We start from the raw sequence: 112,909 nt of genomic DNA on the forward strand, positions 1-112,909 counted from the left end.
TTTCTTTGCTGGGCACTTACTTACCTTTGTAATTTAACACACAACTTACACAAATGTGAACTCTCCCATGCTCACTTTTAACCCCACTTAATGTATTTACCTGCTGCTAAACTAGTTCAAGACAACAGATCTAAGTGCCTCAAATTGCTTATTGCAGAGACATCTTCTATATGTAAATTTGTGAAGTCCATCTATGAGGTTCATCACTAAGGAAAAGCTTCACAGACATTCATTTGCAAACGGTCAATAATACGAACATTCAAGATCCAGTGCAAAGTTCAATTCAGAGTTCTCTTTATTAAAAGACCTTTTCACGTTCCCTATAGTAGTAGATTTGTACGGACATTTGTGAGATGCTAGGATGAATATCTGCCAACAGAAGAGTGCTATAAAGTCAGGTGATTGTGAAAGGTTTATGATACCAATAGCATTTGCATAGGGAACAATAAATTAGAGATTTTAGCCAGTAGCTGGAGCTTGAAAATTTAAACATTTGGAATGAGAATATAAAACTTTGTTTTTGTATTTCTTGCTGGTTTTGCACCTTTGGTGCAATGCTTAAAGCAGTAACTATATATGTATGTACAAATCCATGCCCCCGCTTTCACTATTTTCTAAGTGAGAACCTTCTTACCTGTGGCCCAGATCTTACAGTAATTTCATCTTCACTAGGAAAAGGAGAACAATTGTAGTGTCAGAGACCAGCTAGTTAAAGGCTGAGGGATTGTACTTTTTGTTTTGCTGTTAAACTAATGCATCTGAGATAAATAAAGACTTGAGAGATTAGATCCAGGTCCAGAACTGGACACATGACAGTGGCTTATCATACTGCAGAGAAAAGGGACAGGTACGAAGCTCCACACTGGACAAACTGGGCACAAATATAACTTCAGATCTCTCTTAAAGGAATAAACATTAGACATACAGAATTTCAAGGTACAAACTCACTGACCTGTGTATAGCATGTCCACTGACTCCAGATCTACATTTTGCATCTTCCAAAACAACTGTGACTGGCAATCATTCCCTGAAGAATCATCACAGTGAACTAAACAACAAGCATCAGAACTTTCAGAAGGAAAAAGCAATTTAGCAAAGAATAAAGAATATTTGTGCCTCTACTGGCAGAAGCACTTGATAACGTATTGAATCTCTTAACAGTTATTCAAGTTTTTAGAGAGCCCAGGTCTTGCTCTTTCGTTAGGCTCTCATTGTAGTGTAGCATCTAAATGAGCCATAAATTAGCTGGCTCCAAGACTGGTAGCAGTCCAGCTGCTGCAGCACAGGGAGTTCAGCACAAGATGCAAGATCATCCCAAAGAACATGCATGGCTGGCCAGGCTGTGCTGAGCTATCTTCTGTTACTGGTAACCAAGTCAGATAGTTTAAAGCAAGCTTAGACATTTCTATATCCTACTAGCATCACAGTAGTCACTGCACTGCAGAAATATACTTCCTCAGATGTAGTTTTTCCCCTTTATTTCCTCAGAATATGTCAAATTAGGGGCTAGAAAAGCAAAATTGCATTAGCAGAAGAAATTACAGATGGGAACCCAGGTCAGTGGTTTCCAGAGCCACTTTCCTATGAGAATTTTTATTTGTAATTTTTTCCATTATACATGCTAGGAACATCTCTATTGTTCCCCCTGAGGAAATAAACTTTGAAAAGAGCCTGGCAAACTGATAAGTGCTGCAGAGCTTTTGAAACAGTTGCAACATCTTCCATCTTGGCTTGTTTTCTTCTCCCAGATGATTTTTGAGAAGGCTGTTCTAAGTAGCATCAGGACGCCCTTGTATTCTCTGTTGGCAACAAGACCAAAAAAAGAAAAAAAGGGTATGAGTATAAGCAGCTCCTGCCCTCTGCAGTTATTTTTTGATTAATACAAAAACATTAAATGTAACAGCATCTTCCTCAGAGCATGGTACAACAAACTAATAGATAAAGATCCCTGGGGAAATATTAGCATTAAATATTAGCAATTACAGACTAAACTGCAATACTGTTGAGCAGCAATATCTGTAATGGTGCATTTACGGATAAAACCTGGATTCTTATGGTCTGAAAGTCCTTTACTTGCAGATGCCCACTTACCACAATCAGGTCCCCATCCAAAGCCTCACAAGAAAAAAAGCTTTCCCAAAAAGTGCTCGACTGTATGAACAGAGAGCAAGGCATTGATAAGCTTTTTGACAGCGTTCCTATTGCTTCAAGTAGGCCAACCTGCTCAGAACACAGAAACCAGAACCACAAGAGGCAGGGTGCAGGTGAGGAGTCCTAACCAAAGGGGAAGCTCAAGGAGATCCCAAATTTCACAGTTTTTACATTACACGACAGAAATAATTCTGTCCATCAGGTCTTTCCTGACATCCGTTGCCAAAGCAAGTCTTCCTCCTACAAATATCTGCTAAGAGTACGTGGTGGCCTCTAAATTAATGATTTATTCTGTCAGCACCGAGGCGCCTTACTCCTTTTGTGGCCTTACCCCCAAAGGATTTGCCCCATGAGTCAGAAGCAGGAATTCCTGGTTTATAATGCAGTGTTTATTTCAGAGTATCACCTTGTTTTTCATATCCTGACTGCCTGAAATGCCCCCCTAATTTTAAATGGACACATCCTTCATTCTCATTTCCCGTCTGGAGCTATTGTGCCATGTTACCATGCACACTTAAACATATGTCAGGTTCCCCTTCATAGCTGCTGGCAGCGTGAAGCAGTTTCTTTACAAAACGCATTGGGAATAGCTTGAGTGAGATGAGAAAGTAGCTGAAAACTATTTACTGCAAATAGATCTATGTTTTACAGGTTTCTATCTCATAGGGTGCGTTCTCAGGCTGCACAAATAGGTGGCTAAAAGGACGTTATGTTCTAACTGGGGCTGCCAGTCCTCTTATACTTGTAGGACAGAATCGAACAAACAAACAAACACATAAACACATTTAAGACACAATAGGGGAGGAGGAGATATGAAGTCAGAATGTACCAGTGAGGTAAATCTGACACAATACTAATTAGTATTTGGCGAAGCGGCTATCTCATTGTTAAGATATTTCCTTCAATATGTTTTCAGAAACTGGGACCGTTAAATAACTCAGAAAGATTGCCAGCTCTGATTTCAGGAAGGAAACCTCCTCCCAGTTCCTCTCTAAGTAATTCATTTCTTTTGCAAATACTTCCTATGGATGGCATTTAAGATACAAATTCTTGAAACAGAGGAGAAAGAGGGAAGTAACCCCCGCCCCAAAAACTTTGGTCTCATTTCTGAATGTCCTAGAAGTCCAAGACATTCAGGTTCAAGTTACCCCGGGCTACAGAACCAGTGAGAACCTGTACTGCAGTTTGGCCTTTGCAACAAGTCTGTAACACAACACTTAGTGTTAGTAAGCAGTGCTTAGTGGCTGAGGTATGAGCTCAAAGCAAAGTTCCTAAAGTTCTATGCTGAATTATTTTGACAGAAACTACATAGGGACAAAGAGATGGGGGCAAGGCTTGCACTTATTCTGTGTTCTGTATTATTCTGTATTTTCTGTGACTACTGGAAGATCAGTGCAGAACTGAGCAAGGTAAGAGTTTATCAGAGGAGTGGAACTTGCATTGTTGACTTTAGAGTGAGAGGGACAGCAGGATCTGATGTTGAGTCTGCACCATAATTACTGAAGGAAAGCACTGCATGTCCTCCTGTCTCTGAAAGCACAGCTCGTAGCAAAACACTGCTGTCTCTGTTGTGCCTTTTGTGACCCTTCTGCAATACCTATTACTGCTTAGAGAGTCAAATTCTGCAAGTTTTTTGACACGTCACTGTAATGAAGCAATTTATCTGGCATTTCATGTGATTAAGATGCCGGCTGACCAGGCTAGTGCCTGAAGGCCTCCCTCCTCTCAAAAATGAGAGCAAAGCAAAAGCAACTTCACCTCATCCAAATACTTCATTTCCAAATACTTCATTTGGCTGTGAAGAGCCCGAACAGCTGGGGAGGAAGTTTAAGCCACTTGATCTCTTTATGAGGAGCATTTTCCTTTTCATGAGTAGGACCAATGATTCTTCATTTGGACCAAGCCTCAGAATTATGTATTAAGTTAAAATGAGCTACAAAGGAGAGCGGTCACAACAAAATAATGCTGTAAAGGCCCTTAGTAGCTTCCTGCCTCTTCTCTACTCATCTGTGCTGCCTGGAAACCCTATAAAGAAATACGTCTATTCAATCCTACTGCAGGCGATTCAGCTGGAGAATTCAAAGGCTGGTGGAATCTGTTTTTGCCATGTCTTCTAAAGCACTATTAGACCAAAAAAGTTACTACATTAAGTATATGAGCACTATATCTAAACAGGGGACAGTTTCGAGGCAGCTGAGGAAGGCTGTTTCTAGGAAAACTCCCATGAGATGTGCAAGCATCCTAAGCTGAATCTTCTCGGGGGTGTTTCTGAAAAGGAGAATGATTTTACAGAGAATCTGAGTTTCTTGCTCTCCTGCTGTTAAAAGGAGCCTGTGCAGACAACACAGAGAAAACACTGCCCTCAGCTGACACTTTTTCCCCTTGAATCTAACGTTACTTCACAGACTGCCCAGGCCAGCAAGTTTTAATAGCCCAATTAAGATGAAAGCAAATTATTTGGGTACTCAGCATACTTTCACTGAAGCAGACTCATTATACTTTTGTGGACGGTTTTTTCCCCACTCAGATTTGGCCACAGGAACAGAAAACACAAAATATTCATAAAGCTCAGGCCTTTTCTCCAACATTCCTTACAAATGCTCCTCCCTGAGCTGACACCAGATATCTGTCACAACCACTTGACTATTTTTCCTGCTGTGCAGGACTGGAATAAACTTTCTTCTGCGTGACTCTCCAAGGAATGCATGGTATAACCCAGGGGAGCATTCAGCTTCATCTATTTTTAGAAAACGGAGAGCAAAGAATAAAAACAAACCTTTAAACTAAGGGAGACAATGATACTATAAACCCAACTGACCTGTTAATATACGTCTGTTTACTGTAACGCAACCTGTGACCTCCAGCGCTCTGCCAGCATCTGTAAATAATACAATGGGCTGCTCTTATATCCCACAGGGATGTGAGCACTGATGGAGCCTTTCAAAACTCAAATGGATGCCATAAGCTGACGCAGACTGTGCTATTGTGATTCTTATTTATGAGGTTCTCTCTCTTTTCATTTTAAGTTCCAAAGCCACAAAGTGGATGGGAGGATAAAACCATGCCTGCCTGGTTGGAGGTTGGATTAGATAGCTTATCTTACATTCATGGGAGTACTCCTGAAATGCATGTCCCTGCATCAGATTTCTTGAAAGCTGAGGAACAGCTCATTCAAGGCATTTAGTCTTTATCTTTTAAAATATATTGTTTTCCAAAGGTTTTTTAACCCTATAAAGCCATAGAACGTATTGTTCCTCAGCCTACATAACCTTCACAAAACTCCTAGCAGTTTAGCTGAGCTCCTGCACACATGGTACTGATCTCACCTCTCCAAGCAGCATAACCACAATGTATCTCTGTACTCTGAGATACCTCCCTACAAAATGTCCTAGGTTTCAGTTTTCACTACCAGCCCATTAAGTCATCCCATGCTGGTGGATGAACGCAGAAGGAAACACTTAGACAGTGAATGGAAGTGACTTCCTTCTGCACAAGTTCAGGTGACTGGCCATTTCTATTTACCTCATCTTTTCACATATTAGGAAAGATCTCACTTTTCCATATACCCGAATTACAGAATGTACACGTGTGCATGTGGTATAAAACCAATCCCTACATTTTCAGTCAGTTTGATCAGAAATAAAAACTTAATGTGAGAAACACATACAAGATTTTTGTTTTTTGTGCCCTGCAAGCAGCCAGAAGTGAACAAAACTGCTAATGATTTATGAAGCAAGGTATTAATGAGTTGCAGTTTAGGCCTCTGTGACAATGCATTGTGCCTGCAGGAAGGAGGAAATGAGGAATTTTGTGTAAATTCCAAACTTCAAACAACGGGATGTTTGCTACTCCAAAGCTACTAGGTCACAATAACAGATAGCTCGACTTGTAACCTGTCACCTAGATTCAAAGTAGTGTGATTTTCTAGCTAATGACCATATCTCTACTAGGAGAAAGTCACAGATGTCCTCTGGATGCTAGAGTGCCATTTCTACAGAGTACTGATCAGGTATGTCGGTGTGCATCCTCTAATGGGGACACAACGTTCATGTTGATTCTTTTCTATACCAACCTTTTCACAACCTTATTTTTTTCATTCCTGTTAAAAATACAAAGAGCATTTTACTTGAACATTTTAAAGTTCAAATAGTACATTTTTAGAAAGGGCACTTTAACAGCAGAAGTCTAAGACATTGTCACCCTCCATCTGCTCCCCTTTGTTGCTAAATGCTATGGAAAAGAGATGATAGCCCTAAGCAGTTGCAATTTACAGTCTATCTCAAACCCATCTCCAGCACTGTTGAGAACTACAGTGATAGAATATAAACAGAAGAAGCCGAACAGCAATCACATGCTACATTCTGCCAAGTCTTTCACTGGAGCGCTAACTTCTAACACAGAACCTTGGCAGGCAGTTTGGGAATAGATCTTACACAGAAGCATGTGCACAATTGTGCTTTGCTTTTTAGGTTCAAGTAAGGTCAGAAGCTCCCTGCAAATTTTTGTCTTACTGAAACCATCTGGCTTTGCCTAATTTTTGGCTGAAGGTGTAGTTAGCACTTGGCTATGGAATCAATGTCTCAGATGGAGGCTTTGGTCTAGAGCATGTCTTGAAACCTAAAGAAACACAGTTCTATTTTGGAGAAAGGAAAGTCTACTTGCACGATCTCAGACTGCATCTAACCAGCAGGTGCTCATAACGCCTGACTTCTGAATAACATCATGAATCCTCCCACCCATGGACTTTTCTCTGTGCTGGAAAAGGCATTCAGTGGGAACTTCTAGCTGAACAGAAAGGTATTATGCTTGAGCCTCAGTAGCAGGAAAGAATTTTAGCAGATTTCCTGATTGCTGGAACTGATTTCTAATGGCTTGTTCCAAAGCACTCTGAGCAATGGAAATTTCTCATGTCTCTTTCCACTGGGATATAGTTATTTTTCCACGGTACTTTGTTGGTGGCAATAGGATTTTTAGAATTTCCTGCAGTTGCATATAAGTGATCAATTCTTTCTTCCAGACTTAGCAGCATAAAGGCAGGGTCCACATTTTGTTCACTAGATTTCCACTTTCCTGATGAGAAGCTGTGAACAGAGAGCAGTTATCTTGCAATAAGCCGCTGTGAGTTCTGTGATCCATGTACACGAAGATCACACAGACTATCGCTGGCTTTTGTGAGCTTTGGATCTGATGCAGAACAAAGGCAGAGTTCACTCATGGAGCAAGAATATGATTAATCCAGAACAGATCTGTCAAAAAGGGTGGGCCCATCTTCTCAGCAAGGTGCTGAGAGCTGTGCTGCCCCAAGAACTGGGACCAGTGCTAAGGGAAGGGGCAAAGCTGAGGAAAAGAACCAGTACAGAACTGCGTGGACTTCCTGCCCCTACTGCCTCTTGGGAAGATGAAAAATGCCATGGAAGTAAATCATGCATCTAAAGAGCCTCCACTCTCCCAGCCGAGCTGAGCGTCTGACACATCCTGTCCCCTCCTTCAGGAACAGCATCAGCTGCCAGCCGAGTCTGCTGGGACTCAAGCACAGGCAAAGCAGGCAGCAGGGCCACAGTCATTTTATCACTCTCGGCAGTCTGTTGACTTAGACAACTGTCTGTTTTTCTTATGTCTCAGACAATCTCAGTTCTGAACAAAAGGCAACGGCTCCGGGACTGGGTTGGATATTCCCCAGACTCCCAATATGCTTTGACCTTCTCACAGGGCAACCAGAGAAAGCGGCATTTTAAGGAAATTGGCTTATCCTGATAGATGCAAAGGACTCTTAGGCCAAAGTGTTACTGACCTGACTAGAACTAATTGTGAGCATTCCCCACATTGCCACTTGGGTATAGGATTTGATTTAAAGCTGAGGCTTGAAGCTTTTGGTATTTTCTGTAAAATACTACGTGTGCAGCCTATTGCTCTAGAAAAAGTTCTACTTAAACTAACCTTTCATCAACAGTCCCAAGGCAACTTCATCTGCCTGAGTTGCTTCCAAAGTCAAAACTACTATGAAAAGCATCCTCCCTACACCTCTCATTATTTCAAAGGAAATCTAGCATCCACCTAAGGAAACTGACATTCACAAACTGCACAATTCTTTGACTTTCAGGTCAAAATACTCCTGATTAGAATTTAATGCTACAACAAACTTGCTTTTCTGACTGTTATTGGAGTTAAGTTAACCCTATGCATATCTGAGATTCTGAACGTGCATTTGATAGTTTGTTTCTCAGATTCTTCTCCATCTTTCAAGTAGCATCTCCTCATGCCTGGCACTCAGAATGAGGAAAGCAGTGCAGTAGAGAGGATAGGAAGTATTGTCATCGTATGATTCAGACACTGAAATGATAGTAACAGGAGATAACATACTTGATACTGGAAAAACAAAAAGAATAATGGCAAATGCTCAACACATCACAAAAGACTTGGTGCTTGGGAAAGGTCAGATGACCAAATTGCTTCTGAAACACTCCATTGTATCTTAATGAACTGAAGCTACAGAAGTAACCTACAAACAATAATAAGAAAGTATTTGCAGATCTTAGATGTTCTGCTGTCAAACAGCACAGCTGACAGCAGTTCCCCAGTTCATGTTATTTCCCCAGAGGTCAAGTTTGCCTGAACCATTAACATCCCGAAGCAGACTGTACTGCCAGGCATTTGCCCCTAAACCTCAAAGAACAGCTGAAACTAATGAAGGTTATGAAGCAAACCACCTGGTGCAATATTTTGTATCTTTCAGAATTAGCCACTAATACACTTGTATTAACACATTAAAGTACTTATGACAATTTATTTCCCCCACAGCATTCTTACTTTGCTACTTTCCAACCAAATTTGATCAAAAATCAAAATAAATGTTACCTTTCAGCAGACTGAAACAAAGCTACAGCCATGTGATGCACTGCTTATCTATTTCAAACACTTTTCCTGTGCATCAGTCAGGAAAAACAGACGTGATTAAAACAATAAACTGTTACTACGTTTCCAAGAATAACTGAAACTGTAGAACTTTGTGCATAAAGGAGCAGGTGGAGAGCAAAATTAAGGGGTGTTTGCATGTTATTTGGCTAGTTTAGACCAGTCTGCCAATCAGATCTCATTTTACTGCACCTTACAACAGTTACAGTTGTTATTAAGTGCTTCCAATTACAGCTCTGCTGTGCCATCATTTGAGTTTACACAGCAACTCATAAAGCATCCTTTCCAGTATAAAACATCTTGTTTTGTCAAAAATAGGAATGGTGGAAGACATGATATTCAGCTTCATACCTGAGCACAAAGCAAGGGAGGGGCAATGCAATCAGCTCCTGCAGCTCATTACAGGTCCTACCTACACTCAATGGAAAACTCTCCAGACCATTAGTGCACCTGGGTCTGAAATCAGCTGTTTTCTCCTCTTGATGCTGCCAGGCAATCCTGCATTAAGTGCCTTGGCCTGTTCTTTGGTGTAAAGGATGATCTGCTTTCCACTGGAAAATGACTACAACTCAGGCTCAGCACCAAGCCGGGAGTTTGGGATTCTGAAATTCAGTTCCCAGTGTGGTCACTATCTGAGTGCACTGCCTTAAACAAGTGACTAATATCACTGTTTATTCAGCTGTAAAATAAAGATAAAATTGACTTAAAAGGCATCACAAGGGAAAAGCCAGTAATGTTTTGTAAAGTACTTGGAGACCCTCAAATGAACAGTTCCTTAGAAACATAATACTGCGTTGGAGGAGGGTGGTAAATGCCTTATAAAATAGATACACAGCAAACAAAGCCACAAAGATCAACATTTAAACATGCCACACAACAAAACCAGTGGATAATATGGATGGCAAGAAAAAATTGAACAATTCATAGCCCTAATATATCTAAGTCTAGACAAAGAGAAAAGAAGAAATCTTTTCTGATGTAGTCTTGGACAAACTATTAAGAATCCATTTTCACTAATTGCATCTGAACTCATTGCTGCCAGAACATTTATAGATCATAATTGATAGGGTGCTGCTAATGCCCATCTGCAATACAATGCCTGAAATCTTTGCCACAGTAAATAAGAGTTGGGCAGAAGGGCCAGGAGATACAATCTGAGACATTTTTTATCATGCTTAAAACATTTGCAGTTTGAGATGGATTTGAATCACAACATAAGACCCTAATCCCTCGCAGGGTATGTTCAGCTCCAAACCCACACCCTGACATGAGCCAAATTGCTCAGTTAACGCAGTGTTAATGGGCTGATGAAGCAGATGTTACAAATATTAATCTCACTGCATTGAGTATCATTGGTTTGTATGAGAACATGAATGTGTCACACGGTTTATCAACACCTGCGATTCCTTCGTTACTATTTGGGGTGTTTCAGTGTGACTTGGATCAGACTTTACAGCATTTCTCCCAAACTACTCAGTCACAAATTTAACCCTAATCTCTATACAAACACTTCCTTTATATGTTTAATTTTTCACTAGCTTACTTACCATTATTAGCTTTTCTGATTTCACTATAAACTGTTTCAGTCCCCTTCTGTACAGGAGCTGGAAAATGTATTGGCACAGAATCAATTTCTTTTCTTTTTTTGTGTTTGCCTTATGAAAAGCTCCTTAAACAAACAGAACACACTGTTTTACCTCCAGAGGAAGTAGTTACATAAGCAGAAATTAACCTTGTGGATTCTGTACAAAATCCCCCTCCCCCAAACCCACACTATAAAGTTCTGAGAAGAATTTAACAAATGCAGACAGAAGTTGAATGTCTGCAGCACTGGGATTTAAATGCAATGTTAGCCTTGGCCATCCATTTTTCAGGCTGCTGGGGTTACAAAAAGCCTGGTAAACTTCTACATTTGCATGAGCTGGAAAGCAAAAATCTCTTCCTCTTTTTCCTACCGAACAATTCGAATGTGATACCAAACAACTTAACTACAGACAGTTACTCCAGTGAGGAAAGGCAGAGCCTTGGCCAAAGGATTGAAAGCTGAACAAGTCAGATTCTCTACAGCCAGTATAAACACTGTTCTGGCAACTAGGAAATTAGAACAATTTCCTTGATTTCTTGCATGGTTCTATGTGAATAATAAAGTAAAATGCTCTTGAATGATGAATATAGAAATTGACTTTCATCAGTTGACATAAAGTCCCATGCAGGCAGGGCTTATGAGCTTGCTGTTTGAGGACCTCAAGGCACTTTAAGAACACTGACTAATTTTGGTTGAACAAAGTCTCATTGAAAACCTCTGAAGTATCACTTCCAATGTCTCTGCATCATCACTAAAACAAAAAGTTAGGTTTTTCTAACTTAAAAAATACATAGATACAACGGCTGATCCTCGTTTTCTGGAAACTGGAAAGAGAAAACAAATTTCTGGATACCAGATCCTGCACAACAGCTATAGAAACATATAAAGAATTCAGACATACTGATCCGCAGACAGACTGAAGAACAGAACAGTTGCTGCTCTGCATTGTTCCGAAGAACTTCAGTGTTTCTGGCATCACATACTAATTTTCTAAAGCTAAACTAATTGTTGTTAATTCTATTAAGCGCCCTTTAAATGCTGGGACCTACTGCAACAGAGTTGAGCTGGAAAATGCCTATTAATTTCAACAATAGTAGGAGTAGGCACTTAACTGAGAGCCAAATCAAAGCTTTCATGCTTGCTGCTTTGGCATGAACTTCCTTTGCAAAATAGTCTGGAGATCATGAAGTGCACATCAGCTGCTTCGGGACAATTGCTTATATTATCAATACAATTTCCAGTTTAGCAAGAAGAAATCTTTCCCGAATTTTAATGCAAGTCATCTCCTTTTGCTTGGAGTGAACTTTCTTGAGCAGACTACAATCCTAAACCTTCTCCCGTTGTCTCTGTGGAAGACATGGTGGGAGGTATTTCCTCAGCTTGCTTTTTTTCTTTTCTTTTCAATCCATTTCATTACATTTTGACATAATGCCACTGCCCATGTTATTTTCTTTGCTGATCTTCCAGAAGTTGTCTCAGTGCTGAAATTATGTGCTGGGAGAAATGACTGGCATCATTTGACATTTTGTTCCCACCCTACTGATGACTAACCAGCTACAAAAGAAAAAAAATGAAGGAACATGTTGTTACCCATGGTTAGTAGTTTTCCCCTTCTTACTTTATGGATATTTCCTGTCCATGCTTTAGCATTAGCCTTTGTGTTTGCTCATGTTAATAACAAAAGATCTGAATCATTTTGTCTATTTTTATGTATATTTTTAAATACAATTGGTCCATCCCACAGTCTCCATAAACCACTGCCTTAAAATGTTGTATTCCTTTACTGTCAAAGACAAAATAGACATTCTTCTACAAACGTGTTCTGAGATGTTGTTCAATTATTCCAGGTGACCCAAAGGCCATGGCCAACATACTGCCATATTTATTGCAGCATTCTTCTCAAAGAACAGAATATGATTCTGCTGCTGCTTTTCAGAGCAAAGGTACAACAATATTGCAGTTTTTCAGATGACAACGAGTGATTCAAATGTGCATTTGGGTGTTGAGAATAGACTGGATATTTATCCTTTATGGCTGCAGAGATACATTCCTTAGACTCATGTTATGAGTTCTCTTCCTTGTTATCATGGAACTACTGCAAGAGACAGAGGCCAAAATTATCTGGGCATCAATATGCTCATTTCTCTGATGTGCCCCAAAATCTAGGGTGGTCTCAAGCTCACTCCAGACTGAGACTAAATCCACCTTCTTTCTCCCTTCTCTATCACAAGAGCATTGCAGCTTGTACTCTTCCATCAGTTCCCTTATAAACAGAAGCAGTTCTTCATATTTCTGTTCTCATAATTAACCTATTCTGTGGCTAAACTCAAACAGCCTTCAATAAATTTTGGACTCTTTAACATGAGGACTCACAGTAGGCTGCACTGTTCTCAGAGCCACAGCTCCAGCTGGGAGCTCAGTTCTGCATAGACCTCACGTGAATGGGATGGGCAACTAAATGAGAGAATCCTTGAGGAAGAAGGGTTGCAATGAACAAGAGCATGGTTGGCACAGCATCATCTAGATTAAGGAGCACTATTGGCACAAAGCTGTCATGCACACAAAACACAACCTGCTCTTACTTTAACAGATGTCAATGTCAGACCAGCGTCAGGGAGTAGCAACAAACACAGAGTTACTCCCAAACCATAACAGTAGAGGCCAGACAACTTATTTACCTCTATGAGGATCAAGCGTTGACACTTCAACTTCAGTGTACTCCACCTCAGCACTCTCAAGGTCAGGTCCTGCCCCAAAAATACCAAGAAGATGTTTCTTTGTAGCACTGCATGCTTCACTTGAGCTGTGGGCCTGATCCTGCTGCCACTGAAATTAACGGACACATCCTCATTTACTTTGTTAGGTGCAGGATCAGGCCCTACTTATGGCAGATGTGAGTGCAAAAAACTGCAAGTCTTACTCAATCCTAAGGCTAATTTCTAGCTGAGAGGCAGAAGACCAAATCAAACCAGATTTCTGAACCAGTGATGTAAGAATTGCACCTAACCTCTTATTTCCCACTTAACACTTTCAAAAGCATCACAACACAAATGAAGCAGGAAACTGACTGAGATTTTCTCCTGTTCCTGCTGCAGCTAGATGTCCTTCTCTCCCTGCCATTACAGTATCCTCCTTTGTCATGACTGCTGTGGCATGACACTTCCTATCCTGTTTTTCTCATGTTTAAGTGTTACTTAAGCCCTTCACATCACCCCTCATACTCTCAATTTCTGACTTGCCAATAAGCAATTTCAGCACTTTCCCTCATGCTGCTGTTTAAACTCTCCATAGACATCTACAATGGCAATGCATCCACCACCTCAGCATGCTCCTCTGCCACGATGCCTACAAAAGGTCAGGCAATGATTAGACAGTTGATTTGCTGTTTTTCCCGGCTGAGTCTACTGGGTTGCCAGATACAAAAGAGAGAAGAAACAACTGCTTTTCTCTGCTCTCTTTTCCTTGAGGTATAGAAGATTTCTAGTGGATTTCTGCAGAAGCTGGGAAGGCCCTTTGCAGTAATCCAGACAGGAGTCATATAGAATTGAACATTTTTTTTGGAACAGAAAAATTAGAATGGCAAAATTTCAGAGCCTTCCAACAGCATGGTGATAGAATAAGGGGGAAAAAAAAAAATAAAAAAATAATAATAATAAAAGCAAAACAAAACAAAACGTGTTAGGATGGAAAGTTTGAAATGACAACAGCAAGGGTCCTGGTGGATCAATACAGCCTACAGTTCCTACATTTCAGGTGCCTTGGTTTGGGTTTTTTTTGCTTGTGAGTGTCTCTAGCTTGAATCTGACCTACTCAAGCCACAATGGGCTAAGTTCCACACACTGACCACAAGCTCCTTTCTCTCATTTGATGAAGGAAAAGCTATTGCCACACCAATGCAATATAGATAGTGCTATATTTAAAAGCATATGAATAAAAGGCTTCTGTATCTGGGGAAAGATCTGCAATAGCCTAGCTGGTCATTGTCATTTTGTGCATAAGGAGAAACAAATACGTTTGGCAAAGAAAAGAGTCTTCTCTGCTATCAGAGAGAAAGAGGAGAGACTAAATTTAACAAATCTCGATTGCTGCCATAGGGAAACACTACAACTTTCAATTATAAAATAATTCTAAAATCTGTTCTTCAAGTATGAAATTACCTTTATTTTCATCTGTTGACTTCATGTGATTTTCACCATCTTCAATGTAACCTGATCCTAAAATATTCAAGCAAAATTTGAGCCAACAAATATTTGTTCTATCCAATCAAATGAACGAGTTACACAACTGCAGTTCCTCTTGTCATGTTTATTTACATGAGAAATTTTACTTTTAGATTCACATGTAAAAGACAGTCATGTAACACGGGTGGGAAGAGTATGGCTTTTTAAATGATCAGCTGAAAAATCTCAAGGGTTAACCCTGCTCATAGCAGGTGCTCTAACTCACCCTAACTGAGATCCTGGAAAGTGACCAGTAATGATAATTTAACATCGCTATTTTGTGGTCAGACTCTGGAACCACAACTCCACAACTCATATTTCCTTACTGAACTCATTTTCTTGCAGCTACGTAAAACTTCTCAAAAACGAGAAAATAATTCTCTTTCTGCCATAGCTTTCCATCTGTAATAGTTCCCTGATAGATGTGCCTAAGCAGATTTGTAACCAGTGTTTGTATAAGATATGCTCATAAAAGCCATGCAAAGACAAAATGATAGCAGACACTTAGCAGAATATTATTAGTAATCTTCTGGGTGCTCAAGAAATGGTGCTCTGTCCAAACTACAGCCATGCAAGTCCAAAACTTTAAATAAATATTTATTTATGCCCACTCACTCACAGTCTGACAACAAAATATCCTACCAGAATAGTAGTCTCCATCATTATGCTGTCTTGACAGTTTTTCACTTGTTGAGTTTGTAGCCAAGGCAGATCTGAAAAGCAAATGAATAAAAGCTCATGTAATTATCCAAAACAGTCAATAAAAACAACACGATGACATGCGATGATCACTAATTGTCTACGCTGACTACCACACTTTCTTAACTACTGAAACTAATGGAAAATTTGCTTCTGTCTTTACAAAAAGCACAAGCGAACCTTAAGGTCAAAAGCAGACACCCTTGCATTACTCTTCTTTAAGACTTCAAAAATTTTAATTCCAAATCTCCATCCATTCAAACATAGGTCTCCTAGCTGGCCTTTTTCTATTTTTAGACTATTTCCAGACTATTTCCTCATCCTGTTGTTGTGTTAGCAGGTGGTATGCAAAGCACAACCATCCATTGTTTGCAGGTGTGTGCAGTAATAAGCCGTATACATGTGGTGGAAGGCCTCCAGCCTTTAAAACAGAAATACTTCACCGTGACCAAAAAGCAAGCTATCTTACCGAGACATCTCCATGGATGGTCCTTTAGCTTGACAAAAAGAAAGAATAAAATATCTATTAATACATAGCATGAGTATAACAATTTAAAAATAGAAATAAAAACAAAAATATAGTTATTATCTGCCAAAGTCAGAGTAACTTCTCTCAGCGATCACAGAATGAATTATGTAGCATCCTACATCCTGTTTATAATACAGCTAACTTAACTGTCTCTTTTGCAGAGAAGCTAAGCTCTAAAATCCAACATTTCAGCCTGGCCGACTTAAACTGTCTGGGACATCCAGAGACTCCATTTTTCCCTAAAAATTTTGCGAAGTATTGCATATCATAGGATGTTCATTTAAAATTACATTTCTTTACTTTCTGAAAGAACAAGATCTGAAGGAATATCTTAATGATAAAAGACAAACGCCTAAGTGAAACCATATTCACATATGGGGAAAAGAAGTCTAATAATCTCAACTTTGCCTTATGAGGACTAGAGAATGATGCCACCTACCCTAAGCTGGGAGTCTGAATCAAATCACCATAGCTTCCAGAACCTTTAGTGAGATGTTATCCCATTCTGCCTAAAATACCTGAAAAACCATCACACCTACAGTCTAATTTGGGCCACCCATATTTAAAGTGAATTTTTAGGTCTTAAAATCATATTTAGTCATCTCCTGAAGCCTCACCCCTATAGGTTCTTTGCTCCTGAAACAAAGGCAATACTTTATCTGCCATATAGTAATCAGCAAAGAAATAGAAGGGAATCATTAATTACCATTTTTCTTCTTACACCAAAACCACCACACGGCAAGAATCACCACTCCTGCGATAGGTATTAGGACAAATGCAGTAATTACTCCTTTCTGCCAAGATGCTAATATGACTGGAAAGAAGAAAGACATGTTTAAGAGAGTAGGTACAGTGTCTGGTCATCATTACAAACTTCTGCAGTAAAGGGAGCTCTCATTTTACTATGAATTGGCCATTTTACGTACTAGTGAAGATCTTTAAGGAGAATTGCATGCAAAGATCACAAGTGAGCCTTTCTCTTGTGGCAAACAAGTCTACAACAACAGGTTGATTTTAGCTTGCATATAACATCACTGGCTTTTGTTAAACTTTTGGATATAGGTGAGATAATCTCTGTTTATAAGTGGTCCTTCTGTTTGACTTCTATCAATGGTGGATCAAGAAAGACAGTAACACTTGGTAACCTCCATATACCCAATAACTTTTCAGACAACACAAGCCTTGTCTGCCATGATGGCAAGGTAGACAGCCTATCGCAAAATTTAACTTACCATTGATGGTTATTGGATGGCTTTTCACACTCACATTAGCTCGATTAGAAGCAATGCAGTAATATGACCCCGTGTCCTGCCTGCTCATCTCTTTCTTCTGCCACGCAACTCTGTCTGAGTGTTCACTTCTTTCAAATAAAAGAACATCATGATCAGTTTTCCTAAAAATCCTGAAGAGGATTGGCCAAGATCCTTCTTGCACAGCGCAGAGAAAAGTGGTATCGCTGCCATCTTCCACCTGCCCATAAGGAATACTGCCCAAGCTGGCATTCCTGATGGGTACTACAAAGGAAGGTACAAATGAGACAAATATCAGTGCTATTAGAAATAACTTTGACAGTAAAACATTGCATTGTAGATATACTTGCTTTAACGCCATTTAAAGTCATGCTAAACAGAGACTGAAAGCACAGTATTAATCTTTCTGAAATATCCCTGTCAGACCACATCCTCTAGAAAACACTTCTATACAGACAGAAGTAGAGAGGCCACCATAAAGAAAGAAAGCAAGCACAGGAGGAAACTGTATCCATTGCCACAGAAATGGGTTAATTCCCCGAAATTACACATCAGTTTGATTTTGTAAAAAATTTTAGCTCCATTTATGTAGCTGTGCTTTCATAGTTATGTCGAATTGTGCTGTTTTATACTAACAGTATTAGATGTTTCTCATAACCTTTAGTATTCCATAGCAAACACTGGCAGATAATGGATCAAGTTCTTCAAAACCATCTTTAGAATTTGAATCTTACTGGACAAATGTCTTCATCATTTTATATTTCATTTCTCTCTAGTGTTAGCAAAGCGTATCCTAGCAGATTTGATGAACATGAGGTGCAATCTTAGCTCTTTAGTCTAAGCAGACATAAATACTGCAAATGGAGATTATATTGGAGAACAGAAAGCATGTCCTTCAGCTGAGCAGTGATCCAGCTGACATGGAAGAGATGCAACAATTTAGGATGCATCTGTTCTAGTCATATATAGATCAACATCAAAAATTTCATTTCTTCAGTAAACTCAGAGAGAATCCACCTGTTAATCAACAGCTTTTCCTCTTTAAAACCAAAACAGTTTGCATTACAGCTGTAACACAAAACTGAAAACTTATTTATATCACCAGGATCTGAATCAGGAACTATCATGTCAAATCTTACTACCATCTGCTCTGAGAGAACCAAAAACATGTACAGAAAGAGTACAGCGGTTAAAATTCTACTAAAACAAGACACTCTACCCTCTTAATGAAAGGGGAAAAACACACACACTTGTGCAGTAAGAGTTATCTTATCAGTCTCCTGTAGGCCACTGCAGAACTTTTTTTTGCATAAAGTTCTTTCTGACTTACTTTTTCCTCTCCCATATTCCAAATTTCCTGCCCCATTCAGCAGTGCAGTTCTGCTCTCACACTCTTAACTGCTGCAAGTCAATGAAGTTACTGTTGAGCACAAAGGTAACTCATTGGTAGATCAGTCTTTGCTCACACACTGTACCTCCTATTTGCAGATGTGGAATAATTACAGGCTGACTTTCAGACCTATTAAGCAAATGCAGCTTCTGGTGCAAGATAAATCATTTCTGCTTTACCAATAAGACTAGTTGTATGATAAGATTTCAAGCCAGATACACTCATTTATTTAAAGTGAACTCAGCTGTAGTTAAATCAATTCAGAATACTATCAGGATTTTTATATTAGTGACGAGTAGCTTGTGATCACCAACCAGTTTTAATTCAATTGATTTATAAACATTTTGCATCCATTTTGCTTAGTCTTTGAAGCATATGCTGCTTCAAAGAATTGAAAGATGTCATTAGACAAGAAAATCTGAACACTTACCTATTACTGTGATGTTGAGAATCTTGCTAGTTTTCATACCACTGGAGTGATGATTTCTAGCGCCACATTTGTATTGTCCTTTATCATTTTGTCTAATATCTTCATCCAAGAAAACAGCAAATGTGTTATTAGTTACTATTTCTTTCTTTGCTTTATTTCCTTTGTAGAATGTGAATGTTATTGGTGGTGTTCCCATCATTAAATAACAGGTTAACTTTACAGGCTTCCCCAGAACCACTTCTGGTAAACCACTGAAAACAGAAATACTTGGCATGGAAACTGGAGCTAAAATGGGAAGGAAAGGAAAAAAATATTGCCAATTACATTGCATAAAGTCAGATCTCCACAGGTCCCTTCCAAACACTACACTTCTACGACTGTGATTATCTTCTATACAACAGACAGACACACAATATTGAGCACATTTTTTTCCCACAGACAACCTATGTGGCAAGCTTGCTCATTGACAGAATAGAAGCAGGGGTGATCTGAACAAAGCAAAGACATAGATAATAAAGCATATGTGACTTATACTAAAGTAGCATACTAACAGAATGCCAAGGAAATTAAAAACAGGTCAGGTAAAGCAGCTATGGATCATTCAAACTCCAGAGCGAGCTCTCTGCTCAGGAGAGCACTTTTATTTCACCAGCACTGGGTTCTAACATTTGTATCAACTCACCATAAACACGTATCGTTACAGGTTTGCTCTCCTTGACTATTTTATTTACTTCAGCTTTACAGATATACGACCCAGTATCATTGACGGTAGCTCTCATTGTTAAGTTCCTGGAACTTCTCAACAAGACGTCTCCATTTGAATTTTTCCGTAAAATAGAGAAACTGGCATTTTGAAAATCTTTAATGCTGCAACTCAAAGTCAATTCTTTATTTTCATCCAGCTTATTCATAGAAGCAGCCAATATTGGCTTAGGGAATAACTCTGAAAATTAAAAAGAGAATCAGTTCATTCAAATACAGCATAAAAGAACGTGACCTCCTATCCCGAAGTACACAGAAAGAAGGATAAAATGGAAGTTTATAATCATGCTATTGTAATACAATAGTATTTTTCAAGGAGAGCAGAAAGGCAGCAATAACCTGGAGCCCACATCTCCTTTGTGTTAACTGAATTATTAGCAACAGGCAAAAATCAGAAGCCCAAATGTAAATAGCCTTTCAATTAGGGAGAATTCTCTTTTGAATCTAGACATTACCTTTGCAAGTCTACCAAATACTGTTCCACTGCGCAACATCTAAGATGAACAGAGGAGTTACCTGCCACAACAACATTCCGTGTGGTGGTTTTAGATGCTTTCCCTTCCTCCACCTTACAGAGGTATTCACCGCTGTCCTCTAGAGTAGCCACTGTAGAGTATTTCAAAGTTGTCTGATCTCGTACACTGCTCAGTATTGTTTTATTCCTCAGAAGTATTATTTCAATGTCACGCATTTTGGCTACTACAGTAGAGCACTCAAATTGTATTTCTTTTCCTTCTGTAATGTTACTTGAGGGCTTGATGTGCAGAGTTGGCTTTATAAATGGTTCTGCAAGAGAACACATATACATAAAATCACAACCCAACTTATTAATTGTGGCAAGCAAAAGTATTTAAAAAGAAAAACTAAGAAACTTACCCTTGACTGTTATAAGTGTTCTGTTGCTGGGTTCTGAGGTTTCAAATTCAAACTTTACACTCCTCTTACCCAAACAGTCAAATTGCAAAATGTTATCTCCTTCATCAACGGGGAATTCTATAACAGAAAAATTCCTCTGTAGTTCATAGTTCAGTTTTTCTTTAGGTGTTGAATTCATCTTTATCTTCCGGAAAATGAAATGCAATGGAGGCACTTCTTCTGGCAGCTCACACCGTAATTTCACGACTTCGCCCTCAAAAACTTCTTTTTTCTCAGCGATCAAAATTGGTTTGGTCATTCCTTAGAGCAGAAAACAAAGCAAGAAACAGATCAATGCATCATCCTAAATCAAACTCTTGTCTTTGATGACTGTGGTAGCAATTTATGGTAGCGGGCAGAAAAAAATGGTTGGAAAGAACTAGGTTTGGGATTTTTTTTATGCTGCGCACCTGTGAACATTGGTGGCCCCTGTTTGCATAAAAGATAAAGAAACAAGATGGATGTAACATTGGCCATAAAAATAGCCCCCGTGTGACTCCAGATTTGGTGATGGTTATCACAAGGTTGTCACAATCTCTATTTCCAGCAAGCTATTCTCCTGTTATAGTATTTATGATCTGTAGGCACAAGCATTCACAAATAACACTTTCTAGTCTAGGAGGCAGAGCATGGGATGGTGATTCTGGAGGCACAGGGTCCATTCCTGACTAATGCTGATCTGCCAGGAAACCTTGGGAAAGTGATTTCATTTTTGTGCCTTTATATGAAGACTGAGTATGAAACTCTTGTAAAGCACCATGACAGCTGCAGATGAAAAGTACTTTGCAAGATATCCTATTTAGCACTATAACTATTTACTCTCAGCGGTTGTTATCATTTTGTACCTTAGAAAACTGCCATGTTTGAAGGAATATTCACCTGTTACCCAAACATGTAAGGAATCACTGTATCTTATCTTTCCATCTGCTTCTACAGCACATTGGTAGTCTCCTGTATGTGAAGATCTAGCCATGGGTACTTCATATCGTGCGTCTCCTTTTCCTGATACACTCGTGAACACAAGCTTCCCATCCTTAAAAATCGTAATATTATGCTGCAAGTTGAAATCGGTACTTTTGCTAATATCAGCACGGCATATAACTGACATAGGAGCTCCATTCTTCACTTTGGCAGATGGCTGAACCTTGATATGAACTGCATTGAAGGTAAAAACTTGATGGAGAAAATAAAAAGAGTTATAGTTATTTTCAAATCATCCAACATAATACTGTCACCTCAAGCTACTACATTTTAACCAGTAAAATTAATCCAATGTATCACAGCAGTATGTGTAACAATTTTTGTAATCAGGTCTACAGATGCTGACAGTGGTAGCAGCATTACCTTCCACTGCACAGAGGAACATGAAGCCTCCACTGGCCATCACAGTCCACAGCATTCATCTCCTCTGTCTTTTCCTTGTGGGACTGAAAAAATTAATGATTTGGCCAGACCTGCTAAATTCCTTAAGAGACACTGAGGGTATTGGGAAAGGCTTGCAGCTATTCCTTGGCTTTCCTTATTTCTCATGGCTTGTTGTCTCCAATTGCAATAGCGAGGAGATCTGAACAAAATTCTGCATCTATCCTTGCTTGAGCAAATGAAATAATACACTGTAAGCCTGTTTAGAGTCGTATGAAATCCAAAGACAATCCACCCCTAAGCATATAACTGGAACCCTTGGATCTATTCCAGTATTTTTTAGTCTGAAATTAAGGTTGTGCTGTTCAACAGCTTCCATTTAAACACACTCTGCATTGACTCGGGATAATCCTAAACCCTTAGTTTAGGAAAACTGGAGTACAGTAGTATATATCTGGCTTCAGCATATGCAAGCAAACATGTATGTGCCCATCTTGACACTGTGGGCTGTCCTTAACATCACGCTCATTAAGTAATCTCAATACAATCACAGGCAGAAGCAATGCCTCCATTTAATTTAGAATTTAAACTCGTCAAAAAAATATTTACTGAATACAGTATTTTGACTACAGAATACAAAATAAAGTGACAACAACAACAACCCCTCCCCACCCCCAAACACACACAAATCCACAATAGCTAATTTGCTTTTGTAGAGCTGTAGTGCAGCAAACCACACAAACTCTCATGTATGCACATGAATAACCGAGAAATTAGTTCAATTACCTCATTTAAATATGTATATGAGAAAACTATATTTACCTACCTCTTGGCTGAGTGCAAATTTCTGAACCTGGAAAGAAGTAAAACGAAATGTTCTTTTCAGTTTATGGATTGAGCAACAGAAAGCAATAACAAATCACACCACCAGCGAAACAACAAAGCCACAGACGAGTCAGAAGAAGAGGTACAAGTCCACATACTTAGTTATCAAACTTACACTGCAAGAAAATCACCAGAAGAGCAAGATACATCTCGTTCCTGGAGAACAGACACTTATTTCCAAAATAAAGCAATATTCATCATCCGAGGTGACGCCACCAGACTCCCAAATCAGATCTGCTTTATTTTGCTTTATGGTAATAGATAAAAATTTTCCATTAAAAATTGTAAGGTTTTGCAAATCTTCAGCAGAAACTGGCCAGGTCAAGTGATCGTTCCCATTACTGGAAATGGCAAACAATGAGAATCTATCTGCTGCTCACAGGCAGATTACTGCTCAGGAAGTGACTGGACTTTTCCTGAGGGCGCTACCAAATGCATTCGCTTTGTTTAATTTCTTAAGGTGTATTAAAAAAAAAACAACAACAACAAAAAACCAAGAAGTTCCAGGGACATTTACCCTGTAGTTCCTGTCCATATATGGGTATTTTTAAGTCACGATTAACCATTTACGAATACAAATTATATTCACTATTTGACTTTAGCAGATGTTTAGCAAATGTTTCTCTTCACCCTAAGAGTAAACGTAGAGGGTTATTCATTTTTCTCCTCTCTCTCCACACCAAGGTCCGTCACCTTCACTGTGGCACAGTTTCAATGTGGAGTTGGCAGTAAATTCAAATCAGTTCATAATCCACAGCTTCTCTCGGATTAGATTAGAATACTGACAGACAAACCTCTTCTACGGCCGTCACACATCAAAGACACAAACACGCACGAGTTGTTATTTTGTGTAGTTGGGACTGGGCAAAACACACAGTTAGAAATGTTTAACCCCAGAAGAAATGAACAGGCTGAACTTAATTTCCCTGCACAGATGTGAAGCAGCACTGGCAAGGAAAAATAGGATTAAATAATAAAGCAGAAATTGAACCGGGAGCTCAGGAAAACACCCCACTTCAGCATTTGGCTCCCAGTTTCTGTTGGTGTCTGCCTGAGATACAGCAAAAAAAATGAGGTACAATTCAGAACACCTGAATTACTGAACTTCCTTTAACAAAACAGAAGGGTCTTTTCCTGATTACAGAGGAAAGTCTAAGGAAAGTAAAAAGCCTGAAGACAAGTACACAGCTATTACAGGGCTATTTTGCAAGGAGGGAGGAATGCAGAGTGGCACAGCATTCATAGCAGTTAACAACTAGGAAGTCAGCTGGATACCCAGCAGTAGTATTTGTTCTGCTTACTTTGGACTGTTTGAAATATATGGCCAACAAAGACTGGTGGTTTGGCTGCTTCCCAAAAATGGTCTCCAGAGCCAGGTAGAGGAAAGGAGGAGGAGGACACAGAGCAGATGGAGAACAAAAGTTCGATAAATTTTGCTACTATTAACAATAATAATAATAATAATAGGAAGGAAGGAGATTTCCCCCTTGCTCTGTAAAAGAATTCAGTAAGACACAGAAAACTCAGAAAAATCACAGCACTCCTTCCCACCAGGGGACAAAGCCACAAAGAGGGAAAGAGAAATGGGTGGGAGCCACTATGCTTCAGAGTGATCCAGCATGACTGGGCTCAGTAGCAGGTCAGATCAGCTTTTAGGATGAGCGAGGTCAGCAGTACAGCTTAATGGTGCACAAACCCAAGGCTGTTCAGATGCCACAAGCCAAGGATGTTCAGAAGATCTCTCAGCATAATTAGACTGTCATACTCTTAATAAAACCTCAGCATCACCCTGGAGAGAAAAATCCAACAGGTAAATCTGAGAGGTAAGGTCTACTGCAGAAATTCAACACAAAATACTATGTAACTTGACAGAAAAACACTCCAGAGGAGTCAGAACAGCTTGAGACCATCTTCCATTGTTAAGCAGGAGATCATGTGGACATAAATATAAACTTACATGTACCTGTGCCAATGGTCTTATTGTAATCTCTCAGGACACATTCTTCTGAAACAAGAACAGAAATTTGTTCAAGTTTACACAATTTAAAGAACCCTTTTCAGTCCTTTATTGTATTTGTGGGAAAAGAGGTACTGATGAAAAACGTGCAGCACAGTTTCTGAATGAGACCGAAGAATTGGACACGATGCCCTTTGACACCAAGTGATTCTTTTCAAAGAGACCAAAGAATCAAACCCTTAAATACTAAAGCTGTGCTCATCTTCGAATTCCTAATTGCTGTTTCTGGTGTCTGGGTCCTTTGCTATTTATGTGGTTAAATACAATAATTCCTAAAATGCCCTATTAGATGTTTACCTAGAATCCAAGTCAAAACCTATTTCCCTAAGGATGAAATGCTGAATAAGAGCACAACACTGTGGGGCCATCAAAGCTCATTCCACACCATTTCAGCCCACTGAATCTACTTTAAAAGCAATTAATTGCTACAGAAGGGCATCACCAAACATCTGAGATCCAAGTCCATCTTTACTGATGTCAATACAAACTTCCAGTAACCAAATCAATAGTAGAAAAAGTAGCTCTGAATTCTAGTTGCCGTTGCTGACACCGTGGTTCCTTACAGCTGTGAACTACTTTGCTCTATTAACACTTCCTGTTTCAACATGCTCAGAGTTAACAGAATCACAACAAACATCGTTGTTTTCACACGTCTACTCAGCTCCCTGGGGAACTGGGAACGAATTGCATTTGTTCTACATATATTTTTAGGGTATATTGTCTTCTCTTGAGCGTGAGACATTCACGTCGTTTGTTTTCATTTTAAAAGACTCCTCGTATCTCCACAGATAAGAAGAAATAATTTTAAAAGTCATGGACGTGAATATTTACGAAGGATGTTAAAGAAAGTGATTTATTTCCAAAAATCTATAGATCCTATCATTTATCTTAAAAACTGTGTAGCTGTAAATCTGTGCTGCTCTGACCGGTACGTTTCATAACAGTGCCATCTACTGGGTGAGGCCCACAGACTGAATCTAAGTACATTTTTCCTCCTCCCTTTTTTTTTTTCCTCCAATTAAACCAGTGTTTCACTCTGAAGCTTTTCCTTTAATTACCGATATCCAACACCTCTCCCAAAGGGCAATATAAAACAGATGTGGTTTATAAGTCATTTCAGGAACCAGACAGCTGGTAGTGAGGGAATCCTACTGAAGAATTCATGTTGCAGTGTTTCTCCTGAATACTACAGTAACCTATTATCACTATTTGGATCAATTCTTCCTAACCAATCTGGTGTCATACTGAAGTTCTTTCCCATCTCGTACATGCGTAGTCGCAACGATCAGCATTTGCCAAGAGAAAGATATTTGTTCCCATTTCAAGTCCTAAACCCAAATTTTAAGAGAAAATAAAACTTGTGAGGACACAGATGCACTGAACTATGGGATAGATTCCAGATGCCCTGACTGCACATGGCGAAGGAAGCAACTGAGCTCTCAGTCGAAGGCCTGGAGACAACTAAACTTCTTTCTTTGAAAGGGCACGGACAGATTCTCAATAACTGTCTCCCACCACAGAGACACACACCAAATAAAACTCCTTCTTTGGAAAAAAAAGAGCAAAACCAAACCATTTGAGTCTGGGACACACATCCCAAGTGCCAGGAGCCGTGCAAGGCAGCTGCCCACTGCCCCCCAGAAAGAAGTGTGCAACACCACACTGCCTCCTGCACACCTCTCCTCCTCCACCACCCACCTGCAAGTGTCTTAGGAGCTGTGCTGGGACAAAGACCAGCTTGCTGCAACAGGAAAATGCTGAAATGCTCCCAGTTCCTCTCTCGACATCTGCATTTCTACACACGCTTCCTGCCAGCTGCAAAATAAATATTTGTCTTGTGGTTAATTGTCATCATTTCCACACAAGAAATGCAGGCAGGGATGAAGATTGACTTGAAGGAAATTAAATATTAAAAGAAGAAGAAGAAGAAGAAGAAGAAGAGGAAGAAGAAGAAGAAGAAGAAAAAGGAAGTTGTGAGAAAATGTTGCAGCGCTGCAGCACACCAGGCTTGTTGCCTCCAGAGATGGAAGAATTGAGGAGAAATAAGACAAGACACACAATAGCACTTCAAGACATTGACTGCATTTCTAGTTCCTTTTTCACATGGGCAGGGCCTGGAGTTCTTCCAAAGGCATTGCCTATACATAAACATGGACAACATTACTGTTGTATACATTAGGAACACAGGGAACAGCAGAGCAACCAGGATGCTGCTCTGTCAAATGTAAGCTCTGACTGGAGACTTTAACAATTCTGGGCTGCCTATGAATTTGCAACTAAAACTTCCTAATGTCCAGATTCTCAGTTCTGACCACTGGGCCTCAATCCAAAAACGATACTGAAGAAAGAAGAATCAAAGGACAGACTCATGGAGAGGTAAAACCAGCGGCTTTTTCACCTGCACTAATAGAACTGACCAAAACAAAATACTAGTTCATGCCATGGAACACTAGCTAACGATTTACAATGCCCAGAGGCTCAGGATGATGCACTGTAAACATCTACTTGCTGCAAGTTTAAAGTAGCAGCTTTGTATTAGTGATTAGATGATCAAATTAGTGATGAATTTGTTGAGCAGTGATAACGACCTCAAGTTTGTGATGAGATCTGTACCGTTAGTGTGAGATCTTACTTCCTCATAGCTTAATACTTGAAATTTGTTCAAAATGTTTGCTTAATGGACTAGTTCTCCAGGGATATTTCTCATCATCTTAAAAGTCCCACAAATTAAGTCCTATTTTTTGGTCATATTTTTTAATATGGGAGTACTGATAAAAAATAGAAACCACATCCTCCCTTAGTCTCAGTCATATGCTACCAGAGGACCTCATGCATTCTCTCCAGCAAATGTGTGACTATGAGATATGAACTGGTGATCTCATTCTTTTGTGAAAACAATACTAAAAAAAATTTATAATGATATATTCTTGTATACTACATGGAAGTTCTATTACACAGCTCTCATACATGAAAACGTCGATCACATTAGCTACATCTAAGAACAACTCGACATTAACATCCAGTCATATTCCAAACTGCTCTTCCTTTCTCTTCTTCTTTTTCTTCTGTGCACAACTCTAAGATGACCATCATAGGCTGAACATAAATCTTTATGCAAATATCAACAGCAAAGATCAGTGCTATTTCCATATTTAGGACTTCCTCAACTGCTAGAGCCACTCCTCTAAGATCCCTTCAGTGTAACTCCAACAGCTACCATTTATTACCAGCTTCATTTTGGAAAAAAAAAAAATGTTTTTTTTCACATTTCTGCTGTTTTCTTACCGTAAGCCAAGGACATTCTTTGCACATATTACAAATACTTCTAAATAAGAACCACCATTTCCTGTCTTACAGTTTTTTCTCTTCTAGCTCAAACCTCTCAGCAGATTCAGAATGCGACTGCAGACTGCAGAGGTAGGCTCTTTGTTTTTTCAGTTTTGGGACACGGGGCTGAAATCAACAGAACATGGGGAAGGTGTTTAAAGTGACAAGAGCCTTCATGTAAGACTAAATCTTTTACCTGCCGCACTGAGATGTTTTGCAAACTTCTATACAAAGCTAACTTTACTAACCTACACTTCTATGTACACTGAAAATTGCCTGAAGGTATCAAGACGTCTTTTTTCCCTCTAGAAGAGTTGGAATTTATCTTAGATTGATTTATTACCAATTCATATGAGAAGACAAGGCAAGTTTTTCTTAGATACACGTTACTGTTATCTCATAAAAGCAAAAATAATTTGATACAAAATCAAAGCTCTGATTGCTTCTATTTGAAAGTCAGAGAAGATAAAAGTTCAGTCTTCTTATGTGAGATTAACTCTGCCTGTTTATACATGGTCACTGACAAAACGCTGCCTTCACTTTTAGATGCACATGCTACCTCTTCACTACCTTATAAAGTTACTTTATCCTACAATCAACACCCCGTAATATTTCTCTTTTATTGTTCAATTACTTTAATTAGTTCAAAAGTTTTTCTTTGGTTCATCCAGCTACATCTGTTGGCTTTGTGTCATGCACTCTCCTGTAGATGAACAACGCATGCCTTCATAAAGTGTTTGAAGCTCCACATTGATAACAAAAAACACAAAGTTGTGGTGCCTGTTATTGGAAGTAGGAAATGTAGGAAGAAATAAACATGATTTCAATAGAATTAAGTATAGCCTAAATGTCAGCGTGCTTTGGGAATAACCTGGGGGATTTGTGGATGACAGGTGAACTCATACACAAGTTTCTTCTTCCCAGAGGTCCTTTCCAACCCCACGCTGACACCTCTTCATGGTACTTTGGAAGTAGTGATGAACCAGAACGTAAGCCTCTCCTGTCACTCAGACTCTGGATCTCCTCCTATCAGATATACACTATTTAAACACAGACAGAAGGTATCTGCTTTAAATAGGACAGACTTGACTCCAGTTTTGTTTAACTTAACTATCAATTCTGTCAGTGATCTGGGTGAATACAAGTGCAAAGCTGAGAATGAAATCTCCAATGGTGAAAAATACAGCAGAAGTCTCAACTTTACACTTAAAGGTATGTCTTGCTGTATTAATTTTCAGCACATTTTGTTTTATTGGATACAAGGAAGAAATTTTTCACAACAAAGGTGGTGAGGCATTGGAACAGGTTGCCCAGAGAATGCCCCATCATTGGGAATGTTAAAAGTCAGGTTGGACAGGGCTTTGGCAAACCTGGTCTAGTAAAAATATCCCTCCTTGATGATGGAGCTGAACTACTACGGACTGCTACAGTTACCTCAGGAGTCAGCAGTGCTGTTCTGGTATGTCTCAGTGAATACTACATCCTTGGCAGGCATCTCCTCCTCTGATGTTGCTGCTTAATTCAGAGTCTTGCTTTAGAGTTCGCTCTGTGATCGGCACTGAAGTCTTTTCAGGTTCTTTTTACTGCTGTTGTTTGTTTTTTTACAGAGCCAGTTTCCAAACCAGTGCTGAGCTCACCCAGTTCTCAAGCAAAGAAAGGACAAACTGTGACCTTGTCTTGTCTCTCAGAGAAAGGCTCTCTCCCTATCACATACACATTCTTCAAAGACAGACAGAGGATCCAGCCCCCGGTGAAGATGCAGACGAGGGAGGCAGCAGTGATTTCTGTACTTATCAAATCCTCTAATGACTTTGGAATGTATAACTGCAAAGCTCAAAATTGCTTTCGCAATAACACAAAATACAGCAACAGTTTCAATTTCACATTAGCAGGTATGCATGTATTACACAGTATACCAGTGCCAACAAACAACCAAGGACAGAATATAGTATGAATACAACTATTTAGCCAGAAACCTTATTCCTGCAATGTAACGCTCACAGTATAACTATTTGAATAGTAATTTTAACAACTGAGTTACTTTTAAATGAATGCAAAAAGACAATAACATGTAGCCTAGATAGCAGCAGTAGAAGTGACTCTGAAGGATGAGTGTCAAAGACTCACTTTTAGAAGAGATCCCTGGTCCACTTCACTCTGCCCTGGGGAGATCCTAGTTTCCCTTTTCTCTCTGATTTCTATGAAAGGGAGGGTTCATTGGCAGCAGCATCCTCCCCTCCTTCAGCTCTGGTGGTTGTGTGCAATTTGCACTGAGTAGCTCTGTTAACCTCAGCTAAACCAAAAGCTGAAAGAAATGCAAAGTTGTGATTTTAGCTGGCAGAAAATATTTCTAATACAAAATAACATTTCCTTACATAATCACTTATGTTTCTTTCTCCTTCTTTTTTTTTTTTTTTTTTTTTTTCCAGAAGAGAGAAGCAATTCTCAAGCCCTGATCATATCCCTTGGACTGATCTTCCTACTGTTAGCAATAGGATTTGCTCTGGCAATTCCATTTTTCATAATTCGTTCATATAAAGCAAGTGAGTTATTTGAATGTCTCCTTGCATCTTAGGAGGTTGTTAACTCACCTTTTAACCAGTCTGGGTGTAAAGACATTCAGTGTAAGACTTCTAGAGCCATTTTCAATGACAGGCATGAAAAGAGGGAAGCAAAGAAATAGCTAAAATAAGACAAATACTGAAAGGAAATGGGTGTTCTTGTTTCTAGTAAGGAAACTCTATTAAAAATGCCTCTGTTAAGGAAAGACATTGTTTTCATGATCAGTATTGAAGTATTCAAAAAATAACATGGAACTGTTAAACCACCCCTAAGACAAACAGATCCGTGCACATGGTTGACTTTTGTTTTGTTTTTGCAGAAAAATTTGCACCTACTACGTCCTCAACTGGCCATACTTCAACAGAGAAAGTAGAAGAGCCAGAAGACTATGTCACATACGCAGAGATTGGCAAGTTCACGTCACTTTCCACATAGCCACAAAACCTAAATGCAGGAGTTTGGTTTAGGAATACTCTTGTACCGTGTACAGCTAGTATGGACCAACTCATTGCACACAGCAGAATCAGCAGGAGGGAACACTTGCCAAGTGAGCTGTTAGTACTCCTACTGACCATGCCATGGCAGGTGCAACTCAGCATCCACCTGCTGGGCACTGCCTGCCATGCAGCCAAAACCACAGCTGATTAAATGCACTGAAATTCCATACCAAAATCTACCACAAATAGAAATAAATGTAGAACTGCTTTTGGTAACTTACAGCGAGGATAGGAACAGCCATTACAGAGGAAAGGAAAAGTAGAGGAGGATAAGTAAACCACAGGTGCAGTGCCCATTAATTAAGAGCCAAAAACAGGCTACAAGCAAGTTGCAGCAAAACAAAACACAGCCCCTGCATTCTGTTCAATCGTTTGTAACTGAGTTAACCACTGTTCTTCTTTAATCCAGAGCCAGTTCAACCAGAAGAAGAATATGTCAACCTCTCTGTTGTTAGAAGAGATGAACAAGGTGAGAACCATATTTTGTAGCAGGGGAATATCCCAATCTGCACAAACGTCTTTGGGGTGGGGGGGAGATTAGGGTTGGAATAGCAGAGAGTGAACAATAGCAGTTACATACTGAAAGTGCTAACTTACCATGGAAAATACATTGATATAACTTTATCTAAGCTAGAGGGGGAAAGATTCAACAGCTTAACTTTGGAACCATGCAGGAGATGTTACTAGCAACCAAACTGCTGATGGTGTATTAATTCTTCTGCTGCGTATCTTTACTAAAAAAACAAAAAAAACAAAAAACCACACAAATTATTCTACTCTTTTCACAGAAAACAGAGCATGTGCTACAATCTATTCAAAGGTCCTCATCAGAGATGGAGCACAAGGTAACATGGCCTGTGTGGTTAACTCAATTACGTATTTCTAAAGAATCTTGCAGTTCTCCCATACTTTGAGGTACCACCACATCTGCTCAGAGATAGCATTTAATTACTGACTGCCTGGCCTCAATTTATTCAACAGATCACAGTTAGTTGTTTACTACTAAGACAAATCCTTAAGTCCTTAACCTGGACAACATAAATTTGACAGCAAATTGATACATTGTGTTTTAGCAGAACTCTTTGCAAAATGGCTAAATCTGTGACCTTTGAAATCATTTCAGGCACAGACGTTTACAAAAGTTACTTTTATTAGATAGATTTAAGTTTATACATTTTTAGCCGATTCTATATACTTAGTTAAAAAGTCTTTCAACCTAGAAATGTGCATCATTTCCTTCATGGTAGTGTCTCTGCTTCTCAGCTGGACCACTCCATTCTCCAGAGTAGAATCGCTTATCAAGACCATGAAGAGAACACTCATCTCATCATACCTGCAAAGAAAGGATCACACCCATCACTGCTTTTGATGTATGAAATTTCAGATACGTTATGTATCGTAACCTGAACGTATTTATTCCAGCTATAATGCACTAGGTTCAGTGTCAAGACACTCATTTTCTTATGAGCATTCCTTGCTCTCCTGACTACGTTTCTTTAAATTATGTTTCTCCTTACTTTGTGTAAAGCTGCTCCAGAGATACCTGAGTGGTTTCAAGATAACCCGGCCAGACAGCGACTCTATTTTCAGACAGTTCATTGAACAATCCTTGACAAACCTGTGTTTATTTAAGAAAAAAAAAGTAAAAAGAACGATTTTGAGGATCTAGAAACAAACTGAACTCTATTACTTGCAATATTAGCATTCCTCGTTGGTATTAATTCACTGGCTGAAATGATCTCATAGTGGAAAGCAGTTTGGCAATTAAATCTCAGTTTTCATCTAACAAACACATCAGCTTAAGTTTCCTCCCTTCTGTGGAGACTGACTTAAGTAAAAAACAAACAAACAAACAAAAAGAACCTTAAAATCTGAAGATGCAAACCACGAGTTAAGATAAGATTAAGAATCTGAGAGGGATTTTGTTATTTATTTCACCTATTTTTTTTTCATGAAGCAAATTCCGACTTACTAATAGTACTAAAAGTAGTGTGTTAAAGCAGAGACGGCATCTGCTTCCCCACTGTACTCCTTCAGCAATGACTCACAAGCTCACTGTGAGGAAGCATTATGAAATACGTGCAAATATGAATCTCAGAACTGAAATAGCAGCATGACTTTCACCAACATAAACAGCGCCTGACTTTCAACTGAAAGTCACATGGGAAGCTAACACTATATATTAAAATGTGTTCTCACCACATACCTGTCGCAGCTCTGTTGTTGGACCTTTCCCTACATCCAGAGCCACTTTGATAGGTGTTAAACAAGGATGAAGTTTGAGTACCTAATAATTTCACAAAAAGCCAGAGATTACTAAGCGTGGTTAGTACAGCCGTTCAAACGGAACTACAGAACATTATAAAGTCATTTGAAATTTTCTCACGGAGGTGAAGCAGTTTGCTACTAAAGGCTCTAAACACACAGGCCAATATTTCAGATACTCAATACATATTGCAGCTAGGTCAGCACAATGTAAATTACCATTCTGGCTGAGCCCCAGAAGAGATGAAGATCTGTTAGTAAAGCTTTAGCAGGACATGGGAGATCAAAGAGACAGCCCACTAGACAGTCACTATCCAGCCTACTGCTGCTTCTTCAAGACAAACACCTGTTTGATTAGCAAGCACCGTGTGACTGCTAGCACTCTAACTCCACAAAACCACAGTAAAAGCTCTTCTCAGAAACCCCAAACTCTGCTGGAAGCATCTTCTCTCCCTCTCAAAGCAACTACGTTCCAATTCCTCCCAATTACACTTATATGGCAAAAGCTTACTGCCCATTAGTATGATCAAGGTATGAAAGGAAAAGCGATCTCTGAATGAGAGAAAAAATGTTTACGTGGACAAAAAGGACAACAGAAGTAGTCCCATGGGCCCAGTCTATTGCTAGTAGTGAAAACTGTTCTGCCTGGACCCCTTGGGGAAGGGAACAGAGACATGGAAGAAAGAGATGACTGAATTTATCACCTTCTCTAAGGATCATTAGGTTTGCACTCAACACAGTGCTCTCAAACAACAAAAGCACTTTGCTGCTTGCTTTCACAGGCACACTGACCTCTGCTGACCTAGGTTGTGATTTTGGGCATGCAGGCCCAGCACATCCCTCTATCATCCACTCTCCCTTTCAGTAGTTACCTTTCTCTGTGAGCTTTTCTTTGTTGTCAGTGGATTCTCAGCCAGTTGTAAGGAATCAAAGAGATAAGCTAATGCTCCTAGGTCCAGGTTTCCACTCACAGACAGAACATGAGGCAGAACACTCCTCCTTCCATCCCGGCCCTGATGAGGTAAAAAACAATAAATTACAAAAGCCACCAACCAACCAACCAACCATGATGGGGTGAATACCTGAAAACTGCCTCAGAGGGTCTTTTATTTACTGTACATTTAAGGAGGCACTGAGCTCAAACACCCTTCTGATATTCAGACATATCTTACCATCAGCTGCATTTTAAAGTTACTGGCAACCTTGGCATGTAACACAGTAATTCAAGTAGCTTGTAACAAAGTGAAGAACACAGCTCACTGCTGATTTCAAAGAATTAACTCCATGCATAAACAATGTAGCATCACTATTTCGTCTCCTTATGAAAATAACATCTGCCAAAGAAGGTCTGATAGCAGCATATCATTTATACTGACCTTACCAGAAAAGAAATAGTCACACAACTGGATCAGCAAATAAAACATCTCATCTTTATCATAAAAGATTCTCGATAGGGTAAGGTAATGCTCACCAGTAACTTCGACCTGTCCCCTGGGTACATCTGCAACAGTTCAGTGTCACCAAGGTTTTTCAATGTTTCTATTGTTTCCATCCCCCAAGGAAAGTCATAATGCAAATTAAATCCCCGTCTTCCTTCTTCATCCTGAAAGTCACTGCTGCTGAAGTTGGATGGGCCCACTGCAAACTGAAAACCAAAGATATAAGAGGTGTCCTACTACTGTGAATGCTGTATTAGCTACAAAAAGCACAGCTGTGATGTCGACAGAAGCTCATCCTTCACAGCACTGTTACCTTTCTCCACCATTGCAGCCTCTGACGTAACCAATAATCCAGCCACTGTCCTGCAGTTCTGGGAGAGCTAAACCATGTAAGTAACGATGTTGTCCTTTCGCCTATTCTTTAAACAATAGCAAGGTCAGCAAGTTAACTCCTTCAAAAACAACAGGAAAGAAGCAAGAAACAGTTTTCAAGAGTAATCCAAGTTGAAACAACTAAGCATGCTTTGTTTGGGTATGAAGGGGGATTTATCACTCTTTATTAGTCTACCTTCTAAGCTTATCGCTGTGTTGTTCACCGCCTGGAATGGAGTGAAAACATACTCCAACTTCAGCAAGGCCACAGGGCAGTCTCTTGTTCACAAATTCTAAGCAGCTAACGTACTGTGCCAAAGCACCTGCCAACAGACAATAAGCAACTGCAGCAGCCGCGAGGCATTTTAACCACAGTAGAGATGACGGTACGTTTATCTGCAAGAGGAAATGAAGGCAGTAACAATGATTTAAGACCCCACTGCTACGTACTGCTTATGTAATAGCATCAAGCTATACTTTGTGTTCCGTGCACATGAGCTCAGCAGCTCACAGCCCGCACACGTGGGCACCGTGATTCCAGCAACCCACCCCTCGCTGCAGGGCAAAGTGCGAAGCGCACACCGTCACTGCTGCAGCTCACAGCGTCACTGCTGCAGCTCACACCGTCACTGCTGCAGCTCACACCGTCACTGCTGCAGCTCACACCGTTACTGCTGCTCGGGAGGGCCGCGCACAGATGGCAGCAACGAGCCGCTCCCCCCGCACTGCCACAACCGGACACTGAGTTCCCCTGAAGGCAGCCGTGAACGGCCCGGGCCGCCCGAGCTGTGAGGAGCGCCGCCTCGTCCCCCCCCCGCGCTGACGTGCCGGTGCCTCAGTTCGTACCGGGCAGCATGCTCTCCCGAAGCACTCCCGCGCTGCACAGCGCTTCTCGCAGAGCCGCCCCGCCGGACTCCCGGCCGCGGTCCCCGCTCTGCAGAACTTCGTGCAGCGTTTCCGAGTGCAGCAGCCGCAGATCGCCCTGAGCCCGCGTTGTGCCGGCGGAGGGCTGGCCGAGCAGCGGGGAATCCACCGCCAGCACCTGCTCCCGGCGGGTCAGCACCGCGTCCCACCACTGCGCGGCCAGGTTACCCCGCAGCGCCACGCCCAGCGGCCCGAAGCGGAGCTGCGCGCTTCGATCCCGCGGCTCCGGGTCGCCCCTCAAGAAATGCCGCCTCCGGCACACCTCCAGCAGCAGCTGCTCCCGCCCGCTCGCCGCCTCGCCGCCGGCCTCCGCGTAGGGCCGTGCCGGAGGTCCGGCCTCCAGCCCCTGGCCGGCGAGCGGCCGCTGCCTGAGGCGAGCGGGGCTGCACAGACGGCGCCCTTGGCGGCAGCCCAGCGCCATCTTCCCCGCCGCCCTCACAGCTGAGGGGGCGCCGCGAGCACCGCGCGCGCCGGAAACGGGGCTGGCGCGCGGCCCCGCACGAGGCCAGCGGACATGGCGGACGCGCACGCGCACTGTCTCGCCTGCAGGCCGCCTGCCGCCTCGCGGCCTTCGTCCGTCCCGGCCGCGCCGAGCCCCGAGGGGTTACGGGGAAATAGAGGAGCCGCAGGGCACGAGGCTGCAAAGCAAAAACCCCTAACGCTTAACGCACATCTCCTCGGAGCGGCTGCACGAGCTCGTTATGCTGCGCAGCGATACGTGGCTTCCTGCTGAGGAAACGCACCGCTCGCACGGCTGCAGCTGGGGCGGAGAACGAGGCGAGCGGCGCTGCAGCAATGGAAAATTCCACACACGCTTCATCGCGGCTTTGGAGCGCGGCCAGAGGGCGGAGCTGAGCCGGGAGATACTGCGGGGAGCAGCAGCGAAGGGCTCCGCGACGGGACGGCCCGGCGGGGCGCAGTGGCAGCGGGGCGCCTTTAAGCGCGGGCAGGGCCACGGGCTGAGCCGAGACGCGTCAGTAGGGCAGTGGGGCAGGAAAAACACCGCGCAGAACCTGCTGGGCTGACACGGGGCCGGATCCGCTGCCGACGCGAAGCCCCGCGTCCATTCCTGGTACTGAGAACTACGGGAGCTTTAAGTGCAAACGTTGAGGGCAAAACGTTGTGCCTTTAATAGGGAAAATAAACCCTGAGACACGCAGGCCTCGTAACCCACACCTAGAAGCAAAACAACCAGGGGCTGCATTATTTCACTTCCATTATTAAACACAGAGGTGCACCAGGAACCCCAAACCCTAACTCTGGCCTCTGTGTTAGTTCACCTCAGGACTATGTTACACAGCGCCCCTAACACAGCTGGGCTTCATCTTAACAAGGTTTGGTGTCAGAAGAAAATCTACTTCACAGCACAGTTCAGAGACAGAAGCTCACAGTATAAACACTAACATGGATTATGCTGTAGTTAATAGTAGCACAAGTTGAGACTTGGGGGAAGACAGCAAAGTAAGCTGAGGAAAATGCAAGTGAAGTTCAAGAGGCTTGAAATCAGAGTCAGAATAACCTGGACAGAATCTCACCCCAATTCTTACATCAGTGAAGAGTCGTTTTTACCTTTAAAAAATGATTATTGTTAAAAGTGGGAACTGAAGATGAACGTTCAGATGAATTTTAAGCTACTGTTGTTGAAAGCATTCAGTAACAAACCCAGAATCATCAAATGCTTTTGCTTGCCCCCAGCTCTGCTCCCCATCAAGGAAATGCTTAGAACACTCCTTTGCTGAGCAGCGAGGCTTTAGCTGCATGCAGGGGATGTACAAATGTCAGGAAAAAACCCCCCATTCCCTGAACAGCCCGCTTCCCCCCTCCCACTGCCGCAAAGAAATCACCGCTCAATACCAGTTTAAGTATAATTTGAAGTTTTAATACTAAAGATCTTCCCATTTCTCTGAAGCTCATAGTAAGCCTGCATGCTAACTCACAAGGCCTGACAGCTGTAGACACATTACACTCAAGCCTAGTCTGCACATATGCAACAGTTATGGTGCTGCAAAAAAGCTTCCTACACTGGTGGCAGAAGCTCGTTAGCAACACCACTTCAGCAGAGCTTTGGTTAGCGAGATTTCCAGCTATACCATCACTCCAAGGAATCTTCTCCAAAATAAAGAAAACAAACTGGCCCTATGCTAATCAGACAAGGAAGAAGACCATTTCCAACTGCTATTTAGTAGCCAGCTTTGCTTTTCTTCCCCACCAAATAGAGCCTGCCATGCTAAGCAATCTAGCCCAATCAAGGCAAGGCTGGTTTCTTTTTATATAAGCTTAAATGTTTAATCAGACACAGTTGAGAAACCTTTCTAGAATATAAAAACATTTGACATTCCATTAGTGTAAAGTTGTGCACATGTTGAGAAAATTGCCATCTGAAAGAAAATTCGGTCTTCAAATATCTTTATTGGAAGGCCATGCACTGCCTTCTGGTACTGTATTTCAAATCACTGTACATTTACTTTGAAAACACTGTCTGCATTTTCTAGTACAAAAAACTAAAAATTGTTTCCGGAATGTAGAGAAATATTCAACTTAAATAGCGAAAAAGTGCACCATAATTACTGCTGCACTGCAGTCATTTCTGCGCTTCCCATTTCTTAAATAACTATCCTGTTCTGAGATAACACACAATATAAAGAGCAATTATGAAAAACTGAGACATTTAAATACACTAAGTTATTGAGAATAACTCGCTGGCATTGGGTAACCTATCATAGGAGCAGCACCAGTGGCAGGATACGCATACTGCTGTTGGTTCATGCCATTGTGCATATTTGCAATGTTACTTCCGTACTGCTGATCATAGCCATTCTGGTAAGCTCCTGCAGGGTTACCAGCCCTGAAGCCAGCCTGCATGCCTGCAGCTGCAAAGCCATTTCCAAAAGGAGTTCCATTACTGAAACTCTGGGCGCTGTACGCCCCATTTTGAGCTTTGGCTCCAAAGTCTCTCTTTCCTAGTGCACCATAAGTTCTCTCAAAGTTCTCCCTCTCTCTAAAGCTACTAAATCCACCCCTTTTGCCCGCAGAGTATCTGTCACGTCGGTCACCTCGGGAACGACCTATTAAAGAGACAAGACAGTTAGATATCTAAGAGCGATCAAGGCTGCACTTTATTTACCATCTGGTGAGTTCAACTCGTGAACATTCTTTTCCTTTGTGCCCCAGCAAGTCAAAGTCCACTGAAAAGGTTTTCCAGTTTTTAACTGGACTCATTGGGCACACAATTACATGAAGGCTGCCTAGACTCCTTTCCCTAACGAGGGCAGGGTCATACACTCTCCCCTGCCCATGCCATGGCATGAAGGAAAGTTGCTTTAGTCTCACCAATAGGACAGTTACATCCAGTTATCTCCTAACTGTAAGAGGAAGCTGAATAGCTCAGCCTCCCTGCAAAGTCTTTTAATGCAGAACAAGTGAGCCTGAAGCCCATCTTTGACAATCATCAGCCACAGCTCACAAGATGCTCTACAGCACAACACTGTGAGGGCAGGTTTTGCTCACATGACTAGTGTTAACACCTTTGGAGATCACCTTAACTGGCAAATAAGCTGGATACGAATCCATTTTTGAGGGGCTAGAGATTTCCAGTTTGTTCTGAGAGAAAAGCTATGCACTGTTAACAACAGCACTTACCTGAACCTCTGTCTTCAATCAACTGAAGCAATTTAGGGTTGATGGCTTGATTAGCCTCCCGAAGCACAGAGATGAGGTCATTTACTTGCTTAATATTGTTAGGAGTAAAGAATGTATATGCTGTGCCTGTTTTGGTACTGCGGGCAGTTCGTCCAATTCGGTGGATATAGTCCTCTGAGGAGTTAGGGTAGTCATAATTGATGACAAATTTCACATCTTCCACATCTGTAAAGTGTTGCAGTGTGGCAAAAAGCGAGGTACAAAGTTTTGCACACCACAACAGCCAAATCGAAGATAAACGTTAGACAATAGTACTTTCAATGAAATAATGGCTGCAAAGAACAGTGTTAGAATTATCCATTTCTGCATGAATATTGTGGAAGAGGAAGATATGCACACTCCGTCTGCTCCCGTCTTATCACCCACCCTGTGATCCAAAACCTTACCATAAAGGAGTATGCATTTGCTTGTCAATCCCAACTCAAGAGTCCCCTTTACAAATCATCAAGTGACATCTGAATGCTTCTTGCAGTAGGGCCACTAAAGCTCACAGCAGCCTCTTCATGTGCTCATTTGAGGACCTTAGAGTAAAAACATACAAGGTCCTTCACATACACACTCATTAGAAGCTCAAAAAAAAAGGGCCACACTGCTCGTCTTGCCAAGACCTTTGAACTGCAGCTGCAAGAAAAACATACCTGTCCCCCAAAAGTCACCAAGTTGTTTTTATGCACTGTCTCGTCTAGGCAAGCACTTCCAAGAAGCCAGCGTTCACTTGAGAATGTGTCTCTCTCTGGCAGGTCTCGACATGACGACTACATATAGGTGGAGGAACTTCGACTTTCAAAGGCATTTAGAAAAGCCAATGCTTTCCTGCCCCACTTGCTAAGGTGAGAGGTGGACTTTTGCTCAGATTTCATGTGCCAGTACTCACCAATTTGTACAAGGCTTAGTACGTTTTAAAGCTGCTCTCTCCATTTCATGGTTGGAAAAAAAATTTCACTGAACATTCAAGTTTGTGATTCTTTTCCTCAACATTTCAAACTCACCGAAATTCAAAGACCCACAGATCACAGCAGACAGTATGCACAAAACTAACAGTACTGCACCATGGCAAATCATGCAAAGCATGGAGAGAAGAGAAATACCAGGGCAAAGTGAACTGTGAATGAGGCTGCTTATTTCATGAGAGAACAGTTTATGGGGGAGTTGTTTAAAGGATGATCTTTGCCTTTTGAAGATTACTGGCACACAATGCTCTCAGTTTTCACCTCTCTATTTGACTGGAAGCAGCCAGCCGATCACTTCCACTAGTCCTCCATCCCCCTCGAGTCCTCCGATTGTCATGCCTAGGCCTTGCCACAAAGACTGCACCTTTATGTGAAGAAAACTTAGAAAAATGCAGAGGTTAAAGAAAGCAATAGACTTTCTTTAAATAACTTTGGGCAACTGGCATTACGAGTTGTACTAACCTAGACCTCGGGATGCAACATCTGTAGCAATCAGGATTGGTGCTTTTCCATGTTTGAATTCTGTAACACAAGCAACTCTCATCAGTCTCTTCACGCATCAAATACCAGATGGCCTGCTTACCAAACTGCTGAAATACTCACCATTTAGAACCCAGTCTCGCTCCTGCTGGCTTTTATCACCATGAATACCCATCGCTGGCCACCTGAAAATACACAAGTTGACTGACCTCAAATAATCGAGTACTTTCATTATTATTATTATTAGACAGCTACTGGGACATTCTCAACAGCTTCTGGATTCAGCTTTTCAGCTGACACCTGGTCAGACAGCTGGACACCAATCACAGGTGGTCACTAGTAAGAATCAAGAGCATGTTTGGTCTATTGGGGTGGATCGTTTAAGTTCATGTTTCAACTTACCCATCTCTCCTCATCTTCCTGGTAAGATCATCACACCGTCTTTTGGTTTCCACAAAAACAATTGTCTTATTTTCCTTCTCACTCATTATTTCCTCCATCAAACGAATAAGCCTGTCATGAAGAGATAATGAAGCATTCACTACCCACACTGTGCAATTTCTCCTTTCAACATGGAGGGCTTCTAGCAGTATTAAATTAGCATTTAATACCCATTAAACTCATCCCAGCTGATACAGAAGTTAAAAATCAACCATCAGAAACATATTGAGTGTTTCACCCCCCCACTAGCTACTCACTTGTCGTCCTTCTCTACGTCATGGCACACATCAACAATCTGAAGGATGTTGTGGTTTGCACTCAGTTCCAATGCACCGATGTTGATGTGTACATATTCTTTTAAAAAGTCTTCAGCCAGCTGCCTAACTTCCTTTGGCCACGTGGCACTCCACATCAGAGTCTGCCTGTCAGGCTGGAGAAGAAGATTTTATCAGTACAAAATTAACATACGATTAAGTCAAACATAAACACAGAAGTCTACCCAGAAGTCTGAGCTAACTGCGCTATCCTTGTTTTAACAAACACTGGTGTTTCTGTAGTACCATTAAATGCAGCTACCATTTATACTCACTCTTATCTGATCCACAATCTTTCTGATTTGAGGTTCAAATCCCATGTCAAGCATCCTGTCGGCTTCATCAAGGACAAGGTAAGTGCACCTCCTGAGGTTGGTCTTTCCAGCTTCTAAGAAGTCTATAAGTCTTCCAGGTGTTGCAATGCAGATTTCCACACCTAAAAAAAATTGCAAGAAAAAAACCAATCAATCAGTAAGTCAGATGAGCAGCTTTCACATCGCCTTACACAGATGCATCCAGACTGATCCTTACCTCTTTCTAGATCACGAATTTGTGGTCCCTTTGGAGCACCTCCATAAATACACGTAGACTTCAAGCGACATGCTCTGCTATATTCAGCAGCTACTTGCTGCACTTGCTGAGCCAGTTCCCGAGTTGGTGCCAGCACAAGACACTAGAGGAAAGATACCCAGCGTTTAGTTCCGTACATGAAATTTCTAGTCTTACGTTTTAAATCAGGAAGTCTTTATACACCACTTCAATGCCAGACTGACTAAATTGAACATCTCAAACCAAATCAACAAAGTTAAGTAACATCTCCATTACTAAACACAAGCTGGTGATGTGTGATAAAATACTCAAAATTCACTCTAGCTTCTAGTGGATGGCAACTTCCAAAATGGAAGATCAATTCTGTTCTGTAAAACTTTATAGAACCCTATCAGAGCTTATGGGCTGTTCTTGGGAGACTACAAAAAGAAAAACCCAGAACACCACGCATGGGCCACTTTAAGGGTTTCCATGATGAACTATGCACTCCTGTTAACATGGACAATTAGACTGTGAGAAATCCACCTTCTCTAGTAGCTAAGATCCTTTCTCTTCAGAATACTTACAATAGGTCCATCTCCTCTCTCCAGGAATGGCTGATGATTTATATGCACAATAGCAGGCAACAAGTACTGTTCAGAAGAAAAGAAATGCCACGTTAGAGTTTATTCCTGGAAGCACTCAGCCTGCCTTTCACCAGGCTGTACTTTTACTGCTGAAATCCAGCAATATGCCACATAACAATCACAACTTACAGACAGTGTTTTCCCTGATCCAGTCTGCGCAACTCCAACCATATCTAATCCACTCAGGGCAACAGGCCATCCTTGTGCTTGAATAGCAGTAGGCTCGGTGAAGTTCTGCCTCTGAATCACCTCCATAACATTTGCTTGAAGAGAAAATTAGAGCTTAACTCACAAGTCGTAAATCAAGACAGGAAAAAATAAAAAAATATGTTAGCCACCACTTACCAGGAAAGTTAGCTTCATAGAAGTTTATTATTGGTTTTGGACAGTTATGGCCCCTAACTGTGACTTCTTTGCTTGACCTGTACTGCTCAACCTCTTGCTGCAAAAGAAAAACCTCATTACTGGAAACAGCTTTGGCACGGAAGTTCCTTAAGTTACTGCATCCACACACGCTGGGTCCCATGACCCTAAGCATGTTTGTGCCTGTTTACTTCTGCGTGAGTTGGTTGGGTACGTACCGCAGTTCGTCTAACTACGTCAGGATGTTCTTGATAGAAGTTCTTTTCAAATTTGGGCAGTTCATCTAAATTCCATTTCTTTTTGGTAAGCTTTTCCCCGGGGTTTCCAAATTTTTTCCCAGAAAGCGGACCAGCTCGACTTCCTCCAAAACGAGGGGCTCCAAACCTAAAGAATATATCACAGTTTAGGATCCAAGAGCAAATTTGTTCTCCTCTTCCTGTTATGTAACTGCTATCTTTGTGGTATGCCCTGTAACTTCACAGTTCAGATTTACCAACCCCACCTATGAGATATTAAGCTTTCAAAACTGAAGTCGCAGATGCAGCAACCCACCCATCTTCACACTCACAAGGTGAAGTAACACATTACTTTGCAGCTCCCATAAAACAGAATGGCCTACTGGCAAGTTACAGCGCAGGTAAGGTAGTAACATGAACACCACTGTATTACTCCACGATCAAAATGGTTTCCTACCCAACTGACACTCCCATTTTGTCAGCCTACAGAAAGCAGGCAGGGGTTGTTACAAAACCCGGGTACAACTTCCCTGTACGTGTTTTTACCACGTATCCGAAAACTTCTCTCAGTGACCGTGCTTTGTGAGGACACGCGTTTTCTGTTAATGTTTTATTAACCTCATGCCCCTCTGTTCTGAAAAGCGACACCGCGCAGCCTGCCCTATCCTGCCCTATCCTATCCTGTCCTATCCTATCCCAGCAGCCCTAAAGCGCAGCTCGGCGCGGCTCAGCGCCTGCAAGAAGCTCCGCTGAGCCGAAGCCGAGCGCGGAGCTGCCTCCCAACGTCCGCCCGCTGCCCGGCACCGGGTGCGCGGGGAGCGAACCTTCACTGCACAGCGCTCCCAGAGGGGACCGAGCCGAGCGGCCGCTGCTTCCTGCCAGCGCTGTTTCCTTTGTCTCTCATTTCTGTCTACGCCACATTTTCCAGGCGCTGCCATTTTAGAGTCTGAGCTGGGCGGAGGGGGGGGAGGGGGGGGGTGGAGGAGGAGGAACAAAGGCAGCAGCAGCAGCCGGCATTTTGATTTCCCCTCAGTCACCGCATGGCGGGGCCGGCCATTAACATCCGCTGACACAACACAAAGCGGGAGCCGGCCGGCTCCTGCCAGCAACGGCTCGAGCCGCCGTCCGCCCTGCGAGGGCAGGGAAGGAGGAAGAGGGAACCGCCCCACCGAGAGCTCCTCGAGGCTCCGCCATGGCCAGGAGCCGGGCCGACCCACTGACCCACAAACCCCGTCCCGCCCGCCGCCCCCCGAGGCAGGGCTGTCGGAGGACTCTCCGCGGACCACCCACCGACCCCTCGCAGCCTCCACACGCCTCCCCCGCCCACGCTCCCACCTCCGCCCGGATCCGGAGGCCGCGCTGTGTGTGACCCGGGAGCCGCGGCCGCCCGCGCAGCGGGGCCGCCCCCACACGCGCCGGATCCCCCCCCGCCGCCCCTCGCGGAGCTCCGGAGACTCAAAAAGCGGAGCCGGGCTCCCAGCCCACGGGCCCGGCCGCCATTTTGAGCAGCCTCCAAAGCAGCACGCGGAACCCCGCGGTCGGGCTGAGAGTCCGGACGCTGGCGGCGACTGGCGCCGGCCGGGCCCCCGGACTCACCCTCTGTCCCTGTCGCTGGAATACCCGGGCATGGCGATGGCGGCGGTGGGCGAGACGGTCCCGATCGCTAAAAAAAGGTGACGAAGGACACGACGCGGTCCGGCGCCGTCGCTGGGGGCCACAGAATGTAGAGCGCCTCACCGCCCCGATGCCGGTTATATACGGCGCCGCGCGGGCCGCTGGGAGCCGGGCGGTGACGCAGGCGCAGAACCCGCCCCTGCTGTTACACAAGCGGCCCGCAGTCCCCGCCCCCTCCCGCTGACCGACCGGCTTCTGCGCCGGGGCCGGAAGTGCCCCTCCCTCCGGGGCGTGGCCTCCGCCGCCGGCACCACCCGCCCTCTCCTCCCCCCGCCCCCGCGCGGCGGTGCGCGAGCGGCTGCGCCTGCGCAGAGCGGTTGGCAGGCGGCGGGTCGCGGCCTGGTGGCGCCAAGGGAAGCGCTGGGCCCGGCGCGGGGCGGCCCGTGAGAAGCGCCGGGTTTGTGGCCGAAGGGCCGCGGCTGTGTGCGGTGATGTCCACACAGACACCCGGGAGCCGCCTGGGGAACGTCTCGAGGGCTCGGAGCCATAAACAGGGCCGCGTTATCCTGTAATCGTTCCTTGAAGCCCCGCCCTCGCTTTTAGGGCGATTAAAGCAGTTCGAGGTGCAAATCCTTGCGGCCTTAGCGGGTTGGCCACAAAGAATCAGGGGAGCAGACATTAAATGCGAGTGCAGCGCTCTCAGAGCCCGCCGGTACCCACTGCCCACTTTCCCAAGCGGCACATACCTGCCATTGGATACAGTTACTATTAGTCGCTATTTTTACTTTCCCCAGCGGGCTGGAAAAGCAATCCAAAGGTCACCGGGAGTGCAGCGGTGCACGCAGGGACAGGGCTGACAACAGCAAACACCAACCAGCTGACGTGGCCGCTGTGCTGCTTATCTTCCCTCTGCCAGCCCCGGGAGGAACTGAACGGCTCCCACCTGCGGCTCTGGGCACAGCAAGGAGGTGAGGCCTGGTACGTGAACAGCAGCTGAACTGCCACCCAATGCAGACACACACCATAAGGAAGGAGAAATGCCTCCACACTCCCTGTTTACATCCTCCCACCTTCTCACTGAACTCACGGTTTGAGGCTTTTCTGAAACAAAAATAACTGAGCTGCGTTTGACAGCTACACACATTTTGTTATGTTCCACTCCCAGCTCCTAACACACACTGCAATGCGTTTCAGTTTCACTGTATCTGAATAGCATTTACATTTCAACACACTGCCCAATAAGAACAAGGGGCCCAAAACGAAGCAAGTTATCAAAAGCAGTGAATCGTTCACTATTTATTTATACCTTTTGTGTATATTACCGTCATTAAATCACCTCCCTTAGCAGCCAAAGCTGCAGCCCAGCTTAGTTTCTCTCCTTTATAAGCACTTATAATAATCCCTGCCTCCACATTGACAGCACACACAATATTTGAGATCTGGGCCCCCAGATCCATGTGATTTACAAACTGAAATCATAAGGATGGCTTTCATTTGGCATGTGTTATTTCCTAACGATTTTTCAGGTAGTGGATCCTCCTGGATGTTGTTTTTCAATAGGACTCACTGACACAAAGAAACAAGCTGCCAAGTTATCCCCTCAAATGCTCCTTTAACACTTCACACCTACTGACCCTCCTGATGGAGCTGCAAACAGGCTGTGTAAAGGCTTTGAATGTTAGCAGCAAATTATCAGGCCTCTTCTTGTTCTTATTCCACTCAGCTTCTTATTCCACTCAGCACAGCTCACTCAGATCTCTCTTATTTATAACTTCTGTGGCTGTGTTGTTGAACCTCGCTAAGGACCAAAGAAACACAAAACCTTGGGGCCTGTCTGTCTGTGTGCACTCAGGCTGCACCTCCCTCCTTTTAATTTCCTCTATGAAAGAAAACTTCCTCATTTCTGTGTTCCACCCCTTTAAGTTAAACATCAGTGTTGATTTTCCTGTTCTCTTTAAGCCATCACATGCAAAGCAAATCAAAAGAGCTTGGCAAAGCTGCGTGTATCGGATTTTAGACCATGCTTTAGTACTGATTTCAGAAGTACTGGTGAGCATTTGCTCCCACACATGCAATATGTGCATTGGATGATATAGATTTACAAATTCAGTCCCCTTACAGCTGTCATTGTCACTGATGTTTACTTGCTGGCAGTCATTATTTTTAGTCAGAATTCGGATCTCAGCTGCCTCTGTCACACTCCAGGAGCTGAATGAGGCACCATTAGTTCTGATTCTGCGTGACTTGCTGCAAGGAAATCCCAGAGTCCCAACACAGGATGCTGCTTTGAGGGAGGGCTGGAGGGTTACAGACAGCTCCCTATGCCAAGATCCCAAATCTCGCTCCTGATACACCGTCCAACCTTATCGCTATTGGAGGTTATCTCGTTGCTTTGCATCTCCCCAACAAGCCACGTCACCCGCCTGCTTACAGCGAACTCTGCACCCGCACAGCAGCACCTCGCCCTGCACACAGCAGCACCTCGCCCTGCGCCCAGCTCTCCCTGCTGGTGAACGGCCCAGGCCGAGATCTCCCCGCCCTCCTCATTTCCTTCATGAAAGCACAAATCAACCAAACAGCCGCCTCCCCTTCGGGGCCTGAAGCGGAGTCACCGCTGAGAGACCGCGCCGCCATTTCGCGGCCCGAGCTCCGCGCAGCAGCCGAGGCAGGGAAGGTCCGGGCCGGGCGGCCGTTCGTGCCACGGGACAAGGCGGAGCTCGCGTGAGGAAACCAGCCCGGCCGTGAGGCTCAAGCCCTGCCCGCCCCCAGCCCCGTTTCCATGGCGGCCGGCGCGGCGCCAACACGCGCCACGGCGCCAACGGCGCGAGCAGAACGCCGCGGGGGGGGGGGGAGGGGAGCGCCTCTAAGCCCCGCCCCTTCCGGCGCAGCCCGCCACTCCGCGCGGTGCCGTTGGAGCCGAGCGGGGCTGTGGTGCTGCGCCATGGGCAGCGCGGCGGGCACAGGTAGGAGCGGGGCGCAGCGCTGGGCGGCCCGTCCGGATCCGTCGCCCCGCGGGGATGGCGCCTTCCGGTTATGGCGGACGCGATGTCCATTAAAGGCTCCCGTTCTCCTCCTCGTGTTCCGGAGCCTTGAGCTTTTCGTGCTCCCTTTTCCCCAGCCGCGCTTTTAAATCTGGCCGGGGCTGGTTTCCGGGGCTGGGCTGGAGGAGGTGCTGCTCGGAGCTGCCTTGCAGCTGTTACAGCGGAGCGGGAATGGAAAAGCGTTCCTCCCGAGAGCAGAACAGCAAAAGCAGAACCCGGGGGGCCCTGCGGAGGAACCACAGCACTCCGTGTTCCTTCCAACAGTGCCTTCGCTGCCCCAGACCGTGCAGTCCATGGTAACACTGGTGTACTCAGTCCATGGTAACACTCGCGTAGTTCATGGTAACACTGGTGCAGTCCATGGTAACACTCATGTAGTCCATGGTAACACTGGTGTACTCAGTCCATGGTAACACTGGTGCAGTCCATGGTAACACTCGGTGCCGCTCTTTGAAGTGCCCTTCAGCTCCCAGCCGTGCTCATGCTGATGCTGCCGTTTGTTCCTCTGCTCACATCACCCCCTGGGTGCAGAAAGCACAGCTGCCCTGATCACACCACGTACTGAGCCCATACGTGTGCCATTGGCCTCATATTAAAGGCACCTGAAGCGGTTCCACCTTTCCCTATAACCAACCATATCCGTACTTCTGTGTCTTTAGGTTCTGTTGTTAATGTTCTCTACTTCTTTATAGATTGGGTTGACGTTGCCAATGATCTTCTAAGGAGCTGTCGTGTAAACCAGCACATAAAGCACCTCTCAGAGTGTGGAGCTGATGTATTTGTTCGTCTTTATGAGTCGATCTTAGGAGAAAAGGTACCAGGTGGGAACGTTAATTCCTAAAGATGCTTCTTTCTGCCTCTGCATATTTTACAAGGAACAAGTTCAGGTTTGCCAGTTTTGCACCAGGAATTGTGTGTGCTGGGAGTGAAGGATGAAAACTGTTGTACTGCTCCATGTCCTTGTATTCAGCACTCCAGCTGATAGGATCCCCACATCTTCTAGAGGACATACGATATTTATGCTTACTTTTCATTAAAGGTTTACTGACCTTTTCACCAAGTGATTTTCTACTTACAAATCAGTATCTTTAAACTAAAAGTAGTGTAAGTAGAAACAGCGCCAAGAAGCTGTCAATTCAGCATAAAATGTACGTATTTCTTTTAAACAGATTTCATAGCTACTCCTAGAAGCCAAGAGGACGATGCACATAATGTACAAGCTGTAATAGATTCTCTGGCATTGGACTACTTGCAGGTCAGCTTGTCACACATCACTGGTGAGTCGTCATTGTGGACAAGCACTGTGTACATTTGGTTTAATTTGGACACTTCATAAGAACCATATGCTGACTATTATATAAGCATCTATATAATGTTTATATTAGATGTATAGTGGAGTTAGATACAGCATCTGTGAGCTTTCAGTTATTAGAACTGAAAATATGCAACTTTAGGAAGCTTTTAAGATATATTCCGTTTATGGGTACAGCCATACATGAGTGACCAGCTGTGCTCTGAGCCGACACCTTCACAAGGACTTCCAGTCATATTCAGAAAACTCCTATTCTTTGAAGACTTTCAAAGTAATTATTAATAAATTAGTAATGATTAATATGTGACTGTACCTTCTGTTAAGGTGAGAACATTGTGAAAGGAGAAAGGGAGTCTATCAGAAACCTCCTTGAAATATTTGATGGTTTGCTGGAATATCTTACAGAAGAAGTCAGTGAATTCTCTTCTCAAAACGGAGGTGAGAGGACAGATCTCCATGTTTAAGGTATTCTGTTCTGGTGATACATTATTATGGATTCTCCCATCCACGCCATTCTATCATTTTAAATATCATATTTATAATATTTTTAAAGCATTTATAATAATATATATATTAAGACCCTTAAACAATTTTGATAATAATGGAGATAAAACCTTTTAGTTAAGATATAAAATTATTTTTTCCTGAAAATTAATGCCTCCTCATTACTAACAGATGAGATGCACGTGCTGCCCAATGGCACAATTCAATCTGCATCTCCAGAGCAGCTGGAAAGCAATGCTGGTCAACTTATGCCACCTTTGAATCTTTCATCAGTTGATGGGTAAGAATAACTTTGGAGACATGCATTGACACAGTAAGTTACTGTTGTTTTCGCACATCTGTAGAGCAGCTAGTAGTTCTCAGCAATATGCAGGGAAGAAACACTGTTAGATCCCTCAAACAGAACGTGAGCTTTTTCCTCTAGCTGGGCAGAAAAACATCTCTAGATCTTTTTTGCTTTGGAGAATTCTGATGGTGTTGTTTCCCTTCTTTTACTTGTGAAACAACATTCATTAAGAACCTTATCCCACTTTTAAATGATTGCCTTTTAGTTGTGCTGCATTAGATCCACCTTCCTGACTTCTGCATTGGTTTGTTTGGTGGAAGCTGGCCTCCTATATCCCACACTGTAGTACTGGCTGACTGAAGCAGAGCTGGGACTCTTCTGCATCTCCACCTTGTGGACTGAAGGGGCAAAGACTTTTAGAGTAAACATCACTTCATATTCCTCTTAGGTCTCAGTCAGAATACTTTGTCCCACTGTGTGACGTAGATGGTTCGGAATCTACCAGTGAGTTAATTCGACTTGGAGCTGCTGCACATTCATTCTCAGAGAGAGGGGAAGGTGAGCTTGGATAAATATCTATTTTTAAGACTAACCTGTAGTAGCATTTCTACAGATAGCAAAATTGTTATCTGCTTTGCCACTACCAGAACAGTTCAGCAGTTTAAATGTGTCAATGAATAAAAGGAAATAAGTCACAAATTCTGCTTCTTTTGAAACTCCACTCAAATTTAAGTATCTGTGCTGTTAAGTCTTACCTGTGCATGTACAGAAATACGGGTTCATTAAAACAGCTGATAGGTGGGCTCAGTTTAACAGTTCTGTGCAATCAAACAAATGTGGTAATCAACATTAGATACTTAATCTTCCCTCTAACGTGCATGGATGATGTACAGAAATGACACGCCACTTCTGTAGATAACACTTTTAACTTCAAGTTCTTTATGTTGGTCTCTTAAGGATCCTTGGAGTCCATTCAGAGCACTGAGCTGCCAAAAGAGCATTTCAGTTCCAGTGCTCAAAGACTCAGGGAGCCGATATACCAGGCTGTTCCTTTGCTACCACCATTTCAGCCTGCTGAAGCCAGGTCCTGTGATCCTGTACAGAGAGATCACCAGAGACTGGACACCCAGTCAGCAGTTTTGGTTAACAGTCAAGAACTGGAATCTCCTGCTGTAAGTAAAAAGCTGTCCTTTGTTTTTTATTAATCAATACTCCTTTCATTTTAAAACCATCTAACTGGGAGGGGTGTTTATGCACATACCTGCACAGTTTGCAGTATAGCTGACAATTTAATCACGGTTGTGTTCTTATGCAGCTAGCAATGAAATCAGCACTGATTGCCATACACAAGCAAACAACGTATTACCTTCCTGTCTCATTTTTCTTGCTTTTTGTTCCAGCTTGAAAAGTCCCTTACACAAAAATCTGAAGATGTTTCAGATGTTCTTCTGTCAAGAATGAATCCTGGTGAGAGAGAATTTTGCATGGATTTTTGGCTTTGTATATAGATAGGTTACCTCCAAGCTGTTGACTGTGCTTGAGAAAATAGCCCCGGTACTATTCCTTTCTTACTTAAACCAGTTAAGATGCACCCGTGGTGCAGAAATCACTACTCTGGATGAGCTTATTCTGAGCAGGGGGATGCAGCCCAAATAAGCCAGTTTCGGACTGAGCAAAAAGGTTCTTAATTGCTATTGTAGAAAAAGGTTTATAAAGTAGTTTTCATGCTTATTTTCTCTGTTGCCTGGGAGACACTGATCACCTCTCTAGTTTCCATGGCACTCCTATGACACTGAAAATCTAAATCCTGAAAAATTACTGACATGAATGTCATAACTGTGTAAACAGTTCCCTTGTCATTCCCTTCTCTTTGGATGACTGAGTTCAAAAGGCCACAGATGACATTTATTTTTGTAGCTGTTCCCGCATTAATAGGCACACTGCAGTCCATATGAATGGCTGACACTAACCTGTCATCTGCTTCTGCAGCAGGAGAAAAGACGGTCTCGAATGATGCTGAGGACAGCGTGAAGGTAGATGTTGCAACTTCACCACCTTTGTGGAAGCTCAGTCAGTGCTGTTGGATTTCCAGTTACTTTTCTTGTTATTTTGTGGCACCTCTGGGCTTTTGGGCTTCTCACTTCAGTGCAGGAGTACAGTTAGTAACACAGCGTTGTTAGGCAATGGCTACGTACAGTTTACCAGTCACATCAGTTCTTTCAGGAGGTGTTTCCTCCAGGAAGGATAAACACCAGTACATGTAGAGTTCTAATAAATCACAAGTTGTTACTATTTCTCTTTGTCTTATTCAGAGAGAACATACACTTCTTATGTATTTGTATTCTAAATTAGTAAGAATTTGGTGCTATGAGGTTGCTTAGATGTCAGTGAAGTTAGTTTCAAAGCCTACAAACTGTTCAGCAGATCCCATTCTGTAACTGTACTGGAAAACACTTTTTTTTGTGTGCCTTCTGCAGCCACAAGAGGTACTCACAGACTTGTCTGCTTAAAGCACTGTCCTTTAAAACTCATTTTCAGTTGGTACATTTGCAAGTGTGTGCATGCTGACCCTGACTTAGTCTAGTTTGAACAGATAAACTACCAAGCAATACTAAAGCATTGGCGTAAGGACAGAAGTGATTTATTTTAGTCTGTTTGCTTTGAATTGCTGCTTAATCCATACTCAGCGCTAAGTTCAGCTTGCTTAGTGCACTACTTGGCACTAATCCCAGGCTAGTAAGGCAGCATATGGGGACACTGATATGTTGACTTCACTGTTCTCACTGGGTGTCTTAGCTGTAGATGATTCTTAAACTGACCTGTATTTTTGCCGGCTTATTTCTTTAAACATCTACTGTATGTGTGTGATGATATGTCTGAGATGGCTCTTCTATAAATGCTGCTGTAGGATCTATCCTACCATAATCTGTGGTACTTCTGAGCATTACTGTGTAATTCTGAATTTTTGCTCTTAATCGTTTTTCAAGGTTCCTTGGCCATGTGGGACTTCTACATCTGCTTCACTCTTAGATCAAAAACTCTCCTCGCACACTGAACGAGTAACACAACCTCCAAGCCCTGAATCAAGACATCTGCCTAGAAAAAAGAGGCAAGTTTGGAGCTGAGCCATTTCCTGTACAGCTTATATTTTTAATGAGGCATCATCCTCAGCTGCATGACTGCATCACTTCAGCAGAAGCCTTTCCTACTTCATCATTTTCTTAAATACGGTTGTAAGCCCTTACACAATGAGCTTTACTTCATCCTATAAAAATGTGCTTATGCAAAAAGTGAGCTGGAATTGTATGAGGTAATGTTTATCTCAAAGTTCTCAGAATATAAATGATTCTTTTTCCCCCCAGATATGAATATTCTACCATAGATTCACTTGAAGAGCCTCTTTCCCACAGAACAACAAAGGAAAACCTGTCTAAGCAACAGCTGCATCAAGTATCTTGCAGGTTACAAGAACTAGATTCAGTAAGTCAAATCTTTGTTGTATCCAGACAAGCTAGCCTTAGAAATAACAGTGGGAAACAATAACATAAATTTAACATTAATGAAAAAGAAATCTGCAATTAACACTGGATGTGGCAGTTCTAAATTTGAATGAACAATTGAACCTGACCCCCTTCCCAAAAACCTGTCCAACAGATGTTAAAGAGAGCTTTGGGTGGGCGAACCAGAGAAGAGGTGACAGAAGAAGACAACTTGTCCCAGCACAGTGACAGTGTCATGGATTATCACAGAAGGAAAGCCGAGCGAGGTAATGATCCTTATGACACACAAGTTTTAGACTGGGAAAAAGGCCTTCTTCTGTAAAGCTGGTGCACTGACCTACACAGTTTTACTAAGTTCTGTGTCAGTAGCAATCTCATTTTATAATGACACTGTATATACACTTGGATATAACTTCAGTTTTGCTTTGGATGGTTTTTAACTTGGCTGGAGGGTTTTTTTTTGTTTGAAGCTGGATAGTTACTGAAACACCTTTCCTTACAGACATACCACACCTGAAATACCCAAGCAGGACACGATCCCTTTCTCCACCATCACCCTCATCTCAGCATCAACTCATTCCTGAGTCAGAAGACATACTTTGCAGTAATGGAAAAGGCCAAATGAAGAAAATACGCAACAAGTTGCAAAAAGAAAGGGATGAAAGAACACAAGAAGCAAAGGTAACTTCAGGGTTCGACCTGATAGTTTCTTAGTACAGTTATGCTAAGAGCACTGGAACTGAATGTCCTTATTTACTGGTGGCATTTGGCCCGCTTTTATGATCTTGTATTTGCAGACTGCTAAAAGAGATGCAGACTCCACATACTGCAGAAAAAAAAAAGTTTTAAGTGGAAGAAACAATTTTAACCCATATTCTGAAAAAGTTACTGAGGTATTTATCCATAAGGACTGGTTACTTTCTCTGCAAAGCTCCTCTTACTTTTGCATTCTAGATGGTTGCTAAAGCTTATGAAAATGAACTAAGAATTTATGAAGCTGAGGAGAGGCTTAGACTTTCCAAACTCAGAGAAGAAGTCGAGGAACTGGTATGTAAAGCATTATTTTGCTAGTTATTTTAAAACTTGTCTAAATCCTCCACCCAGGCTCTATGCACATCTTCTGGGTACAAAAACACCCTGACTCCTAGTGTTGTAGTTACAGAAGAGCTGTATAATGCTGAAATAGCGAACAGGGGGACAGCTTTTCCAGAGACAAAAATAATTGTCCCTTGGTTATGTCTAAAGTTGTCAGCCCTTGTAGGTAATATTCTCAGCAGTAGGATAACCATCATACTCTTCACATGAAGTGATTTCAAGAGACTGTGATTTAAATAACGAATGCTAAGTCAGGAGACAGCTTCTGTAGACTGGCCTGAACCTCTCATGATGTTGTGACACTGCTAGTTATCTTTCCAAGAACAAGTCTGCCTAGCTGCAGGCCCGCTCAGCTATTGCCATTCCCCAGGCTGAGAGCTATCTCGATGTGGCTGGATGCCCTACAGTGTAGGTAATTTGCTTTATGTTATCATATTTGTTTTCTTCCAACTGTTCTAGAAGTCATTTTTTTGCGCAAGGATCATTTTCTACCATGATGAATCTGGCAGAAGGGTTCTTACTTTCTAGTACTGTTACTTTCCTACGTAGTACTGGACCATCAAGGAACTTAGAGCCGTGTCATACTGCTGTCAGATGCACTGGCTGTTTTTACAGCCTTTGCAGAAGCGGTTCACAGGCTGCTGCAGTACTGCTAAGTGCTGCAAAAGAGCTGAGGTTATGCAATAGAGATGTAACCTTTATTTGAACCCTGGACTGCATTTGGTAAGTTTTCGACTTCTGAAGAATTCAATTCAGTATCTCCAGTTTCTCATTCTACAATTTTTAATGCCATTTACATTCTGATACCCAAACTATGAGATCTGTCAGTTCTGCCCTTCTCATACCCACTCTCTGTTTTACGTCTACTCCAAAGGAACAAGAATACAAGGAAAATGTCTTCAAAGAATCTCCAAAAATCCCTCAGCCAGTGCAAGTTTATTCTAGAAAAACCACACCTTGGAATCCCAGATACAGCCAGTGGATTCCAAAACGAGGGACTGCGAAGCCAAAGAAAGCAGCTCCAAGTAAGAAATGCAAAACTAAACTTGGTGGAAAACTGGCATCCTTTGAAAGCATGTGTTGCACTCCGACCATAAAGACATTGGTCCAATATATACCAGTCAGCTGTAGCATTTTCCCCTTCTTATGACCTCCATATGTCTGGATTTTTGTTACGGAAGATAATGCTTTAAGTAAATGTGAACCACCCACGCACAGTTCAAAGCTCAGACCCACTTGCTACCTCCTTAAACTCTACTAGATTATTTTCAAAGCTTGTTTCCATTCCTGCTACTCCTGTGTTTGCTCCACTATACTCTGAGCTCAGTCTTTTTTCCCACTTTTTTCTTTTCCTGAACATGTATTATTTAAAACTGAGCTTCTAGCTTTAGTGGGTTGGTGCTAAACCATATGCAGGTGGACAAGCAGAATGGATTAAACATGGTGAACGGAGAGACATGAGGCCTGAGCTATAAGAGCCGTTCTTTGGCAGAAAAAAAGCCACTTACTTGGGATTGGTTTCTCAGCTGCTGCATTGAGGGAGATCCTGCGTGCTGCTGAATTGAGCTTGACATCGTAACAGCAGCATGGTAGCTGCATACACTGTTCAATCCAAAGTTCAATCCTAACTTAAGACTGATACCGTCTGGAAGAATTTAGCACTAACTGTTGTCTCAAGGAATTTATTGCTTACGTTTTTCTTTACCTTGCAGTGAAAGTCAGGGATGACGACCTCCTGGTTCAGCTACTGGAGGAGTTTCCCCACCTGCATATTTCCCAGCACACTATGAACAAAATGTGGCGGCAGCAGCTCGCGCAGACTCAGCAGCTTAAAGCAGCTTCTGGCAGGGCTAGACTCAAACTGCAAAATGAAGTGAGTGTTCATATTCTTACCTTTTAAGCATCAGCAGGGATAGCACTTCTGACAGATAGGTGTTTCATAGTAAAATCATCCTGCCTCTCTGCAGCATGGATAAGGGCACGCATATCCTGAACACATCCTTTCACACTGCAAGTCTCAGCTGTGAGATAGGTACAGATACTGCTTATTTACACTCACATTTCTATTTAACATAACTTGTATTTGTAAGTTCTATGTTATCAGCATCATTAGTAGTGTTTGCTACAGTGATTACCTTATGCACATTAACTCAATATAAACAGCATAGTAAAAAGGCAGTATTTCCGGGACAGCTCCTACATACAAATGCCTGTTCTGCAGAATATTACAAGTTACTCTTTTTTATTTCTTTTTTCAATTAAACCTCCAGGTTCAACAAGCCCTGAAGAAGCACGAGCTACTTGCTGCAATTATTAAAAAAGATCGAGACCATAACAAGAGACTGGTATGTTCTTTGAAGGGTATTTGTTACAGAATACAGAAACCTTCACACTGAGGTAGCTAAAATCCCCCCTGTTCACTAAAGGGGCTTCTTATTTTATGACAGCTTTATGCCTTTTGAGTAACTGTGGTCTCAAATGCCACGTAACCTCTTTGCTGCGTGGCCATTTGGAATGGCATACTACTACTGCATTTAGCTGCTGCTTTAAAACACAAACAAGCTGAGAACACACAAGGAAGAGAAACTTCAGGCTGCTGCTTTTCATGTTAAAAACACCAGCAAGTATAGCAACTCTGACTCCTTAATTATACAGTACTGTTGATGGCAACACTGTGCTAAGTCAGCGGTGATTACATTGCATTTATCATTTAAAGCTTTAAAACTGGGATAAGGAGTTTCTCAGTTAAGGACCCTATTAGAAACAATCAATAAAACCTGGCTTACAGCAAATCTATTGAGAGCTTGGTGGTCTTACAGCAACTTTTTTCCATTTAGCAAGAATTTAAGCAGCGTATCTACCGCCAGAAATGGACTCAGAATAAGGTGAGAGAGAAACGCCAGCAAGTTGTTAGAGCCAGGAAATACTATGAAGATTACCGTGTCCAGCTGCGTGCCAAGATGATGCGGGCTAGGACAAGGGAAGAAAGGGTGAGTCCAAGTTGTTTCGCTTTGCAAGCGTGGAATTCTTCTGTATTGTTTGGACACCATTGCTAAGGACCTGTAGTATGGTAGTACAAATAATGGTGGAAGTAGACAGAAGCAACTTAAGTGAACAGAACAAAGGAGCCAGGATTAAGTGGCTGGGCAGTCAAAGCCATGATGAAAAGGTTCCTTCTTTGGAAACACTGAGACGGTGAAAGGCAGGCTGCAGTAAAGCAAGGAAGGATGCTTGATAGTGTTAAGGAAAGGAGAAAAAGGCTCACTGTCAGCATGGAAAAACAAGGCTAACATCAAGACAAATTGGAGAACTGAGTCTTCAGAAACAGGAGAATTAAGAGGTTGTTCCCATAGCTACTACCCAAAGAAAATAACCTACATTTTCAGTTATGGAAACTGACTGAAAAAAACACTTTTGCTCATTTTTGTTAAATAAAGTGGACTTCTGGACAGATGAACTCTATTTAGGGCTGCACATCACAGCTAAACTCAGCCGGCAGAGCTATTTTATTTTACAAGAGTAGCTGCACAGTTCTCACCTTTTAAAGCCCAGGAAGTTTTGTGCATTAATTCGCTGTTATCAACCTGAGCACTGTTTGTATCTGAAGCTGTGCAGCAGCGTTCTTTTGTATGAATGGGAAGTGTGAGTGCAGGCTGGATTTCCTGTTATTGGAAATCTGGGTGAACGTCCTGAATTAGACAACAAAGCGCAGGGTGGGCTGTAGCTCCACACGTTCAAAGTTTAGTTCATATAGGAAAATTAAGCCTTGATCAGCGTATCCTTGCTGTTCTAGCCACACTGTGATGATCCTTTCATCAGGAGGTAAAGCAGCTGAAATCCGTTAACATATACCTACAAAGCAATGCATTCAAATTAAGTAGGTTGATCTAAGCCTTATGTTCACAAAGGTTTGGTACTCCCAAAGACAACAAAGCTTTTTTAAGTTTCTAGGAAAATTTTGTTTGCTTTTTAATTATTGACAGATATTTAAAAACTTATTTGAAGAAGGCTTGGAAATTCAGAAGCAAAGACTGAAGGACCTGAGAGCATATGCTCAAGAGATGCGTGCTGAGCAAAGAAGAGAGCATCAAAATGAGCTGGAGTCCATGGAGAACTATTACAGAGATCAGGTAAGTTTAACTGCAGCTAAGATAGGCAGTTCGTATCTTTAATACTAGAAGCCTTTCAGTTCTTTAACTGGTTCAACTCAAACATGTATTGTGCTTAGTTCTCCATGCTAGCAGAAGCTTTATCTCAAGAACGCCAAGAAATCCAAACCAGAGAGAAAGCACAAGCACAGGTAGGGACTTCTGATTTTGTGTGTTTTTCTTTCCTTATGCAGCATGCTAATACCTGTGTTCTGTTCAGATGCTGCGGAAAACAAAAAGAGAACTGAGGTCAAGGATGGAAAAGGAAATCCGACAACTGCAAACTGCAATAATGCAAAACGACGATGAAACTTTCTTTCAAGAACTAGAGGCGGACAGACTCAGATCTAGACTTCAGATGGCTTCCTTTCAGTATAAGAAGAGCGGTTTCTCTTAAGACACGGTCAATAGCACTGCAGCCGTCTGGCTGAGCTGGCGGGAGTCTCAGAACTGCTGTGACAGGAAGGTGCTGTGCAGCTCTTGTGTAAGATCAGATCTGTCATCCTGATGTGCCAGAGGCACAGCTGTTGGTACCTGGAACTTTGAGCACTTTTACCATTAATAAAGTTTTAAACTACTTTCTGCTGTGTAGCAAAACTGAAACGGCGTTAGAATTTTAACGTGTATTTATAAAATTGATTTACCTTTTTCTTCTCACAAGGAAAGCAGTTCAGTTTCTGCTGAAATCTGAGACATCCATTTGGTAACACAGAGATGAACTCCTTTCCAGGAAACCATTCACGTAAAAGTCAAAAGTAAGACCTCTGCTGTTCAATGGAGACAATTAGCACAACCCTTATTTTAGGTAGCAGTCTGTAGAAGGACTCCGAGAATGCAGCTGCTTTCTCCTGGAACAAGGTCGGATTATTTAATGTGCTCTTTGTTACACTTGAAAGCAAACAATTAAGAAGAACTGAAAACTTGTTAAACCATTGATGCTGTGACAGTGCAAACAGCATACAATTTATTGCTCGACTTCTGCATGGGTACATACATTAAGTACTTAAAAACCATTTTATACAGATTTTTTTGTTAAAGCTCATGTAACAGCTGGGTGAAAATACAATGATACCGATGCTAAAACACTCTGTAATAAATACAATGGAAACGATAAACTAAGAACTGTCAGGTTGTGGAGGAATAATTACACTTGTATAAACTAATTACAGCTACAGACGAAGCTCTGAGGATGTGGTAGAGCTGGAAACCTACTACATAGTGTAAAGTACAACAAATGGCACCTGGTAACTACATGGTGCTGTTTAAAATCTGAAGCACTTGGAGCATGCTACATTAAGCTGTACGATGCATTCTTATGATATAGAAGCAAAGCTTTTACTTCCATCAATGCAGCTAGTTTAAACGCACCAGAAGTTCTATACAGATGTAGTGTTGTAGGACAAGGATTTAAAAACAGCTTGTGTGCTCTGGACTTCAGTACAACACAATTTGGTAAAAATAAATCAGTTCAGGGCAACTGAAACTATGTGCAAAAAAATTAGAATACATACTGTACAAAGCACCATTACAAAACTCTTTACACCGAGAAATTAAATCCTCTGAAATTCAACTGTGTTCTGTATATCTGAAATCTACAAAAGTTCTGTTCATAATTAAACATTCATATGAAAAGCAACAGCATAAAACCATGATGTGACATTTCTCTAAAACAACTAAAGACTGGATAAAGTAAAACCCAGTAAGAGGGACACACTGAAATAAATATTCACATTAATCATGGGGTGAAAGTCCAAGGTTAAAATGCAATATTAGGCTTAGCACCTTTTTGAGGGGAAACGTAGCTGATGTCATCTTGAAATACAATTTTGCAAAGGCATCAACTCTGAACGTTTTCTGATAAACGTGAGTAGGTGATGAGGTGCTTTAGTTAAAGCTCTTGGTCATTACGAAGGTAGAAAGGCACTCAAAATACTCGGTATATTCAACCTCATCTATCAGCTGTGGAAAGTCCAATGTAAATTGATCTAGTTTTGCTTATAATATATTAAATTTACAATATTTATCTGTGACAATTTAAAAACAAAACTATCTGTGCCATATCAAAATGGTTGGTAGAACAAACAGGCGTACTGCTAAGGCTGCTGTGAAGATGAATGGTATTTATCAGCTGATCTACACTCTATATTCTGCAGAGCTCATTTCCTCCCTCCCCAGAAACGCTTTTATGTCCTAATGGTGGCCACAACCAGGTGTTCAATACGTGAACCAGCCTAAGGAGGTTGGCAGGGAGAGGTTCCCAGGAGGGTACAGATGCTGTGGTCAGAGACACTACAGAAACAGCCTTTCAATAGCGCTGAGGTGGACTGCCTGGGGAAAAGAGAACAGCCTACCTTTCCCCTGGAGTCTCCAGCTCAGCCCTGACTTCTCCCAAAAGCTGGATCAAGCTGGGTTTTACATCTCGCATGCTTCCATGGTCTGGGTGGCTGCAGCCACAGCCTGAGCAAGAGCAGAATTAAATCTCACACAACAGTGATGTTTTGATCCTGTGTCAGGAGAGTTTCATGTCAGACCTCCAAACTTGAAGGGGCCAGAAGAGGACTTTGGCAGTTACCTAAAGCAGTGGTCCCCAACCTCGGGAAGCAGTAACAAATAAGAAACGCAGTGGGAAACACCCTACTTTGCTTTCCCAGGAAAACTGGAGAAATACAGCGGTAGCTTCTCTATTTAGGGCTCCCTAACATAAGCAAAGGTAACAACCATTTTAAGAGTGCAACAGTCCCTTGAAATGAAGAGGGAATGGCCTGATACATTTGAAACCTGGCTGTTACAGTGAGTTTCTTGGCTTTATGTTTACATCCCTAAGCAGCCTCACCTCTGCAGCCAGCCCAGAACAAGGAAGCAAGTCTCAGAACAAACCTTCCAGCAACAGCTGTATGAAAATATATGTATAATCAAATGAACATGTGGATTTGGCTCACCAGGTTCTTAACCACAATTCTAGAGAGTAGTCCATTGCCCACTATTCTAACACACAGCATCTAGTAGTAGTTTACTCACTGCGGCAGTCAGATTTGGCAGAACAAAATGAAGGTCGAGCTCCAAGGAACAAATAGAAAATGAGCTCGTTCACCGTGTGACTCACTCTGCTGTTTACATCCTGGTGTTAAAGCATTTCCAACACCCCTGACATTCTTCTTATTGGCAGTGTAAAAACAGTGCAGATTTTGATGATTGATTGTAACCTAGGTTAAAAAACAACACTGATTGGAAAAAAAATGCTGCCCATTGCAGAGCTTCTCACCAAGAAGCTGTTGGGTAGAGCCATTCATCCACACACCATGAACTGAACATACGGATCTTCACTGAGATTTCCCAAACTTACTTCAAAATTCCGTTCCCTCTACTGGTAGTGCATTTTATTCCCCTTTGCAGAGATCAACCCATGCTATAACTCATATATATACTTACTTCCATCCCTACAATCAATAAATTATGTGCTTTTAAAACCTCATTTTCGAAGCACATCGCGTCTTTCAGTTAATACAACATTTTTAGTCTTACTGCCATTTTTCCTTAGCTGTAACCTAGACCCACGTGTCACGAGCAGCTAGACAAAGATTAAATTATGTTTTACCTGATAGATCTTTAGCATCCACAATATATTACGTGATTTGGCTGCATTCAAACAAGCTTTGGTCGGCTGGGTAGGATGGGTTCTGTAATGAACTGCAAACAGGTTGCTGCTGTCAAATATTACCTCATCAACGTGCGCACAAAGTTGAAAAACGCAGTGTTAAAAGTCACAGAAAATACTCTCGACAGAATCGTTAGAAAAATGCTGCTTAAAAAAATCCAAATGTCTGCTCTTCATTAAAAAAGGTCTCTCCCACATCTAGCACGAATCCCGTACCAAATGCAGCATGTGTCACTCACACTAGAAATTTTGTTAAGGAATCTGATGAACGATATAAATAGGCCCCAAAACATCATATTCGTAACTCATGCTTGAAAAATATAAAAAAAGTTCCCTGTGGTAACGTTAGTTGAATGTACATTGCAGAATATAATGTCTTACTATAAGAAAATGCAGTAACATGTAAGTGGCTTTAATTAAAAAGATTAATGATCCTTTCAGCCAATTTTATGCAAAAAAGTTAGAAGAATCCAAAATACTTTTTCCAAAAATAGCAGGTATAGATGCTGGTCAGTATCATACGTTTAAAAGAGGCTGAAACGTGACTTGTACCGACTGCTTAAGTTGTTTCTTGGTGTCTGAGAATAGAAATCAGGTAGGCAAATATAATAGATTACCTTTTACAAAAATAGTAGTCTTTAAGTATAGAACACTGCTTAACTGTTGAAATGTAGGAAAAGTCAGCATTCTGTATGTTCAAGGTATTAGTTTTTAATAGCAGCTGAATGATCCCATGGCAGGAGCCACAGAACCTATTTTCTTGAAAGAAAAAAAATTGCAAAGTTGTCCTTTCCCTCACAGTGTCCTAGTGTAGAAAAGGGAAAGTTTTCTGTATTTCAAGCATTTCTCGAGTCTCGATGAGGGAAGGGCATTCCGGCTGACAGGAGTATAAATAGAGTCTCAGGTAAGCCTGTGAAGGGTCATTCCACAGCAAACCCACATGTTTCTTCAATGGCAGTTAGCAGCTTCTCATATAGCTTGTCGTAGCTTTCATAAGGAGGAATGTCTATTCGGTTAAAGCTGCAAAGACAAAGTGAGAGCCTCAATTATTTGGATCTTAAAGCCTTCCCAGCAAATCTCTGCTGCACTTCATTTAACATATTTGAAGCAATATTTGATGAGGCCAATGGCACTTCATATAAACAAAAATCAATGTGCAGTTTTCACGCCTTTACTAGTCAGCAATAGACAGCATCTACAATGTCATAAAAGGAAGAAGCAGTGCTAAAACACAGACAGCAAATCCACATATCACAAGAGACCTGAAGAAGTCTTACCAGGTATGAGCTTTCGGCAAATTGTTAGTGCTGGCATCAATCTGGTGTATTGTAAATAGTCGTGGGCCCGCAGCACCTGAAAATCCAGAAAAGATCTCTACTACTACTGCATCATAGTTGGAAATGGCTTTGTTGAACTGCAACAAGGAAAGACAAAATGCAAAAGAAGGAAAAGAAAAAAGAGAGAGGGGAAAGGAGCTACACACAGAAGCTGAGGTCACGAACAGAGTCGGCCCCTCCACCCACACACAGCAGCCATGCTGTTATTTCTCTCTGCAATTTAAACAAGAACAAAGCTCTGACAAGGAAAAAGTAAGACAGCTGTTTTACGCTGCACACTGTACAACTGCAGCACTTCCGAACATATCTTTTCCCATTCCTCCTATGGAAGGAAACTTCTGCAGCTCTATCTGTGCTCATACTGTAATGGGCACTGAAGAGTAGCCAAACTGGACAGAATTTTTACAGATTCCTTTATAAAAAATAATTTTGTGACATTACCTTACTGTACAGAGTCACACTGTCTCTTAAGTACAGCCATAATCTCTGCTAAAGGAAAGACTGCAGCATAGCAGACTTCAGACTCAGGCAGTATATGCTACTATTCCACCAGGCCAGAAGAGGTCACAAATGCCCCCACCTCTGTACTTTAAACACTTGAAGTAACCAGGGCCTTCAAAACTCAGTATTCCTGAACTTCTAATGTTCCTGAACACTTTAGAGCTCAAGAACAAAGGAAAAGGACAATGAGGTCTTCTACCTGATGAGATGATGAAGAGTAAACATTTCTGTAGCAACTGGCTTTTGTATGCGGCAGCTGTTGCCACATAATGTGTGCTGTCATGGGATCTCTTCTACCTATTAAAACAGACTGTAGCCCATGTTTCCCTGGGCTGTTTCCTCTCGTGAAAGGGTGAAAGATGGTAACTACAGTGTTAACCGAGCAGTGTGGGTTGCAGCCAGAGCTGCTGCAGCTGAGATCCAGAGCTCTGAATGAAGCTCAGAAAACAGGTCAGTAATAAAGTAGATTGTTTCCTCTGCCAGGGCTGCCTGTGATTATGTTGCTTTTACAATAAAAACAGCCCAGATTACTGAGCTCCTCTGCTGTCAGAACCACAGGAACATTTGCTCCTTGCTGGTGTTTGCTGGTGGCAGAGCTGTGCAGATGATGAAGGTTTGCAAAAGAGAGAAATGAAACAACACTCTTCCAGGAGAAACATGCAGAGAACTCTGCTAGGATTTCTACTGATCAGAATGTCTTGCTAGAAAGGGAAGGAAGTGTGCAGCTGGAACAAAAGAACCGGTTACAGCTGAATTCTGAGAGTAATGACCAAACTCACAACAAGACTATTTCTGTGACCGTTATTCATCAGACCATTAAATATTCCTCTGAGAAGTCTGTAGCAGCCAACCAGCCTCATCTCCAGCTAATGCTGCTGTGCTGCGTCTTACTGCTTCCCCCGAGCACAGGCATCTGCAGTTACTTTGGGCAGAACCTTACCTTGCAATGCCTTGAAGCCCTGCAGAGGCACTCTGGATGAGCCAGTCACAAACTGGAGAAGTCGTGCTCTCCTCTCTTCATCAAAAAACTCCACAGCTTTCCAGAACCATTTCACAATGTTGCTGTCTGGCGTACAGTGTTTTAACCTAGTATTTGCCTTCCAGTCATTAACATCAATTTTTCCAAGTCCACAAATGATGAGCTGTAAATTTAAAACACAATTAATGATGAACTGTTAATTAGAAAAAAAAAAAGGACCTTCACCCTCCTGGGTTTAAAACACAGCTGGCTCGTTGCTGAAGAAGATATTTGGGATAAAATAAATGCAGTCAATGATATTCTGGTATGGGAACAAGAAGAAAGCATTAATAATTTAACTTGTGGCCACCTAATATGGCAAAAAGATCAGCCCTGCAGCTGACTGTATGCTAGATTTCAGTTTTAAACCAAGCCTGAAATCTGTGGCATTTGTCTTGAGATGCTACCTTGGGGATGATGCTGACATTTTGTAACACACTTGTTGGTGACAGAACCTCTTCTCATGCTGCATTTACAGGGCCAGGTTAGCCTGGCTAACTCAGCTCTGCAAGACCACACAGCTGCCTAACACTTAAGTCAGAGCAGGGCACTGGAAAGACAGCAGGGACTGACAGTCTGCTCTCCTGGGTTTTCTTTTTTAGAAGAAGTTTTTCCATTTATTATTATTTTTTTAAGGTATAGAAACGGGTCTCCTATCACTCTATCACTTCCACAGATGCTACGAAATGCTGTGTTGACAATCCTGGTTCTCTGGAAGATGCACACCATCCATGTCAGAGACTGCGTGACCTGGTAACCTCTTATACTAACTGTATTTTTTGTAACAGTGCACCTGCAAGACCCCTGGAGCACTGGGGATACAACCTCACGTGTTCCTCAGTCTCAGAAGACTGCCTGAGGCTTTTATTATTACACTTGACAACGTAACATAACATTAGCGTACTGACCTCTAACTCCTTCTCATCAAATGTCTTCAGCAGATGTTGTGGGATTACTTCATTAAATCCCTTCTGTAGAGCCAGAAACTGAGCTTCAATTCCTCGTAAAAATCGCCAGTTTACATAAAGTCTGCAAGCACGTTCAAATTGGATTTGTGAAAGGCATATTCAAACACAATAAACCTGCAATTTATCCAGCCCCCCAGAAATGACCTTAACGAGAGGAAAACGTAACAACAAAGCTATTGCACTATCACCTAGAAAGAAGGAAAAAAAAGCCACAAAACCCATAACACTTAATTACTTCACGTGCATAGAAATTCCTCCCATGGGAAATACCAGAAACGCTGAAAAATACATTGCTGTACCTGACATATTCCTTTTTGTTTTCTTCTGTCACTGGGATGCTTTTGCCATTAGGTTTTAGTTCATGTTGAATAATTTCCCCGTATGCATTGTGTTCTACACAAAACGTATGGTCTAAGACTCCTGTAATATCATTCTCACTGGTGGAAAGAAATAGGCAAGTGACTCAATGAAAACATTCCACAACTACATTACATCCATAACTCTTTTGACAGACAACAATATTAAGTTTCTGAATACCATTTAGAAGTACTGCTTGGAAACAAGAGGTGAACATATATTTTTGCTATATTTTAAGCCATCATAGAACTTTCAATATTATGTTTTAGTAACACGTTAACTGTCATTTCCAAGCAAAAATCAATACACAAATTTATGAATAACTGAGCACTTTACAGCTCAGTAACCTCTTATCCTCCCCCCCATATTTGAATACTTCGAGCATGTTAAACATAAGCTGAATTTTGCACGTTTGTTAAATCTGCCTGAGCAGAAGATGATCAAAACACACTTCAACTCTCATTAACAAGCATTAGGAACACATATCACATTGATTGAGACATAATTCTAACACTGTAAGATATAGTGCATAGTACATACAGTATCCAAACCAAGCTGTTATGAAGATCAGGGTCAACCAATTCCATATCATCCAACGTAATTGGCTTCCCTAGCAACTGCTTATAGAAAGGCAACGTGAAGCCACCGTCAATATAGTGTCCATGAAACACAGCCATTCCCATTATCCGTCCAACAAAATGGAAATATGATAAGTGTTCCTGGAATTGAAAGAAAAGACTCAGCAATTCACCTAAATACAACTCCTAGATTGTATTCGCTGAACGTTTAATTAAATTTCAATACAACTTAACAACAACAGGGAAACTACCACCACCCAACACATACCCAGAGCTGCTTGATTTCTTTTTTAGTTTGTTTTTATATACAGCACACTGGGTATGTTGCTTCAAGTCCAAAGTCTTACTGTTAAGAATCAAAACAAACTCCATTTCTCCCAAAGGAAACATAAAAAAACATCTTACAGAAAATTAAGATCATTTGAGATGTTCCTTTGAGCCACACTGAAAAGAAATTATGTTATTTCATTAATTCAGTCTCTAGCAATGCTAACGTGAGAACTAGATTCTTAAATCTAGGACATTATTCTCCACGTGTACCTAACTGCTGGGTCACAAAAGCATCATTTTACTCATATTGTCAGTCATACCGGGTTAACTGCAGAATCTGGGTTGATTTGCAGTGTGTAGATATCATCTCGGGAATACTGGAAGAGCCCATAATATGGATTCAGCATTTCATGTGACAACAGGTAGAGCCACTCCCTGAAGAACAAAAAAGAAGAAAGAATTTACTGTGTAACCTTAGATAAGTTAATTTGCATACTGAGAATCTTTCCAATCATCTCAAAGGACAGCTATAAACGTGTAGAAATCACCATTATTTTCACTGGTTCAGTAAGTGCACAACACCTGTCAGCTGCCAAGATTTGCCTTCAGGTTACCTTCCAAGAGTTACTGATTATGATTCTGTCACAAGTTGGCTGTTTAGTGGTGTACATACACTCCCAAATACCCAAGCTTTTCCAGTTGATACAGATTGCATCAGAGACACCTTTGGTAACATGCATTTTGATTTATTTACAATAAATTCTCCTTTTTTTAATGCTTTTTTTTCCTTGAAAAGACTGTCTGAAATATATACACTCTTCTGACATACAACGTTATTGGAACGAATAGAACCACGGACAATTTTATAAGAAAAAGAGCTGTTGTCAGTTTGGCTTAGGAATCAAAGCAGTGCAGCTGGTGGGGCTGAGGAAAGGGATGGAGGACACACTGTTTACCTGGCAACACCTCCATAATCAAGGCCTTCCTCCCCACGGAACTTTATCATTAATCGTTTCCATAGATCTTTTGGCCTCATCTTCATGACTTGCCTGTAGGATTCCTGTAAATACACAACACATTCTTTTATTAACTGCTATTTAGAGACAAGAAGCTACTACTGCTTATTAGAAACAAAGGGAGTCTCAGAATCTAAGTCCAAAGGGGATGTTGTTTTTCTAGAGACTGCTGTTTCTCCAATCACAAACTGTTACATAGCTTACTATAAATGTGATAATGCTTGTCAAGTAAAAGACATGCAAGAACAATTGTCTCTAAGTTTCCAGGGGTGCAGAGTGATCTTAATATTTCCTTTTCTCGTTTTCACATAACTCGCCCTCACACACAAAAAAACCCTACGTCAGTAAACTTTTGTTTTTGCTCTCATTTTCGCAGTGTGAAAAGCCAACAGTGGGAATTCTACTGACCAAAAGATATGCAAACCTTCATGAAGCATCTTAACATGCTTAAGCATCTTAAGCACCAACGCCATCCCAGTAAACCTATGGAATTATTACTCTATCAGTAAGACTTCATCAATGCAGTATAAAAAGAATGCTAAAGAAGGAAGCCAAATGCTCATTTTAAAAATGGAATTAAATCAAAGGTTTTATTTATGATGCCCCCAATCTTTGGCTTGGCAGAAGAGAAGAGGCAGGCATGCCTGGGACACTTCAGAAAAAGAATATAATAATTTCCACTGCTTTACAGCAGCATTTCTCCCCCTTCTTTTTCAGTTTATTATGAAGTGATTTGACTGTCTCCATTGGGAATACCAACACAAATATTTCTTGGCTGGAAAAACAGTGACAACGCAGTGGGGCTATTATGTTTGTGGGTGGAGTAAAAACACATCAGGGATGGGTGGGATGGGTGATAAAGTTCTTGAGACAAACTGTTCTCTAGAAAAGCCAATGAACTATAACTGCGTTTCATCAATCCATCAGAATTATTCTGCTGAACAGTCTCAGAAAGTAAGATGTAAGTATCCCAACATGGGAACTTCTGCTCACTCAGATGCCTACAGAATTCATACAACAGATCTGTTTTGGAGAAATACAGCACCTCTCAGTTCTGGCTGGTAAGTAATCCTGACCCAAAGATGAATGCTATTTAATAACAGTCCCTTTACTGAAGTTACAAATACATCAATGGTCACTTCTGATGGTTTGGTTTTCAGCGTGCACCATTCCCTCTGTTAAGAGAGGCAAGCTTTACTACATTGCAGGAAGAAGTGAAACAGCATCTTCAAATAGATGAAGTGCTTGGATGCTTTCCTCGGTCCCTGGGACAGTCTGTACATCTCTAACCACAGGGAAAGCTTTCCTCCTTTTCCTTCTTCTCCATGCGGTAAACACATCTATTTTACATACACAATTGTTCCGAATATCCCCCTAAAATGCCTCCTCTCCCCACTCATCACTGGCAAAATCCCATCTTTAACTCCAGGCTTCAGCATTTTGTTTAACTGAATGACTCCTTCAGACAGTAACGGATAACCCTCCTCCCCTTCCCTCAGTGTTAACAAACGGGTCAAGATCTCAAATTACCTCAAAAATCTCTTCCCTGGAGACCTCAATACGACAATGGCCAGCTTGAGGTTGCTGCTGTGACAGCTCTTGCCTCAGGATCTTGAGTTTCTGCACCAGGTCCCGTTTGTACCTTGGCACAGTCAGACATTCTGCCTCATCTGGAAGCTGACACAGGGACACTACCTGCTGCTGCTGCTGGTGCTGCTGATCTTTAAGTTGATTCTGGCGGCTAGAAACAAACACAGCTGTTTGCAGATATTCAAGTCATACGTCTCCTGTTTTCTTCATGTGTTTCTTAAAGGTTAAGTCTTAGTAACCGACGTACTTTCGATTTACTATGATTACTGTGATTACATTAACAACATTCAGGCCTAGAAAAAAGTAAATTCAGAGAGATTTTATCCTGACTAAAGACATATGCTTCTGTCTTTCTTGGCAACTATCAGTTGTTTTTAGAGTTAGTTATTTCTATTAGTAGTACTCTACAAAGTATGTAAAAGGTTACAGCACGATATAATAAGGTATTAACCATACAGTTTTACTACTAAGCTGCTGACACTGAATTTCTCAGATACCATTTCCATATTTCCTTTGCGTGTTTTGCCTTCCTCCAATTTAAAATTCAGGGATCAGCCAAACACTATGCCTCTAATCTACACTCAATACCATAGTCTGTTTTAAATGGCTTGTATGAAAAAGAGTAAGCTTACAAAAAGATGTTTGTACTGGCAGCTTGGCAAGGACCTTGTCCCTTGTACCTGACCTAGTCTGGACCACAGGAATGTGGGGAGCTCACATGTAACTAACTGGCACAGATAAGCAAGTATTTTTACTAGCAATTCTGAAAGATTTTGTACATCTAACTTCTTACTGGACAAAGTCAGTTTTGAGCAGGGATGTCCTTTCTCGTGTCACTTCTCAAGTCGGCCTTTTTGCATGGCTCAGCTTTTTAGTACGGCGCTTCCAAACAAGAGGACAAAAGCTACATTTTCCTTAAAACTTGAAAAGCCTCTGTGCAGGACATGTGATAATGCCCCAAATTGACTGGATAAATAGGAAAGGTCACAATTCAGATATATATATATATATATAATATATATATAATATATAATATAATATATAATATATATTATATATATATATAATATTTTTTTTCCAATGCAATGTCAATTTTTTTTCCAACATCAAAGACCAAACACATGAGACAGAACTGCACACAACTTCAATACCTTTTAAGATTTCAGTCCATTGTCTGTTCTGAAACAAAGTCAACTGAGAAAGCTCCCCTGACCAACCTAACTTCATTTCCACTGAGCTTTCACCACCACAGCATTCATTTTTGGCAGTTAAAAAAAAGAAGTGGGAGTGTTCCCAGTTTGCCCTGTGGTTCTAACAGCCATTCTGTTATTTTCAAACCTTTCATTTAAAGTTAATTTGCACGAACCACGTTCAAGTGAAATTTACTCCAGTCTACGGGGATCATCTATATCGGCAGTCTTACAAACCTACCATCTAGAAGCCCCTGCAGTGACACACATTTGGATCAGCTCAGCAACAGCTGAAAGCTTATTCTTAATAATATTATCGTTTTACATCTGGGCTATAAGAAGAAAATAATGCATAGCAACCCAATTCTGTCATGATGCCCTAAGATGCAATACCTTGGAAATCAGCTTAACTGGTTCTGTGAGATTCAGTGTTCTCTCGACTGTTTTTAAATAAGGCAACCTTAACTTTATTCCTAAGCTGATCACGTTATTACAATAAACAACTACTCATATTTCAAAAGTCAATCCCAAGAAACCAAGTCATTACAACAGCTTACATGGATACTTGATGTGGTTCCAGAGTACAGTTCTATGTCATTTGTGCTATGTTCATATGCTCTGTACTCATTATTAGTTCTAAATATGAATCTCAAACTGTATTTAATTGATTAACAAATTAAAGCAAAATTTTGTCTTCTGCTTTTTCAAATTCTGGAAGAATGATCTTATGAAAATATTTCTTGTATAAACCTACAAGAAAAGCTAACAATATATACTAAAGTGAGCACACAGCGGCACCACACTGCACAGTATAAAGGCACAGTAACCTAGACATGGAACATGTTAGTCTTAAAGAAAATGCAATCTCTGAAATAAGCATCAGTTCAAGATGTATGCATCAAATTAAACTGATCTAAAGCAGAGCAGAACTAGTAGAAAAAATAAAATGCCATTCTCTGTATAAGACTAAAAATAATCAGTGTAGCATTAGCTAAACAATCCGCAGTGCTTGAAGTAATTAAAGGTAATTTCTTCGTTTGTTTTCACAGCTGAATGAGTATGCTTGATTGTGTGCTGTACTTTGAGGATACAGCTAAGTACTTTTCAGGTACCATAACTATCAAAACCTATCATGAACTTTTGGCTAGCATTTTAAAAACACAACTGGATAACAAGTCTGATTATTTTCCTAACTTGTAACACCATCACTGGAAGAATAAACTCCTTTACTCAGCTTGACAGAAAACTCAGCATTACTGGAAGCACATTTTTTATTACAGCTTTGAACATAAAACTATCCCACCCAAATACTAACCTTATTTCTCAGATAATTAAAAACGTCAGGCCAAAGATATATTGCTTTTTTTTTAATCTAATAACAAATGAGGTGAGCTTAACAATTAAGTAAAACAAATTAAAAAGCTTTCACATATCCTGTTTGGTGCAACAAAAGAATAAACACCAGGAAGGATTTATCAGGCAGCAGACTTTGCTGATGACACTGCTGGTTGGATTTCTGAAAACCTTCCCTAATGAAAGACAGATGTACAAATGAGAAAGAACTACTACAGTGTGCTTACGATTAAAGAAATGTAATGTGGCTTTTGAAAGACAAAGTGGATTTTCTAGATGAAAAGCTATACATTGTCCTGCACAACAGATTAACGCAGCCACTGTGTCCCTACTGCTACTGAAAATAAACCTACCTGCGAAGGACCGTGTTTTAAATCAAGTCCAGTTAACTAACTTTCTGTGCTTTAGGAATTGTGTTGTTATAGTTAAGAGGGTCTGAAGTTATCTTTGGGTAAAATATCTGCTTCAGAATTCAATGTCTGAATGATGGGAACTTTTAAAGTTCTGTAATATACAGATGTATACCAATGACTTTCTAACCAAAGAAATACTTGTCAATATTTAGACACCTTTCCCTTCTGGGCTATTAAGTTCAAATGAATATTAGGCAGGCAAAGTCTGGCCAACTTTTGTGTATTACACAATAGATAAGTGCACTTCATGGACATTACTTTCCTTCACTCTGTCTCTTTGCTTGCTACCATTGTAGTTCCCTTCAATGTCTCTTCATAAGGATTCTCTTCCTTAAAAGACTATTCCTCACACTTATCCTTGCCTATGGCTACATGTGACTTTCTAACCAACTCTTTATTTCTCCCACCCAATGGCTACCTAATATTTTACAGGTATTTCCCAAAAGTATTAAAAGGTGTTAATAGGAGAAACAATGGAGTCAAATTCCTGCAGAGCTTGGTTGAACTGATAGCCACACAGAGGCAAAACAGAAATGTTTGCTTTTTGGTTTCCATTTTCAGTAGAGTTTCCCAGTGTCAAACAAGGGCTTGGGAATAAAAAAAATCCAGAATCTCATTCAGTTTCTTCCTCTTTCTAAAACTGTGATGTGGATTTGTGACATCAGCACTAAAGCAGAAAAAATGTTTTGGGTTGTTTTTATTATTTTTTTTTCTTTTTGTGATAAAAAGTCCAATTTAAATTATTTGGGTCTTTTACTTTGAGAACATCTCAACTAGTCTTACCTTAAACCTGAATACAGGAGCTGAATTTTTTCTCTTTTTCTCTCAGGGGAGCAGCTGGGCATTTCTATACCCTTTGCCTACCTGAACTCTGTATTGAATGCAATCTGCTGCTTTTAAAAAACAACTGCTCCATCACTGAAAGTAGGACTAAGCAAAAGGAAAAGGAAAGAAAGTGTCTCTCACCATTGGAAAAAAATTCCACAGGCCAGCCTTTGCATGGGAAGGCACTTACTTCCCCCCTCCCTCCTGGCCCCCACTCTTGGCACCATGACAGCCACTTTCCTGTCTATATACTGCTAGAGGGATTTGTTTGTTTTGCTTTTTGGTAAGTTCTACGGTGTTGTTTGTTCCTTTTTCTTTTTTTCAGTTTTGTTTTAAATACAAGAACAGTCAAACCATCTTTGCTACGTAACAGAGTAGGCTGGCAGTGCGTTCCAGAATGTCGCTGTTACGCCTCAGGTGCTACTTAGTGACAGAAATACATCTCAGTACAAAATCCAGCACACCTCAAGAGTCACTTTCTTTCCTCTATTACGTTCAACACATGCTGGAGACCTTAGACTTACTTTAAGACTAAATGCAAGTTAGCAGATAGCCGTGGATCTGTAAACTGCGTTGTCCTGTTGTTATGGTCAACAAAATAAACTCTGCCTGTTGCCGTATTTCGGATCTCCCATCCAGGAGGCAGTGGACCAAGCTCTTCACAATTGATGTTGCTAAGATCCCTGTGAAAACAAATATAAAATGAAAAATACCTCAGCATTTGGCCTCTGAGCCAAACAAGTGTAAATGTAACAGAACAATTCCATGAAGTCTGAGAAAATGTATTGTTTCAGAAACTTGATCTGTTCAGCTGGAATCTCTACTCCCAAGGTGCAAGCCCACCAAAGAAAAAATACACACCCCAGAACACTTGCTGTAGGGAAAAAAATCTTATCAAATAGCGTTCATTTGTACAAACCAACTTCAGATGTTAAACTAATACAGGCTTTAAAACAAAAACAAAGGCCGCTGCCACATTTGCTAAAATGGAATTGCAATTCTACACCAATTCTGACAGAAAACATTTTAAAAACATCATTAGTCATGTAAGGAGCTCTGAATCACACATGAAAAACTCCTACAAAGCAGAACTGTATCTCGGAAGAGCTACACCTTCCATGAAGGATTACACATGGGACATGTGTGTCCCACAGGTGAATTGTGCCCCCAGGCTTCCCAGTGGGAAGAAAACAGTTTTCTAACAAAATCTTTCAAACTTGTTTTTTTAAACACAAGCACCATGACTCAGCTCTGCACTGAGCAACACCACCTACACTGCTCCTCTGAAAATCCTGCTGAAAACAGCATGACCACATTTGTTTCAGAGGTTCACTGAACACAAACATATTAAGTGTTGTTTGTTTGTTTGTTTTAAATCAATGCACGCACATTTTTATGCATATAATTCACACTTCAGATACCACATACTGCCAAGAACCGTACTTTCTGAAGGTACAAGTCCTCAGATCCCCCAGCGTCCTATGGGCTGACAGGAAGACAGAGCTCGAGGACAGAAGGGCTGGAAGATGTAGGGCTGAAATTCATACAATTAACTGATTCTGGGTGTTGCACATCTGTTTTAAAACATCACTGTTCAAATAATTTTTTATTAGGTGCCCAACAAGCAAAAAATAAATACTGAACAGAGGGCTCCAAGGACAGCACTGGGAACTGCTTTGATTTGACAACTTGAGGATACTTCCAGCATTTTCTTACCTAGGTACTCTTGGATCATGCCACGTACTAACACCAGTCTGAGTATGCAGAAAATAGACCTGACCTTGCTGAGTCGTCCTTTGCTCTGTGAAATCAAGACAAATTAACAATTACGAGAACAAAATACATAATACAAAAACTCACAGACCAATTGCCCCAAACTAAGGAACCAAAGTGATCTAACATACAGAAGACAAAGTCAATTTTCCCAGTTACCTGAAATATCTAAAATCAACTAATTTACATACCATAACCTTCAGGTAAATCAGGAGGTGTGTGCAAGTGTGTCCTGCTCATGTAATTCCTGTGCCTCTGCGACCTGACCCTCCTCTCTGCCAACCGGGGATCTGATGACTGCCCACACGTGGCACCGTTTGTTCCCGTAATTGGAGTGTTCTCATCCACAAAGCAGCTCAATGGTCTGCCTGGACTGGAGTATTCTGATGCTGGCCTGTTGAGAAAAACATGAAAATGACTTGTTTTTGTACCAGAATTAATCGACATTTCTGTCATCATTACTTCAGATAATCTGAATTAAAAGCTTGTGTAGAGACATTTATGCATGGCAAGCATGCTGAAATGTGTCCTGCAGAAACTTGAGAGCAGTCATGGCATGGCAAGACGACTGCCCCACTGTCCTTTATGTGCTTTTGTCTATCAGTGTTACTAAACAAAGGCTCTTAGAAAACTTAGTGGGCTGCAGAGCCAAGCAGTCAAGCCATGGACCAGAGCACCTTGATGATGGGCAGACAGCTGTCCTGTGCTTGCTGAGTTCATCCCAGAGTATTTAGTAAACCTCTTCACCTACCCTACGGTCTGACCTAACGACACGACAGGATAAAGGTCACATCAAATGCTCACAATGAGCAGCTCCCATCCTAAAAAATGAGAACGCTGAGAGTAAAATTATTATTATTTTCTACTGCACATAGCCCAGGCTTTCCCATCTTGCCTTGACAAGCCTCAGAAAGCTACGATGTCCCATCTCTTTTAAGGAAGTGCACTAGCCAAGGATGGTGGAAATGGGCTACGTGTTTGCAGAGTAATGGAATGCAAAATACCTCCTGGTAGATACTTTGACTTCCTTGTCAGTGTTCCAGGACAGCAGACAAACATCACCACATGCACAGTCTCCTAAACAATTTCTTACCGTGTTGGTCGTTCCCACTGAGTTGTTCTTGTAATATGATTTAAATACTGGATCCTTCCAGAAGCAGTTCTCCTTTCCTCCCACCTACAATTCAGACATGAAGAGATAAGGCAATGAGTGGTATTTCCAGGAAACCAGGGCACAGAATGTTTCCATCATAAATGCCAACTCAGGAAGACTTACACTATAATGAATCATGTTAGCTGAACAAGGTAACAGGAAACAAAAGTTCAACTGTGAATTAATTTTACATGCTTTTCCCTTAGAACCAGACATATTATTAACAATATTACACCTTCTCGTTCAATAAATATCTGAATTTTAATTAAATTCAAATAGCCACTGAAAATAACTTGTTATTTTTCTAAACTTAATAGGAACTGTGGTCAATAACAGTATAACAGTCAAGTCCCCTCACAGCACCTTCATATGATGCTTTTAAATTTCATTTAAAAAGTCACCTTCAATTAACAAGGCTTTTTCATTATTGATATGTTTGCACTCCAAAATACATGAGGCTGCACAGCTAACTTCACAGTCACACAGTTCAATTTACAATATTTATACAATGAGCATTTTTAACTGATAGTTTAAAAGCATTTTCAAAATCATACTTGGCTTCCTCAGATTCCAAATTAACAAAGAACTGCTGCTTAGAACCCAGATGACGATTTACATTTTGAAGCTGATCACCTGATGAGTTTGTCCTGTCTTTACCTGCCAGGAATCACACTCAGGGGTTCTGTGTTTGCTCTGAAAAAGTTGATGACAACACCAGAACCTAAAACAGAGCATATTTTTGTATTTGCAAAACTGTTTTAGGTGTTAATGATGTCATTAACTCTCACATGGAAAAATCAAAATCCCAAGCCCAGTGCTTGGGCAGGTAAGGACAGCAAGAACTCAGGCTCCATTTTCTTTTCCAATCATGTTTTCTTCATGTTTTACACAAGAAGCACAATTTTCTACTGCAGTACATACAGCTGTACAGCTCTGTAGGACACAGCCAGGTCTGTGTGCTCACTGCATTGCCACAAAACTAACGTATGGATGAAGCCAACTCGACAATGGTGATTTAACATTATCTTAGTTTATCAAGTCTATAATTTAGAAGGTACGTTTTCTTAAGCATATTTTTAAAATGCATTTATGCATATATGCCACCAGCTCCCGCTTTCCAAAAAAGACAGGTGTCACACTATTAACTATTCTGTGTAACCTTGCTGGCCAATTTACTGCTCCTAACTTTGAAATCTTGAGCATGAGAACAAAAATAAATTAGCTCACTTATACTTCGATTTCCCATTATTGCAGCAGTTCTTTGTGTGAACTGTATTTGTGTTGATAGTAGAGTCAGCTTACCCATCTGGTAAATCATTATCAAACAAACGACTGCAGTCCACAACTTGTCCTCCCGTGCCTATTCGGTCTCTGGACTGAAGACTTACTATTGAGATAATAAAGGAGTCATTAAAGATATGACATCTGCATGTGAATTACAGGTACATTTAAAAAGAGAAACAGCACAATTTTGACGACTAAACTGAACCATGATCTGGGTATTTTTTCTTTTCCACATGTTTTCACACATATTAATACTCCACACATTATTTACACAGATATAGTTTAAAGAATATGAATGCAAGTTAAGGCAGGAAAAGAAGTTCACTCTGAAGCCGTCATTAGCTTTCCCCTGTAGGAAGGGGACTAACATACCAAGCTGTCCTGATGGACAGAATGGCTCTGGCAGCAAGTGGGCTGTACTAGTGTACTGCTGGGGCCAGGATGTACTGCTAACATGTTTTTGACTCCTTACCACGCATTTTATGTGTACATGATATGCACGCATACAAAACCAATCAGAACTGAACCATTGGAAGTGCTGTGTGTTTCATGGGTTAGTTACTTTCAGACATTAGTGGTAGGAAGTGAAACCAACACTCACACAAAGCAATGCTCAGCACCCTGCAAATTGCCCTCAGCAAAACTGAACTGTACCACTATTGGATTTCTTTCTAAAACGTTTCCTTGTAATGAATATTTACATCTGAAGCCTTTGTGCATAGTACAATTATGAAAACAGATTTCTAGGGGTAGCCTTTGTTCCCAGTATCACAATTAGCAAATGTCTAATCTGACACCTTATGACACTTGCATTGCTGTTAGTTTTTAAGATGTTTTGTTATGCTTGTAACAATGAAGTGACTACTTAATAACCAAATCCGTGCTGTGACACATTTCTTGAGGTGATTACTGTGCCTTTGGACAGCTGTTCAGGCTCTGCCTACATGCAAAGTGGAATAAACTTCCAGACCTTAATCTATACACAACCAAACACTCAGATCACGAAGTTCAGCCGTGATGGAACCACCTATAACTTCTGCCAGAGATGCTCAACTGTCAACGACAGCACGCTCTGAAGTTTAAGATTCTGGGCCTTCACCAGCTGAACCCAGGAACCCTGCAGCACCTGCTTGTCTTATTCCTGATCAGTACTAACTCCTTGCCTTCCACACTCACAAACACTAAGTGGTAACTTCTTAGAGCAAAACGTACCTTACACTTAATTTCAAAGAATATGAAATCTTTAATTAGGTATTTGTTCTGCAGCAAACCCACGCATCACAAGTTCACATTGTTGCATGTAGGCAAGGTTTGGCAAGCAATACACACAGACAAAAATGAAACTAAACAAAGGCAATTACCTCCTCTTTGCCTACGTGTGGACCAAAATTTGTGCACGGCTTCATTTTGTAATGAGTAAGGACTCATTTTTTCTGCACCGCCACATCAGAAATAAAATGGTGGCACAGAAGACAGCTGCAAGATTAAGACACAGTTCAGGTGCTCTTTGCATCCACTACTCAGAACTGTTCCCCTCTTCTTCCCCCCTTTGAAGACAATCCCAAATATTTATTATAAAGTTTTTCTTGCTCCCTGACCCAAATTATAAAGCCACGCCCACTGCATACTTGATTTCTAGGGCTGTTATCACCTGAAGATATCGATGACATTTTAATATTGTTTTCCCATTTGGCACAGCTTCCTCATTTAAGACAATTTATCACTAAAAGGACCAGGAGTACAGTTACATCTTATTATACTTTGTTATTTAATTTTAAAAGATTTCTCCACTGTGTAGCAACTGCAGTGGAACCACCTGACTTACCCAGGCTCATTCAGTTATTCATCAAAATTGTATTAGCAAAGAAAGATTAACAATGTAAGAAGATTAATAATGATGTTTCCAACAGAAGAGACAGGAGCCTCTGCACATTGCTGAGTGTGCACTAAATTAAAACGCAGCCATGACTGAGGAAACCTTTCTGATGATAACAGCATGAAGCACAACATACAGAGGTGTTCTAACTGTCTCTGCAGTAACCTAACAAGCTGTGTTGTTTTTTGTAGGCTTAATGCATGACCCAGCAGCTCCTGCTAATTAAGGACAGCCCCAGCAGCATGCCAAATGAACAAATGCTTCTTTGGCTGTACCACTTCTCACAACCACATCAGCTTAAGCCGACTGGTCAGTCTGGTTTCTGGCCACCTGGCTGACAGCTGCTTATCTGTGCCGGAGTGTATGTGCCATGCCCACACGTGGCATTTGGGCCAGGTTTCCTATGTGGCATCCCAGCAACCTTGAGATGCTTCTGCTTTGTTTTTTGTTTCCTGTTTAAGGCACCCACATTAATACTGCTCTTCTCAAGACAACAAGGATGCATGCTGTGTACTCTGGAGGGCAGCATGAGAGCATGTGACGGTGTGAGGGCACAGTCCCTGCTAGTACCATCTGCCTGAAGGATGGCTGCAGGCAGGGGACATCTCCGCTGCTTGGAGCAGGCCCTGAACAAGCTCTCTCTTCATCTGCACTCAAATTCTTCTGAAAAAGTACCACAGAAAAGCAGAACAACAAAACCCACGCAGATGCACACAGCCTGGGTGACTGGGGGACCGGCATACCGGAGCAAAAACTACAAAGCAAGCTGAACTGCCTAGAAAAATGATTGGTTTATCTTCTGTTCTTTTGTGTAAGCTCTCATGGAAAATGTAATGCTGAGGAATGCTCTGAAGTGCCAGCAGTGCACCTACAATTCCACGCTCCTACCACCACTTGACCCTACTGTGCCACCTTACTCTTATCTGAACACCATGCAAACACTCACAGATCAGATGCTACACAGATTATTAAAGCAACACGGAGAGATGAAGCCATAGGTATTATTCAACAGGACCCAGACGAAAGCTGATTGTTTTCTCTAGCTGACAACACAGAATGCTGCTTGGATATTACTTGAAGCAGGAATTGAACATAAAATTGAACACAAACTCACTTTTTTTCACCCCTACCTCCAGAAACTCCCATTAACACCTTGCCAGAAAGACTTTCTCCTGACCTACCTATTTTTGACTTCTGAAGGTACCTATTCAAAACACCGTTCTCTGAAACGACTCACAATGCACCAAAAGGTTTATGAAGTTATTTGCGGATGCTTCGTTTTTTCCAGTTTGTCAGGTTTAAGAAATTATTTTTTCATTCTTACATTATTTAAGGCTCACAACGAAGCACACTTACCAAGACTGCTGACAGGCCTGTTAATAGCACAAAATGAATTGACCAAATAGGCCCAAACAGAAACTCACTCCTGCTACAGCAAGATGTTCTAATCTTACCCAAGACATACAGGAAGCACAACTTTGCTGGAGCTCTCAGCAGACAAGAAATTTGTAGTTCAAGGATTAAAGTGCTACTTTTGTTTACTGAGAAATTCAACACTTCCTAAATAGTCTTCATCCGATCTCTGTAGCGCCCTCGCTGTCCCAGCGCTTACCACAATATGCATCTTATTTTTACATTTGGTAATTCTCTTCATACACTTTTATCTTTGGGTACAAATGTCTCTGGCAGTAAATGCTGAAGTTAAAAAATAAATAAATATGAAAACTTGGTGTCTAGGAAGGGTATTTCTACAGCTACTGTTCAGCTCCAAGTGAACTAAAAGATTAAAAGCCTCACTTACCTACTATCTGTCCTCTAACAGTGTCATTGTCATTTGGCCCAAGCTTGCACAGATCCAATCTCTGGTCTACAAAACAAGGACACGCAATGTAAGTCATACGATATTTTGATGTCTTTGAAAAACACTCTGAAGCACCATCAGAACACAACTGACCCAAGCACAAGACAGTAAGAACTTCAAGAAGGGAAGCAAAATTCAAGATTTTGGGACACAATTTTCCATAATTCTAAAACAGAAAACAAGTGTATGAAACATCTGCCCTACTTCACAAAGCTCTGTTAACAGAAGCTTACTTCACATTTTACTCCCTTGACCTGCAGCTGCCTTAAGGAGCTCATGGTAGGTCATCTCACAGCACAGAGCCAGCCTGCAGAATCAATTCATTTGTTACAGACTGAATCAGCAGAACTTCATAAAACAGAACAAAATGTACTGAAATGTTGGTATAATGAGAGAGATTTTAAAACACAAATTTCAGCTCTGACTTTATCAGCAGGGAACCTGCTTGAAGTAAACTCAGAATGCTCCTCTGCCAGCAAGTAACCTATTTTTTTTTAATGACCTTTACTGGCAACCACGATTTTTCCATCACAAACAACTTGCCAAATTTTGTTCACAAGTAAGAATGCATCGTGACTGATCAGTGTAAACAGCACCCATTAAGATAATGATGAAACAGGATCTTACACGTTAATTTTTTCAGATGAATTACAACATCTGAACAGCTTTGTATTTACAACATTTTATGACAGAATTTACTAAGTTAATTTTGAAGACCCAGACATTTTAAACTACAGCTTTCGCTTCAAGAGAGGATTACCTTTTTTGTACATTTTTCAAGGTAATAAAAAAGGAAATTTGAAGGTAATCAGAATCTGGCTTCCTTCAAAATTCCAACACAGGAAGTTCAGCCTTGACAATGCACAACCAGACCACAGCCCTGAATCTACCACTGCTTTCATGAACTGGTCAAAAGAACTGGAAAGCCAACAGTAAGTTGTGTTCTCTAACCCACCCATCCTCAGCAACAAAGCACAGTTACAAACTACCAAACCGTTTGGAATATATAAGCTTCATAAAAACAAACACAAACTCAACTAAGTGTCACTCTTCAACATTTCTGCACATCAGACATTTGAAAGAGAACACCAGCATTTAGCTTACTTACAACCAGTGTCTTTAAGGCGGTTAATTGCATTTGAAAGAAGTCTCACACAGCCCAGAAAACCGGCTCCCTGCTTTTTATGAATTTTCTTGTGATTCCACACACTGATCGTTATTGAATCCGATTTCCCAATGTACCTGAAAAATGTGAAGAACAGCACTGTGAGTGACATTTACTGAATACTTCGAAGATGCTCCAGAAATGACCTCAGGAGAAAAAAAATTATCAGCCATTACATTAAAAACTGAACACACGCTTTACTAGCGAGAGCAACTCATCTTTAGATGTGCACATCACACTGTAACGAAAGTACATCTCACGAGGAATTTACTAGAGCACAAATTAACCTAAAATCCTGATTCTGAACAAAGGCACTCATAAGAATCTAATGTCTACAATAAACTTTAAAACAGCATCCCTGACAGGCTGGCCTGGCCTCTGTGGCCATATCTCCTCAAGGCGATGAACATGCTTTGATTCATGCCTACATTCAGCCTAATGGAAAACCGTGGCAATGCTTGTGGAGGATGTATTTGTTAGCAGCACTAGCACACAGAACATTCAGATACCAGGACAGAAACAGTTCAACAACCTGCTGCAGCATTCCACCTACTGCTTTTCTCAGGCTACTCTTCCAGCCACTGAGAATGCAAGTCGCCCTACTGCTCTTCTTCACTCGGGAAAACAGAAGGTAAACCCAGCTGCAAACCTGCACTCAGTGAATCTTCAGAAAGCTATCTTTTTATTTATTTATTACTATTGTTTTTTATGTATTTATTACTAAGAAAGCTTCAGAAAGGCCCAGTTTGAAGCACACCTTACTTCACGAGTGCAACCCACTTCAAGAAGTTTCTAACCGTATCTCAGTCAGTAAGCGCCATGCACCCCAGCTCAAACACAAACTGTGTCCTGCCAACACTTCTACACAAATACTCTGTGAAACTCTGATCTGTGCCTCACTGATGTGAGGAAACCCACACATTGTAGGCTACTGCATCTTTGCTTCTTGTTTGTTCGCTTGAATCTTTGCTCCTCCGAAGCAATTGCTTTGTGAGCTAGTCTCGGTTTACAGCAGACAACTTCAAAACACCTATAATATACCAGTAATTGCCAATACTGAATAATATGAGTAAATCATAAGTCCAAGAGAATGAATCTGTATCTATGCTTAGAGACTGAGAACCGCTCCCAGATCACAGATTCTGGCCTTCTGCAGTTTAGTTCCAGTAGTACTTTTCTATCTGTTTTTGAAGGAAAGCTAATCAAATAATTCAGCCAGTCCCTACATACCTCTCCCCCACTGACAAAACACTTCATCAGCTCCAACACATCTGAGTAAGTTCATAAAGACACAAATGATACTGTCAAGGTTGGCAAACCAAATAATTGATCTAGCTTTCACGGTTAAAAGTTACAGCTCTGACCATGTAAGCTCTCAGTTAACATTCCTTCCTTTTTCCTTTATGGTATAAAACTCAAAGCAGAACTTTGAACTTTTATTTAAACCACCAGCAGACAGGGATTGATCCAAGAAGCAGAAGACAGACAAGCCCAATGGAGGCACACACACACACGTCTGTTTTAAGATAACAACCGGTGCACAATTAAAAACAAAAACAAAAAAATCCACGACTGACACAAACAAAAATCCAAGGTTTTTGGAAGAGGAAATGGATTACATAATACAGGTTAGATTTTTGGCCTTACAACCTTGACAATGCCAATCTTGCATAGAGAAACGAGATGAGGATGGGTATTCACGTGCACAATTGCAGTCAACAATGTTTCATGTACTTAAAATAAACTCTTATGAGAACAAGCTAAGTGCACTTAAAAACAAAGACTTATCATGACCTGTCTTGAATTTTCCAGTTTTCCTTGTTGCTTTAAAAAAGTCAAAGGTATATGGTTAAACACAATTCCACAATACAACAGTTTGAATAAAATGCAGAACAGCTGAATATACAACACAGTTTCCAAGAATTACTGAAACATTTTAGGGTGAGGTTCTCATGGTAGAGATGTAGACATTAAACCATCCACACCAAACAGGTGAGGACTTCTACACAGCCACTTTACCTACTCTGATTTTTGCACCTGAAAACCTGGCTGATCCACTCATTTAAAGGAAATAAGCAAGGCAAGCTGCATTCACCAAATGAAAGGAGGAGAAAGAAAAGAGAAGAAATAGTTCAGTAAGTGCTGGTTGGCCTCGTAGGGAAATGCTGCATCTATGTCTCTGCATGATTTCAGGCGTGAAAATATATGGCTGCATTTAGAGAATGGTGGTAGGACAAGCTGACATTCCTGATTCATTTGGCGGATAAGTTGCTTCCATTTTACATCATTTGGCAATAAAGTTCCAACATAAGCCTTAGTTAGCAATTTTATTTGTTATTAAAAAAGAATGTTCCAAAAATTAAAGTGAGCAAGTTAAATGAAACAAGTTCATTTTATTGGATGCTTCTCCTTTCCTCCTTATACTATTAATTCAAGTTCTTAGAGGATTTCCTTATTTATTTTTGAAACTCCACTCCAACAGCAATATCAATTTCACTGCTTAAATCCTTCAACAAAGATAGCAGTATCAGTATTAATGAAGTGGAGATGTGGAAATTCAATTTCCATATACATTTTGTTAACTGCAGAGCATCTGGTCTATTTCCCTGCATTTCCCTAATCTGCAAAGTTAGGGCTTCGGATGAGAATCACGTGTTTGGAAACGTTATGACAACTGCCTATTCTGAGCACTTCCACTGCTAGACAAAAATAATGCAAATGCCATTCTGGAAAGCTGCAAAATATTTGAATCAAATGTACAACACAGGGACAATTGTGACTTTGTCTAAATAAATTTATCTTTGCCAGGATAGCACTCCTCCTCTGCCAAGATACCACGCTCAGGAAGGTTTGGTACCACGCAGCCTTCCAGCCCCATGGCACTGAACACATTTACCCTGAAGAGTTCAGCTTGGTAGAAAAGCAGAATGAAGAAAGTGGAAAGAAATTATTCCTGAAAAAACACATCTCTTCCTGATCACAAGCCAGATGTAATCCCTCCAGAAAGAGAAAAATGCAACATCAAGAGGAATGAACTCAGGCTTGGAAGCCAGGAATTCCCTACTTTTAATCCATGCTGTCACTTAGGCTTTTTTTCCTTTTATGAGCTGGACCAATTATTCAGTTTGTTTCTGTTTTCCAATTTCTGTGGTGTTATTTTTTTCCACATTTGTTTTTCTGTTTGTTTTAAATATAACAGCAGTGTCATGCTTTGAGATATCAACTGTTTTCAGGCTGAAGAAGAAGAAGAGAAATAACAAAAAATATCATCTCAGATTTTTCCTCTTTCTCCACCCTGACATTGCTCTCAGCTCTGGGAGCAACTGAGGGGTATTCTGAGCCTGCAGCACCAAGCCAGGGGCTGAGGCAGGAACACAGTAGATACACATGGCATGGGCTGCCTGTTCTCCCCCTCCTCAGTATGACCCAGCCCAACACTGAATTAAGCCTAGAAAACACTGTAAAGCAGCTGCAGCAAGCAAACAGCAAGCAAAGGGGCTTCTACTCCTCAATTGACACATCTCAGTGGTTCAGCAAAGACACGCATGTCTGCCACACTTGAGCTGGAACAGCCAGACGTGCCAATGAAGGCCAAACCAGAGCCAGCAACACCTGAATGCAAAGGGCAAAAGCTTCACCACATCGATCTAAACAGCCACATCAAGGAGACCAAACTGTTGTACAGTGATGGTAAGGGAGAGCAGTGGTTCTGCTTGGGGCAGTGCTGCAGCTTGTGAAAGCAGAGGCACAGAACAGCACTTGAACCTGCAGCAAGGAGATGCTGGGGAGCGGAGCAGTCGCAGGAGCAGGGAGAGGGTACAGTGAATGAGCTGTATTGGAGAGGTGCAACAAGGAGGAAAAGCCACGAATCCTTGCTAGAATCTTGGGGTGCAGACTGGAAGGCCACAGAACAAGGAGGGGGCCAGAAGCAGACTAAGGCACAAATATCTTTATAGAGGCTTGCTGTGCCATAAGGGTAGAAGCCAAAAGAGAAGGCTGGAACAGGCCAGAGAGAAGAGGTGAGAGTGGGAAAGCTGTGGGAGAGACTAAAACTATGGAACAAGGGTGAGGAAGGGAACAAAAACAATTTGGTATGGTTTAGATAGCATTTTAATGCTTTTAGTGCAAGAAGATCTGTAGAAATAAAGTCTGGTTATTCAAAGTCTTGAGAAGAGCTCTTAACAATAGGGAATGCACAAACAAGCCTGAAAATAAGGAAGGGAATACATCCAGGGCAAGCAGGGTATTTTGCTGACATTAAACTGCATTCAGACAGCAACTATTTAGTAATTTCTTTCTGGAAAGCATCTTATGTTTCCCCCTCTACACACACCCATCTAGACTTAAGGATCACAGCATCTAACTAATTCAGCTGCTTCCTTTCACAATAAGGAATTAAGGACCACGTAAGGCCAAAACAAAACTTTTTTTGTTCTTTATAACACTAAAGAATACTTTAAAAAAAAAAATCTTATACAACAGTATCTATTATGCTGATTCAGGTTAACAAAACAAAATTCCCTTGGACTTAGCCAGCTAATTCAGACATTATTCCATAAACACACTGCAACAGATCCATCTTAACGTTCCATTTTCATATGCTATTACGTGATACACAAGATTAGCAGCAGTGTTAACCTGTTACACAAATCCTGGACAGGGGACTTCAATGAATGCATTTACAGAGAGACAACATTACTGCATGCAGACCTACAAAAATGGTAGGAAGAAAAGCAGGACTTAAGAAAAAGAAAATAATCTACACAACTCCACCTTCCTCTGGTGGATTTCCTACGCTTTGTGGTAGCAGAAGCAAGCAAGCAGGCATTCTGCCACCAAGACTATATCGGTTATGCTTGATGTGCAAAGTATTTCCTGTAGCAGTGGAAGTGTTGTAAGTCAGACCAGCATTCCCATGCAATGGTGCGTTGTCAGGGGAAACATTAGGAAGTTTAAAAATCTAATATACTATTCCTTTCAAAGAATGAGAAAATTAATTCCTGCAGCCTACCAGGTCTTCCATCAGGCACTAAGCAGTACAGTGGTTACTACTCTTATTTTTTTTCCCCCATAAAGGAAAAGTTCATTACCTAATTATCTGGTTCAGATAAAGAGCTGAGACCTGACACACCTGATTAAAAAGTTATCTTAAAATATAGGACAGACAGTGAGCTGCTGTAGCTCAAACAATTGATCTTTTATCGCTCTTTCACATAAAAACTGAAGACTAGATTACTGGTATTTATAAATGGAAGTAAGTTTCCATACAGTAAAGTAAGGAATGACAAGCAAGACAATAACAATAAAATGGGATAAACAGTTATGAAAAGAGAGAGAGCATTACTTTCACATTACAAGGCTCGCCACAACACTGAACTGTACTTTGGATTAGAAAGGCTCTGTACACTTCTGTTCATTAAAGAATTCAACTGCTGGAATCAAGCACAGCAGTCATCTCTACAGAACACGTAATTTATATTGAAAATAATATCCTAATTAAGCAAAACCTAGTCTTGTTAAAAAAAAAAAGAAGTTTCACATACAGGTTAAGCATGGAGACAGATAACTGTACCTGATTAAGAGCAATTTATCACCAGCCACCATGAACAGAAAGACAAATGAGACGGAAGAATAAGATGAAGCTCTAGGAACCTTTAAGGAAAACTGCATTTTAAGTAACATGCACAATTAATTTTAAGTACTGTGACACAGAGAAGGCCCAAATTTGCTTCAACAATATATTCTGCCAAGAGCACCTTTTCTATCTTTGTTTTGTATAAAACCACACAGACTGTGATCACAGTCTTGCTTCAAAGCTAAAACAACTGAAGCATCCAGATATAAGTTTGATTTGTTTTATAAAAGAATGCAAAAATACCTTCTCTTCATCCTTCCCCCCAACTATATTATACCGAGTATTCTGTGCTTTAGGAAAACAGAAGAAAAACACAACATATACGTGCCATACTGATTACACTGCTCAAATACACAGAAGGATGATCAAGCAATGATAACAACATACAAATTGGTAATAAAAGAACATCTGAGACAGGAAATGATATAAAGGAGAGAAAAATGAACTAGAAACAGAATAGGATCACAGTGTGGTACTACAAAAAAAATACAATGAGTAGTTTGAGGGAAATAATATTACTTCACTTTACAGGTATCAATATGAAAATATTGCTATAATGCCACAGTACACACAAAGCATGTTGCAGGCATCATCACTAGAAAATCAAGTACAGCATTCAGATTTCGAGGGAAATGAAAATGTGATTTTGACAGATGTATTTTTCACCCAAACTAATAAACCCTGCAATGTTTGCCAGGCTGAACATCAGACCATTTCTGTGTACTTTAGAGGACTGCACTTCAAACCTTTGGTTATCACTGTTACCACCTACAGGTCATAATGCTGATTCCATTTTGGATCAAGTGTATTCTTCACAGTATCTGTAGAATGGCATTGGCCAGATCCGTCCACCACAACCTTAGCAAATGGATCAGGAAGTCCTAAGAAAAAGAAAAAAATTGGATCAAGATGCTTCAGAATCCTACATCACTGCATTTTTTTTAACATACATACATTAATAAAAGCCATCAGCAAATTAAAAAGTAAGTCATATTTCTTGACTACGTTATAAAAGAATTGCATGGCATATTAAGAACTGGAGATGGCTTGATTTTTAAGTTATTCCACACAACTTTTTCTCAGCCTCTAACACTATCAAACACCTTGGGGGGGCGGAGAAGCCTCTGAACACCTTGGTTTCCTTACTTTAGGATTTAATAAATTTTTGGTATATGAAACATTCAGCAAAAGGTACGGTAAGCAGAACCGCAGTCTTCCTATTTTAAAGACCAATTGTAATCAGTATTTTAGTTGACATTTGTATTAAAGGAAATAGTCTCTAGCAGATTATACATGCTTTTGAGGTCTTTCTTTTTCTGCCCGTTTCCTGCTGCATTTTCTCCCATCTTAGTACCTCAGAAATACTCAGCACGGGTTCAGTTACTAACAAAACTCTGTGCAAAGACAGTACTGGACTACACAGCCAAGGGTGGGAAAGAAGCAGGACCACAGCAGCCTACAATTAGCTCTGCTGCAACTGCTGTCCTGAGCTATTAACTGACCCCAAAAGGGATGGTCCCACCACTAACACCGTTTTTCCCTCACACTAATTCCTGCCCTCATCTGCATGCCCAGTGACTCAGCTGCAGGAATTGCAGTGGTGAAACATTATTTGCTTTTTCTGTACTGTAAGGTTTGCACCAGTGCTGCTTCCTCAGGTGACTCACATGGAGCCAGTCTGGCACCAGTGGCTCAGGGCTGGTGCCAGACGTGGCAGATGGGGATAAAGGCAATGCAGGCAGGCAGGGAGGGGCCTGCTGGGATCCATGATGCTGGCTGGCTTAGCTGCAGTATGGAACTGTTCTTTTCAAAGCTCAGTTCTGATCTTTTGAATTCTTCCTACACCCAACAAGAAGGCAGCAGGCAGGTGATGTGTGTGTGCACGCCTACAGAGCCAGTAACATTCCTGTCTGCCCTCTTCATCCTCCTTATTAATTAAAATATAATTTCAGAGTACGTAAGTATGATGACACAATTAATAGCTGAGATGCACTTATATATCTGCTGGACAAAATTTCTTATATTAAAAGCATTTTAAGCACACGACACTAATGCTGAAAAACGTCATTTGCTTGAGAGAGTAAATTTGTTTGCCAATCCCATATAAAACAGTCAGAAGGGGAGAAGGAAAGCGTTAATGTATTTGGTTTAATTACTAGTATGAATGCCGTGTCATCCAAGAAAAAAAGTAATCAGAAGCCCTGAAATAAAATGGAGCAAAACCATTACAGATCCCCTAACACAACCTCCAAAATCACAGGCAAAAAGGGATTTACAGAACTTGCATAATATTTATCCCAACTCTAAATGTTTAAAACTTGAACAGCTACTTACGGAAAAAGTCCTTTTTCACCAAGTTCTTTGCGCACAGTACTGTAGAAAAACAAGAAATGTAAAATTCAGTTTCTGGTTATTAATACCAACAGCGTTAATTTACTTGCCTAGAAAATCCTGCTCAAAAGAACAGAAAGGAACAGAAAGGAATTGTGCTCCTACACCATTTCTATTGTCATGTAAAATAATTCCGGAAAGCTGAGCCAGAAGTGTCATCTTTTAGCACTTCTCCTGTCAGTACATTGCAGGGAAGCCATACAGCCGTGCTTTCCTCAGGCAGCAGCCTCACATGCATTTTTCTCCCTGATGCCAATAGAGCTGTTCCTACCTTTACCTATGGAGTGAACCACATCACTGCTAATGAGCTCAGTACATGGCGGCATGAACTCCTCTGCCGGCAGAATGAGTGGTGTTCCACACATCAGCTCTTCTGCTCTGCTCTACAGAACACTCAGAGCTCTCACGGTATCTGAGCAAACAACAGCAAGTGAAGGCAGCTCATCAGCACTGCCATGGAGACTTCCACAGTGGGGCAGAGAAGCACCATCCTAAATAGCTTTGCATGCTAGCACAATCCAAGTTACATATTATTTTATATCAACAGAATGAATGCTTTCCCAATTTTTATGTGGCCGTGTTCATAGAGATACTGATTTAGTGAACGCACTTTCCAAAAGAATTCAGCACTCTAAAGTCGCGCTAAAACTGTGTTCAGGTCTAACAAACGTCTGTGCTCCATCAAACAGAAGGGGATATTCATTAATGACTGCAGGTAAAACAATCTCCTGTGCATTGACATACACTATAGGAAAGGCATATATAAGGTCCCAGGAATGTTTCAGCAAATTAGCTTAATGCAACGCGATGCTAACAACTATACTGTTCATCCAAAATAAAAGGACAAGGACTGGTGCCAGGTTGTTATCACTTCTTCCTTCTAAAGACAAAAAGGGTCAAGAAATAATTTTTCAGCTCAAAGTCATAATGAACCTCCTAAAACATTACTGTATTTAATTAAGGGATTTTAACCCAATAAGTCTCACTATAAACAGCCAACACATGGTACCACACTGATAATGTGCTGAACACGTTAGGTACTGCTGATACCTGGAGTTCAACAGGAAGACTGTAACGCCACTGTCTGCTCCATCGAACTATCAACTACAGTCCACAGGATGATGCAGTAAAACCCTACAGGCCCACAGGTGCCCAGCAATGGAACCACTGCTCCATTTATATGCAAATGATAACTTAAAAGATATGAAAGGAAATAGATAATAACAGAAACTTAGACAAATACAGTATATACTACTGTATATAATACAGACAGTATGCTCCAGAAACTGCAAAACGCCCCAAATAGAAGAGATTGGATGAGTCTCTTCAGAAAGAAATCAGAAGGTTAATTGATTATGAAAACTTGCTCTCAAAACACTACTCAATTCTGACGGTGCAATTTAGTCCGTGTCTCACGTTGTACAACATACAAACTAATAACTGCTTCCCCAACAATTAGCCATTGGGGAACAAACTCATACTATGGCCCAAGTTTTCTCCTCCTAGTAACTGCACCAATTCTGACTAATCAGACTTTGTTCTGACTTTGTCAGGTTAACAGACAGGAGACACACTGAGAAACTCTCTCCTATGCATACCCTTTTGCCAGGTATTTCTATGCAAAAAAAGCTTAAATCCCAGCAGCAAAGCTCAGTTCGAAACAAAACAATCTTCTGCCACATACTGGGTTCCAATCCATCTCAGGACTTCTGCACACCGATGGGAAACATACAGTGGTTTATGCTCATTTTTCTAACCGTTTCAACACTGCATTAGACCCATTCTGAATATTCTGATAACCAACTGATTAATAGCTCCTTGAGAATAAAAACGAAGGAAGTTTGGTTTCCTACGGATTTATGTTTGTCTGAAAGCTACAGCTGAAGCCTTTCCTAGCGGCGGGGCTCTCCCACGCAGGCTCTGCAGTGGTCTACCAGCACCTCATCTCTCGCTGCAGCTTTTTCCTCCTGGTTCAAGTCACTGCGACAGGTCCCAGCAATTCTCTTGAAACTCACAGGGCTTCCTTACCTTTAAGACCCCAATCCCATTTCAGCCAAAGATTCAAAAAACAGAAGGAGCCAAAGAAAGGCCACTTTATTCCTCAAAGAGCCAAGTGCAAATTCTGATTCGAGCCCCACGCAATGAATGAAACACCCATCACTACCAGAGCTACACTGTTCACCATTAACAGACCCTCCATAGGCACACACAGCCACAGGACTTTATCTGTTTTAGAACTAACATGTACAAGTAACAGCCGTACTAGAACTATTTGTAAACAGAAAAACGTACCAAGCTATCTAAACTTGCACTGAACTCTTTTTGGAAACTAGAATACAAACCAGCACCCATATCTATCAACATTGGTTTGAGAAGGAAGGAGGAGCACTGCACCAGCAGTGCACCATCAAAAGAGATTAATGGCTTCTAGTACACATGAGTAGATAAAGCACTCACTACAAATATCGGTGACTCAGTGGATACCTATGTTTTGTATTTATTACAGACTTCCTGCAGAAAAGAGAACACCACTACCCCAATATGAAGGAACAGCATTCACGTGCCAAGACAAACACACACATCAGTCTCACATACTGCATGTTCAGTACATACCTTTTTATCGTGCCTTATGATCTCATCCTACATACGCTATGGACAGAGATAATGAAATTTTAAAACACGTTACAAATTATATTAATTCTTAAGCTATCCTAATGAGTAATTTTAAAATGTGTACTGGAGAGACTGATATTTTGGAGGGAAGATACAAGAAAGGTAAGAAAATAACTAGTAACCATGAATGCCCATGGAAGCAAGAGCGCAAACAGAAGGAAACACATAACCAATGCATTTAACATTCAGTGCTGAGTAAGAGAACAATGCCGACCTCCCATCAGGCACCGCTAAGCCAGCACTGCTGTGCCAGTGGGCAGCCCAGGGCTCAGCGGAGGAAGAAAAGGAGTAGGTCCAAAGCTAAGGCTGTGTTTACTGATGCTGCGGCTCTTCAGTGTCACCGCCACCACGGAACTCATTCAGCCCACTCCTGAATTCAAGTTTTAGCATTGTTTTTGTTTTTTAACCCAAGGGCTTTTCTCCCAGAAAAATGCTTATTCCAGAACATATGGAACACGTGGGACAGCGGGGAGAAAGACAGGCTGCCTATCAATTCTTACCACAATAATTCATTTTGAAGACAAGTCTTTCTTCCCCCTACAGAAACACCATCTTTTAATGAAATCCATTAGCATTGCTTTTTGTGATCAGATCCCAGTTGTTTGCATGTAATACACAGCGCAATACAATCATCAAAATAAGTCCCAGCTGTAGAAACACAATGCTATGCTGTTGCTAATGCGTGTTGTACTGATAATGAATGGTCGTCTATGCTTTAATCTGAATAAAGCTCCCAACTGCTCTGTCTCTTCTTGCCAAAAATTCCCCTTCCTCCTCCAGACTGTGGTTGCATTCCAATTACACTGCTGATTGGAATGAGCCTGCTCTGGGGGGAGGGAGAGGGAGGGACACACCACCACGCACACCCCTCCTGGCTTTCACACTGCTGTCCCTGAGACCCAGAAATCAGTGGGGTGTTCTGAACCTGTGGCTGACTTTACACTTCTCCTCAGATTGCATTAAAACTTCGCAATGTTGTTTTCTTAGGAAAACATTTGAGAGGGGCAAACCATGACACCGTGCACAGGTTCCAGCTGCATAGCTCAATACTTAAACATTTCAAACAAATTCCTACTGTTTGCAGCCATTGCTGGCACGCTGCTGAGCAACTTTTATTTTCCCTGCTTGCGCTCCCTCCTTGGAACTGCCTAAATTCCCACATGGGAAGATATAAAGCAGGAGGTCTTCAATACGAAGGGAGCTGTAAATAATGCCATGCAGATTTGTAACTACAGCTATTGAGGTAATTGCTTTCTCAGTTAAGGTTTTAAAATGGAATTGTTTATCCCAACTACTCACATTAAGTTTTATTTTACAATTAATCTCTGGGGATTTTTTTTTATTTTTAAGTTTAATTTCCTTTCAATTTTCATTTCCTTTGAAATGTTTTGGGGTTTTTTTTCCTGCAGATGAACAAACTAAATGACCATGATTGTAGGGTAAGAATTTCCTTTCAAGTTAATGACATTTGTGCATTATAAGGAGATTCTCATTGATTATCATCAAGAAGGGATCCACAAATGTAAGTAATCCTAACAAACAAACGTTTTACAGGTGCTTGGGAGCTGTGAGTTCAGAAGGTACTGATGCATGAAATGCCTACAACGCAGCAGCTGACTATGAGGGCTATTATTCCAACCCTGATCACTAATCAACACGAGCTGGAAGGTTTCAGGTTGCACCTAGCAATCAAGAAGGCTGCAGCTGTTCCTCTCTCAAATCAGGTCTAGCAAGCCTATGGATGCAAGGTAGATCAGGAAGCTGAACTGGCTTAACAGAAAGCTAACCTTCTGGGGAGATGGATTAGTCTTCCTCTGTCTCCAAGAGCTGCACTGACTTAGCCTGCAGCCGCACCATCACTGGAGCTGAATGCAGGGAAGCAGCAGAAGAGGCAAGAAGAGGCTGGAGTACAATTCTGACAGGAACCTGCAGTTCCGCTGTGAAAATACACTCCAGACCAGTGACTTTTGCAGTTCTAAAGCCTAGATTTTCATTTTTAAGCAGACTGAAAGTTACTTCTGACTCTGCTGTGCAGTTTCATGTATTAAATACAAATACATGGAAAGGAAGCACATTTTGCCCAACAGGATTTCAAAATAGCTACCTATCAACTCCGTGTTTTCAGAGAGACAATCTTAAGAACTCAGGTTATTCAGGATAACTCACTGAGCACTAAGGAAGAATAGTCACAAAACACAAACCGAAATGCAGGCCGCAGGCATGCTGAGACAGAGGTCCCAAACAACAAGCAGAGGGATGCCCACCTCCCCCAGGGCTGGGAGACAAAGCAGTGGCGATTCCCATTAAGCCAGGTGTGAACTCTGGAGCACCAGCCATGCCCCACTGTCTTCCTGAAGCGGAAGCAGCCAGGTAGACTTGGAATCACCATCACTAACTGTTTCATCTGCATGTCTTTTCTGCCCTGCATTAGGAAATGCGTACCATGCTCTCTTCTGCCCCAGGACAAGTTGGAAGGGCTGGCAGCTTCTTAACAGGCACAACAGTCTGGAGCTGACATCTCCCTGTACGCTCACAACACACACACAGCCCATACTGGTAGAAAACTAGTTTACAATTCCCTTTCAGAATTATAAGCCTACATTTAGTCACGTCCCGATCCCTGTTGCCTTTTCTTATTCAGAACACACACCAGAACAATTCAGAAACACCAACACTTTTGTGAAGTGGTATTAAGATACTGGTAAATCAGGTTGACAAATATCTGGCGCTAATTCTAAGCGACATTAATCCACTACTGTTAGGCTGATATCCAAACACAAGGTACACAGCTTTTAAATCCACTTTTAAAATACATACGAGGGTATTCTGAGCATAAGAAAAGCTCTTGTAACAATCATTTCCTTTAATAATTGTTCGAATTCTAAATTGTCCCATAAACGCATTCCTGCAAGTTCAAATTCAACATAAGCCAGATGCTAAACCCTTGATCCACTGCATGTAAAATGAAACCCGTTTCAAAGGATCACAGGCACCTGCTTATGAGCACCACCGCTCTGAATTCGGTCTCAACAAATTGCAATTATTCCTCTGGGACTAAATAAACAGAAGCACCATAATCTACATTCAGACACCAAAGAGCAATATGGGTTATGGAGATGTGAAAAAAGAGTGCTAAATAATACAATTTAGTGCAAAATGTGACAGAACTGACCAGCAACACTTTTCTTAGCAGCAGATTCACTTTATGAAATGCTGCTCACAGCAGAAGGCTGCATTGAACTCATTTCGGAATTCCTGACCCACATCTTACTTGAGTGCAGCTCACGGAGATTAAAGATCAGGATGACAAACACATTGCATTTATCATGGGAGAAACGATAATAAATACGTATTGTATCACAGGATAGAAACAGGACAATAAATCATTCACCTCGTGCAATAACAAAACACTGCTGTGAGTTCCTGCAGGGGGAGCAGCAGCAGGACGAGGGCTGGGGCAGCCTGTGCTGCCATGGCTGCAGCCACATGGAGCCTGCCGAGATTTGCCATGTTTAGACTCCTGCTTTAACATCACGATGTCTACTTCACAGTATTGTTTTACTGTAAACAAAGGGTTTCCTTTTCCACTTCTCCTCCCCTATTCCAGTCCAAGCCAAAAGTAAAACAAAACACAAAACCCCCGACACCATTGCGTTCTTTGCTCAAGCAAGCAATATATTCACATTTCCTAGCTTCGTTCAGCGATGGGCCGACTGCCACACACGTCATTAAGCCTCTTCATGTGTCCAGTTGAAATGCCCATCAGGAAGTGAAGGAAACAAATGATGCTGCCACTTTTGCTGTGAAGGTGGCAGTGCTCCCCAGGCACTGTCAGCGTCACCAGAAGGCTTCCAAACCTTCTGCAGAGTCTCACATTTAAATAGCAAAGCTGACCATGTAAATGCAAAACCTGAAGATATACACATACTGTAAAGCTACATACCAGATAGGCAAATTAATGTGAGTGATACAGTACTACACCATCTCCATCGGGGGGAGGTGGATGATGGGGCTTCAATCACAGCCCCAAGCAGAAGAAACACGTGGGAAACTTGAAGAAAACAAAGGCGATGGCAAATATCTGCATTTCCTGGTTTAGAGTGCATGGAGCCTCTCAGACCAGCCAGGATGTTTCTAACACATATCTTTCATACACTGAGAATTCCACTTAACTTCTCCACCCTACAACAAAAAATGACCTAATCCTCACATCTTGCCCATTCTTCACAATTTGAAACAGCACTACTGCATCAAGAAGTCATCCTAAAGATACCACTGACAAGCACTGAATACTGTGCTGGGTCATTATTGGGCACCAAAGTCTACAGCTTGATATCAGAAACTGCTAAATACTTGCCAAAAAAAGATCTCAGGACAGCGGGATATTTTACCTGAATCTCTTAAGAATCATTCTGCTGAATTCTTTTACCTCAGTCCTTAAAACTTATTTGAAATCCCAGCAGTTAGATTTTAAGCAAGGCCCAGAGTAGACTGCAGTCATTAGTCCCACATTATCAGATCGCATGCCCCCAGACACTTGGCACACATGGGATTCTTCCTCTGAGGATGACTGAATAAACTTAACATGGAAATTTAGCCACAAATTTCTCAGCCTCCTTTGATAAGAACAGGAGTGGGGGAAAAAAGCAGAGGAACCAAATCACAGCTCCGTTCTGATCTATTCCATGTACCTATGGAAATGCACAGGGGGGGGAACCACGCTAATAAGAAGCAGAGCCCTCGGATTTGTCTCACTGCAGTGAAACTCTCCACCCTCTGAATGAGCCATAGTGGAGGCAACAACAAAAGAAATTCATGATCTAATTACCAGCCAGACAAAAATGCCCTGAATTTTAAATAGGCCTTCAGACAAGAGGCACCTGCAGCTAAGCCTGGCTCCTGGCTAGCAGGAGCTGCAGGCACCAGAAGCTTTTCAGACCTCAGGACCATTCGGTGTGTCAGGACAGTCACACACTTGATTTAAACAGGAAGTCTCAAAATTCTTGCTGCTCCAAACAGATCCTGGTGGGATGCTGCTGCCGGGGCTTTCCTGGGAAGAGGCAAAGGGAAAAAAAAACAAACCAAAACCCAGCCCCAAAGCACGCACATTATTTACCCTTCATACTCACAGTAACTTTCAGGCTGCTCTTCAGCAAAATGCTGTACTGACTCAGTCAGTACCAATAAAAACCCTACTAACCATCACACCCTCCTGACTGGTACCATTTCTTGTAAGGCTGCACATATAGGGGAGAAGCCAAGGGTGACAAGCCCAGTTTGCCAGAGGAATCTTTACGTTCATCTCCTGGGCACGTTGCTCCTTGGATATCTCAGCAGCTAACAGAGTGCTGTTCCAGGCCTGAGAAATACATAAACGTTTTCTAAACGGCACAGTAACTTACCAAGCAAAACCACTTTTCCTCTCACAACTGTCTTCTTACATCTCAGTTATTTAATAATAAACATCTTCAAATGATAGGGTTCCTCTAGTTTCTCTGTCATCTACAGATCTTATAAGCTGATACAGACAGAGACTATTTCCTGTCCCGACCATCTGACAGACCTGGCCTATCTTTCATGTAATGAAGAACAGTAATGGCACTGCCAGTATTATGTAAATACAAGATTTTCAAGTATTAAAAATTAAAATGCAGTGACTGCCCTGGAACTCACACACTTCACTAAACTACATCTCCAGTTAATCATGAATTTTCACTAAATATTCAGAGCAAAAATCCACTATACTAAGGTTTATCAAGCTCTGCCAGCATCCCTCACGTCATACTTGCATTCCAGATGCATAACAGTCCTCACTAGGAAGAAACATTGCTGAAGGGTCATAAGAACGGAGTACATCTAGGATGCATGAAAACTGCTTATGATTTACTTGAAAATCAAAACGTACCCATGTGAGCTCCAACTTAGAAAAGAGAAATTAGACCCAACAGTGATCCTAGTGGTTTGATCCTAAATATAGATTGCTGCTCAGGAGACAATAAAAAACACGGGATTGGAGAAGATAAAGTGTTAATCGCATATTTGGTGGTTTATGAGCCAAAGCAGTCTGAGGTTTAAACTGCTTCTGCTCAGTGCTCATCCCATTCAGAGACGATGAATCATTTCCCATTTGGCAACACTTCTGCCTACAAGGCTGTCTTCTGTGAGATTTCTCCTGTATCCTTGTAATAGATTTGCTAATTTAGTACACCTGACTTTGAGCAAAAACTATTGTTGCCAGCTGTCAGACTAGACCTCGTCCTGTTTATCAGACACATCTAAACCATCCTGTTCTGCCCCAATCACAGAAACAGAACACTCTTTACTAATCCCACTGCAGTAAATTACTTTCTAATATCCTTGTTTTTCTTACTCTGCCAAAATACCAACACGTAGATTTAAAGCAACAGCAAAATCAATTTATCCACAGCAGCTGGGCTCAAACCAGTTTATCCAGTAACTACTACTACTTTTTTTTAAGTAGTATTTGCTGTTCTGGTCATTCTGGCTATGAATTCGTGAGTCTCAGCAGCAGAAGTCAGCTAGTTTAAATGAAGGTAATATAAGCTCACAGGGAATGTGTTCAAGCTTTTTAGGCAGACTTCCACATCTCTTCGAAAGATAAATCTGAACAGAACAAAGTATTAAACGCCTCACACACACTAAAACATTTCATTTTCCCAAGGGCTTTGCGCATGCAGAAGAAAACTGCATTACTTTCTGTTTACAAATATTTGTCTGGATAGCAGCTTAAAAGGGCAGGGTAGGGGCTACAGAAAAATGTGTTCTGTTTTCAAAGAAAAAAAAAGCCCAATAACCAAAACAACCTGCCTACATGGTGTGTGGGAAATAGAGGAAAGAACACTTTGTGTACAACTCTTCTAATCCTAAACAAAACCTACCAGAATTTACCTTTACACTCTGCATTACACGCATCAGTTACGCAGATACAACAAGTGGAGTCACTTCTTTAAGGTGCCCAGAATTCCTACTGCTCTTCAAAAAGCTTAAGAGTTCACCTAGCGCCCGTGTTAGATGCTATTTTGATACTCCTGCCCTTCTAATACTGTCAAACTCAGTATAATCAACACAAACATGAGAACACATCTATTCTCCCCTACCCAAAGGGGAAAAAAAAAAAAGTATTTACATTCCTCTTTTTATTATTATTTCTTTTTTCCATTTTGAGAAGGCCATAGAACTGCTCACTCATTTCCAGCATTCAGATCTGGCTCCATGAATTCCTGCAGGCACTGCACCTGAGCTCTCCCTTGGGCCCTGCTCTGAATGGCTGTGTCCTATCAGCAGGTTCCATACTGCCCTTCGGATGGCTTCTGCTCTATTAGCTGCCAGAACTAAACTAAACCATATCTGCTTATTTGTAGAATAGCTGAGGGCCTCCACTGATGAGAAAATTCAATTCAGGAAAATATCCACATAACAAACAAACCAGCACTGACAGATTTCAGACAGGAAACGAGAATTAAAATAGTAAAATAAACATGAAAAATCAAGTGCACAAACTCCAGAACAGCTGCACATACAGGTAGCATCACTTGGAATATAGATCCAGGGAGGCACACGCTAATGGGCACAAACAACGCTTCTATCACACAGTTTGAATGAAAAGAGTTATTGCACGTTCCTAAAATAAGAGGTGGTGGAGCACAAGGGATTTGTAGGTGCAGGAAAAAGCCAATTCAGAGTAGTTGACAGTGATTTAGCAAATCTATAGGTAGGAAGCACACCTCTGTGGTTACGCTTGGGGCAAGCAAAGAAGCTGCTGCTGATGGGCAGGATGTTCCACTGCTCACCTGGAAAAATGTGCCGAGTTCCTTTAAGGTACTGTTTGTACAAATAAAGGACAAATTTCTCACTATATATTTTTTACAATGTTCTCCATTGTAGCCTTTGCAATGATGAATCAGATACCGTATTGCAAGTATTATTCATCTGCACAGTTTAAGCTAGCCTTGAGTAATCATTAAAGAAAAATATCTGCCAGGAAAAAATAACCCAGAATACATGAATCATTCACTTCTGAAACAATAAATGGTTCACCGTAACAAAAATAACTATATTGTAAATCCTTTAATTAAGAAGTTTAAAAAACAACTCCATACAATGAAGAAACAATGACCTTTAAGAAAAAAAAATAATACTTAGGTGTTCAAATAACAAAAAAAATCTGATTAGAGAAAGGTAATTCCATGAAATATCGCTAACACTATTCTAATAAAATTGTGCTCTATTCTTTAGCTATTTAAGTTCAGGTCTGTAACAGACAGAGCTCATCTCTCAAAGGCTCACTATGGAACCACATTCATTTCAGCACAAAGATGATGCACGCAGTGCTTCTGAGAACGACCTCTAACTCTGCAAAGTTCAAGCCAGCAACATCCCTGGGATTGCTAAACAACTCCCTAGGAAGGAGTCAGGGCTTCCATAGGGGAAAAGGGGATCAGCTGAAAAAACAAAGTGTTTAATAGCTTTATAATTGCCCAGAGCTCAAGGAGGTGTGAAAAGGAGCAGCTTTTGGGGAAAGATGTCTTCATAGGAGCAGATTTTGTTTTGACTGTTTTACCAGTTAAAATGGAAGAGAAAAGAAGCTCTGTAATCATCAGCATGTTATGCTGCACGAACGTGAACTTCTTTTTCATTGCTTTTCTTCATAGTTCAGTGTAAGTTAACGTAAAGCGAAACCAAGCAGTCTCATATTCTATCAGTTAATTTATTTTTAGTTAACTAAGTAAAAAAAGAACCCACATCTGAAATCATTCTTCACATTGTTCCTCTCTTAGTCTATATACAGCCATTTCCTGAGGACACCTCTACAAGAACTAATAGTAGCCAATGCCTCTCTCTTGCTGGAGATGCACCTGCCCTACGTTTCATTTCTGATTTCTTCCTTCACAGTTTAAGTGCTTTTGTAGATTTGTGCACATAGGTGTTTAGCAGACAGCAACCATCAGCGCTCCTCACAGCACGGACTGCTGGGTATCAGTGAAGCACAGTGCATTTGTTATCAATCTATTAATGCAATAAGCTCTTTCTGTACAAATCTGGTGGTGACAAGTCATGTAAAGCTAGATTCCTACAAAGACATCGTCACAAAAAATGCAAAACCAGAAGACATGGATGATCACCACTGAAGTAGATACAAATTTATTAAACATCAAATGGAAAAAAAAAATACCCTAAAATTGGTCAAATCTTTCACTCAAGTAATTCAGCAGAGCAGGACGTTCTTTACTGACAAGAAAAAACATCTCTTAACTCCAAACCCTTTGCAGATATGTGGATTACTCAAGGAAACGTTAAAATCTACAGAACCCATTTGTTATCATATATTAATTGAAGGAAGTGATCAAGTCGTCATTTCTTGGAATCAAGTATTTCTATAAAAAACTGCTTTAGCTAAAAGCTCAAAACCTTGTTAGAAACCTTGGAAACATAAGAATTATTGCTGCCCCTGCAAGCCTGAGTCTTGTTCATTGCTGCAACCTTAAGAGTCCGGGCATCGAAATATTCCCAGCATCTCATGCTGCCAAAATCAGTCTCCACCTCCCGTCTGTTTGTCCCGGGCGTTCCTTGTTCCAGTTTACGCCCTTTTTCTCCACCCTCATCCAACTTTTGAACCCTCAGTACTCTGGTTAATGCCCTTCTTCACGCCCCCAAGTTGAGCATTAACAGACAGCAGTCTGGCTGTGCTCTGCTCCTGTCCCAGCCATCCCCACAGCACTCCTCTGCTGACTCAGAGACATCTGCCTGTTGCCGGGCCCCTGCCTGATAACGTCCTGCCCAACGATTCAAGATGCGCGACATAAAATGTTAATCTCCCTGAAATCACTTCAACAGACTCTTCTCCAAATAAATTCTGCCCAAATTAGGCACTGAGCATGAAAAGTATCTGTAAAGAGGCAGCACAACTTAGCCAGCGCTTCCATTTGTTTTCATTGGCTGTTATAGCCGGTGTAAAAGCCTCAGCTTGGAATTACAGGCTCAAGTGTAGTTCTAAATCCAGCAAAGAAGAATCTAAGATGCTCACACACAAAACGCAGTTGAAGCTACATGGGAACGGGAGGTCCAACTCACCGCACTGCTGAAGTGCAGAGGGAACAAATGCTCTGACTCAAGGCCGGCTCCCCATTCACTGCTGCTCTGTCACAGTGATGTGAGTGCAGAACGAGTAAACCTCCCATCTTGGGCCACACTGTGAAATCCTGCCCAAACGTGCTGCTAAATTGCAACAAACCTACTTAAAATATAAGGCTTTCAAAGCGCTGTCCTGCATAGATTAAGTTGCATTGCGCTGATGCACAGGAAATAGCTGACTTATTCTACAGGATGGACAATACACCAGAGGAAAGAAACTTGCAGGAAAAATGATAAATATTATAATGAGGAAATCGGAGGCACATTTTCACAATGCCACATTCAGATCCCAGCAATGAATAGAAATTTCTTCACGATCTCTTGGCCACAGAAGCAAGTGAGACATGGATAAATGGGAACATATAGCAGCTCCCCAGGCAGAATAACCACATGCTGTAACGGAGGGGCACCAGAGATTTCAGTCTCTGGCAGGACTATGGGAATGTCAAGCTCCCCTCAGCAGCTCTTCCAGGTAATGGGAAAGCATAATGAACTGTGGGAACAGACAGCATAAGGAAGGAGGGGAAACGGCACAGCTACTTCATGGCAAGGCAGGTGTGGTGCTCATACAACTCAAAATGACTGTAAGTCACTTCTTCCTCTTACAAATTAAGACAGACGTACTTATTTAGCCACTAAGGCAAAAAAGGGATACCTTAATATCACTACACCTTGGGACAATGCTACTAACACCATGTACCCTATTCAGACCTATAAAACTTTGTTTTAATAAAGCTACTGGGGAAAATAGCGGGTAAAATCTGCTTTTTTGGAAAGCAAGACTTACAGCACAAAATTAATTCCTTCAGAACAATAAAAAGGCAAAGATTTGTTGTTAAGAGTTGAAGAACTGCTTGCCATAGGGACATCCAAATGTTTGGCATAATTGACACTATGCATTTCTAGTCCCAGGCAGTTATGCATGAATGTAATTCTATGTGTTTCACCTGGACACATCCCGTTGCTTTAAACACACATTTTATGACGCATTTAGCTGTAAAACAAGCAGCTTTCATAGGTACTCTAACCCAGATTCAGCCTTCTTTCCCCACCAAGAATAGAAGATGATTCATTTTAGGACGTTTACATGTTCCTCACAAAATCCTTGCATGTAGCATACTACCTTTTACTCAAATGAATCAGCAGACTTGCTGAGTACACTCCACAGGCTCCCTTCAAGTCCTTTGATTTGCACAAAGTAGCAGGTTTACCACACGCAGTTACAGAATCACAGTCTGGTCTTGTACTGAAAAGAAGTTACCACATTGGCTCCAGTTTTCAGGAAATGTCTCTGTTACGGATGCAGATTCTCACCTCCAATTAAACACGAGCACAATTTATCTATAATTGTATTTGTTTACTTAGCTATGTGCCAAACTCCAAATCAAGCAGCTAGGTATGATGGAAAATATATAATTAGGTATGACTCCATTTAACTCCATCGGTAATAGTGAAATCTGGGTCAAGGCAGAACAAAAATGAGCGTATGTCACTGGTTTAAAAGCTTTTCCTGCCATGGGCAGGGTAACCCCCAGCAACCTGGTACTCTGCAAGCACCTGGCTGGTGGAAGTCACTGCTCTCACAAAGCCCCGGCCACTTTCTGCAGTTAAAAGGAAGAATGGGGATAAGAGGAAGAGGCTGAGTTTAACTTGGATGTACTCCTCCCCTGCCCAACAGCACAGAGCAGTGGGAACACTTGGAACACTTGTACCCTGGCACTGCCACTTGCTGCGTGTGGCATTACACATGCTCATCTTAGCAGAAATGGCAGAATCTGGTAATGTATTTTTACAGTGACCTGCGAACTACAGTCTATATGCGCTCTGCATATTTGAAACAACTTAAATGAATTCATTTTGGAAAGCAGACACTGGACAGCAGCAAGTGACACCACCAAAGCCAAGGTCAGAGCGACTCTCTGTAAGTAAAGGGTCCTTCCCAGTCATGTCAGATACCTACCGGACAAGAGTCTTTCCAGAAAATTAACAACAGGTTACAGCCATTTAAACTCAAATACTGCTTCTTTATCTTTCACTTTCACAATTCTGAATGAGTGAATAACTTCTACACACTTTGGGGAATATCGGCCCTTTCAGCTTTATTTGCTTGAGCAACAACCAAAATAAATCTCCTAAGTAGTCTGAAGTAGAAAAATGTAATTTCGAAGAACCTGCAGCACGCCGGAATAGAGCACAGCACAAACATGGCATGTGAAATAGAACGGACCCTGAATCGCCCCAAATGCGGTCTCAGAAGGCCCAAACAAAACCATTTTCTTCTGTGGATTTATATCCAAGAGAAACTGAGTTCACCAGCAGAAAGTCAACGGCTCTAAATCCCAGCTTTACCTGGTTTATCCTTTTTATGATCTTCATGCCTGTTCTCCATTCTGGGTCAGTTTCCCCACTTAAACTTACATGATAACGCTTAGGCAATTTAGTCCTGAGCTCTGTTATCTACAGAAGACGACTTGTTTAAAGTTACAAGCATTCTTATCTTTGCTTTCATTGAGCACATTTAAAGTTTAAATAGCCAGAAAAAGCCAACTGTGTTTTCTTGAGCATTCTACCATCAAATATCCCACAAGATTTCAATCCTCTTTCCCAAGGAGGAAACACACTCTGCTGATAGCAGAAACACACAGGAGCTATTTCTCTGGAAGTATCATGCATTATCTAATGTTACTGGCATTACTCTACTTTCCCCTTAGAAGCCACCGAAATGATCCCAGGCGTTGCATGTCACGAGCATTTACATCCGATGTAACAAAGCACACCGTCACAGCTGCTGTGCCAACACACTCATACCAGTAAGTCAAGTCAGAAGTCGGGTCATCTCATTATTGTGATGACAGGAGGGAGGACACCCCAAGAATCACCCACCTCTTCAAACACACACAAGAAAGATGCGGCCCAGTGATGGGATGTCATTTTAAGTAAGACGGCAAAGCAAGGAGACACTTCAAAGGCCATGAGATAAAACAGAACAGAACACTGAAAGCTGTCTACTTTTAGGAATCAACCTATTCACCTTAAGGACACAAAGATACAACATCTTCATCCGGGGCCTGGTCAGATTTCTAGTGATTAACAAAAATGAAAATAGAGAAGAATTTGTCACCACTAATTGAGTTACTCAGCTACGCAGACAGACATTATGTTATAGCTGAAACTCTTTAAATGCAACCGAAGTGTACAGTTCTAAAATTACTCACTGTTTCTCTACCCAAGCATTTCTGTTTTATTTTCCAACCCCCAACAGATTTATTTTTTAAACACAGGGACTGTCTGCAAACTTCCTGTCTGTCCCCTATATATGTCCCATACATTACCTACAAACATGAAATCTCTACATCTTTTACACAATGTTTCCTCCTAATTCTACAACCAAAGACAAATATTGAGTGTTTTTACTCCTTTAATTGGAAGCTTGTGTTGAGTGGTTTTCCTACTCCGATTTCCTTCCCCAAAGCCATTTGGATCTCTGCTTTTCTTGCCACTGTATACCATTACATACCGGGAACACAAATTTTATATCCAGATGAATAAAACTTTGTCATATAAGCTGATCTCATTGAAACACGTTGAGACTGCTCAGTTGTTTATCACAATCCTATGTTGTGTATCACAATCCACAACTGATTTATATGTATAGAAATATCCACAGCTATAAATGCTATACATATCTAAAGTATATATCTATATACATACACACACACACAAAAACCTCGCTCAACACTTACAAAAACACAGAATGCCAAGAATTCATCAATCAATCCCTATTCAATCTTACTACGTACATGTCCATTGACTTTGTCATTACTGGAGCCATCTAATCATGCGACTACGTGATTTATCAATTCCAGTTTCTTAGGTACTAGTTTTCAGTAAGTCGTGTCATTAAGTCAAGTACATCTTCCTTGAAGGAACCCTATTGTTTTACTGTCGACTAAAGACCATCTAAATACAGGCTGCAGGTCAAAACTGCAGTTCTGCCCTCTCTTCAATTTCTCATTCTACAACCCTTCAACACAAGAAAGCATTTGTTTCTTGCTAAGATTAACTCATCACAGAGTTAGCTGCAACACCCAGTAGGGCCAAGTGGATCCAGAGACTACAAGGACAGAAGAAACAACTCTGATTACCATTTCAGTCAACTACAAAACCATGGCCTTGATACTTCACAATGTAGGTAGGTACTTTTATCCATCAAGACACAATAAAATCAACGAGAGAGGCAGAAGATGAGATGATGCCCTTTTTCTACAACACAAAGATCCAATGCTTTTATTTCTCTAATCACCAAACTGCCAGGGAACCCGAAAGCCTTACAGTAAGAGGGAAAAACCAGACCCACCTCCAACGCCTCACCAACAAACACAGCCCACTTCATCCCCATATTATCTGTGGAATACTTGGTACCACCTTTTACAGTAAACGTGTTTTGTGACTATCAAAGCATCTTCACTTGTTAACTATTCTGACAGAAAGCACTAGCTATAAGAGCAGAGATAGATTAAATTACGCATCAACCTTTATTCAACTCCCATTTGAGCAGCCACGCAATTTTGAAGATTTCGAAGTGACTTAAAAATATCTGTTTGATACAGACAGACTTCACTCAGACAACCATCGCTGTAAGTCAGAGCACTCAGATGTAGCTGTTCCAACACCGGGTAATTCACAGGCTGAGACAAAATATTTACTGCACAACTGAAAGCAAAGTTAATTCCTCAGTCTGAAAAAGACGAGATCGATGCGGTCTTTAACACTCAGGGTGGGAGAACAGCGAATCTACGAGTCCATAAATAAATAAAAACACAAAAAACTCACATTAAGTATGGGAGAGGATGACTGGATGACGACTACAAGCAGAAGAAGAACCTCTGAAGAAACATTTATAACACAGATGCACTGCAAACCAAATAAAAACTTACTAGAAGTATGCCACCGCTGTGGTTTTTCTCTGTTATGGAACCCAGACCTAAATAAACTGTTAAACACTTAGTGTAAAGGTATGCCAAACATTTCTCAGAACTTTCTTAAGGTCCCAACAAAGAATCAACCTTTTTTTGCAAAATGAGGCCTAGGTTAAATATTTTATTTGGCTCCTCGGGATCGACTGAGAAGTTGGGCACTACTACAGATCAGCTCTTGGACTCACATCAAACATTACCCTGTCATTTATCCAGTCAGTCAAAACAATGTTTTCCATCTAAACCTTTAATGTTTATGTCCTGAAAAACTGCTAATTGAATCCAGTTCTTGAATCCATTTTTTTTTTTTCCAATCTATAGTATCTAATTTAGAGATAACGGATAGGAAAGATAAGTATTACACAATATTTACAGAATTAATCCTATAAATATTCAAGCCAGAACAGAAGACTGCTAGCATCATAAAGCCAAAGAAAATTAAGATTATAGAGCATTTGCAAGCTTGAAAATAAACCTTTTAAAACACTGGAATATACAGATTCTTTTAATTCCAAACAGTTCTAGAATTTTGAGAGCTCTCAAACTGCTTTTCCACTCAAAAAGGGTAATCAAAACCACAAAGCACACTTAGAACTATGCCTAGGCAAGGACTGACACCGTGTCAGCTCAATTAATAAAATCAAATGTTTGTAACAGCTTTTCTTAAACATATGAAGCTTCCCTACAACCAGTGCCCACATACAAAACAACACGCAGTTTGCTAAAGCACAAAATACCTCAAGTCTTTCTAACTTGAGAAATAGGTCAATATTTCATGTAAGCTTCCAAATAACAGAACCGGTTCTCAGCGACTGCACAGAGATGCTAAAAGTGGAACAGTCTCTCTGAAGGTGACTTTGCTTGCATCCAGCGCTCTGCATCCACCCTCCCTTAAAAACAAGGTAATGAAAAACTCAGAATCATTCCTCAAGAACGTACCTGCTTCTTTTGGGAACCACTCAGTACATAAAACCACTGCCTATGGCTCACAGCTACACTCCCCATGACATATTTACGTTGTCAAAGACAGGATTAGAAGACGCACTTAATCCTTAATCAAAATAAAACAAAACAGAATACAAAATCCAAAGGTGAAGCCGACAACCGCCTGAACAGTATTTTCCATGCTTTTACTAAAGGCTCCAGACCATTATTTGCAATGTTTCGAAGAGAAGCAAGCCTAAGCACTCACAGCAGAGGAAAAAAAAGCATTAAAGTATTGCACCAATAAAGCAGTAACCTGAAGAAAAAGCTTCCAAGCACTGTAAAAACAAGGCAGCACTGCTCCATGCATCGGTCCCAGCCACGTTTAGCTCACACATTTCTCAGTGTACTATACAGGCACTCATCTCAATGAAAACTACATTATAAATTCAGCCCAAGGTATTTCCAAAGCAAAACATACATTGCATCTTCTCTATAAAAATAACATGCTTGCAAAAATAAGTATGAAAACATCTGTATTTATACGACATCAAACTGGAAATATTTCAGATGTGCCTAAAGTTAATATTCCAAATCCTTCAGGTTTCTGTTAAAACATATTTGTTTTGCAAGTTGGTTAAACCCGCTATCTGCAAATAAGACTATTTGAAGCAATATCTCTTGCTTTCTAACGGCTTACCTTCAAGCACTCACACTTTGGAACCCCAGATAGGATTTATCTGCCGTGGGAGGGCCTTACATTACTTTTGAACAGCTCTGTCCTATTAACTTCGCTCTATTTTTTTTTTTTTAAAGAGAGCTCCAGTGTTTCTTCTCTAGATCAATGTACCTGGGTTCTTGCATGTAAAGGAGCACACTTCAGGCGTTTGGAAATGGCTTATTTTCCTTCCCTGCACGCAGGTGAGCAGGTTTTTTTATGCTATTTTAACACACCCGAGGTCAAGTGGTCTTCTGAGAGAAAGCTGGCCACACAAGGCACTATGTCAAACCGACTGTGTACAACCTTCACTAAGGAAGTCGGCTTGGGAGAAAAAAAAAAAAAGATAGATATATATATATATAAAGAAACAAACAAAGAGATGAAAACAAAGCGTGTGTCATTTTCTTTCAAGTTCACGCTGAGAAGGCGAAGGAAAAAAAGAGAAGAGCAGCGGTGGGGGCGGCGGGACGCGGGCTGAGGTGCCCGGTGCCACACAGCTCCCGCGGGCGTTTTGTTCCCGAGGCGAGCGGCCCACGGGGAGCAGCCCTCGCTGAGGGCAGCGGGGGAGAGGATGGGAGGAGAGGGACGAGTTCACTTTCCGTATTTTCCCCCTTCTCCTCACGAGGCCTGAGAGACGCCTCCAAGCCCAGGTTCAACCTCAAATACACATGGAGGAGCTCCCGCTCGCTCGCTCCCTCCCACCCTCCAGCTGGGCTCGCCGGGGCTCCCCGCCGCTCCAGGAACTCGCTCCCCCGGGGCCGCGGGCTTCCCCTCCCCGCCGCGCCCCGTCCCGCAGAGCCCCGCTGCCCCTCGTCCCTCCGCCCCGGCTCGCTCCGTGCCCGACCGGCGGCGGTCGGCAGCGGCAGGCCCGGCCGGAGTTCCCCGCCGCCGCGCTCAGCCTCACCTGTCAGCCGCAGCTTGACGGGCCCGTTCCTCCGAGCCCCTTGGTTGGACATGTCCCCGGCCGCGGCTCGGGCCCGGCGCTGCCTTGCCCGGGGCTCCCCCTGCCTCTGGGTCCGGGAAGGGAGACGGAGGGGGAGGGGACGTGCTAATGGAGTCGGGTTGGGCGCTCAGGGCAGCGGCGGCCGCCGGAGGAGGAGGAGAAGCCCGGATGTGCCCAGCGTCGCCATGAGTGGGGCCGGGGCCGAGGAGGAGGCGGAGGAGGAGACGCGGCCGCCTTCCTTTCCCTTCCCTTCCCTTCGCTTCCCCGCCCCCTAGCCCGCAGCCCGGGCGGCGAGCACAACAAAGCCGGGACGGAGCGGCGCGGCAGCGAACGGCCGCCTCCCCTCCCCTGGGCAGGCTCGGCTCTGCCCTCCGTTGGAGGCCGCTGCCTCGCGGGCCGGGGGCCGAGTGCCCACCCCGAGCCCCGCTCCTTCCCAGGGTTGGGGCTGATCTGAGCGGGATGCCGGATGGGAGCTGCATCAGGTGGCAGCGAGGCTGGGGGAGTCGGGGGAGCTTGGGAGGAATCACCGCGGCATGGAAGGAGGGAAGCCAAAGAAACGGGTGGGGGGACTGGAGCAACTAAGGTACACGTGAGAAGAAACGGCATAGGAATACATTTAAAGCCAGACTAAACTGAATAGGCGTGCTGTGCAGGACTGCT

The 112,909-nt window shown here is 41.6% G+C and overlaps 6 protein-coding genes across 17 annotated transcripts; 2 read left to right on the top strand and 4 right to left on the bottom strand.

The window, feature by feature from the left end:
* Positions 1 to 271: 271 nt before the first annotated feature.
* Positions 272 to 32,156, bottom strand: PECAM1 (platelet and endothelial cell adhesion molecule 1). 7 transcript variants are annotated; one of them, XM_072351809.1, is made up of 16 exons: positions 32,091 to 32,156; positions 30,562 to 30,739; positions 23,032 to 23,058; positions 21,723 to 22,016; positions 20,805 to 21,104; positions 20,445 to 20,714; positions 19,849 to 20,109; positions 19,167 to 19,451; positions 17,329 to 17,610; positions 16,803 to 16,910; positions 16,037 to 16,064; positions 15,511 to 15,581; positions 14,806 to 14,862; positions 13,327 to 13,395; positions 10,611 to 10,667; positions 1,635 to 1,799 (listed from the first exon to the last, which is right to left on the bottom strand). In XM_072351809.1, exons 4-16 carry the CDS (start codon positions 21,949 to 21,951, stop codon positions 1,780 to 1,782), a joined length of 2,037 nt encoding a protein of 678 aa, XP_072207910.1. In that variant the 5' UTR covers positions 21,952 to 22,016; positions 23,032 to 23,058; positions 30,562 to 30,739; positions 32,091 to 32,156; the 3' UTR covers positions 1,635 to 1,779. The 7 variants fall into 7 exon arrangements, with proteins under 7 accessions (XP_072207908.1, XP_072207904.1, XP_072207906.1 ...); XM_072351803.1 differs by lacking the exons at positions 30,562 to 30,739; positions 32,091 to 32,156 and adding an exon at positions 23,206 to 23,517 and having other exon boundaries at positions 278 to 1,799; XM_072351805.1 differs by lacking the exons at positions 10,611 to 10,667; positions 30,562 to 30,739; positions 32,091 to 32,156 and adding an exon at positions 23,206 to 23,517 and having other exon boundaries at positions 284 to 1,799.
* Positions 28,061 to 34,184, top strand: MILR1 (mast cell immunoglobulin like receptor 1). Of its 2 annotated transcripts, XM_072351813.1 has the most exons (9): positions 28,061 to 28,393; positions 28,480 to 28,524; positions 29,359 to 29,646; positions 30,042 to 30,326; positions 30,864 to 30,977; positions 31,316 to 31,405; positions 31,903 to 31,962; positions 32,282 to 32,338; positions 32,757 to 34,184. In XM_072351813.1, the coding sequence occupies exons 1-9, from the start codon at positions 28,360 to 28,362 to the stop codon at positions 32,780 to 32,782; spliced, it is 999 nt and encodes a 332-aa protein (XP_072207914.1). In that variant the 5' UTR covers positions 28,061 to 28,359; the 3' UTR covers positions 32,783 to 34,184. The 2 variants fall into 2 exon arrangements, with proteins under 2 accessions (XP_072207914.1, XP_072207917.1); XM_072351816.1 differs by lacking the exons at positions 32,282 to 32,338; positions 32,757 to 34,184 and having other exon boundaries at positions 28,360 to 28,393; positions 31,903 to 32,047.
* POLG2 (DNA polymerase gamma 2, accessory subunit) lies at positions 32,584 to 37,198 on the bottom strand. 2 transcript variants are annotated; one of them, XM_072351811.1, is made up of 8 exons: positions 36,416 to 37,198; positions 35,766 to 35,892; positions 35,511 to 35,616; positions 35,230 to 35,403; positions 34,631 to 34,771; positions 33,700 to 33,780; positions 33,011 to 33,111; positions 32,584 to 32,826 (listed from the first exon to the last, which is right to left on the bottom strand). In XM_072351811.1, exons 1-8 carry the CDS (start codon positions 36,912 to 36,914, stop codon positions 32,661 to 32,663), a joined length of 1,395 nt encoding a protein of 464 aa, XP_072207912.1. In that variant the 5' UTR covers positions 36,915 to 37,198; the 3' UTR covers positions 32,584 to 32,660. The 2 variants fall into 2 exon arrangements, with proteins under 2 accessions (XP_072207912.1, XP_072207913.1); XM_072351812.1 differs by having other exon boundaries at positions 32,710 to 32,826; positions 33,037 to 33,111.
* A 1,152-nt stretch (positions 37,199 to 38,350) lies between these two features.
* Positions 38,351 to 45,904, bottom strand: DDX5 (DEAD-box helicase 5). Of its 2 annotated transcripts, none has more exons than XM_072351614.1 (13): positions 45,748 to 45,904; positions 44,134 to 44,299; positions 43,898 to 43,994; positions 43,682 to 43,815; positions 43,493 to 43,558; positions 42,909 to 43,050; positions 42,653 to 42,813; positions 42,321 to 42,493; positions 42,025 to 42,135; positions 41,746 to 41,807; positions 41,605 to 41,664; positions 40,133 to 40,357; positions 38,351 to 39,558 (listed from the first exon to the last, which is right to left on the bottom strand). In XM_072351614.1, the coding sequence occupies exons 1-13, from the start codon at positions 45,777 to 45,779 to the stop codon at positions 39,176 to 39,178; spliced, it is 1,812 nt and encodes a 603-aa protein (XP_072207715.1). In that variant the 5' UTR covers positions 45,780 to 45,904; the 3' UTR covers positions 38,351 to 39,175. The 2 variants fall into 2 exon arrangements, with proteins under 2 accessions (XP_072207715.1, XP_072207716.1); XM_072351615.1 differs by having other exon boundaries at positions 45,772 to 45,894.
* Positions 45,905 to 48,618: 2,714 nt separating this feature from the next.
* CEP95 (centrosomal protein 95) lies at positions 48,619 to 60,231 on the top strand. 2 transcript variants are annotated; one of them, XM_072351639.1, is made up of 21 exons: positions 48,619 to 48,728; positions 49,499 to 49,627; positions 49,976 to 50,083; positions 50,443 to 50,556; positions 50,794 to 50,902; positions 51,357 to 51,466; positions 51,866 to 52,080; positions 52,309 to 52,375; positions 52,898 to 52,941; positions 53,896 to 54,017; positions 54,271 to 54,388; positions 54,563 to 54,674; positions 54,911 to 55,089; positions 55,363 to 55,455; positions 56,378 to 56,528; positions 57,216 to 57,376; positions 57,774 to 57,848; positions 58,341 to 58,493; positions 59,487 to 59,633; positions 59,732 to 59,803; positions 59,872 to 60,231. In XM_072351639.1, the coding sequence occupies exons 1-21, from the start codon at positions 48,707 to 48,709 to the stop codon at positions 60,046 to 60,048; spliced, it is 2,478 nt and encodes an 825-aa protein (XP_072207740.1). In that variant the 5' UTR covers positions 48,619 to 48,706; the 3' UTR covers positions 60,049 to 60,231. The 2 variants fall into 2 exon arrangements, with proteins under 2 accessions (XP_072207740.1, XP_072207741.1); XM_072351640.1 differs by having other exon boundaries at positions 48,713 to 48,728; positions 49,499 to 49,620.
* A 346-nt stretch (positions 60,232 to 60,577) lies between these two features.
* SMURF2 (SMAD specific E3 ubiquitin protein ligase 2) lies at positions 60,578 to 112,585 on the bottom strand. 2 transcript variants are annotated; one of them, XM_072351641.1, is made up of 20 exons: positions 112,211 to 112,446; positions 91,804 to 91,842; positions 90,242 to 90,350; positions 85,629 to 85,658; positions 83,778 to 83,911; positions 82,610 to 82,675; positions 78,951 to 79,035; positions 77,589 to 77,672; positions 76,687 to 76,889; positions 76,439 to 76,523; positions 75,247 to 75,405; positions 70,882 to 71,092; positions 69,292 to 69,395; positions 68,656 to 68,770; positions 68,028 to 68,206; positions 67,430 to 67,567; positions 67,071 to 67,191; positions 66,085 to 66,286; positions 64,584 to 64,659; positions 60,578 to 64,326 (listed from the first exon to the last, which is right to left on the bottom strand). In XM_072351641.1, the coding sequence occupies exons 1-20, from the start codon at positions 112,260 to 112,262 to the stop codon at positions 64,227 to 64,229; spliced, it is 2,292 nt and encodes a 763-aa protein (XP_072207742.1). In that variant the 5' UTR covers positions 112,263 to 112,446; the 3' UTR covers positions 60,578 to 64,226. The 2 variants fall into 2 exon arrangements, with proteins under 2 accessions (XP_072207742.1, XP_072207743.1); XM_072351642.1 differs by lacking the exon at positions 85,629 to 85,658 and having other exon boundaries at positions 112,211 to 112,585.
* Between the last annotated feature and the right edge of the window lie 324 nt (positions 112,586 to 112,909).

This window comes from Excalfactoria chinensis, chromosome 17 (assembly GCF_039878825.1).
Source record: "Excalfactoria chinensis isolate bCotChi1 chromosome 17, bCotChi1.hap2, whole genome shotgun sequence".
In the NCBI taxonomy this organism is placed as follows: Eukaryota; Metazoa; Chordata; class Aves; order Galliformes; family Phasianidae; genus Excalfactoria; species Excalfactoria chinensis.

Coding starts and splice junctions, on each gene's coding strand:
- CEP95 (XM_072351639.1), top strand. CDS start 48,707: ATGGGCAGCGCGGCGGGCACAG. Junction 52,376..52,897: donor TCTGTCAAGAATGAATCCTG/GTGAGAGAGAAT, acceptor CTGCTTCTGCAG/CAGGAGAAAAGACGGTCTCG. Junction 52,942..53,895: donor ATGCTGAGGACAGCGTGAAG/GTAGATGTTGCA, acceptor TCGTTTTTCAAG/GTTCCTTGGCCATGTGGGAC.
- PECAM1 (XM_072351803.1), bottom strand. CDS start 23,239: ATGTATCTTGCTCTTCTGGTGATTTTCTTGCAGT. Junction 15,582..16,036: donor CCATCCATGGAGATGTCTCG/GTAAGATAGCTT, acceptor TTTGCTTTTCAG/ATCTGCCTTGGCTACAAACT. Junction 10,668..13,326: donor AACGCTTGATCCTCATAGAG/GTAAATAAGTTG, acceptor TACATTTTCCAG/CTCCTGTACAGAAGGGGACT.
- SMURF2 (XM_072351641.1), bottom strand. CDS start 112,262: ATGTCCAACCAAGGGGCTCGGAGGAACGGGCCCGTCAAGCTGCGGCTG. Junction 91,843..112,210: donor CGTCAAGCTGCGGCTGACAG/GTGAGGCTGAGC, acceptor GTTTTTCTACAG/TACTGTGCGCAAAGAACTTG. Junction 85,659..90,241: donor TGGAATCAGCATTATGACCT/GTAGGTGGTAAC, acceptor ACTTTTTTAAAG/CAACAAGGAAAACTGGAAAA.
- DDX5 (XM_072351614.1), bottom strand. CDS start 45,779: ATGCCCGGGTATTCCAGCGACAGGGACAGAGG. Junction 42,814..42,908: donor AATTCGTGATCTAGAAAGAG/GTAAGGATCAGT, acceptor AATTTTTTTTAG/GTGTGGAAATCTGCATTGCA. Junction 40,358..41,604: donor TGTTGCATCCCGAGGTCTAG/GTTAGTACAACT, acceptor AACACTTTACAG/ATGTGGAAGATGTGAAATTT.
- POLG2 (XM_072351811.1), bottom strand. CDS start 36,914: ATGGCGCTGGGCTGCCGCCAAGGGCGCCGTCTGTGCAGCCCCGCTCGC. Junction 35,617..35,765: donor CACAGCGATAAGCTTAGAAG/GTAGACTAATAA, acceptor TATTGTTTAAAG/AATAGGCGAAAGGACAACAT. Junction 35,404..35,510: donor GGCTGCAATGGTGGAGAAAG/GTAACAGTGCTG, acceptor TTTGGTTTTCAG/TTTGCAGTGGGCCCATCCAA.
- MILR1 (XM_072351813.1), top strand. CDS start 28,360: ATGTTTTTTTTCACATTTCTGCTGTTTTCTTACC. Junction 28,394..28,479: donor ATTTCTGCTGTTTTCTTACC/GTAAGCCAAGGA, acceptor TTTCTCTTCTAG/CTCAAACCTCTCAGCAGATT. Junction 30,327..30,863: donor TTTCAATTTCACATTAGCAG/GTATGCATGTAT, acceptor TTTTTTTTCCAG/AAGAGAGAAGCAATTCTCAA.